Below are 144,179 nucleotides of genomic sequence, written 5' to 3'. Positions count from 1 at the left end.
ATTGCCGCTGCTCTCCCAGGGCCCACAACAGTGACCCCCCGGCCAGGAGCCCAGTACCCCCCCAGCTGTTGTTTTTAATTGTTTCCACTATGAGTATATATAGACATTACCATATACCCTGGGCATATGCCCTGTATAACTCCCTGTCAACCATATATATCCTGTCAATAACATCCCATATCAGTATTCCTCCACTGCCATTGTTGAACCACTCTGTGATCCAAAACTTCCCGTAAAGTGAATCCCAACATAATGTCAGCTTCAGAAGAGTCTTAGATCACCAAAATTCATATATACAATATACAGTATTTCCCCAGATCCACCATAAAACCTTTTCCCTTCCACAGCAATCATCTTTTAACTTATTCATATCATATTTCCTGAAACTGATGTACAGATTCCGAAACTATAGTTTTCAAACAAGGTAACATTTGTGCTTACTATGTGGTCCATACTTTAGGATGTACAGTTTTCTAAATTTTTTAGTTATCCTATGTTTTGTCTTATGGTTTTCATTATTAGTCTGTCGTCCTCTATATGTTTTTGGTGTAATATTAGCTGTTTTATATTCATCCTCGTGTATTCTCACATAACTCCTCTTTTGCCCCCTTATTTACCTTTGTTCCATCCATTGCACGTCCATTTTCCCCTCCCCTTAGGGCCCACAATGCCTGCCAATCTAATGCCCTGGGAGCCGTCCTTTCTCATGAGAGATACAGTTCTCTCTATTCGACGGCATTAGTCTTCCCCAGGATATGGGTCCACCCCACCCAATGGTAGAACCCACCTTGGCAAAATGAGCCTTCAGCTCTTCCCTCCGGAGTCCGTCCCGCATCAGACCATACCCCCTGAGCGTCCTAACCAGGTAACCCTCCTACTTATACTTTGATACGTTTTACTCAACATTTAGTTCTCAATGAACTTCTGGCACTCTCCCATGTTTGTATGTTGCCCCTCCCTCCCACCTATTTCTTGGACCATATTACCCCTCTTCCCATCCCCAGCCCCCCTCAAACCCAGAAAACCCCACCCGAAGGTAACCCCTTGCCCCCATTTTGTCCCTTCTTTGTGCTCATACTTACCCCCAGCTCATCACAGATTCCACCCCTACAGACATTAACTCACAGCCTTCCTCCACCCCCCGATTTCGAGTAAGCCACTTTTCCAGACTCTAGCTCTCTGAGGCAGTTAACTTATTTCATATCATTGAGGTCATATAGTATTTGTCCTTCAATGCCTGGGTTGCTTCACTCAACATAAGATTCTCAAGGTTCATCCATGTTATCACGTGCGATTGTAGTGTATTGGTTCTTACAGCTGAGTAGTATTCCATTGTGTGTATATACCACATTTTATTGATCCACTCATCTGTTGATGGACTTTTGGATTGATTCCAACTTTTGGCGATGGTGAACAATGCTGCTATGAACATTGGTGTACATATATCGGTTTGTGTCCTTGTTTTCAGATCTGATGGGTATATACCCAGCAGTGGTATTGCTGGGTCATATGGCAAATCTATGGATAATTTTTTGAGAAACTGCCAAACTGTCCTCCAGAATGGTTGGATCCTTCTGCATTCCCACCAGCAATGGATGAGTGTTCCCCTTTCTTCACATCCTCTCCAGCATTTGTATTCTACTGTTTTTTTCATGGCTGCCAATCTTATGGGAGTAAGATGGTATCTCATTGTAGTTTTGATTTGCATTTCCCTGATAGCTAGGGATTTGGAGCATTTTTTCATGTGCTTTTTAGCCATTTGTATTTCTTCTTTGGAGAAGTGTCTGTTTAAATCTTTTTCCCATTTTTTAAATGGGTTGTTTATCTTTTTGTTTTCGAGATCTATGAGTTCTTTATATATGCAAGTTATAAGTCTCTTATCAGATATATGGTTGCCAAATATTTTCTCCCATTGTGTGGGTTCCCTTTTTACTTTCTTGACAAACTCCTTTGAGGTGCAGAAGGCTTTAATTTTGAGGTAGTCCCATTTATCTATTTGTTCTTTTGCTGCTCGTGCTTTTGGTGTGATATTCATGAAGCCATTTCCTATTACAAGGTCCTGTAGATGTTTCCCTACACTGCTTTCTAAGGTCTTTATGGTCTTGGCTCTTATATTTAGGTCTTTGATCCATCTTGAGTTGATCTTTGTATAAGGTGTGAGATGGTAATCCTCTTTCATTCTTCTACATATAGCTATCCAGTTCTCCAGGCACCATTTGTTGAATAGGCCATTCTCTCCCAGTTGTGAGGGTTTGGTGGCTTTATCGAATATTATATGGCTGTATACATGAGGTTCTATATCTGAACTTTCAATTCGATTCCATTGGTCTGTGTGTCTCTCCTTATGCCAGTACCATGCTGTTTTCACTACTGTAGCTTTGTAGTATGTTTTGAAGTCAGGAAGTGTGATTCCTCCTATTTCGTTTTTCTTTTTCAATATGTCTTTGGCTATTCGGGGCCTCTTTTTATTCCAAATAAATTTCATAGTTAGTTTTTCTAGTTCCTTAAAGAAGGCTGTGTTGATTTTTATTGGGATTGCATTGAATGTGTAGATCAGTTTTGGTAGGATAGACATCTTAATAATATTCAGTCTTCCTATCCATGAACAGGGAATATTCTTCCATTTATTTAGGTCTTCTTTGATTTCCTTGAACAATCTTGTATAGTTCTCGATGTATAAGTTTTTTACCTCTTTAGTTAAATTTATTCCTAAGTATTTGATTTTTTTATTTACTATTGTGAATGGTATTTGTTTCTTGATTTCCTCCTGATCTTGCTCATTATTGGTGTATAGAAATGCTACTGATTTTTGCGCATTGATCTTATAACCTGCGACTTTGCTAAACTCATTTATGAGTTCTAGGAGCTTTGTTGTAGATCTCTCAGGGTTTTCTATATATAGGATCATGTCATCTGCAAATAATGAAATTTTGACTTCTTCCCTTCCAATTTGAATGCCTTTTATATCTGGTTCTTGTCTCAGTGCTCGAGCCAGTACTTCCAAGACAATGTTAAATAGGAGCGGAGACAATGGGCATCCTTGTCTTGTTCCTGATTTTAGAGGGAAGGATTTCAGGATTTCGCCATTGTAAACAATGTTGGCTTTAGGTTTTTCATATATACTCTTTATCATGTTCAAACAGTTTCCTTGTATTCCGATCTTTTGGAGTGTTTTTATCAGGAAGGGGTGCTGTATTTTGTCAAATGCCTTTTCTGCATCTATAGATATAATCATGTGGTTTTTTTCTCTCAATCTGTTTATATGGTGTATTACATTGATTGATTTTCTTATGTTGAACCATCCTTGCATACCTGGGATAAATCCCACTTGGTCATGGTGTATAATTCGTTTAATGTGTTGTTGAATACGATTAGCAAGTATTTTGTTAAGTATTTTTGCGTCTAGGTTCATTAGAGAAATTGGTCTGTAATTTTCCTTTCTTGTGGTGTCTTTGTTTGGCTTTGGTACTAGGGTAATGTTGGCATCATAGAAGGAATTAGGCAGTGTTCCTTCTGTTTCGATTTTTTGGAATAGTTTCAACAGGATTGGTGTTAGTTCTTTCCGGAATGTTTTGTAGAATTCACCTGTGAAGCCGTCTGGCCCTGGGCTCTTCTTAGTTGGGAGATTTTTAATGACTGATTCTATCTCTTTGCTTGTGATTGGTTTGTTAAGATCATCAATTTCTTCTTTCGTCAGTATGGGCTGCTTATGTATTTCTAGGAATTTGTCCATTTCCTCTAAATTGTCATTTTTGTTGGAATATAGTTTTTCAAAGTATCCTCTTATGATAGTCTTTATTTCTGTGGGGTCAGTGGTGATTTCACCTTTCTCATTTCTTATTTTGTGTATTTGCATCTTTTCTCTTTTTTTCTTTGTTAGTCTCGCTAAAGGTTTGTCAATTTTGTTGATCTTCTCAAAAAACCAGCTCTTGGTCTTGTTTATTTTTTCAAGTGCTTTCTTATTCTCTATTTCATTTAGTTCTGCTCTTATCTTTGTTATTTCCTTCCTTCTTCTTCCTGTTGGGTTACTTTGTTGTTGTTTTTCTAATTCCTTCAAATGTGCAGTTAATTCTTCAATTTCTGCTCTTTCTTCTTTTTTGATATATGAATTTATGGCTATAAATTTCCCTCTCAGTACCGCTTTTGCTGCATCCCATAAATTTTGGTATGTTGTGTTATCATTATCATTTGTTTCAAGGTAGTCATTGATTTCTTTTGAGATTTCCTCTTTGACCCACTGTTTTTCTAAGAGTGTGCTGTTTAATTTCCAAATTGTCGTGTGAAGTCTGGGTCTCTGTCCCTTGCAAATTTCCAGCTTGACTCCACTGTGGTCAGAGATATTGTTTTGTATGATTTCGATCTTTCTGAATTCATTAAGCCTTTCTTTGTGGCCTAGCATATGGTCAATCTTGGAGAATGTTCCATGTGCGTTTGAGAAAAATGTATATCCTGCTGTGTTTGGGTGTAATGATCTATATATGTCTATTAGATCCAGCTCTTCTAATATACTGTTCAAATGTTTTGTTTCTTTAGTGATTCTCTTTTGAGATGTTCTGTCCAGAGTTGATAGTGGTGTATTAAAATCCCCCACTATAATTGTAGATGCATCTATTCTTTCCCTTAGTTTTTCCAGCGTTTGCCTCACATATTTAGAGGCGCCCTTGTTAGGAGCATAAATATTTATGATTGTTCGATCTTCTTGACAAATTGTCCCTTTCACTAAAATATAGTATCCTTCTTTGTCTCTCACAATTGTTTCGCATTTAAAGTCTATTTTGTCTGATATTAATATAGCTACTCCTGCCTTTTTTTGGTTGTTGTTTGCTTGTATGATTGTTTTCCAGCCATTCACTTTCAACCTCCATGAGTCTCTGGGTCTAAGATGTGTCTCTTGTAGGCAGCATATAGATGGGTTGTATTTCCTTATCCAGTGTCCCAATCTGAATCTTTTGACAGGTGAGTTTAATCCATTGACATTCAGTGTTATTATGTTTAGAGAGTTATTTATGGTAGCCATATTTTGGTTGGATTTGTGTTTGTTATATTTTGTTTGTATTATTTTATTTTCCCCTTCTATTTTTGTCTTTCTTGTTGCTTTTACACTCTCCTCCATCTCTGACTGTCCTGTTTTTTCCTTTCTTCCTGCAGAACTCCCTTAAGAATTTCTTGAAGGGGAGGTTTCTTGTTGATATACTCTTTCAGTTTCTGTTTATCTGTGAATATTTTGAACTCTCCATCATTTTTGAATGCTAGTTTAGCTGGATAGAGTATTCTTGGTTGGAAATTTTTTTCCTTTAGTACCTTGACTATATCATACCACTGCCTTCTTGCCTCCATCGTTTCAGATGAGAAATCAGCACTTAATCTTATGGAGTTTCCCTTGTATGTGATGGTTTTCTTTTCTCTTGCTGCTTTTAGAATTCTTTCTTTGTCTTGAGCATTGGATAATTTGACAAGTATATGTCTTGGGGTGGGCCTGTTGGGGTTTATGACCAGTGGAGTGCGCTGTGCTTCTTGGATATGTACATCTGTCTCTTTCAGTAGATTTGGGAAGTTTTCATTCATTATTTCCTGCAACACTCCTTCTGACTCCTTTCCCTTCTCTTCTCCTTCTGGAATGCCTATAATACGTATGTTTGAGCGTTTTGCGTTATCATTCAGGTCCCTAAGTCCTATCTGGATTTTTTCTACCTTTTTATTGACCACTTCTACTATCTGTTTGATTTCCAATGCACTGTCTTCCACATCACTAATTCTCTGCTCTGCCTCTTCTAGTCTGCTGATATTTGCTGCAAGTGTATTTTTGATTTCTTGAACTGTGGTGTTCATTCCCATCATATCTGTTATTTTTTTGCGCATGTCTGCAATTTCCCCTCCAAGTGTTGTCTTCACGCTGTTAACCTCTTTCATTACTTCATCAAATTTGTCGGTGATAAATGTTCTGAGATCTTTCATTGCTTGTGCGAAGTCCTGCCCCCCTTCCTGATTTTCAGTTTGTTGATTGGATTCAGCCATGTTTTCCTGATTACTGGTTTGGTTTGTAGATTTTTGTTGCTGTCTTGTCAACATTTTTTCTTGACGGGTTTAATCAGTTCCTTAGCTTCTTTGTCTAGTCTTGGAGATTAATTAGCTGTTGTTTTTGCGTAAGTGTTATATCTTCTCTTTGTCACTTTGTTCTTCTTATTCCAATTTCTTATTGCTAGTTAAGCTCACTTTAAAGGAAAGTATTAGTGCTGGGGAAAGTCAATTGTGTAAGGAAGGAAAAAGTGTGAAGTAGTATTGGTGATATATGTTTACAAAGCAACAATATGAGTTCTGGGAGGATGGAGGTTAGATCATGTAAATTGTGTAGAGTTATAGTAGTAGGAAAGTACCTATAATGAGGTAGACGACTGAATATGGGAGGAATGTGGTACGTACTAAGAGGCTATTGTTTTCGTGAGAGAGGGAAAGAGAAAAGAAAGGTAATAGTTTCAGGGACAAATACCAGATGGAAAACTGAACAAAGGTATTCGAAATTAAGAGTTAGACATTTTGTGAATCAAAGAAAGGGAGATGGAATATAGGAGAGATAGCAGATGGTGGAGGATATCAAGTTGTAGGGGAAAGGGGATAGTGTAGATAGGCTAAATCTATTCACAGAGAAATGAGGCAGTGGAGGGTGAGGAAACCCAGCAAATGTGAGGTATTTCCTGTAGGACCTATTGTATTGTTAAGGTAAAATAGTATAAGAAGAATATTGGGGGCAAGAAAGAGAGGATTGAAAAAAAAAAAAAAGAACAACAAGAACAACAACAACAACAAAAAATAAAAAATAAAAAATAAATAAATAAATAAATAAAAAAACAAAGAACAGAAACCCCGCCGCCAGGCTCGGCTGGGCTCAGCTGGGCTCCGGTCCCCCGCCCGCCGCCCGCCGCGGCTCGGCTGGGCTCAGCTGGGCCTGGCCGGGCTCAGCTTTCCCGCCCGCCGCCCGGCGCGGCGCAGCGCGGCTCGGCTCTCCCGCTCGCCGCCTGGCGCGGCGCGGCTGGGCTCGGCCGAGCTCAGCTGAGCTCAGCTGGGCTCCGCCCCTCCGCCCGCCGCGGCTCAGCCGGGCTCGGCCGGACTCGGCTACCCTGGCCGCCGCCTGCCGGGGCTCCGCGCGGTGCTAGCTGCCTCGGCTCCACCTACCCAAGGAGGGAATCCTCCACACGTAGCTGTATATTTCACAGATGGATCCTCTCTGTTACCTTCCCTCCAAATCGATGTCCAGACACCTCCGGACCAGGAAAAATCCCGAAACAGCCGGTCCCAAAGAGTCTCCGACGCCTCCCAGCCAATTCCCCCCAGGAGCTAGTAACCGGGAAGTTCACTCAGCCGCCATCTTGCCTCCCCCTCCTGAAAAGTCCCAATTTATATCTTATAGACCAGTCCTTTCCGTTACCTTCCCACCAAATCGATGTCCAGACACTTCCTGTCCTGAAAAAATCCTGAAAAAGCCTGGTCCCGGAGAACCTCCAGCGGTGCCCAGCTGCCTCTTCCCAGGAGAGACGGCAAGGTAAGCTCACTCAGCCACCATCTTGCCGGAAGTCCCCCGCAAGTTTGTATTTTTTGGCTTCTCCTGAAAGTTATACTTGAAGCCTGATATTTGGAAAGCTCAAGTATGCAACCAAGGCAAAAAATATGAAAGCCTGGAAAATGGAAGAGAGCTGGGGAGGTAAAAAATCGCAGAAAATAAAGATTTTTCCTCCTCAAGGAATTCTTTGCCTCCAAAAAGTGAAAAGTTATTGGGAGAAATATCTTAAATCTATATCATCATCATTATCTAGCTATTAATATATCATCTATAGTTACCTACATTTTTTTTATCTTTATGTATCTTTGCTTCAAACCATCAGGATTTTGGAAAAAAATACAGAATTTAAAGTTAAAGGTAGAGGAATCTTCTTGCCATGACACTGTGATCTTGGGCAAGTTAATCACTTTGATCCTCAGTTTCCTTATGGAAAAATGTAAACCACTTTTTAAATTTTCCAGTGTTCAAGTGTTAATTGCTTTCTCTAACTTCAGTTGGCTTTTGGGTGCATTGCAATTGCAAGGTCAACCCTCAGCAGGCATTTATTTGTTTATTTATTTATTTTATTTGAGAGGTTGTGTATTAACAGAATAATCATGCATACCATGAAAGATTCCCATACATCACCCCCCCAACAACACATTACTTCATTGTTGTGACATATTTATTACGAATGATGAAAGAACATCGTCATAATATTACTGCTCTCTATAGTCCATAGCTTATATTTATTATATTTTTCCTACCTTTATATATAACATGGAGAACAAATCCTTATAGGATATGTAGTTTCTGAAAACCTTCTCCCAATGAGTAGGCTCCCTTTTTACCTTCTTAACAAAGTTATTTGAAGCACAAAAATTTTTAATTTTGAGGAGGTCCCATTTATCTATCACCTACCACAAGATCTTGAAGATGTTTCCCTACATTTTCTTTAGGAGTTTTATGGTTCCAGATTTTATATTTAGGTCCTTGATGCATTTTGAGTTAATTCTTGGATGACATATGAGATTGGGGTCCTCCTTCTTTCTTTTGGACTGGATATCCAGTTCTCCCAGCACCATTTGTTAATAGACTTTTCTGACCCAGATGGGTGGGTTCGATAGCCTTGTCAAAAATCACTTGACCATATTTGTGAAGATCTATTTCTGAAATCTCTGTTTGGTTTCATTGGTCAATCTGTCTATCTTTATGCAAGTACCATGCTGTTCTTAACCCTGTTGCTAAGTAATATGCTCCAAAGTCAGGAAGTGAGACTCCTTCAACTTCATTCTTCCTTTCAAACAAATTTTTGGTTATTCAGGGCTCTTTACCCTTCCAAATAAATTTGATAATTGGCTTTTCCATTTCTGTAAAAACAAATGTTGGAATTTTAATTGGGATTGCATTGAATCTGTAAATCAGTTTAGGTATAATTGGCATCTCAATGATATTTAGTCTTCCAATCCATGAACACAGAATGTCCTTCTATTTATTTAGGTCTTCTTTCATTTCTTTTAACAATGTTTTGTAGTTTTCTGAATACAGATCCTTTATGTCCATGGTTAAGTTTATTCCTAAATATTTCATTATTTTAGTCACTATTGTAAATGAAATTTTTTTCTGACTTCCTCCTCAGATTTCTCATTAGTAATGTATAGACATGCTACTGATTTTTGCCTATTAATCTTGTATCCCACCACTTTGCTAAAGTAAGTTCAGCAAACTAATCTTGTATCCCACTGCTTTGCTGAATATAAGTACTAAGAGTTTTGTTGTGGATTTTTTGGGATTCTCTAGGTATAGGGTCATATCATCAGCAAATAGTGAAAGCTTTACTTCTTCCTTTCTTATTTGGGTGATGTTTATTTTGTTTTCTTGCCTGATTGCTCTAGCTAGAACTTCTAGCACAATATTGAATAACAGTGGTAACTGTAGGCATCCTTGTCTTGTTCCCAATCTCAGCAGGAAATTTTTCAGTTGTTTACCATTGAGTACAATGTTAGCTGTGGTTTTTTCATATATGCACTTTACTGTCTTGAGAAAATTTCCTTTTATTCTTGTCTTTCAAAGTGTTTTTATCAAGAAAGAATGCTGCATTTTGTCTAATGCTTTTTCTACACCAATCAAGATGATCATATGATTTTCTTCTTCAATTTATTAATGTGGTGTATTATACTAATTGATTTTCTTGTGTTGAACTACCCTTGCATATCTGGGATAAAACTCATTTGATCATGGTGTATAATTATTTTAATGTGCTTTTGGATTTAGTTAGCAAGTATTTGTCTATATTCATTAGAGAAATTGGTCTGTAATTTTCTTTTCTTATAGTATCTTTATCTAGCTTTGGTATTAGTGTGATGTTACTTCATAGAATAAGTTTGGTAGCATTCCCTCCTGTTCAATCTTTTTTTAAACATTTGAGCAAGATTGGTATTAGACCGTCTTTAAATGATTGGTAGAATTCACCTGTGAAGCCATCTGGTCCTGGACCTTTCATTTTTGGGAAGCTTTTTTGATGACTAATTCAATCACATTACTTGGGATTGATTCTTTGAGGTACCTTTCTTCTAGGGTCAGTTTAGGTTGTTCAGGCGTTTCTAGGAATTTATCCATTTCATCAACATTTTCTAGTTTGTTGGTGTACTATTGTTCATAATATCCTCTTACAATCTCTCTTATCTCTGCAGATTCACTGGTAATATACCCCCTTCTCATTTCTGATTTTATTTATTTGCATATTCTCTCTTTTTTTCTTCACCAGTCTAACTAAGAGTTTGTTAATCTTGCTGATCTTGAAGAACCAGCTTTTGGTTTTGTTGATTCTATTATTTTTGTTGTTGTTCTCAATTTCATTTATTTCTGCTCTAATCTTTGTTATTTCTTTCTTTCTGCTTGCTTTAGGATTAGTTTGCTGTTCTTTTTCTAGTTCCTCCAACTGTGCAGTTAGGTCTTCAATTTTAGCTCTTTCTTCTTTTTTAATGTAAGCACTGGGGGCTATAAATTTCCCTCTCAGCATTGTCTTCTCTGTATCCCACAAGTTTTGATATGTTCTGTTCTCGCTTTCATTTATTTCAAGCTATTTACTGATTTCTCTTGTAATTTCTTCTTTGACACATTGATTACTTAACAGTATTGTTTAATATCCATATAGGGGAGCAGATGTGGCTCAAGTGATTGAGTGCCTGCTTCTCACATGGGAGGTACTGGGTTCAGTTCCTGGTGATTCCTAAAAATAAAAAAACAAACAACAAACAAACAAACAAAGGAGAGTCTTTCTGGCTCAATGGTTGGGCACCAGCTTCCTACATACAAGGTCCCAGGTTCAATCCCCAGACCCAGTACACCACACACAAAAAATCCATCTATTTATGAATTTCCCCTTTTTTTTTGTTATTGAATTTCATTTTAATTCCATTATGATCAGAGAAAGTGCTTTATATATTTTCAATCTTTGTAAATTTATTGAGACCTGTGTTGTAACCCAACATATGGTCTATCCAGGGGAAGGATTACCCATGAGCACTTGAGAAGACTGTATACCCTGCTGTTTTGGGGTGTAGTACTCTATAAATGTCAGTTAGGTCTAGTTCTTTTATCATATTATTCAAGCTTTCTGTTTCTTTATTTATTCTCTGTCCAGATGTTCTATCCAATGCTGTGAATGGTGTATTGAAGTCTCCAGCTATTTTTGTAGAAATGTCTATTTCTCCCTTCAGTTTTAGCAGTGTGTGTCCCACATATTTTGGGGTATCCAAGTTAGGTGCATAAATATTTATGATTGTTATTTCTTCTTGATGAATTACCCCTTTTATTAATATATAATGATCCTCTTTATCTCTTATACCACTTTTGCATTTAAAAATCTATTTTTTCCGATATTAATATTGTTTCTCCAGATCTTTTTTGGTTACTATTTGCATGGAATATCTTTTTCCAACTTTTCACTTTCAACCTGCTTGTGTCCTTGCATCTATGGTGAGTCTCTTGTAGATGGCATATAGATGGCTCATATTTTTTTAATCCATTCTGTCAGTCTCTGTCTTTTGATTAGGGAATTCAATCCATTAACATTCAATGTTATTACTGTAAAGGCATTACTTACTTCATCCATTTTGTCCTTTGGCTTTCCATTGTCATACCTTACTATTGTCTTTTTGTATGTTTTTTTTCTGTGTCTTTTTGCTGCGTCTTGTTTCTTTGTCCGCTTCTGTTGTTGACAGCGGCACGGGAAGTGTGGGCGGTGCCATTCCTCAGCAGGCTGCTCCCTCGTTCGCGCTGGGCGGCTCTCCTTATGGGTGCACTCCTTGTGCGTGGGGCTCCCCTACGCGGGGGACACCCCTGTGTGGCACAGCACTCCTTGCGCGCATCAGCACTGCGCATTGACCAGCTCCACATGGGTCAAGGAGGCCCGGGGTTTGAGCCGCAGACCTCCCATGTGGTAGACGGACGCCCTAACCACTGGGCCAAAGTCCGTTTCCCAATATTGTCTTTTATTATTATTTATTTATTTATTTATTTATATATTATTTATTCCCCCCTTGTGGCTTGCTTGCTCTCTGCTCTCTGTGTCCATTCGCTGTGCATTCTTCTGTATCCGCTTGTCTTCCTTTGTTGTATCATCTTGCTGCACCAGTTCTCTGAGGTTGTGGGCCATCAGCTCTACATGGGTGCAGATTGTCAGCTTTCTGCAGGCACAGGCCATCAGCTCTCCATGGGCACAGTCCAGCTTGCTTTCACAAAGAGGCCCTGGGATGCAAACCCAGAGCATCCCATATGGTAGACGGGAGCCCAATTGATGGAACCATAGCCACTTCCCTTACTATTGTCTTTTTATGGTTTTAGTTAGTCTTACTAAAATTCTTCATTTCTACACTCTTCTCCAAGTCTCTTGCTCTTATCTTGTCCTTTCAGGTTGCAGAACTCCCTTTAGTATCTCTTGTAAATCCAGTCTTTTGGTAACAAATTCTCTCAGTTTTTGTTCGTTTGTGAAAACTTTAAACTCACCCTCATTTCTGAAGGACACTTTTGCCAGATAATTCTTGGTTGACAGTTTCTCTCTTTCAGTACCTTAAATATATCATTCCACTGACTTCTCACTTTCATGGTTTCTAATGGAAGATTGGTACTTAGTCTTATTGAGCTTCCCTTGTATGAGATACACTGCTTTTCTCTTGCTGCTTTCAGAATCTTCTATCTCTGGTAGTTGACATTCTGGATAGTAGGCATCTCAGAGTATGTCCATTCAGATTTATTCTATTTGAGTTTGCTGTCCTTCTTGGTAATTGATATTTAATTGGTAACTTATATTTAATTGGTAATTGATATTCATAAGGGTTGGGAAGTTTTCAGTCATTATTTCCTCAAATATTTTTTCTGCCCCTTTTCCATTCTCTTCGCCTTCCAGGACACCTATAATTGTATGTTTGTGTATTTTGCATTGTCATTCTATTCCCCAAGACCCTGTTCTATCTTTTCTATTCTTTTCTTTCTGTTCTCCTGTCTTTTCAAGTTCAGATGCTTTGTTCTCCAATTCACTTACTCTATCCTCAACGAATTCAAATCTATAATATACCTGTAATGTATTTTTAATCTCAGACATTGTGTCTTTCATTCCATTAACTCTGTTACTTTTCTTTGCAGACTTTCAAATCGTTCTTTATGCTCACCCAGTGTTTTCTTAAAATCCTTTATTTCTTTTAGGAGATTTGTGTGAACACATCATTGATCAATTGCCTTAAATTTGTGTCTCATCAGGATTTTTTATTTAACCTTTTGGCTATTCCATATATCTTCCAGCTTCTTAGTATGTCTTAATTTTTTGCTGATGTCTAGGTGTCAGATTATGTTGGTAAATTTATTCTAATGGTTGACTGCTCTCTCTTGCCTAGTGGTTTTGTTTCACAGCTCATCTTTGATTTTTGGTTCAACTTATTCTAAATCTTTAAGATTGCCCAATTTACATTATCAAAACAGGGCCAGGGATCCACTAATGGGACATAGACCAGACTAAGGGACCCTGGGATATGAAAGACTCCAAAAAGCATATTTACTTATTGCAGTTTCCTGGCCTGCCAGCAGATGGTGCTCTTTGGTGAACCTTTCCACAGAGGTTTCTCTTTCAACCTCCATCCACTGGTGATTCTGGTCTGGCCAGAGCTGAGATTCAAAATGGGCTTCACTGGTCAAAATCACTCTCTGCCCAGAGTGGAAGACATCTGTCCCCCTCTCATTTGGCTGCAGTGAGTCATGGATTTTATCCAGGCTTTTCATCTTGAAGGTGGGGGATGGGTGCCATTCCTGGCTGGTAGTAACTCATGTTTTTACCTCAGTCTCTTTGTCTCTCTGTCCCTTTCCCTCCTGGATGGTGCACAGCATTCTCCTGGTCTGCAGACCCCCAAGCAACTCCCTCAGACAACACTTAGCCCTTCCTCCAGTTTTTTTAAAGAGAGTTGATTTCTGCCACCCTACTCTAATGCCATTTTCCCAGACATCTTCAGGAGTCATTTTTTGAGGTTCTTCCAGGTACAGAGCCTTGTGTTGAGGCCACTATCTACATGGTTTAAGAGATCAAGAACTCTAACCAAAAATGTAGCCCTTGTTATAAATACTTGGGTGTGACTTGACTTTTTCTTGGCATTTCAAAAACTATCCAAAAGAGGAGTTAAAAGTTTAATTAAAGTGACTTAAAAGTGACTAAAATAGGATGCTCTCTTCTCAGCAAATGGAAAGAGAACTGCTCCAGTTTAGAGTGCTGGCTTCTGGAGAACAGTCAAGTTTTAAAATGTTTATATCCTTGTGCCCTTCTGCCCCAAAAGGCTTAATAAAGATTCTGGTTTGAAAATTATAATATGTGATTGGATACTTCATTTTTACTGAAATGCAGTATAATCCCCATTAAGTATTATATTTCATCCATGTAAATATCTACAATTTTGCTGATGTCTGTCCCTACTCCAACAAATTGCAAAAGGCTGTTGATGATATTTGGCCTCCTAAGATCTCACAGATTTGTTTTCTTCCTTTCCTTTCCTTTCCTTTCCTTTCCTTTCCTTTCCTTTCCTTTCCTTTCCTTTCCTTTCCTTTCCTTTCCTTTCCTTTCCTTTCCTTTCCTTTCCTTTCCTTTCCTTTCCTTTCCTTTCCTTTCCTTTCCTTTCCTTTCCTTTCCTTTCCTTTCCTTTCCTTTCCTTTCCTTTCTTCCTTTCCTTTCCTTTCCTTTCCTTTCCTTTCCTTTCCTTTCCTTTCCTTTCCTTTCCTTTCCTTTCCTTTCCTTTCCTTTCCTTTCCTTTCCTTTCCTTTCCTTTCCCTTCCTTTCCTTTCCTTTCCTTTCCTTTCCTTTCCTTTCCTTTCCTTTCCTTTCCTTTCCTTTCCTTTCCTTTCCTTCCTTTTTTAATGTTACATTCAAAAAATATGAGGTCCCCATACATACCCCCACCTCCCTCACCCCACTCCTCCCATAAAAACAACCTCCTCCATCATCATGGGACATTCATTGCACTTGGTGGATATATCTCTGAGCACTGCTGCACCACATGGTCAATGGTCCACGTAATAGATTATACTCTCCCCCAGTCCACCCAGTGGACCATGGGAGAACATACAATGTCCAGTAACTGTCCCTGCAGTACCACCCTGGACAATTCCATGTCCTGAAAATGTCCCCACATCACATCTCTTCTTCCCTCTCCCCACTCTCAGCAGCTACCATGGCCACTTTCTCCATCTCAAAGCTACATTTACTTCCATTACTATTCACATTAGTTCCAGAATAGAGTATCAATAAATCTACTCTAATCCATACTCTATTCCTCCAATCTGTCATGGATTTGTTTACAAACTTCATTCAGTGTTATTTTCAAACTCTATAATCAAAACCGTGAGGCTCAGCAGTCAGCTTCAGGCATGTCCTAACATATAACCATATATTGATAATATCTGAGTCTTGTTTGTGGGCCTTAACCCCCCAAATGCACCAGTTATTGAAGGACAGGCCCCAGTACTTCTGTTTTGTTTTGTCTCGCCTCATGGTCTCCTATGTGTCTTGTTCATAGCAGACAAAAATCCTCCATAATATACAGAATGCTGGCGTTGTAAGGAGTGGGGGAGGCCATTTGATCTAATAAGCTCATTGATTATGCAAAGTGAGGTTGAAAGACATCAGACAGGTTGAAAGACTTACCGAAGGTTATTCAGTTACTAGCAAAGCGAAAACTTGAACCTAGAATTCCTAACACCAAGTTCGGTTGAATGAATCAGTAAGAAACATTAAGCTCACAGAAGATACCAAGGTTTGAAGGTTGCCACTGAGAAGAAGGAATAGAAGTTGTAGAGTCGTTCTTTTCCCCCCAGTTCCCTGCAAGTCCCTTATGATGGGAGGACACTAGGTTGCAAGCCTGAGCAGGAAACGTGAGAGCAGAAGTAGCAGCATCTGGGAGGATGTCCAGATAAGGAAACAAAGTGTGAGGGTTCTTCTACTGCAACCTGACTTCAGGAACTTTCCCAGCTAGTCCCATATCTGGTCCTTGAATGAGAATAAATAGATTTACCAAAGCTCTGAGTAATGGATTCTGGAATGCCTGCACATGTTGGTATGGATTTGGTTGAGATGAGTAGGACAGTGATTTGTAAATAATAAGGCACTAGACAAACAAGATGGATATTACTATCCATCATTTATTATAATCTAAGAAAGGCATGGCTTTCATTTGTACAACTGGAATTGGGAGACAGAACAAAATAGTACCAAGAATGCTAAAGAATTCACTGTTGACCTCACTTTTGCCTTCATCACAGAGAAGATCCAGCTTGATATAAATGAAGTTTTCCCTGCTATTTCCTCTTTATCAGGTACATAGGGAACAGGCATTTTTCAGTGGATTCAAACCCACACGTGGTTAAAATTTTAAAGGCTCATGAAATGTAAGAATAGGAAGCCAACTTTGCAAGTAACCATAATTTCAATCATGACTCACATACATCTGTGTATTTTCTGACTCCCCACTAGAATATCAGCTCTGTGAGGATGGGGGCCTGTGCCTGCTGTCCTCACTATCAGATCCCTAGACTTGCAAAGGGTCTGTCACATGATATTTGTTGAATGAATTAGTTTTTAAAGCAGTGTTTGTCAAAATCTGTTAGTACTGAGAGAGAAAAAAAGAGGAAAACTCCTTATGTTATCAACATAAACCTTCATGAATAGAGAATTTTTCCTATCCAATTCATTTTTCCATGAAAGCTTCAATCCACTCAAAAGGATGAGCACTAGGAAACAGGAATTCCAGTATTTAAAAAAACAAAAACAAAACACATCACTCTCTGTTTTCTGTGAAATTTCAGTCTTGTATCTCAATTGTTTATTGAAAATGATTATATTTTTCATAGACTTAATTTTGCTTAAGTTTAAATACACTTGGGAATTTCTTCATTCTACCATTATCAATGAAAAATAAAGTTTAGCCGATGAGTCACTAAGGAATATAAAAGGGAAAGAAAGTTTTTTTTTGTTGTAGTGGCAGTTGATTTGTTTGCATCTTTGCCTTAGGTTATTTGCAGACACCAAGTTTTCAGGTGCACTTGACACAGTTTCACCACTGTTAGATGGCTGGGCCAATCCCAGGGCCCTCACCTTCCTCCCCTCTGTGGGTCATTTATGATCACTTCCTGGAAGCTGCTACTCATTGAGTTCACAGCACAGAAAACTCAGCCACGTGGGTTTTCATCACAGGGACAACCAGCCACCTGGCCCAGCACTAGGTCCTAATGTTTTTCTGCTCAGATTATACTCTATTAACAGCCAGCTGCATTTCCTGGACCCACAGCCCTCACACTGTGAGTATTGGACCATGTGGCCTCCACAGGCAGGGAAGAGCTTTCATTGTGGAGAGAAGGAGGCTGGTGCCAGGAATTTACCACAGTACAGTGTGTTGACATCTCCCTAACAAAGCTCCTTCCTTCCTTAGACGTTGTTTTGGGTATGTTATCTTTTCACTCATATATACTTATATTCTTAAGCTACCGGCAGACAAACTTCCTAATTCTTATTCTTTTAGTGTTCCATTATGCTGGTATCTTTTATGATATCTGACTGTGTGTCAGACACTGTTTTTTCTTCACTATCTGTACACACATAGTTCTGTAACGATTCAGGATACTTAGAGCTAAACAAAACCCACATTTCTTGGCTGATGATTCAAGTGCTAAAAAGCTGCTAAATTTTATCTTCCTGCAGAGAGAAAAACAGACCTCTGAGTCCTATGGATTAAAGCAGCCTTTGCAAATTTTTGTTGGCATAAGAAACATCTGAGGCCCTTCCTCCTGAAAAACAAAAACAGAAAAAATTGCAGATGGCAAATTCCCAGACCCCACCCCTGGAGATAGTGATTTTGGCCCAGGAATTTGTTTTTGTTTTCGTTTTTTTTTTTCATTTGGGCTCTAGCAAACTCTGAGAAAGGCCCACAGAGCACTGAGAAACCTTCGGAGGAAGAGCTGTTTTAGCTATTCTAACCTACTTATCTGAGGTAATTGCTGTCTACGCTCAAAAAGAAACCCACAAGGAGTTAAAAAGTCCTCCATGAGTGAACTGAAAATTCTGCAGTGGGAGGTTTCTGGATACTTTGGGAAGAGAGAAAGGCAAGTGCTTTGTTTCAAAAGATGGCCTCATTTCATCATCTGGCTCCTGCCTTCTTCTCCTCCTTCACTTTTAGTTTGTTTAGGCACTTTATTCCTTCCTCCTCTCATTATCCTATCTCTTTTCCCAGAGGCTGATGTAAAGTCTGCTAGGTTACCATTTTTTAAGAAGCTGGAGTAGGTAAATATCAATTGCAGGTAGAACTTAGAGATGAGGTTCCCAACTTCAGAAAAGTCAAGAAGGCCCCAAGCTCTGATAGGAGCTATTTTCTAAGGTGATGATGGTAGACATATGAGGTAAAATGGTGGAGAACTTCCAGGGCATGTCATTGGTCAGATCCCAGCACGGGGTCGTGCCTCTCCACTCCTACCCACACCCAGTCCAGTCCCCAGAGCAGGTAAACATACCGCAGTTCATAGAGCTACCAAGTCCTTCCAAGGGCAAAGCCATGCCACATAGGAATTGAAGAGGCTACACTGGACTCAAGACAGCGGCCACAGAAACCTTTGGGAGCTGCTTATCAAGACCAGAGTAGCTCGCAGCCTAGGAAAGGAGCAGAGGTTTTGAAGTAGCAGTTGGGGAATGTGAGGGTAACAAGAGTAATTTAAGAGGTTGTTAACACAGACAGAACTATTTACAAGCAAGGTCTTTCTTTTATCGGTGAAGCAAACCAGCTTCCCCTCAGCCTTGACACTGTAATCTGAGCAGTGAGATGGCAGTTGGTTAACATCCTCTCTCTCATCAAGCCAGGAAATGATGAAAAAAGGTTTCCATGGACCCCTTTCGGGATAAACAGGGACATGCTCACTGTCTTTTGAACACTTAGCTGTCTATGGAAAGAAAGGATTGGCAAAAATGGGCCAATTTGTACTCATCCTCTCGGCAGTGGTAGGTGCTGCCCAAAGAGCATGCTGACAGGAATGGAATCTTAAAAAACGGCTCTTTTTAAAAAGCAGAACAGCTCTGTTCTCTTGCGCTCTCACTAGGGGCCAGTGAGCCTACTAGGGAATGAAGCCATTTCCATCTGGGGACCAAGATGGAGTCCTACGCCAAGTAAGGGAGTCCAGTACACAGGGAAAGGAATGGGATACAAAAGGTCTCTCCTAGGAGTAGGAAATGAGCAGCTTCTCACTCACAGTTCCTCAATTTTTACAGGTTTCCATCTCCAATTCTCCCCAAACCTTCAGATATAGCCTTTTTATTGATGTGGACCCTCAGTTTCCCTATTTTGTGCAAGGGAAGAGTAGACACTGCAGCTTAGTGTCAGTCATTGGGAATCACTAAAGAGCTTCCACAGGCAACGAAGTCTATTAACACACTGCACTGCTAAATGGAATCTGGAAAACATAGTTCTGATTTAGAGGTTATTACTTGGCAATCGATGTACCACATAGGTCTTACCAATTATTTGTGTCAGCATGCTGTTTATCAAAATGATTAGTCTGTATTTAGGGATTTGTTCTGTTCCTGTGTACAATGCTCTAGGAATGCTGAGAACAATTGTACTAAGCTCACATACTCTTTCATTCACTTACCAACAGGCTGTTCTGTGGTTATTGGCTCCTGGCCTCATTTTATGATTAGTACAATCATTTTGCACATACCACCATAAGGGAGTGATCTTCATTCTTCTACCCTGAAAACCTAAACCTAAGCTGCTCAGATATAAGAGAAATTAAGTAACTAAAAATAAATAAAATAAACAGGATAAATTGGCTCAAAATGTTTTTCATCTGACATATTTTAAAATTATAGACCATATCCATTGTGATAATTAGCTTGAATAATGCCATCATGTCCAAGCCCTGGAAAAGAATCAAGATCTGAGAATATAGCAACTGAGCTAACAGACTCACAGACTCATGGAATCATAGAGGAATGACCTTACAGATCAATTGGCTCTCTTGTTCTAGAGGAAGAAACTAAGACTCAGGGAGGTGAATTAATTTGTTGCAAAATTAGTGGCCATCAGGCCTAAATTATAGGCTCTGGACACTAAGTCAAAAGCTTTCGCTGTCATGCCTGCTGCCTAAGCAACCTCTCCTCTCAAAGCATCCTGAATTACTTACAAGTTGTGTGACCATCCTGCTGATGGCCTTTCCACGGGGCTAATCTCTAGCCCAAGAGCGTCATGAAACGGTGCTAGTGCTCCCCGCTCGTTTAGCTAGTTTCACCTTGTTTGAATGCAGCTGGCAAAATTCAAAAGGCTTTCACCATCTGAAGGGGTGTTGTATAGGAAATCTACACATCTGTATGATTGTTTTCCAAGTTCACAACCTCTGTAACAAAAATATATTAAAAAAAAATAATGTGCGATGAGGGAAAAATACACCATATGTAAGATAAGGACTATAGTTGGTAGTAATAATATTTTGATGAAGCTCCTGTATAGTTTGTAACAAAGGTTTCACAGCAATGCAAAGTGTTGGTGGAGGGATGATGTATGAGACCCCTGTATGATGTTATGTATGTTTATTTTGTAAGTTTACAATCTTTGCTACACACTTATTATTTACGCATGTTCGTGCATAAATGATATACTTCAATAAAATATCTATTTTAAAAGGTGAAAAAAAAAGGCTTTCATCATCTAAAGAGCCATGCTGTCGAGCGCGGATGCTTCACCCAATCATGTTCATTTTCAAAAGTACTCAGGACCTGTCATCTATCACATTATCTGCTCCTGTCTGGACTCTGATGGCAGAGATACCACTGCTCTTCTGGGGAATGCTGTTGTGGTATTATCTCCAGGGCCTTCCAAGTGTGGGGTCTAATCTCATCTCATCTTCCCCAAACTTCCAGTTAGTATCAATGGCTGCCTGAGGTTTCTCATTCATTCACAGATTAATTGAGGAGCTACTAGATACCAGGCACTGAGTTCAGGCCTGTATTTGCTATTGCAATCTGCAGCTCATACATGAATCTGTCACTCAGCGGCAAAATGTTGTTTGAATGAACATTTTAATGACAAAACAGAGGGTATACATTTAGAAACATTTTGTTTGAACAAGGTGCGTCCTACCACAAAGCAATCATGCCCTTCATATACCTATGTAATTTTGCCATATCACATATTGCTTCCAAGAGTCATTTACAAAGAGAAAATTATGAAATACAGGGTAGGAAAGATGACAGAGAGAGATTTCATTTTGTTCAAGTAGAAGCAAGAAATATGGCTGGCTAATTGTAAAGGCAAAGTAGTAATATTATGGAACTGTGATGAAAAGAGAAATAATAGCTTGAGGGAAGAAAGAAGAGGGGGAAAAGCTGTATTGGGAAATAATAATGTGTTGGAGGATATTCTTAACCAAGAAAATTTGGAAAAAATGCACAATTCACACATCAAGCAATAATCAAGGATATGATGGCAGCACAATTGCTAATGTTATGAGAACTATTATCCCTTTACAGATTTTTTTTCATCTTCACTCTAGAAAAAATGGAAAAGTCATACATGAACTGTAGAGGTAATCATGAAGCAGGAGAAACTAAGCATTTAGAGTACTGGTTTTTGTGGGAGCTACATGGTGAACCAGGACAAACAAGTCTCTGTCAGCTTACTGATAGTACGCTGATTACAAATGTGACCAAGTGGAAAAACTTCCCTGCTGCCAAATTAGTCATCGGAACTTTGATAAGAAGGTGACAATTTAGCAGCGAGTACAAGCTCAGAGATTCATTAAAATTAAGGGAGAAAAAAAAAACTGAAGGAGGAAAAGGTACGAGATCCCTCAATCTCCTTAACCTCTCAATTTCCCCGTATATTCTAAAACCCCCAAATGACATCACTGACAACCTCTTTGTTCTAAACATAATGTGGTTTTTTTGTCAAGAACTGATCTCAATCCTCTGCTGGCGCGTTTCTGACTCCTTGCTGTCCCTTTCTGTGATTCGATTTTCCCTCCCACCTGTCTGACCACTTCTTTCTGTTCTCCTCCATGGATCCCTGTCCTTTAATTCAGGAGTTGCTCAGGGCTTATTTATCTGCTCCTCTCACCCTACATACTCTTCTAATGAAATATCATTTACATTCTGACCAAAGTTACTCTATCTGTGTTCTGATGACTCTCACACCTATCGCTAGACCTGGTTATCCAAATGCTCCCTTTTGGCCTTCCCTTGAATTAGCACCGGACCTCCCACCACGCGCAAACTGAACACTGGTCTCCCTCCACCCATGCTACCCCTCTTGTTCCAGCTCAGTGACAGAAGTGAGGTTCACCCGAGTGTCCTAGTCAGACTTCTGAGCCTCATCCTTGACTCATTACCCATCTTTATTCTTTATTTTTTTAAGACTTATTTTTCATTTATTTCTCTCCCCCCCGCCCCACCCTAGTTGTCTGCTCTCTGTGTCCATTCACTGTGTGTTTTTCTGTGACCACGTCTATCCTTATCAGTGGCACCAGGAATCTGTGTTTCTTTTTGTTGCGCCATCTTGCTGCGTCAGCTCTCCGTGTGTGCGGCACCACTCCTGGGCAGGCTTCACTTTCTTTGGAGCTGGGCAGCTCTCCTTACAGGGCGCACTCCTTGAGCATGGGGCTCCCCTATGTGAGGGACACCCCTCCGTGGCACAGCACTCCTTGCGTGCGGGGCTATGCATGGGCCAGCTCCACACGGGTCAAGGAGGCTGGGGATTTGAACCGCAGACCTCCCATGTGGTAAGCGGATGCCCTATCCATTGGGCCAAGTCCACTTCCCTTTCCCCGTCTTTAGATCACAGTTATGTACTGAGAGTCAGCCTGTAACTGTATGGTAGGTAGGCCCCGGGGATGGAGTGGTAAACAAGGTTGGGATGAACATTTCCTCATGCCCACTAATCCTGCTCATTCTCTGTCCACGTTTTCTCGAACCAGCCCTCTTCTCTCTAAATTACTTCTTCCTACTTCAGATATTCATCTTTCTTGCCTTGTATGCCTCAACATCTGCCTGCCTACTTCATTTATTTGATTCTCGGTTTGCCTTTCCAAACCATTTCCATAATACAGGGAAAGGGATCTAAACCAGTCTTATCACACCACATCTGCTTAACACATTTCAATGGCTCCTTACTGCTCTTAGGATAAGGTAAAACCCCTCATTAAATGGCTAGCAGGAAGGGCTGGAGCAAGGCCTGCAGGAACCCAGAGAAGGATAGCAACCTTGTGTCTCCTCAAACCTAAAACCTTTAAATAGTCATTCAACATTTGCTAATCAGGAAGAATGAGTTGTTTTAAAAAAATATTCATTCATATCTAAAATTAGGAATTTGCCCTGTGCACTGAATATACATTTTTTACGCACATGTGCTCCATACATATACAAAAATTGGATCTTCCTCTACACATTAACATATTGTTTCAAAACCTACTCCTTTCATTTTCATATGGTAGAAGTCTTCCATGTCATTAAACATCATTCTAATACATCATTTTAATGACTGAATAGTATTTGTTTGCTTATTTATTTTTAAATTTTACTTCCAAAGTGATACATGCACACTTAAAAAACCCAAATAGTATCAAATAAGTAATAATAAAAAACAGTAGTCCTCCAACCATCTGTCCTCCCTTGCTCCCCAGAGCAGTCATGTGAAAGTGCTTAATGTAGTCTCTCCTAATTTATCTCTGTACGTATTAGTCAGCCAAAGGGGTGCTGTTGCAAAGTACCAGGAATCTGTTGGTTTTTATAAAGGGTAAAAGTTCTATTTGGGGTAGAAGTTTACAGTCACAAGGCCCTAAAAAGTCCAACTCAAGGTACCATAAGAGATACTTTCTTACTCAAAGTTATTTGCCACATGTTGAAGCAGGATGGCAGGCAATGTCTGCGAGGGTTCATCCTTCTTCCTCTTAAGGCTCCCTGGTCCCAGCTTCTTCCAGTCTCAGCTGTGGGCTGGCATAAGGCTCATCTCTCTCCCTGGGGCTCACTTCTTTCCAGGCTCAGCTGCTCTGTTGTCTTCACAAGGTCAGCTGTAGACTGTCAGGCTCATCTCTCTTACAGCCTATGGGTAGGCCATCCAGGGCCCCAGTCTCCTTCTATCTTCATGCCCCGCCAAGCCCTCATCTGTAAGGTCCAAATGGCTTTCCACCACTTCCATGCAAGATGAAGAAAGGGGAAGAAGGACATACCCCTCTCTACAACCCAGGGATTTCCAGTCTCTTCTTTTGATGTATCTTTTGATACCATTTGATTTTTTTTAACTTGGGCATATATCACCTTGAAAAAAAATCAAAATTAAAAATAAAAATCCTGTTGGTCACATAGACACACCTAACTACACGGGAAACTTGAAAAGGATTATAGTTTCTATTCTGGGCATGAGTTTCTATGTGCTGAGCTAAAATTTTACTCCCTTGGAAGAAAAAAGTGGTTATCAAGGACCAACTAGTATTCTCTGCCAAAAATAACATTTTAACCAGAAGGAAGGTCAAGGGTAAAGGTCTTGAGGAGGGAAAGATCTTGATTTGTTTAAAGAATAGATAGACGGCCAGCAGCTGGAAGGGAAGGGAAGAATGGGAGGTATTTGAGACCAGGGAGCAGGCAGGGGCCTATGATGTCCATAGGAAGGAATTTTACTTTTATTCTAATTGTATCAGGAAGCCATGGGTGACTTTTCAGCAGGGAATTGATTTGACCATTCTCTCTCATATATTTCCCTTTCCCATTTCCCTAATAGCTAACTAGTTATATCAATAAATATTATGATTTACATCATCATGAGTATGTAGATATTTTTTATTACAAAGCCAAGTAATATACTAAGGGTAATTTCTTTTCATGACTAGCTTTCAGTTTGCCTGGAGTTAAAATGTACTTTGTTTCCATTTGCGTAATTATGTACATAAATGCAGACAAGCACAGACTTCAATTCATTCCAGATTCTCCATCATATCTCCTAGCTCATTTATTCTGTCCAGGTTACTTTTTTCTGTCTTTCAAAATCTTGTTGAAACCTCTCATCCACTTATGTCCCCTCTACTATCTTTTTTTATCCTTGTATATCTATTCCTTTCTAATATCTTTACCACCATGTTAATGCGTCTTGGGACTGAGAGGAGAAAAATAAGCATGATCCATCTGCCAATTTATTTGAAATTCTGTTAACATTTTAACTTTTAATCTTGTAATGTACATTGATAAAGAGACTCTCTTTTTGATATTTTGGCTAAGTAGATTGTTCTGCATCTTTCAATTCCCAGCTTAGACATCACCTCTGCCCTCACCATTTTATTTCCCCTATGATGCATTATGATTTCCTATTTACGTCTTCGTATATTCCACTAATCTGTAAGCCCTATAAAGACAGGAATGTCCTTTTCATTGTATTCCAACATCCCAGCTTATTGCCTCAACTTCTTTAGCAGACACAAATATTTTCCGAATGTACAAATGCCATCTATTTCTTCCTTGAGAGGAAGCTTTTATTCACAAATTTTTTTTTTTTAAGATATAATTGTCGCTCTTGGCTTTTATTTCTCCTATGAGTATCCCAATTGTACTTATTTAAAATTCCATCTCAAATGCTGCCACATCCCTTAAGACTTTCCTAAGGAGTCCAGACCTGTCCTCCACCCAGCACAGTGCTTTACACATAATAAACATTCAATAAATGTTTTCTGAATGAACAAACTAAATCACTCAATGAGGACTCAAATAAATTTTGCTTTATATACAATGTAGAAAAAAAATTTGTTTCAAGCTTTTATCATTAAATATTTGTTTTAGTTTCCTTGGTTGCTCAAGCAAATATCATTCAATGGTCTGGCTTAAACAATGAGGATTTAATGGCTCCTAGTTTTAAGGTTAGGAAAAGGTCCAAACCAAGGCATCATAAAGGTTTTGCTTTCTCCCCGAAGACTGTGGTGCTCTGGGGCCAGGTCTTTACCTTACGGCAGGGCACACGGCAGTATTTCCTGGTCTCTCCCTTCTCTTCTGGGTTCCGCTGATGTTCAGCTTCTGGCTGCTTCCTCTGTGACTTTCCTTCCATCTGTCTGAATTTCCTTCCATTTACAGAGGACTCCAGTAATAAATTAAGATTCATCCTGATTGGGCTGGCCACACCTTTTGATGAAGTAACCTCATTAAAAGGTCCTATTGACAATGGGTCTCACAGGAAAGGATTAAGTTTAAGAACATGTTTTTCTGGGGTGCATACAGCTCCAAACCACCACAATATTGAACAGCTGAAAAGGCTAGCACGTTAACATCAAGCACCATTCCTAACTGTCATCTACTTCTAGAAGCAGATATGTAAAAGGATGTTTCCCCAACTGTTGATTTGGCACGGCAGAGGGTAATGTAACCAAACCCATCTGTTTCCACTTGTCCAGGACTTCAAATGGTGACAAGAGCTTTGGGCTGAACTTCTAATGACTCCTGACTTATCTCACCTGCTCTTTGTCAGAAACTTGTTAAAAGTTTTAATACATATGAATGAATTATGAGAACACAATCTGGAGTAAGTATGGTGTTTTTATATAAAAGTCAACAGCTTTGAAACAAAAAGATAAGTTTCTTGGCTGACTATCTAGTCTCATGGCATGTGAATAGCTGAGTTGTTTAAAACACTATGCTTTTATTATATACTTTTTAAAACTTTGATATTAACCAGGAATTATATAATTATAGGGTTTAGGTTAAAAGAGACCCAAATAACTATTTCATTATCCAGCTTTCAGAGACCTTCAATAACATGCTACAGTTGAAAAAGTTTAAAAACCATCTAAGACTTAACTTTCATATATTCATACCAACATTGTGGACCATTTTTTAAAAAATGAAATTGCTTACTTAAGATCAGCTGGTGTTATCTACCCTGGTATATAAAATCTTTCTATCTTAAGTCCTCCATGCCAATTTAAAACTAGGCAGTTTATTTTGCTTCCCTTCTTTAATCTGAAGCAGTAAGTCTGCCTTACCTGCACTGTATACAACCAGTTCATGACACCTGGAATGCTGCTGGGCATTTAAAATTTATTGTTATTAATTCAAGTCATTTTCACTATACCAAAACTATAGGCTTGTCATTATTAAACATCATTTTTTCTAGCAAATTTTACATCAAATCAAGGCCAAAGCCTTTAAACTATTTTGTATAGGCTTAAATAGCACATTTTTAGAATTCATTTAATTGAGCTTTCAGGATATTGTTCTCTTTGAAAAGAGAATTTGTGAAAAGAGGCTCAACATCATTATTCATTGGGGAAATGCAAATCAAAACCACAAGAGATACTACTTCGTAACCAGCAGGATGTGTTGGTGAGGATGTGGAAAAACTGGAATGATCCTACATAGCTGGTGGGAATGTAAGATAGGGCTGCCACTGTGTAAAATAGCTTGGCAGGTTTTCAGAGTTAAACATAGAGTTACCATATGACCCAGGATTTCCATTCCTAGGTCTACATCCAAGAAAATGGAAAACATATGTCCACACAAAAACTTGTACGTGAATGTTCATAGCAGCATTATTCATGACAGCCCAAAAGTAGAAAAAATCTAAATGGCCACTAACTGATGGATAACAAAATATGGTATAGCCATTATGATGGAATATTCATCCATAAAAAGGGATGAAGTCCTGATAGATAGATGCTCCAGCATGGATGAACCTTGTAAACATTCTAAGTGAATAAGCCACTTAAAAAAGACCACATATGGTATGATTCCATTTTTATTTATTGTCCAGAAAGGTGAATCTAGAGAGACAGAAAGTGGATTAGTTGTTCCCTAGGGGGTAAGAGGGAAATGAAAAGTGACTGCTATTGAGACAGCTTTTCTTTCTGAGGTGATAAAATTAACTTTTGAAAATCAATTGTGGCGATGTTGTACTCTGTGAATAAAAACCACCGAATTGTAAACTTCAAATGGATAGATTTTATGGTATAGGAGTTATTAATATATCTCAATAAAGCTGTTAAAAGAAAAAAAAGAAAAAAAGAAAAACACAGTTCAACACTCTTACCATGGATAAAAGTCACCGATAAAAGAAAATTTTGACTGGTTTGACAAAACAAGGTTATTTGGACTTTATTCCTCTTCCACAGACTGTTGGTCTTAGCTCATTTACAATTTTATCTGCTTATCCCATGTGATATGTAATCAGAACTCAGAGCCTCAACAGGAAGTGCATAACAATTCTTTCAAACAAACTTAAAAAAGAGTTTAATAACATTATCTAATAGTGTATTAAAGCACTGCTTTGGTGCCATTTTATGATATTGAGTTCCATTTTGAAACAACAGAACAGCTTACACAGATAACACAATTTCACGTTACTAAACATTTTTCATTTCGAAAAGTCCATCATGTCTGGTACAAAGTAAATAGCATTCCTAGGTGCTTTTAAATCCCTCTCTAATCTACTATAATTTGACAAGAATTTAGAATTGCAATCCACAAAATACAATCCAAAACTAGGAGCAGCATTCACATAAAGCCAAGTTTGATTTAAACTAAATGAGCTCTAGGTCACTCATGAATTGTTTATATTCTGTTTTGTGTTTCTAAATTAATTTCATATTCTAGTTCACCAAGTAGATCATACAATTCCAACCTACTCCAGTCTCTCCTTTTTCAAGATATAAAACCACGTATTTGTCTATATATTTTACATATACTAACTTTTACCTATCCTCCTAAGGAAAATCTAAGGTCCTCACAGGAATCTAAACTCACCACCTTATAAATCTCCCCATAATTATGTATGTCAAGTTTCCAGGCTTGGTCCAATTCTATCAAGCTACAATATATATTGTATATGTATCTTGAATGTGAGTGTGTGCATAATCTATGCTTCATTTCCAATACATAAATATATGCTAAATACCCCCAAATGTTCAGCAACTCCTGACTTTCTTCAGGAAAGGTCTCTTCCATCTCCCCCATCTTATCCTTAGCAGCCTGAGCTTCATGTACCAACATACCGGCTAACTCAAAGTTCCTCGTGCATACCTTATATTGTCACACCTCCAATGTCACATTTGTTGACCATTGGATTGCTCTCTAGTCCATGAAAAGGTTGTTAATCTTTTAAGGTCCACATCAAAAATGAACTGCTCTAGGGACCCCGGCTTAATCTACCTAAATTAGATTTAGGTAATCAGAATTAATTCCTCCCTTTTAAGGGCCCCCATGGCACATATACCATATATCATGGCTTGACTGATACAGTGCCCAGGGACATGTCTTTCTCTACTAATACAAATTCTCTCATATCTGGGACTATTTTATTTATGCATGAATTCCCTCACAAAATTCATGCTTGTAACCCCTTCACATTATAGAAAATAATCTATATTTTCTATAAACTTGCTAAATTGAATTATTCTTATATTCACTTCCCCACAACACCAAGAATAGCATGGGGCATATAACAGTTAATCAGTAAAGTTGATTGATAGAGTATAAGTTTCTGGAAGGAAAACTCAAATTCTCACAGCCCGATTTTAGTGACAGTTAAACCAAACCTTTTAAATGTTACACCCTAGACACCCCTCCTGTTTCACCCTACTTCTGGCTCAGTCATGAATGGTTAAAGAAATAATCATTTTGTGCTATACTTGGTTGCAAAAACAAATGTTTTATAAATAATTTCTTGTTTATAAAAAATGGAACTGTGAAATAATTGGGAAATGAGATATGCAAAAAGAATGGCTACTTTTGGGAGGACGAGGTACATACTAAGGAAAAGAAATATGAAACAGAATTGGCAGCTGAAAATGATTACGATAGTAAAGCTTCTGACGATTCAGATTGGAAATAATTCTCATGCCTACCCATTCTACTATCCATAACCATTAACTTAAGCTTTTGCTGATTTCAAGTAAATTCTTTATTAGCATTTTTCTTAGATCAGTACCAAGTAAACTGAATGAATAGCAATAAAATGGTCAGATAAGTTACAAAGCAGTATTGATACTCTTTCAGGGCAGTTCATTTTGGGGATTAGTACCTGAAGATTATTCTTTTCTTAGTTCTTTAGCCCAGTACTGATGGTTACTAAGGACCAAATAAGAAATTTCTGAATGCATTTAGACCACAAGAATATAATAGTTATTAAACAAAGCATAAATTTAAATTAGTTGCTTTAAAAAGTTTCATATTTAGATACATTTAGATTCATTATTAAACAGAGTGATAAATCTCTTAGGTTTAAAAGGCACTGATATTAAGTGAAAAAGGTATTCCTCTTACATCAAAATCTTGAGAACTTGTCAAATGTCAAGTGTCATTTCACCTGGTAATTTCAATGTCTGATATCAGTTAACACTATTTAGAAGCTTTCTGAAAAGTTCCAAGTAAATATAAAGCAAAACATTTCCTCCTACTTTGGCCTAATTCTACTTTTCTTTCTCTATACATTTTTTTAGGATGCTCAAGAACTGTCAACCACCTATTTGGGGTTGGTGGTAGATTTCTTCTTTCATTTCACTTTAAAACTGAAATTTTTTTAACTACCAAAGTAGTAGTGATTGGCACTAAGAATTTAGTATATAGCTCTCAAAAGAGCCAAGAAAAGGCTGTTGTGAATGTGACTAATTTACAACTGTTTGGAATGGCCCCTAGATGAGGTTTTGTTCTGCAGGTATCTCAGCAAAACATAAAATCATTCCAAGCTGCCATAAATGGTGATGTTTTGTATAGAAAGATGTTTTTGCATAGGCTACTAAAAAGGCTAATGCTGCTTTTAAATAACATGCTTGGATTTGCAAAGAAAAACATTTAAGTTCATGAAACATCTTTTTTTATCAATGAAAAAAATGACAATTCTAGAAATAAACTATCACAATAAATAAAAATGACCCTATGTGAATTGACCAGCTCCCCCTCACTAAAAAACACCTATTATTTGTACAATACATAGACATTTTTTATAATTATAACTCTCAATTAATAACTTTAAAATGTTTAAAACATCAAGCCAAAAGTTAAAATATTTTAAATCTGTAATTGAAATTAACTGAGAACATAAACTGGATTTACAACTAATGTGTCCCCTAGAAGCTTTCTTATTATAAACGTGATCGCCACCACTCCTACCAAAGTAACAAAGGAGAATCCAAGTTTATGAAAATAAAATTCATTGAGAATATTAACTTTCTGGTGACTTAAGTGGTTATATTGAAAATAATTTCCTATGAAAGTATTTATTAAGAAATTCCCAAATTAATTTCATGCTAGAGTTATTACAAGAATGCTCATACACAACATGCCTATATCCATTATACTGGCCTTTTTCTCAGACTCTATAAACATATTTTAACATGGACTGGCCCAAAATTTTCACTTTGGATCAAATATTTAATCTATGTTGGAGAGATCAAGAGGTATAGATTATAATTTCACTGTAAAAAAATTACAATCTAAATTTTTAGTTATCTGATGTCTTGAGTAAACAGTTCGGATAAACATTGTTTATGCAAACTTTTCTGCATCCTTTACTGGTTGATTATCTTGTAGATTCTTTGAATCATCTTTTTTCAAACTCAAATGTTGAATTATTTTCTTTGAGATTTTATGAAAATGCATGAACATCACAGTTACAAATCCTAAAAACCAAAGGAGACTATTGCAAATTTCAGATTTTTTATTTAAGTATACATTTCATATTAAAGTTTCAACTCATAAAATTATGCTCCAAATTAAATAATTTTAAAGATACACAGTTACTTAAATATAATGCTTTCAATCTAGTTTATTCATTATCATGAATCCTTTTGGTTCCTCGACATGCCTTTGTTTCATCCCTTAAGGCTTGATGCAGAAAATAACTGCCTCAGAGGTAGTGGCAAAAATTAAGGATACAAGGGAGATCCAGTCTTAGTTATCAATGATGACACTGAGAGGCATTCAGCATCACAAATATATTATTCAAATGTAACTGAAAAACTAAGCTATATGATTGACCTTCACAAAGTTTTACAAATAATGTATATTTCATATTACTAAAGATTGAACTACTAACAAGCTACACCTAAGATACTTTATTACTTCTGAGTCCTTTAATACTACATCAATATCCGGCTTCCAATTTCCACTCTTTAAAATATTTCTTCATTGTGTTCCTACTTTTCAAGGTGCCAACATTTACAGTAGGAATGATTTTCTCGGGCTTCAGCCACTGGACAAAACGTTTCATTTCTAGGTAGCTGCTGTGTTCACTATAAGGAATTCCTGCAATGGAAAAGTTCCAAATTAATATAAGGCAAATTTTCAAATTATATACTAAAAATCAAACTAATTTAAAAAAATGTACAAGGCCAAAATAAATTAAAAGAGAAAAGTAAAGCAATTCAGAGTATTTTTGCCAAAAATTCCTTGGTGTTTTGTTCTTGTTAAGAATGCATGGTGGGAAGCGGACTTGGTCCAGTGGTTAGGGCGTCCGTCTACCACATGGGAGGCCCGCAGTTCAAACCCTGGGCCTCCCTGACCTGTGTGGAGCTGGCCCATGCGCAGTGCTGATATGCGCAAGGAGTGCGGTGCTATGCAGGGGTGTCCCCGCGCAGGGGAGCCCCATGCACAAGGAGTGTGCCCCGTAAGGAGAGCCACCCAGTGTGAAAGAAAGTTAAGCCTGCCCAGGAATGGCACTGCACACATGGAGAACTGACACAACAAGATGACGCAACAAAAGGAAACATAGATTCCCATGCCACTGACAACAACAGAAGCGGACAAAGACGATGCAGCAAACAGACACAGAGAACAGACAACTGGGGCGGGGGAGAGAAGGGGAGAGAAATAAATAAATAAATCTTAAAAAAAAAAAAAGAATGCATGGTAAAATCTTTCATGGATAAGGATTAAAACATTAAAATATTCTTAATATTATATGTATTTAATAATAAGCATTTCTAGAGATTCCTATTTATAATTAGGCTTTTCTTCTTTTTAGACAATGCTTCCCTTTAGACACTTTGCTCAGCTATGGATTTCAGAAAAGTCCTGGAAGAAATATGCATAAAACTCATATAAAGTTATATGAGTACAAAGAGAAATTTAAAATGTGAATACTGTTAGACTCTTCACATTTTTCTTGAATCTTAATTTATAGCTCTTCTCAAAGACGTAAAATAATTACAAACTTAATGTGAGAAAATTAATAATTATACCATATATTGATATGTTTCCTTTAGTCTGGGGAATAATATCTGCTATACTTGTTAACTTGTTAGAATGTGTCCATCCTGTAGGTCGAAACGCCAAAATCTGATCATATTTCCCACCACACTTCTTCAAATGACTCTGTAAACCCTGTTAAATAAAAATAGTATATTGATTCAAAGATGGATTATTCAGAATTAAACAGGATAATTAAAGATGTTTCATTGGCACAGTCACGGGGAATTTTCATTAGTTAGGCATTGGCTTGCAACAACCTAGTACAGTGCTTCTAAAAAAGGAAATCACTAGGAAAAAAAAAGAATCTTCTTCCCTTTACTTATCTGAAGTTAAATAAGCTTAACAGCAGCCTGAAAAAAAGTAGGATGTCCTCACACGAAAAGGAAATAATAGGAAACCGAGGCTTTAAAATATAATTATATATAAACTAATTATAACTTAGATAGCTATTAAAACAGAACTCTCCAAATCCCACTATGGAGAGATACTAATATTAACATTGGTAAACATCAATCCAAAGATATCTTCATGCTTCTATACTAATTATACCAATAGAAGATTGATGGGTTGAGACACTGATATAATTTTATAAGAATGGCCTACATTTACACAGTAGCACTCTTCTCAGGTGTTTATCCCTTTTCATCTTTTAATCATGAACTAGAATAATTTTAAAAGTTTTCCTGCTGTAACAACTAGAAATAATATGCTTCCCTTATTAATCTTGAGTAGAAGAGAACTTCTCCAAATTAAAGTCATCGTTTAATCTTTAAAGGTAAGAGAATACAGTTAAATATAATAATGGCCTGACAAATACAGAACATGTAATAATTTGATCAAAATCAAAACTTACAGTTTAATGTAAATTTAGAATAAAATGATAGCTTTATATAAAATAATAAAACATCTAAAGTGCATACAATGTCTAATAGGATTTCCTAAAGTGTTCTTTTCTTTCTTACTCATATATACTATGAAATACTAAAGTGTTTTAAAAGATGCTAGCATACAATTCTGAAGAAATCATAGGACAAAACTATTCATCCATCTACCTATTTACTCTTTCAATCAATATCCATTCTAGTGTCAGGCCGAACAATTTTTTAACAGACATTTGTATTTCACTGAACTGATAACGATCCTTTGATTTCTCTTATTAAACAATCTTTTATTAAAGTCAAAACAGAAATCCTTACCATTGAATAGTCATATTTCTTGCCAACTACCAAAAAAGCCCTTAAGTTATGGATACGTAACTGTGTTGCCAATACTATATTTCTAGCTCTACAAATTTTCTAGTTTTTGTCTTGCTAAATAATACGTTATTTGATCAATTACAAATCCTTCTTCCCTTGTCCTCACACTAAAAAGAAATAATAGAAAACTGAAGCTTAGAGCAATTATACATATAGTACCATAAACGGAATCTAACTTTTAATATAGTTCATCAAACCTATCCTTTCCTATTTGACTCTGTAAAAATATTCAGGAGAATTAAATGAGAAGTAATCTCTGTTTTTCATGAGACAAACTTACCACAAAAACATTAACCTATGCCCCAAACAAAAACATAATATTATCACATAAACCAGTCACTAGGCATCCATTAAACACAATTTTATAACTATTCTCATGAGGAATTTTATTAAAAATGATTTATTCAACACAAAACCCCTGATCTATGACTTGTCCCTTTCTCTGTTCATTGGTAACCAGTTTGTGAGAAAAATGCATGTGCCACTAGAATTGTTTTTTCTATGAATTCAGGAGTTGAACTAAATAGCATGAATGGTATTATTTATAGGACTTTAAAGGTATGCTGTGGAAACCCTGAAAATTCCATTGAGTTGACATTTTCACAAAAAGTCATTAGCTTTGAAGCAATTAAACTATTTTGGGCTGGTAAAAATTGGCTATAAATACTAACTGAAATATAGCATTACAGTAATCATCAGTTTCTGCTCTGTCTGTGTTCTGAAGATAAGAAATCTTCAAAAATGTTCTCAATAGCTGATCACTTTAATGGAGGAAAGGGAAATGCTGCTGAAGGCAACATTAAAAAGAGATGACAAACCCAGAAAAACACAGACTTAATGAGCCCAGATCATTCCTTTTTTTCAAGGATGCTAGACTCAAAAAAACAAATATTATCAAAAGGTGGAGAAGGAACATTTTGTTGTGTCATTAAAACCAATTTGAATTCCTGTATAAAACATCAATCTTGAGTTTGCAGATCTATGAGGACTTAATTCCTGTATACATTTGGATTTGTAAATGCATGATTTGAAAAAGAAAGCAGTGTGTATCAGAAAAAACAGACTATAAAAGCTGTAGGTGGCAAGCAGGTTATTGGAGAGGAACACACGACCTCTTCCTGATGAAGGTTTATAAATTCCCTCTACCTGTGCCCTAGATGCCTTCTCATAAACCTTGTCAGTTAGTCCTTTCTCTCATGTATCTTCTATTTCTCCCTATCCACAGACTCCTTTCCCTCATAATATAAAAATCTTCATCTCTTATGGTTAAAAAGCAAACCAACCAACTCCTATTTGTACACATCCATGTATTTGGCTTCTCGTCACAGCTATGCTCTTATGTTTCCTTTGTCTATTTCCTCAACTCACACTCATTTTTTTTTTGTCTTCAAGGCAGGTAACTCCTGGTTTTTTGTTTTTTTAAGCGTACAGTTAAAAAAAGTACACAGTTCAGTGTTTTTTTAGTATTTTCACAAAGTTGTACAAACATCACCACTATATAATTCCAAAACACTGTCATCACTCGAAAAAGAAATCCATACCCACTAGCAGTCACTCTCCATTACCTCCTTTCCTAACCCTGGCTACCACTAATCTACTTTCTGTCTCTATAGATTTACTTGTAACCAACATTTCATATAAATGGAATCATACAACATATGTTGTTTTATATCTGGCTTCTTTCCCTTCGCATAATGTTTTCAGGTTCATTCATATTGCATATTTTATTCATATAATAAAATAATATTCCATTGTAAGCATATATTAAATTTTGTTTATCCATTCATCAGTTAATGGTCATTTGGGTTGTTTCCACTTTGGGGCTTTTATGAATAATGCTCCTATGAACATTTGTGTACAAATTTTTGAGTGCAATTGCTGGGTCATATGGTTACTCCATGTTTGATTTTTTAAGGAACTGCCAAACAGTTTTTCAATCCCACCAGCAATCAGTGAGGGTTCCACATTTTTATATTCTTACCAATACCTATCATTGATCTTTTTTATTATAGCCATCCTAGTGGGTATGAAGTTGGCTTCTCAGTGTGGTTTTGATTTGCATTTCCATAGTGGCTAATGATGTTGAACTTTTTTTTATGTGCTTCTTGGCTATTTGAATATCTTTATAGAAATGTCTTCTCATTCATTCCTTCGTCCTCTACAACCTGGCTTCCCCCTTCAACTCTTCGCTGAAGCAGTTCTTGTTCAGGTTACCAAAGATGTTCTAAATGGCAAATTGTGTCTTTATTTGACATCTCTGCAGCATAAGGCACTTCTGTAGACTCTTGAAAAATTCTAGTTCTTTTGTTTCCACAATACCCATGACTCCTCTACCTTTCCTTGCCTTATCCTCTGAAATGGAGAAGTTGTTCAAATATAAACTAGGTTACTGGAAATAAAATTTGAAATAAAAATAATAAAAATATGTCATACTCTCCTCAGGATATCAATATTCATTCCCACACAGACTGGATACCTCCCAAATTTTAAGTATGTTTGCAAGGTTGTCTTAAACACTAAAGGAGAAATTCCGACTTGATTATCCCAAATTTTGTTATGAATTACATATTTACAAAAATATACCATAAAAATCTTACCTTAATCCCATGAAGAAATGAAATAGTTATACCAGAGAATTTCCTTACTCAAGGGGTAGACCTAAAAGACTCATTTTTTCACACATATAAGGGTTATTATTTATAAATCAGATATAGGAGTCTGAATCTGAAGCTATTTCAAAAAGCTTCATAAAAGTTATTTCATGAACATTATAACAGAAGTGAAAATATGCTTTTTGAGCGTTGTATTTTGAATTGTTTTTTGTTTGCTTTTTGGGGTACCAGGGGCCAGGAATTGAACTTGGAACCTCCTATGTGGGCTGCCCTGAGTTGGTATTTGTTTGTTTTGCTGGTTGTTTGTTTGTTTGTTTTTAAGGAGGCACTGGTAACTGAAACCAGGACCTCCCATGTAGGAAGCAGGTGCTCAACCATCTGAGCCACATCCACTTCCTTGAATTGTTTTTAATACACAAGTTTGATGCATTTCATTGCCAGGTGACAGAATATCAGTATATGGAAAATGAACAAATCTGACAAACCCCCAAATTACAGTGAGGTCACATGGTAAATATCTCACTTCATACCACTGAACTAGTGCTAGAACTTAACTTCCTCTTAGGATGCACTTCCATTATTATTTCATTTAATCCTCAAAAGTAAATCTTTCAACATATATTAATATTATAGAGGCTTAATATTAATACAGAATGGAGTAGACCCTAAAGAAAAGGAAGAACTCCTTAGGACTCCCCACTCATTTCCCCACTCATCCAGAAAGAACTGGAAAACAATTTCAAAGGCAGAAGGCTTGAATGACCAGATAGTTGCAGATTAAAAATTTTCATTTTTGTTTCTTCCCTTATACTAGTTCTTTAGTTCCTAAACTCCTGTTGAGTATATTAATTACTCTACAGAGCTACACACCAAAAAAATATTTTCTAAACGGCAATTTTGACTATAGGTGACTCTACTCTAATTGGATGCTTTTAAGTTAAATGCAGATAAAATGGGATTCCAGTTTACAGTCATCAAATTACCCTTTCCAGTTGATCCTAAAAGATATACCTTTTGAACACTTACCTTAAAATTAATTTGCATCATTGGGAGAAGGTGAACTAATGCTCTGTCCATGTCTGTGGTGATAAGGGAATTAACTTCTGGTATATTGAGGCAACGTAATGTTTTATACTTTTCTTGGACCATGCCCACTTTAGAACCCAAAACATCAGCAATGGCTATAGGCAAAGGAAAAGGTTAGAATAGTTAAAAAAAAAAAAACACAACCAAACAAACTAGAGTTTATAAAAAAATAATAAAGTTATAACTCATCAAAATTTAAAACTAGAATTTATCAAATAAAAAGAAATCTAAAACATTCACAAATTTTTGCTACATTTCAGAAAGGCTTAATAATTCTGTTGGTAAGCTGTGTGGAAAAAATTGTGAAAAAGTCATAGACTTAATTTTATAAATTCCAAAAAAATCTCAAAAGAAAGGGGTACAACAAGGGAAAGGATCAAATTTGGAGAGTTAAAATCCTGCCTTTATCACTTCATATCTTAATGTTTAACATATGAAATCATGCTTAAGAAGGTTTCAGAAGAATAAAAAGAAATGGAAAATACTTTGCAAAATAATACTATATTACTATAAGGCAAACTACACAATTACACATCCAGAAATCATTTAGGAACAAAAATTATAACTGTTCTCTAAAATAATGAACTGACAGCTATTCTCAAAGAACACAGCAATACAACTATGCTATCTTTCACAGTTTATTAAAATACTAATGTAACATGGACAATTCTATAAACACCTTGTAGATATAAAGCTCCCATAAACACACTTATCAAATATTTCTATTTGGTTAAACCTTTCGAAGTTTCAAGGTGTCAAACTCTACCAAATTGTCCTTCAACTTCCAAGATAATAGTGAACCACTTCAGGAAATAAATATAAATTGAAAGAAAAGAGATTGAAAGGGCGCTATGCAAAAAGAATCTGATCTTTATAATATATTAATGTACATTAGATACAGCTACCACTCACCTAGGAAGACTTTCTCTTTTCCAATGGAATAAGTGCCACAGACAACAAGAGTACGTGGGTTTAAAGTTACAGCCTCAAAGGCAGTGTTGATGGCGAACTGAATAACTTCTTGCTGAGATGGAAAGGAGTATTCTGGGCTGCAATATCTGTAATATGGAAAATTAGTACTTAATAAAAGAACAATTAAGAAAATCGTAAGAGGAAGTTGGATGCTGTTTTAGAAAACAAGCTTTAGCAAAATTATATATGACAACAGTATTATACATTAAGAGCACTGCAATTTATTTGCTGCCTGTGGTTAAAATATTTGTTGTCAGTTATTGACATTTTATGAAGGAATTTTAAGTTTTCATTATATCTTTTATCACCCTCAAATAATGAAACTGTATTTTGAAAGATATTTTTCTTCTCAAAAAGTAGTTCTAGTCAACAGCTATTTCACTCATGAACTAATTATAAACATCAATATATATTTTTTAAACTCCTAATCACTATCAAAGAAAATACTGTTACCAAATCCAATGGATGTGTCATGATGATGGGAACGAGTGTTGGTGGGGGGGGGGGGAGAGGGGGGGTGGGGGGGTGGGGTTGAATGGGACCTCACATATATATTTTTAATGTAATATTATTACAAAGTCAATAAAAAATAAAAAAATTAAAAAAAAAAAAAAAAAAGAAAATACTGTTTATCAGGATTATATTTGGACTGAAGAATTGTTTTAGTAAAAAAAAATTATTAAAAAAGGAAACTAAATGTGAATTTAATGAAGCAATTTGAAATCAAACAGTTAATATTCATATGGTCGATACCTTCTCTTTTTAGGATACAGAAATCTTTCTAACATAGTATATAGGAATACAACAGACCCAGTTGGATCTATCTCAAGACACTAATACCCAGTGAAAAAATAATGAGATTGCTATCAACATATATTTGAGATGACAACTAAGTATCTTTTATTTAAAAAGTCATAAAATAAAGAGCAAAAACCAAGGAAATGTATTTTTCCCAATTTTCAAAATTGTTTTTGTGGGTTAGCAATCAGAAAAGAGTTAAAAAATTCAGGATTGTGTGTAGAATACAATTGCATAACAAAAACTTTTTAAACTTATTTTCTTAATTTATCTGATACTTAAAATAGAAATAATAGAAAAATTAGCTGCAATGCTAAAACACTAGATGTGGAAAAGTCATCATTTAATAAATATGCCATCCAAACTCTCTTCTTGAAACAAGTTGAAGTATTTACCATAATTAATTTCTAACAAATTGATGAGCCACTTCAATATATAATAAAAAGATAATGATTTATGCCATTATAATTTATAGCTCAGGAATTCAAAGCTGTCACTTATATATTACCTTTTTGAGAAAAGAACAAGTGTAATTTTGAGCCTCAGAGGCAGAATCACATTTTGGTCTCTCTTTCCCCTTCACAATTATACTTAATAGTTACATGGATACTTTGAATGTAAAACCTAAAAAAGGGTTTTCCTGACGTTTGCCCCCAATTTTTCTTCCTTGTTTCAGTAGCAAGATTCTTACATAAACCATATTTTCAAAAATAAATTACAGAAGATTAAGCTATAAACAGTTAAAACAGGTAATCCCAAATTTGCCCTTAAACAGGAATATTGTTTTCAAATAGCATTTTCCTTGTAAACAGCCTTAAAATGATAACTGGCAACAAATCATCACTTTGTTTACCTAAGCAAATAAAAAATGCTCAAATTATTCATAATTTACAGAGCATATACTGTCTGCAGGAAAAAGAAGCACATAAGTAAAGCTTCTCTTACGTTGTATCTAAGTAAAGCATGTGGACTTTCTGGCCTGCAAGAAGGGAACGTTCCATGGTAGGATCTGCTCTGAAGTCTCCAGTATGTAATATGACAGTTCCATTAGGAAGATAAAAAAGGATCATAACAGCACCTGGACAGCTGAACATAAACATTTCAAAAGAATATTCTCAACACAGGAAAAGCACCAAAATGAAGAATATCGTTTTCAGTATCATTAAATTAATACATTTTATTACCTACCATAGTGACATGGCCTCATACCAAAGGAAGCACAGTACTTTAACTGAAGGAAATTTACATCATTAAAAAATGAGTGTGTAACAAAGGGTTAACTCAGTAGGTCTGGGTTTTTCAAACCCTGCACATTCCCAAGAAAGGACTGGTGTTTGTCCAGCTTCTGGGCCCTTGGAATATTCTGCTTGGTAAAAATGTTTTTGTATGCCTGAGGCCTTGGGCCATGTAGCAGTAGTTCGATTAGACAATTTATGCTAACAATGTCATCTACAGTGAAAGCCTATCTTTGCTCTGGGGAGCTGGAGTTTGAGTAGTTGAGGTCTAATACAGGCACTGCATGCCTAGGTGACTGACTCCCAATAGAAACCCTGACACCAAGGCTCAGGTGAGTTTCCTTGTATTATCTCATATTGTTACTGGGAGAACTGAGCGCATGTACAATTCCACTGGTAGAGGACACATGAAAGCTTGCACATAGTTTCTTCTAGATTTTGCCCCATGTGCCCTTTTCCCTTTGCTGATTTTAATTTGTACCTTTCTTCATAATAAATTCTAACAATGAGTATCACGGTTTTTCTGAGTCCTGTAAGCCCTTCTAGTGAATAATTGAGACTGAGGGTAGTCTTGGATACCCCTGATACAATGGGGTTTGGCAGTAACTGCCAAGAGCACATGGAACTTACGTTTTGAATTCTAACACAGGAAATATATAGTTAAATTTGTAATTAAGAACCTTCCCCTTTCACTCTCCCCCTCTGCCCACCCCCACCTCCCCAGCCAACAAAAGATTCAGGCCCCACTGACTTTACTGAGAATTCTATAAAACATTGTTCAGAAAATAAAGGAGGAAACACTTCATAAGGCCAGCATCATCCTGATACCAAAATTTGACAAAACCATTACCAAAAAACACACAACTTCCCCCCCCCAAGAATACAAATATCCATTATGAAAACAGACAGAAAAATACTTAACAAAATATCAGCATATCAAATTCAACTACATATGTAAAATATATTTTAAAAGAGTACATTATAACCAAGTCAGCTTTATCCCAGCAATGCAAGGCTGGTTTAATATTCAAAAATCCATCATAATTACCATGTTTACATTAGAAAGGAGAAAAATTATAAGACCATTTTAACAGATGCAGAGGAAGTGTTTGACAAAATGTACCAATCATTCATAAACACAAACTCTCAACAAACTAAGAATAAAAGGGTACTTCCTTAAACCAATAAAAGTCATCTATAAAAAATCTTCTGCTAATATCATACGTAATGGAGAAAGACAGCTCTCACCACTGTTTAACATTGCACTGAAGATCTGAGCCAGAACAATAAAGAAAAAAGAAAAGAAAAGCACTCTTAAGGGAAAGGAAAAAGTAAAGCAAAACTGTCTTTTTTTTTTTGCAGATGACATGATCATACATATAGCAAATTCTCAGGAATCTACAAAAAATCATCCAGAATTAAAGAAGAGTAACAAGGTAAAGTAACAAAAATAAATTGCCCACCGTCAGGTAAATGGATTAACAAGTTGTAGTGAATTCATACCATGGACTATCACTCAGTAAAAAAAAGAACCTGGTGACACATATGACAGCAGGGCCAAATTTCAAAAACATGCTGTATGACAGAAGCCAGTCACAAACAAGGACATACTTTGGTATCCTATTTACACAAACCCCTAAAAGAGACATATCTAATCAACAGGGATAAAAAACAGTGTTCAAAGGGAATGTAGAGAAGCATGGGGAAAATGCAGCTGGAGTGACCTACCGTCTGTGGTTAGTAGTAATAATATAATATTCTTGCATCTATGCAAAAGATGTACTGTGTTGATACTGAGGCAGTATGGAAAATGTGAGCCAAATGTACACTATGGACATGGTAACAATCAGATGATATTACTTTATCTGTAGCAAATGGAGGGGTGTTGTTTGAGAATTCTGCACATGTGCATGATTGTTTTGTAAGTTTACAACTTCCATCATAAAAAAATATATTTAAAAAATAATAATAGGGTGGGTTGCGGGAAAAACACACCAAATGTAAGATAAGGACTATGATTAGAAGTAAGACTTTGACAGTGTTCTTTCATAGTTTATAACATACCTCTCATGACAATGCAAGGTTTGGTGGAGGGTTGATGGATGAGACCTCTGTATGGTGTTCTGCATGTTTGCTTCGTAAGGTCACAACTTTTACTATCCACTTAATTGTTTATGTATGTTCATATATAAATGATATAAAGATAATAATAATCAGTTTAGGGGAAAACTACTTTGTTTAGTAGTAATATTTTGACAATGCTCTTTATTCATTAGTTAAAAAAGTTTAACAACAATGCAAGTTACTGGTGGTATGGTGAGATGTTATTTATGTTTGTTTGACGTTATATATGTTTGTTTTGTAAGTTCACAACTATTATACACTTATTGTTTATGAACATTTATGTATGAGTGATATATTTCAATACATTTTTTTTTTAAAGTAGAAAAAACAAAAAACAGTGATCAAGATTGCCTGGGGCCAGAAGTGGGGTTGGGGATAGACTGGGGAGGAGCATAAGGGAACCTCTTGGGGTAGGGAAAATGTTCTAGATTTTTATTGTGATAGTTGTTCCATGGGTACATACTTTTGTCAAAATTTAGCAAACACTGAAAATTGACACATTTTGTTTATATAAATTATGCCTTATTAAAACTACTAAAAAATTCATAACTCAGGTTGTCAAAATTGGCAATTAAGAAAAACAGCTGCAAAATTAGCAGAAAATAACTTGAAGAAAAGCAATCCAAAGAAATAGTACTGGCTTGGAATTTAGGAGACCTAAATTTTAGTCTTAATTCTTTCTTTAAATGTCTATGTACTCTATGGTACATTATAGTACTAACATTCCATAAAAATTAAAAAGAAGCATGACTGATAGCTGTAGTTTGGAAGTATGAATGCTGACAGTTAAAAAATAAGGGAAAAGTAAAAGTAGAAAACGCTTCCCAAAAAATCTCCCAAGACTTTAGTACCAAAAGCCTGGAGGATTTCTTAGTTATTAATAAAAGGGAAAAAGAACCCTTTAATATCTGAATGGATTATATATTCTTTGCCATAAAGAATACAGCAAAAGGTTATCTTATGAAGAACAACAGCAACATGTTAAAGTACTTTTTAACAAAGAAGATGGAGTTTCATATGTCAAGCATAGCAATTTAAAGTAGATAAAAAGAATGGGTAAGATAACATTTAGAGGATCTTTCTGTCTAACATCTGATTCTGTAATTGGGCATATATTTTTTTCCAAAAAGAAGAAAAATGTTTTACTAAAGTTCTAAGAAATATCAAGCATATTATTATTATTTTTTTGAGGGACTGGGAATTGAACCCAGGACTTCAAAAACAGGAAGTAGTTCAACCACTGAGCTACATCTGCTCCCCAAGCATATTACTTCCAATACAAACTTTAAAAATAATGACGCCAATGTATTTTCCTTGTATTTTAAAAATAGTCTATTATAGTGACTTTAATACTTACTGATTGGCATCAAGCAAAACAACTTTGATACCATTCACTATACATTCAGTGTCCATTGGTAATGGATGGATATATTGTTCTTGCACATGAAGCTTGCTTCTCAACAAACTGCCAGTTATCTGTAAAACAGGATGTGCTTATTGCTGATACAGTAAAACACTAAACAAGTATTTCCTATCTAGTTTAGAATAACACATCTTAATATCCTCCCTGTTTTCCCACTTAGATTCAAGTAATATGAAGATTGTCTTCCACAATCCAGGAAGATAATCTTTCTAAAACTATGAGGTCTCTGCTTAAAAACTGCCGCTGACTCTAACTATGAAAAGTTCATCATCCCCAGCATGGGATACAAAACCCCTGTGATCTGGCCCATTACCACTTCTCCTATAAATTTGTCTTCTGTTATTCCCTATCTTGTGTCCAAGCTGTTGTGAACTATATGAAGTGCCTGGATTGGGTATATCTCTTAGTGCCTGTGCCTTTGCATTTGGAATGCTCTCTCTTCCTCTGTCTGGACTCAAACAGACCTGCATTCAAAGTCTGGCTTCACTGTTACTAGCTTTGTAACTTGGAGCACATTAGTTAACCTCTATAAGTCCTGTGCTTCATTAATAAAAAGAAGATAATTCAAGAATGCTGTGAGGATTAAATCAGATTATAGCTAAAGCGCTCAGTAACAGGCATTCAGATGTCACTTTTTAATAATCAGTTCAAGGAATCTCTCCATGAAACCTTAACTTAATCCTGGTTAGAGTAAAGCACTCTCTTCTCCCTAGTCCTGGGCATTCTGTGCATTTTTCTATTACAATACAGACCTATTGTTATATTATTCATGAATCTGTTTTCCCTAGAAGCTATAAGCTCCTTGAGGTTAGGTATTTTGCCTTGTGTGTCTTTTTAGGCACCCAATAAATGTTTACACAATGTAAGTTAGTTTTCTCAGTACATCATGAAACAATTTACTGTTCCCATATAATAAAGCACATTTTTAAGGAAAATCAATTGTAACTGTTGTCATTAACTCATTTAATTTTAGAACCTTTATCTGGAATCTGTTCTCTCATTTTTTCTCTGAGAATAATAGCTCTAACCATTTAAATTGTTTACTTTTTTAATCAAGTTGCTTAAAAATTCACAGCATTCTACAAGGTTTAGAATATTAAGACTTACCTCACTACAATAAACTGGAAATGTGAAGGATTTAGACAATCCAGCATAATGATCAGAGTGAAAATGTGTGAGAAAATATGCTGTGCAACCGTCAACCAAACCATACTGAAAGGCATCAACTGTAAAGCCAGTTCCTGCAACGAAAATACCAAAACAGCAGGTTGAGCAAGAGGTCACACAGAAAAAGAGGCCTAATTTGATTTTAAGTATTGAACCCTCTTTCTTCCAATTTAACTTTATAATTTATTGAAAAACTTAAATCACATAATTTCAGCAAAAACTGATACTAGAGATGTGAATAAGTTTTGTAAGCATCTACTAAATATCCCTGTCTTTGAGTAACCGCACCAAATAAATCAAAATGTTAAACTACAAGCCAATTATTTATTTGTTTTACCTAATATTTACAGGATTCTTATTGAGCCCCTAAAATCCTTACTTCAGCTAAAGGAGAACGCTCACTTTCCTCTAAAACATAAATTCCCAAGAACAGTGATATTGATAGGCTCTCCAGGAGAAAAAATTATTGAGGGCTAGAAAATTTTTAGATATTACAATGATTTAGAGGGCCACAGTACAATAACAGATAAAAGGGTCTATGTAGCACTTCTACTTCATTGTAGAGTAGGGACTTGAGGGAAACAGGAAAAATAGGAAAAAATGCTTAAAAAGGCTCCATAGGGGAGCAAAATGAAAAAGGTTTGAGAAACACTGATCTAAAACGTGATATAATCAAGTGAGCTGTGATACGCAAGTAAATAAGCATAATTTCATAATTGTATTGAGGCTTATCAACACATGATATACTAGTTTTAAACTTACTAAAAGTACAAAGAATTAAGCAAACTATTAAGAATACAACGGGTACTATGATGTTCATAAATGCTATTCTCTACAAAACTATTTTGAACAAATTTTAGATCTAGAACATCAATAAAGCATTTTTACAAGTCTTTCTGAAACTAAGAATTTTTGGTTGGTTTAGTCTACTTTGTTCAAAGAGCAGTTATTGATCTCTTCAATAGTAAAATCCATTTCATTGAACATTTTTCTACTAAGTCATTTATGAAGGCATGAGAAATAACAAGAATATGAAAAAGCAAGAAAAAATAGTTCCAATATGGTTTAAAAATATTTGGCATTTGTCATGATGTATGTGTGACATTTCCTTTCTTTGAAGCGCCTTAGCATTTTGTATTTTCATAGGTGCTTGAGTGCCTTTTATTATAGTTACTTAGAGACACCTTTCTTCCTTCCATATTAAGCTTGATCCTTATTACTGTCACCAATCTTTTATAACATGTAATATCTACCTAACAAGCACAGTACCGTGAACATAAAATATGTCCAATTCTGAAATAGAGCAAAAAGACAAAATAGGGGTTGGGAGAGGAATCTATGTTAGAGGCCCATGAAGTATCATGAAAAGTAAAGGAAACATACAAAAATGTTATATACATACATACATACATGTACACACACAAAAAAAACATAGTGTCCTGTAAATACATTATATAGAGATATTTCAACTTACCAGGTATTTTCTTATAGAATGGACATGTCTTTTTTCTTAATTCTCCTGCATTAGAAGATTCTGGAATTTTTGTACTCTCTCTCTGCAGCTTGCTATCAGCTGATTTCAAGAAGACTTTGTCTTTACTTAAATTGACTGTTGCAGATTCTGTATTATTAAGTTGATTTGACTTCTTCTGATGCGCTCCTTCCTGTAGTGAATTTAACTTTTTAAGCCTCTTCCTTTGATGCTGTGCCCTTTCACTAGAAAGCCATCTCTCATTTACATTCGTTGTATCAAATTCTAAATCACTTAAAGATTTCTCTGCTTTCCTCTTACACTGCCGAGACCTCTTTTCATTAGGACTTAGAACTGGATTTAAGTTCATCCCCTTTAATGGGCTTTCTCTCTGTAATTTTTCTTCTTTTCTCTTGGGTGGTAGTCCAAAATACACACCTATATCCATTTGCTTCATTACTTTAGTAGAAGGAGGTCTAGCATTACACTTAGGAGCAGACTGCAATATATTCAAAGGTTCAGCAGCAGTAAATATACTAGAAACATTTTCTATATTTAAAACAGAAACTTTTCTGTCTAGCATACCATCTAATGCCTTTCTGCAGAAATGTACTGGATTAGTACTATTCTTAGCATTGAAGTTAGTTGATAATTTTGTAATTTTACTTTGGGTTGGATGGGAAAAAAGATACTCTTCTCCCCATTTTTCAACAGGTTTTGACATTTCAAAAGGAGAGACTTGATTGGAAAAAGGTGATTCTTCAATTACCTGTTTTTGTTTATTTGATTGAGATGAATGAAATTTTGGCTCATTAGGTTTTGCTTTAGTGGCCTGGTAATTAGAAGGAAGACCCCCTGCTAATGCAGGTGGAAACAATAGAAAATGATAATCAGTATATGCTGGATCATCACACGAACTAATACTCTCTTTATTCTGGGAAATGTGTTGAGGCAAATCATTTACAGTGCGGTACTTATACAATTCTTCATTGTATTTATCCTTAGTTAAGAAGCTATTCACTTTGGAGGAGGTATTTTCAAGGTCCCTCAGTGAGGGAACATGGTGATTTTTTAACAAAGTAGAGCTGTTGTCATCTTCCTCTAGGCTGCCATCTTTTGAGCTTTCAGTAAAAAACAGCTCCTGTTGTGAATCATCCAGCTTGTCATCTGTATCATACGTTTCTTCATCACTTTGTAGGGGAGAATAAGAAATTTCACAGTTGCTAAAGTCATTTTCTGGCAGTAGCAAATTGATGTGTTCCAAGTTGTTTTGGCTGTCTAACTCTTGATCAGCAAAAGGTAAACCACCTCCTACCAGTTTCTCATTATTAACAAACTCTGTAAATTGTAGAGCTCGTTGGGACTTCTGGGTATTGGTAGAAAAGGAAATCTTTTTATTGGTTTCAGTTGGAGATTGAGATTTTCTTGGGCACTGTGTCATCAAGAGGGGATCAGTTGAAACATTTTTTCTGTTCTCACTTTGTTTCAGATTTGGAGACCATTTTTTCTCAAGGCTACAAGGAAAGCCTGAATTAGTTTCACTGGAACCATTAAAACTACCACCTGTTGGTTGTGATGGGCTGTTGAAAGAGTCATTACTAGCCCTATTTTGAGCTAGCAGGAGGTGAGTGTATCTCTTGTAATGAGAAGGCATTGTTGAGGTACAAAAAAGACCATCAGGACACTCTGAAAATTTTAATAAAGAAAAAGGCATTAAAGAATCAAAACATACAGTAAACTTTGGCACCATTAGCACTATAAATTAACCCTATTTTGACAACAGCAAGAATCAAAAGATCAACAAAAAATGTCAATAATTAATCCAGTGCTTTTGCTAAGTGCTATTTATAAAGACAAATACTTTTATATTTCTTTTCAATTTACCTTTCCCTCCCAATTTTTTTTTAACAGTAACACGTTTTTCTTTGCTAACTCCCACAAATGGAAGCTCCTCAAAATGCATGTCATGCTTGCAGAGTATTTCTTAAACAGGTGCTACAAACTGATACCATTGGTTTCACTAGGTCACTATTGCTTAGGCAATAACGAGTAAAGTGAACCGGTATAACTCTCAGAGAACTAAAATAATATTTTCAAGACTACCAATTTTTATCTAATCATGCAAGAAAGATTTATAACTATAGTAATAAATTAGGTCCCATTATATTAATATTCATGACAATTTTAATACAATTAGTTATAGCTGTCATGCACTGAACATTTGAGAGTCTAAGACTTGAAATTCAATTTGATATACAGGGTAATAATAAGGTTTAAGTAATGTGGAAACTATTCCTCATCATAAAATTATGACTTAGGAATATTCTATAAATCATCTTGGCATGTCCATGCGTATGTTCATCAAAAATGACTCCCCCCACCCTGAAAAAAGTCACTTAAATCAGACTTCACTGCTTTTTTTTTTTTGAAGCTTTTGTAAATATAATTTAAAACTATTTTGTACCACTACAATATATTAATTTTACAAATGTAAAATTTTATCCAGACTTCATTGCTTAAAATCTTAAAACTGCCTCATGAAAGTACTTGTTATAGAATGGAATTCAATTCAAGATGGGTCCATTTTAAATTCTGTTCAAAGGAGTTCAGTTAGTGAAAAACCAAAAGAACATCTTTTTTGAGATAGTTTTATCTAGAAGACATTTCACCCTGAGGTGTTCACCATAATTTCAAAGCAATTTAAAAGTGAAAATTGGTGGGGTTTTCACTTGCTATACTTTTCTAAGAAAGTCTAATGACAAATGTCGAAAAAAAAAAAAAAAGAGGATCTCATTTGTATCTTCATGCAGGATTTTAACTATATAACTATAGATTTATAGTAGAATGTCTTCAGAATCATAGTTAACATGAAAGCCATAGTGAGTATTATTTTTTATTTTACTCAATTCTAATTCTTTGAGAATACACGATAACTTCAAAAGATATAATACAATGTAAAACCCATTCTCCATATATTCCAAGGGTTTTCTACACGTTAAATAAGACACTATATGTTTTTAAAGATAATAAAAAGATAGCATTGTTTCAATTATCATTCACATTTTTATTATTATTTAATAAACCAGAACTTTCCCAGCTTCTTTCCTGTACATTAACACAATCAATGCATCACCATATTTAGAAATTAAGACTATAATCGTACTTTTCTATATAGTTTCATAAAAGAAATGGGTAAGTTAAAGTGGCAAAATGAGAATTTTTAAGAAACCTTTACGCCTTTGTCCTTGTGAGTAAACAAAGTAAAGTATCTAGCATAGTAGTTGCTTAATTAACACATAAGAAAAATAACTAAAGTGTTTAGGGGCTTTTATTAAAAAATGGAAATGAATTTAAGCTGTTTTCAAGTTTGAGACCTTTAGAACTATGCCATTGACTGGTAAGTCACAGTCTCATCTCTCTTTTGGTTGATTACTTGCCTTGTTTGTTTTGCTGAACTGAAATACAGGCCTTTTACACTATTTAGAGATCACTATCTTTTATATAATCTTACCTGTTTCAGAAACTGGTAGAGAATCCAAACATTCAAAAACATGCCATCGAGGTGTTTGACCTATTAATAAGGAAAAAGGCATCTGGCAGCTTGGGCAGTATCCACTATAAACTGGACGGATTTTGGGGGATACTTGTTTGTTTCTGTTAGTTCTACAGTGCTTTGCTGGAGTGGTCTCCTTGTCTTGGGACTGCTGAATACTATCTCCACAACTTGAACTCTGACCAGACTCTATAGGAGTCTGACTACCTGTTTCTCCAAGGTACATTTCATGACCCTTTGCCTTCTGTTTAGCTTCAACAGTTCTCTTTTTATTTTTGCTTCGTTTTGAAAGGTATTTTCCATCTATTGCTTTTTCAACGGATTCTGGAATATTTTCAGAGTAATTATTTAGATGTACCAGTTTGGGTTTTCTTAAGGATTTGTATTCCCAGATGTCTTCCTCCAAAACAGTGTCGTCTAACATGGCAAAATAGTTGTATCATTAAAGAAGCACTAATCTGAAGAAAACTGAGAGTCCATTTCTTGTTACCAAAAGTTTAAATGGAATTGTTTTTCTGAGAAAGAAACAAAAGTAAAAAAAAAAAAAAACAAAACAAAAAACCACTAACCATCAGAAGCCTAAGGCTCTGGTAATGAATATAAAACTACAAACCTTATACTTGAGAACGCTTTTACCTGCTCCATTTACACTACAATAACATTTTAAAAACCTACCACAGGGGTAGAGTCTGAGAAGTTTCCCACTGTGTATTTTTACGAGGTCATAATTTATAAAAATAAAAATCAATATAATGGGAAGTACAGGTTCAAAAGCTTAATCCTAGAACGAGATCTGTGAAATTGTCATTCAGGTAGTCAGTTCTTTCAACAGGACAACTGCCCAAATCATTCACAAACCCAACGAGCCCCTGGGCAACTAGCTCTGCAAGTGTTCCAAACACTAAATGGCTATCCTAGCTCACTGGTAACACCAGTCACAACAAAAAGGGTAAAAAGCAGAGATGTGTGCACAGCAAAAAACTTCAGTGTTCTTATCCGTGACTCCTGGATATTCAACAACTTTCGTTTCCCGGGTCAGTCCAGCATCTTCTTCCATCAGCAACGCCCAAACACTGCACAGTGAACAAAATTCGAATATGTGAAGTCGTGCTTGCACTGAGGCTACACTCCTAACTCCAACCAAATGAGGTCTGCCCCGAAAGTGGCCAGTCCTCCCTCCGCCAGTCTCAAAACGGAGGTCGACCTGCCTGATGCCTCCCACCGCTCTACCTTCTCTTTGGACTGTGGAAGCTGCAAAAGCCAGTGAGTGGGGTCTTAACTGTTTCCTGAGCAGGGAACAAGAGTGCAGCTGGGCCAGCCCGTTTCAAAAAAAGCCATCAGAGCCTCCCCTTCTGGGTTCTCAAGAGAACCCCACTCTGGATCTTCACTGCCACCCACCCGGCACTTGCGCGCCAGGGGAGCGACCCCAGCTGCTTCCGCTCCCCTCGGCGCCCCGCTCCCTCTTGGCTGAAAAATCTATTCGCGCCCGCACTTTCAGCATTCCCGCGACGGACAAAAATACAGTATTATGTATAATCCGAAGCCATTAGCTAGACACTGTCAACCTCAAAAGCCTTTGTCTTTGAGCATATCCCTACCCCTTTACCTTTCTTGTCTTGGCGGGAACAGCTTCACTCGGCCAGCGCTGTGTCGAATCGGCTGATTCTGGTCTAAGAGTGGGATGTTAAAACGAATGGGGGGAAATCTGTACCTTCTTAAGTCCTATGGTTTATTTTATTTTATTTAAAATTTCTTCTAAAGCCCAATCATTTCCCGAGTGGAAGGGGAGGGGAATGGGTTCCTTAGATGTCCTAGAACGCTGTCCCAGATGCTATTTCCATGTTGAATCTGGAGCTCCGAATGTTCAGGCTCGGATGAGACCGGAGGAACTGGAAGGGGCGGAGTGGTCTGGGAGGATAATTTAATTACGTGCCCGGGAATTGCGACCGTTTGACTTTGGCCCTTGAATACTTAAAAAAAACAAAAAACCACAAACAAGTGTCAGCCTGGAGTGGGTCTGGTGGAGAGTGAGGTGAACGTGTCGTCTTGAAATCAAAGGACAGTACACGCCTCCTCTCCCCAAACGAAGCTATCCACCGGGTCCGGCGGCTGCCTTAGGAGAGACCAGAGAGAACATGGCGGCCCCCGGAGCCCGAAGCTGCAGCCTCTCTGGCCTGCTCCCAGTTCAGACCTCCCTGGAGTACGCTTTGCTCGACGCCGTCACCCAGCAGGAGAAGGACAGCTTGGTTTACCAGTATCTGCAGAAAGTGGACGGCTGGGAGCAGGACTTGTCAGTGCCCGAGTTTCCGGAAGGTGAGGGGCTGGCTTCTGGGTGGGGACCCCTGGGTGGGACCCATCAGGAGACCTCCCCTTTCTCAGGGACGAAGCTCTTCCCTAAAGCAGTGGGGGAGGTGGGGTTGTACGAGGCTCTCCGGCTTCGCCTTCCTAAACCCTGGCTCGCGCTCACGCAAGTCCCAAGCATCCCAAAGCGGTGGCAGACTATGGGTTCGGGGGGCGGGTAAGGAACCAGCCTGTTCGTCTCTGGATCGAGTCTAGTTCCGGGCCTGATGTTAACTAAGTAGATACTCCGTGAATGTTTAGTGGCTCCTTTTGGCCTGATCGAAATGTCGGATTCCCCAGCATTATCATCATCTTTCTACATCATCCTAGCTAACATTTATTGACCACTTGCTATGTGCGACCCACAGTTGTAAGGGATCTTAGCTTATTTAATCCTCTGTTAAGACTAGTGAGGTACTGTTTTAGTGCTGTTTTACAATTGAGGAAACGGAGGCACAAGGAGATTAAGGAATTTGCCAGAGCCTCACCGTTAAAAGCCAAAGTTGGATTATAACAGACCCCACATTTGCCGGTTTCTTAGTCCTGCCGAATGTGAGACTTTACTATTTAAATCTGAGTCAATTTTTTCTGTCTCCAGCGTTTGAATCCCTGCACTGTGAGCTTTCGGCACGTGAGTGAACAGATACTCCCATCAGTGCTCTTTGTGAAGAACATCTTGCTATGATAGATGAAACCGTACTTTACCTTCTTTGGTTGAACTAGTGTTGTTTTGCCTGGTGGTGTTGGTATGTCTCCTGGCATGACACTGAAACCACATGTATAGTTAATAGGTTGGATGTAGCAGGGTTCATTTATCTCATGAGAAGTATATCCGAACCTTACCTCTGACACCAGAGTCTTGTGTGTATTTCCATGCTTTTTGCACCTGCCTGGAGAACTGCTTTTTTTTTTTTTTTCCCCTTATTAATCCTTTACTGGATTTGAAATGCTGTGGCATTCTTAGCAGAGAATTGGGTGCATGAATACTTATCACTCAAAGAAATTTTAGAAGACATATATATATACACACACACCACTTAAATGTTTTTTAGTTATATGGTACACTGCTACCTGTTACAAATGAGCAACAGCCAATCCCATAGGACTTGGCCATGTGTTTTTATTTTCTAGTTTTGTTTGTATTTACCAGAATGGTTTGTTTCTAAGACATTTGACCTCTGTGACTAGTAAATAAATAACTGGTCATCATGATGCCTCGTATTTGATCTAGGCAAACTTTCTGCTGGACCTGATTATTGAGGACATAATATTAGAAACATATTTTTTTTTAGTTTCTTCATCAATAAACTATAATCAAAAAGTCATAAACTTAAAACTTTACCTCAAAAACAGTATGCTTTATTTTTTAGGAGAGGCTCATGTTTATGGGAGGCAGTATAAGGCCTCAGACAGACCTCGGATAAAATCCTGATTCTTCCATCTGTTGCCTGTGTAATTTTGAGCAAATTACTTGACTTCCGCCAGCCTTACTTTTCTAACTTGTAAAATGGAACCAATATTACCTTTCAGGGTTATTGAATGGGTTGGAGGTAATATATGTAAAGTCCTTAGCTCACATTAGAGCTCAGTGAACTTAGCGGCTTTTTATTTATATATATTTTTAAAAGATTTATTTTATTTCTCTCCCCTTCTCCCTCCCCTCTCCCCACCATGTCCATTCGCTGTGTGTTCTGTGTCTCCTTCCATTCTTGGAGGTACTGGAAATCTGTGTCTCTTTTTGTTGCATCATCTTGCTTTGTCAGCTCTCCGTGTGTGCAGCGCCACTCTTGGGCGGGTTGCGCTTTTTTTCCCGCAGGGTGGCTCAATGCAGGGCTCACTCCTTGCATGTGGGGCTACCCTATGCGGGGGACACCCCTGCGTGGCGCAGTACTCCTTGCCTGTAGCAGCGCTGTGCCTGGGCCAGCTCACCACATGGGCCAGGAGGCCCTGGGTTCAAACTCTGGACCTTCCATATGATAAGTGGACGCTCTATCAGTTGAACCACAACCACTTTCCAGCAGCTTTTTAAAATTGTATTCATTTATTGTATTATTATGAAGCCTGATAAGTAACTTACACAATAAATGACATGTAATATTTCTTTTCCTTCCACCCAATCTAAGTCATTCTTGACTATTTACAAAAAAAGTCAGAGAAGGACGTGAAATGTATATTCATTAGTTTGAAGTTCTGTGTAATCATTGGATCTGATATACAAGTTAACACTTGACTAAAATGTGTACTTAAATTCACTATACTCTGAAACCATACTAGGTTGGACTAATTGGCAGAAATACTAGTTTTATTTGCACGTTTTTTTCCTAGAATTTTGTTATAATTGAGTAATTTCAGTTACAGTTGTTCATGTAAGCACAGCTATTACCATTCATTTCATCTGCTCAGCATTGACTTTCGCTTGCTACCAAATGTTTCCAAATACCCGCTTTAAGGTATAAATAATAGTTTTATACTATTATATACTAGTTGCATTTATACTTATAAGCAATAAACTTTAATTGATTAAATAGAGATGGTGTTCTTTTTTTTAAATTTATTGAAATATATCACTCATACATAAACATACATAAACAATAAATATATAATAGTTGTGAACCTACAAAACATATATAACATCAAACAAACATATAACATCTCAGCCTACCACCAATAACTTGCATTGTTTTTAAACCTTTTTAACTAATGAATAAAGAGCATTGTCAAAATATTACTACTAACCAAGGTATTTTTCCCCTAACCAATCTGATTATTATTTTTATATCATTTATTTATGAACATACATAATTAAGTGTATAGTAAAAGTTGTAAACTTATAAAGCAAACATGCATAACATCATACAGGGATCCCCATACATCAACCCTCCACCAATACCTTGCCTTGTCATGAGAGGTTTGTTACAAACTATGAAAGAACACTGTCAAAATCTTATTACTAATCATAGTCCTTATCTTACATTTGGTGTTTTCCCCCAACCCACCCTATTATTATTTTTTAAATATATTTTTTTATGACAGAAGTTTTAAACTTATAAAACAATCATGCACATGTGCAGAATTCCCGAACAACACCCCTATATCAACACACCACGATGTGGTGTGTCATTTGCTACAGATAAAATATCATCATCTGTTTATTGCCATGTCCATAGTGTACATTTGGCTCACATTTTCCATACTACCTCAGCATCAACACAGTATATCTTTTGGGTAGATGCAAGAACATTATATTACTACTACTAACCACAGTCCATAGGTCACTCCAGCTGTATTTTTCCCATGCTTCTCCACATTCCCAACACCGTGCAGTAGTGACATACATTTGTTCTAGCTAACAAAGGACACTTTTGCATCTACCAACATCCACAATTCTTACCCACCTCTTGGTTTACTGTGATATCCAGTTCCTAGATTGTTCTCTAGCATTCTGTCAATTGGCATTTATGTAACTACCATTTTCAGTCACATCCCCATTTATAAACTAGCTGTTACTGTGTGTTGCCATCTACTCTATACATTTCCACAGTTTTACAGTAAAGCTAATTAAACCTATATACATTAAACATGAGTAGTCCACTCAGTCCTCCTCTTTTCTCCTTTAAGAATCCACCACCTACCACCAGGTCTTGAAGAAGATATTTTCCAATAATTTCTTCTGGAAGTTTTATGGTTCTTGCTTTTATTTTTAGTTTTTGATCTGTTTTGAGTTAGTTTTCAGATAAGGTATGAGATAAGGGTTCTCTTTCCTTGTTTCAGCTATGGATGTCCATTTCTTTCAGTACCATTTGTTGAATGGATTGTTCTGCACAAGCTGTGTGAGTGTGACAGGCTAGTCAAAAATCGCTTGACCATACCTGTGAGGGTCTGTTTCTGAACCATAAATTTGGTTCCATTGGTCTATTGTGTCTGCCTTTAGGCCAGTACCATGCTGTTTTTACCACTAGGTAGGTATTATGATTTAAAGTCTGGAGATGAGGGTTCACTTTTCCTTTTTATCATGTTTCTGGCTATTGAGGACTCCTTACCCTTCCAAATTTAATGATCGTGTTTTCAATTTTTTCTTTAATGCTGGTGGAATTTTTATCGGGATTGCATTAAATCAATTTGAGTAGAATTGACATCTTAATGATATTTAGTCTTCCAATCCATGAGCATGAAATGTTCTTCCAGTTATTTAGGACTTTTTTGATGTGTTTTAACATTGAGTTGCAGTTTTCTGAATACAAGTACTTCACATCATTGGTTAAGTTTTTTGCTGACTATTTGAGTTTCCTCTGTCATTTTATTTTCACAACTCTTTTGACACTTTCAGTTATTTTATTGATGTAATCTTCATTTCTAGACTCTCTTCCAGGCCCCTCTCTCCTGTCTTTTCTTTTCAGGCTCTAGCACACCCTTTAGTATTTCCTGAAAATCTGGTCTCTTACTTAGAAATTCTCTCAGTTTCTGTTTATCTGTGAATATTCTAATTTCACACTCAGTTTTGAAAGACAGTCTTGCTGGATATAAGATTCTTGACAAAGTTTTTCTCTTGTAGTATCTTAAAAATATCAGACCACTATCTTCTTGCCCCCCTGGTTTCTGGTGAGAAATCAGTACTTAATCTTACTGGATATCCCTTATATGTTAACATTGCTTTTCTCTTGCTGCTCTCAGAATTCTCTCTTTGTCTTTGGCCTTTGACATTCTGATGAGTATGTGTCTTGGAGTTGGTCTATTTAGATATTTTTGGATGGGAGTACGTCTTGGACAGGTATATCTATGTCCTTAAATATGGCTGGGAAATTTTCTACCATTATTTCTTCAAATATTCCTTCTACCCCTTTTCCCCTCTCTTCTCCTTCTGGGACACCCATGACACATATGTTTGCATGCCTTTTGCTGTCATTTAGTTTCCTGAGACCTTGTTCAATTTTTTCCATTCTTCATCTCTTCTTTTTGTATGTTCACTTTCAGAGGCCATTTCTTCAAGCTCCCCAATCCTTTTTTCTGCCTCCTCAAATCAGCTATGATACGATTCCAGTGGTTTTTTTCATTTCATTGATTGTACCTTTCATTCCCATAAGATCTGCTATTTTTCTGTATGCTTTCAAATTCTTCTTTGTGCTCATCCAATGTCTTCTTAATATCCTTAACTGCTTTAGCCATCTCATTGAATTTATTAAGGACATTTGTTTGAACATCTATGATTAGTTGTCTCAACTCCTTTATGTCATCTGGAGGCTTGTTCCTTTAACTGGGCTTCCTGTTTCTTGGTGCGGCTTGTAATTTTTTGTTGGTGTCTTCACATCTGGCTTACTAGAGTATTTTTTCTGGATGCAGTTTTTCTCTATAGTTTAGGACTTCCTATCGTTTCTCCCTTGCTGGTTATGCAGTACGAGCCAGGCATGTAGTTGGTGCTGTAAGCTTTGGAGGCTCAAGCTGCCCTCATTGCACCAGGGAACAATGAAGCTTCTTCCAACTTTCTCCTTTGCCAGGGGTAGGGACAGAGTCATAGCTATGTGGAATAATCCACATGCAGGCCTAGACTGTAGTTGCCCAGAGAGACTGATGAAGCTTCACATCCCTTTGTCCCCTACCTGGGGCAGGGATGGAGCTGCAGGTGTGGGCAGCAATCTATGCAGCCTTCTGATTTTCAGTCTATGCCAGCCAAAGTTCCCTGCAGTTACCTGTGTAGGCTGGTGCAGGGTTCCTCAGCCTCCTCCCTGCCAGAGGCAGGGCTGAAGCCTAGGCTAGAACTGCAGACTGATCTGTGTGAAAGAAACTATCAGCCCGGCTTCCCCTCAGGCTGGGGCCAGAGTCAGAATGGTGGCTACTGGCCTCTTTCTGACTTGGGCTGCTTCTCACCCCACCTGTTCCCAGGGTTATCTCTTAACCAGCCAAGTCTCCCAATCAGCAGCCGAAATCAGCAGCGACCTGTCTCTTCCTCCCCTGTTTCTGGGAAATGGAGCTTCCAATTCCCATCACAGACCAGCTTCTGGGGTGGCTCGTGCCGCCAGAGTAAGATAATCACCGGCCTCCGCAGCTTGGCCGGTAATTTCCTGGAGAGGCTGGTGCTGGTCCCCGCAGCTTCCTCCCTGCTGGAGGTGGCACTGGGGCCTAGGCTAGACCTGCAATATGATCTGGATGGGAAGAAGCCGGTCCCCACCAGCACTGGGATTTTCAGTCTGCCCCACTTCCCCTTGTTCCAGGTGCGGAGTTAAGATGGCAGCTCCCGGCCTCTTTCTGACCTGGACAGGTTCAAACCTTAGCTGTTATCAGGATCATACTGTAGCCCACTGAATTTCCTCATCATAGCTGAAATTGGTGCCCAACCGTCTCTTCCTCCCCCGTTTTGGGTAAGTGGAGCTTTCAATTCCAGCCACAGAACATCTCCTGAGGCAGCTTGTGCCTCCAGTGGAGGATGGGCACTGGCCTCCATGGCGTCGAGTGCTCTACTTAACGAGTCTTCTCTGCAGACGGGCAGTCTCCTCCTTCTACTCCCCCAAGGAGGTTGCAGGATGCTCTTCTGGCCTCCTGAAGCCCCCAAACAGGTGCTTCAGCTAGCTGCACAGAGCTCTGCGTGTTTGCTAACTGCAAACACAGGAGCTGACTCTAGGAGTGCCTTACTCCACTGCCATCTTGCTGGTTCTTTTCAGAGATGGTGTTCTTTTAATATCAACTGAACAAAGTCATGGTGCAGAGTTAAAATTTTAAATCATGGTCAAGTAATTATAAAATCTGATTTACAAAAGGACAGACTAATGAGATTCTATTTTTCTTTTCTTTGTACTGTTGGAGAAAAACGGCGCTAACTGGGACATGGAGACTGATTGCAGGCAGAAAGTTTATTGGGAAGCTCTCCCAACGGAGGGTGTCTGAAGAACAGACTTCAGCCCACTTTTGGAAAGGGGGGATTTGAATTTATACAGTACATTCCTAGGTGGGGAAATGATAGAGTGGGAGGGGCTTGAGGGTTTGAATGAGGTGTAGGGGCCAATAGGAAGCCCTAGAGGTGAAAATTTTCCTTGATGTGGCTAGAGGGTAATGGTTAGGGAGTTATGTTTTCTTGGAATGCTGGAGGAGCAGGTGTTCCTTTGATCTGCAGGAAGCAAAGGTTTTTATCTCCCTTTGATATACAGATAGTGAATGTTTCTGTTTCCCTTTGTTATGCAAGTAATGAAGGTCTTTATCTCCCTTTACTCGCATTTCCAGGTGGTTTCTTTGTTCAACCTTTGGGGAAGTGCCATGCTTTTAGACACATAGGCTATGAGGGAGGGGGCTTGTCTTTCCTCAATGCAATGTTAGGGGAAACTGAGTTCCAACTTGTTAATTTTTGCAAACCTAGTGAAGGGGGACCTCTGGCAGTACAGAGAGGAGAGCACTCTTCATTAATATTAATGTTGCTTCCAGGAAATCTATCACAACAGCAGTGTATTTTGCTTATCTTTGCATTTAAAACATTTAACTTTTTATTTAAGGTCTCATCCAACTCCAGAATATTACAGCCCTTCTCCTCCATGAAATTTAGCTTGGGCATTTCATATGTTTACCTGTATATTTTAACACTGCTTACTTTTGATACTTATTTGTGTCTTGCTCTTGTTAAGCTTGATCTTCCCATAAGTGCTGTTTGTGAAGTACATCTTGCTATGATAAATTAAACTGTACTTTACCCTCTTTGGTTAAACTGGTGGTGTTTTTCTCAAAAACCCGTTTGTACCTAATGGTATATGCATTAGACCCTCTTGATATTTGATAGTTCCTATTGTTTGTGCTTAAATGTGCTTTTTGTCCTTTTTAATACAGAGACTGTTACACTCTTTGTGTAAGAATTTTGGTTGTTTTTTTATTATTAATTAATTAGAGAAATTGTGGGTTTACAGAGCAATCATGAATAAAATACAGGATTACCATCCACCATCCCACCAGTGTTTCAGTTGTTATACCTTGCATTGGTCGGGAACATTTGTTACACTTGATGATAGCATGTTTTTATAATTACACTATTAATTAAAGTCCATGGTTTAATTTAGGGTTCACTGTGTAGTGTAGTTCCATGGATTTTTTAAAAAATTTTATTCTGTTACCATATGTACAATCTAACATTTCCCCCTTTATGATATTCAGATATGTATTTCAGTGCTGTTAATTGCATTCATAATGTTGTACTACCATTACTACCATCCATTACCAAAACATTTATACTATTGCAGTTAGGAACCCTGTACATTTTAAGCTTTTAACTTCCCATTCCATATCTCCATCCTTTTCCCTGGTGTCCTGTAATCTAGATTCTGGTTCTATGAGTTTGCAGGATTCTGATTGTTTTAGTAGCTTTTTCTTGTTATAGTTCAGCTTTCCTCATAATAGCAACTTTCCCATTCTCCACTCCTTTTCTTCTTTCTTCTCTTTGGACCTATACTTTCTACAAACTTGCCCTCTTGGTCCTTTCCTTGAAATCATGAACACTGTTTTGTCTCAGTCATGAAGATACATCATCTCTTTCATTTTTGCTGTTTATTGATGAACAGAATGGTTCTTAATAATACATAAAATAAAAAATTCAATTGCTACAGCATTGATATAGTGCTGTCATCTCCAGGTTTTTAGCTACTTGGACTAGCCTTGGAAAAAACAATGGTTCACATTTCAATAGGAAGTTTTGGATAAATTATCTCTTTGTCTTTTCCTTTAATCATTGTAACTTATTTTGTGTAAATTTCAGGATTAGAATGGCTGAACACAGAAGGGCCTATTTCTCTCTACAAGGATCTGTGTGGAAAAGTGGTGGTCCTTGATTTCTTCACCTACTGCTGCATAAACTGTATTCACCTGTTGCCTGATCTCCATGCCTTAGAACACACATACTCTGATAAAGGTAACTGCCCTTTACTTGTTTCTAACCTACTGTCTTGGAACAGGCACTGGAAAGAGTAGTTGACTTATTTCTTCACAAAAGAATAAACATTTGATAAGATTTCTATGATTCTAAAAGTAATATCTAATCTATGAATTAAGGACTCCATGTGCCTGTTCATGAAGGATTAAGTTTGGTGCTAATGCAGGGGTTCTTAACCAGGGGTCCATGATATTGAATTTAAATTCAAAAAAACATTATTCTTATGGGGACATGTTGGTATGGGTGTGATATATTTATTAAATAATACACAGTATAGTGTGGACTCAGTAAGGGGTCGTGGTTTTCACCTGACTGGGAAAGGGGTCTGTGAACAAAAAAGGTTAAGAATCCCTGTGTTTGCCTACCTAAAGAACAAGCATATAGTATATGTTATTCTGTGAGGATCAGGGCATAATTTACTTTTTTTCATTATCAAGTATTTTAAAAGGTCTTTTTGTATGTCTTACCTGTGAAAAAATATGTGACCCTTATTTTATATTCTTCTCCCAATGAAAGAAAAATCTAAAGTTCTTATTAGAGTTTAACTATAATGTAAACTATAATCCACACTTGCTGGCAATATGTGTTCATCAGTTGTTACAAATGAAGGATGTTGTTAATGTGGGAAAGGGTGGGAGGGTTAGGGAGTAGGGCATGTGGGAATATCCTACAATTTTTATGTAACATTTATGTAGTCTAAGTATCTTTAAAAAATTTTTTTTTTAAGTTTCACTTGACATGAACTATAGTGGAATCTGAAATAACAGATACTTTTTCTCTGACCCCGTTTCATTAAAAATGATTTGTAAAGGTTAATGTTTACTAAAGCACATTAGGTTTTTACACCATAAAGCATATTATAGTGTTACAAATTCTGAATATGTTAAGAGTTTATACTTAATATTTGCTCTAGAAGATTTAAAAAATTACATTTTCTTCTTCTTGTTTACCTCTTTCTAAAAGGAGAGCATGGGGAAAAATGAAGCAATTAAAGGTTCCATTTAATTAGGTTTAAATTATACTTGACGCTCTATTGGAGTTGATAAAAGGGATAAAGGGTCATTGACATTTATGTACAAAACTGAAATCTTGAAACTTAAGAAAAGGGGTGATAAAATATCCAGTGCAAGTGAAACTTCAGATGTTTTTAAAGTGTAGTAGATGGTATCTTGAAATTGCCAATAAGTAAGACTTATCAAGAACCCAAATATTCCCAATAGTTGATCATTTTTTCAAAAATTCATCCATATGCACTTAAGAAATATATAGGTATTTCATTTTAGATGCTTGTGTGTCTTATTTAATACATCACATTTATTAAACATATATCCAGGGTACTCTGTTAAGTACTGAAAAAAATATGTAACAAAGTTGAATAAAAAGCACCATGGAACGTGAAGAAAAGAGTAACTAAATTTGCCTAAAAGCATTGGAAAAGATTTCTCAGAGGAGACAATTGAGCCAGAACTTTAAAAATGAGCAGAAATATACCTAAAAATGAAAATGGGGCAGGAGCTAAGGAAGTGTCATGTAAACAAGCATGGAAGCACAAAAGAGTATATGTTTTGGAGAGTGCTAAGTAGTTTAGTGTGGCAAGATTGTAGGAGCTCATGGTAAAGGTAAAAGGAGAAGGTAGATTAGGTCAGGACCACATTGTGAAGGGTCCTGACATTTTGAGTAGTTTACAGCTTTTTCTTCCATTAAGATAGGTACTCTTTGAAAATTGTTTTTGCTTTTTTTGTTTGTTTTTTTAATGGAAGGATGACATAAAATTTATTTTAGAAAGACACTAGGAATTGGGTTAAGAAGCCCAAACTTAACCATTTCCTACCTAAGATCACCCCCAAAGGATTGTATTTGTTTAACTTAATTGATTAGCTGTTACCTGAAGCAGTTCAGTGATTTCTTAGAATGGATGCTTGTAATCTCTTTACCAGTTTACTGGAAACATCATTTTTATAACATATTTTGACGAAAAGAAAAATTGTTTTACTTACAAATATACAACCGAAAAGTAAAATACTCTTTAGCTGGTCTCAACATTGTAATTTCAAAGAAACATTATTTCAGTAATATGCTGACATATGAAAATGCTGGTAACTAACAATTTTTTCACTGATAAGAAAATAAATTTATATTCACAGAAGCAAGCATACCCAGATATTATCACATGAAAGTTCAACAAGCTGTCTTTAAATTAAATATGCTTTCTTAAGCTAAATGTCTTATCACATTACTATCTGATATCTGCAGCAATGCTTTTAATGTTCTTGAAGTAACATTCAACAACCTATTTTAAATTTTTTTATATTGACAAGAGTTTTTAATAAATAGTTTAATTACTACTAAACTTAAAAAATTGTTATTATAAGACAAATGTACATTTATACCCCTATGAATCATTTGGAAAATACACTGAAGTATAAAAAAAAATAGAAAATAATGTGCTATTTTAAATTTCATGGGATATTATTCATTTTATTTTATTAGTAAGCCAAAAATGGTCTCTTATGTGAGGAAGTGCTTATTAATTCAAAAACACCTTGAAAGAGGCCTGATTTAATAACCAGTTTCCTTCCTCTCTAAAACTGAGGCTTTTAAACTCAGACCTGTAATGGTGACCAATATCATCTTCACAATAGGATAAGAGAAATTATAAATGCCAAAGAATCTTTAAGTAAATAGTAGCAAAAAATTGCTCTGATGTTAAAAAAATTTTAAGAATATAACTTTGCCCTAAAATTGTTATTATTTCATGATAATTTAGTACATATTTATATTTAACTGACTGGACCTTGGTGGTTCTTTTTTTACTTGAGAGTCTAAAATCTATTAGAAAAATTTAGCATATTTAAATATGTGATTGCTAGGTGTATGTTAATGTATAAATCGTACTGCTTAAAACTTAAGTGTCACACAACTACTAAGTAAATTTATGTAATATATGCTTTTTCTGTTTTACATTTTATTAAAAATTAGAATGCATGTCTATCTTTATAGTGAAACTAAGCTTTTAAATGAGTCAGTGTATAATTACACTTTGTGTTGGGGTTTCCCAAGACCACCCTAGTTTGATGATTCACTAGGAGGACTCATAAGACCCAACATATAGTTGTATTCATGGCTATGGTTTATTTACAGTGAAAGGATACAAGGCAAAACAGCAAAGGGAGAAGGCACATGGGATGAATGGGGAGAATTCCAGAGGAGACCATCACAAACTTCCAGAGTCCTTTTCCATTGGAGTTATACAGGATGTGCTTAATTCCCCAGAAATGAATTGTGACAACATATGTGAAATGTTGCCAACCAGGGAAACTCATTAGAAGCTCATTGCTCAGGCAATTCATGTAGGCAGCCTCTGCCTGACATGTACCAAAATTCCTGACTCCCAGAAGAAATGCAGATTTTCAGCATTAACCATATTGGTTGTATAGTTTAGGCACAGCGAGCCACTCTTAACAGTTCTGGGAATGGGTTCCTCCCAGAATCCAAGCACCTTGATGCCAACCTTGTAATCAGGCCTTTCCAAGAATAAAAATCAGACCTGCTATCTTAAATCTTTGCTGCACAAACTTTATACTGCTTTTTTTTCAGAAGTTTCTCTTTTTTTCTGTGTTCTGAAATGGTTAAAGTACTATGAAGATATTGGCAATCTATGGCAAACTTTCAGTGTGTTTAATGTGGACACAGCCTAATGTCAGGTTTTGATTTGTTGTCAGATTTGCTTCTGATCTCTAGTTCAGTGTAGTGTTCAAAGATTTTGATCCTTTCGTTTCATATTTCCATTGCTCTTAGTATCAAAATGAAATGAAAATCTCACTTCTCCACCATCTTCTCCACACCCTTCTCCACCTCCTAGCCATGCTGGGCTTCCTTCAGTTCCTCAAGAATATCATTCCTCTTCCTATAACGTCTTGGCACATAATGTTCCCTTTGCCTGGAATACTCTTCTTAACCTTTCTTATCTAGTAAAGTCACACTTGGCTTTTAGGTCTCAGAATGTCTCAGTTTAAAATTTTTTAACATCTTCCAAATTCTTCAAATACTCTCCATCTTTGCATTTCACTAAGTTATTATAGTACCTGTGATTAAACTACACTTTCAACTATAGTATATGCAATTGTAATATCCATACTTACCTAAAAATAAAGATCTTTGAAGCTTTTAAAATGATTTAAGAAGTTATTTTATCATTAATATTTTAGAAGCACTTCTTTTTGATATGTTCTCTTTGCCTCCCTCTCTTCCTTCTTGTCCTCCCATCCTCCTTTCTCTCTTGCCCTCTCTTCCTTCTTTCCATTGTCTATTTTAAATAGAATAGTTTAAATCCTAGTGTTAGTAAAAGATTGCTAAAGGGAAGAATATTTAACATCCTACTTCTCCTTGTGTATGTATTTGTCAGCATTCTCCAAAGAAACAGAACCAAAAGGATATAGTAAATAGTAAGACATTTATAATAGGAATTGGCTCACATGATCATGGGGCTTGGCAAGTCTGAATAACATAGGGTAGGCAACAAGTAGGGAAGTCAATGAAGATGATGTTGAATTCCCCAGCAAAAACGTCAAGTTGGAAACTCTGTTGAAGGTTTTGATGAATTCCCCAGGAGAAGCTAGCTGTCTGAAGTAGAGATGGAAATTCTTCTTTCTGACATTGAAATCCTCTGCTCTCCCTTTAAGGCTTCCAATGATTAGATGAGAAGACTTCTCCCATTCTTGAAGGCAGTATGGTTGATTATAGATGTAATCGCCATAGATGCAATCAACAGACTTATGATTTAAATCCATCTATGACATACCCTCATAGTAATAGGCCAGTGCTTGCTTGACCGAAGACTGGACATCATAACCTAGCCACGTTGTCTCATGAAATTAACTATCACAGTGTGATTAACTGAAAAAGCAAAGTAGTCACACACACGCAAAAATCTCTGTATGGTTCTTTATACTGAAACAAATAGGGGAAGTAGATATTTCACAATTATCTATGAAGGTAGATCAATCAATATGATATAGCTTTTGAATTATACAAATGTATAAATGTTTTCAGTATTTTATGTCTTGTCCATTCATTAATTTCCTACTTATATACTAGGTACTGTGCAAGTGAATAAAATGTGCATGGTTCCTGTTTAATAAGTGGGAATTAGAGTCTACTGGTGGAGGGGGAGACACAACATATGATCAAATAAGCACACAAATATTTTTAGTGCTAAGAAGGAAAATTACAGAGGGCTATGAAGAAAATGGAAGCTTTTTAAAGAAAATTAAAAGTGGCCTTGATATCTAAAAGACAAGACTTTACTACATGAAAGGGTGAAGTTCTTCATCCATTCCAGGCAGAGGGAACACTATGTGTCAAAGTGTTAAAGCAGGAAGAATGATGGTCTTAAGGAACTAAAGCAAGGTTAGGGTGACTAGAACATCCTGTGGAAAGAGGAGAGGGTAGGGAGAAGATGCTGGAGAGATAGGATTTGGTTATTTTACCAAAAAGAATGGAAATCAGAATTTGTCATGGATTAGACAGAGGTATGAGGAAGGACTGATTGGATATTACAGAAATATCCTAGGTAGTGTTCTGACTTGTATAATTTGATAGAGATTGTGCCATTCACTGACAGGAAACGCCGAGAAAGGACAAGTTTCAAGGCAGGAGTCATGAATTTAGTTTAAAGTATCTTTGAGATTTTTACATATGACTTCCCATTGCTTTAAGGATGAAGATGCAAATCTTTTAACATGACTTACGAGGCTGACTCCCATCTGCATATTCATTTTGTCCCAGTCTCCCCTTTGTTCTCTGTGCTTAGTCACTTCACTTATTAAGTCTCTTCTATTTTTCATGTTCCCTCTTTTCTGTGCACTTTTTCTTCCTGGGATCACCTTCAGTGCTCTCTTCCCTTAGTTAATGCATTCTTGTCATTCATATCTCACCTCAATCATCACTGCTTCAAGGAAGTATTAAGGTATATTGATCAGAAGGAAAATTACTGAAGTATTGTAGGAAGAAAATGAGTAGATTTGGTTAGTAGAAATAAAGTAAAAGTGAATTCAGATGTTAGAGAAGGCAGACAAATTGAAGAGGAAGTAACTCCTCTTAAAGGAGAGATCTTTTGAACGTGAGGTTTTTGCCAAGAAAACATAGTTCTCACAAATGGATGAGAGTGCCAGATTAACATGAAACTAACCAGGAACATTCTTGATTGCTCTGGTTGTGAGGCTCCTTCCTCATGTTAATTATTGTAATGGGAAAAAAACACATGCAAATGAAATAAACAATTAGGGCCAGAACATCATGTAATCTAGCTAGCTACTCCTTGGAGAGAGGTAAAAGAGGAGTTGCAAGGAAAGGATTATATAGTGCAAAAAGGATGAAATTCCAAGGGGGTGGACTTTTATTATATAAATGTAAAAAGGATTAGACTAAGCCTGAGAACCAGAGAGAGAAAGCTTCTTGGGCCTATATACCTGTTGCTACTCTTACTGATCTAGCTGTAGTCAATATAAGCAAAATAATCTTCCAGCTTTACCATTCTAGCTGGAATCATTACTTCATGAAAGGAGCCCTATATTGGAAACAGTAGATGTGTTCTGTAGGTTGACTTAGATGGCTAGCAGTTGCTGAAATCATTGCTTCCCTTACCCCTTGACAGCCACCTTCCCACAAGAGATCTAGTATACCCAAGGAATTAAGAAACAGAAGGGAGAGTCAGAAACCTTTCCTGACTCCCTACCCACTTTCCCCTGACTCCCTACCCACTTTCCCCTGGGCCCTGTAGGTCAGATCTTATTATACACCTTGCCCCTCTCCTTTGCACATATCATGGTTATTTTACGTTTATTAGTGTGAATATTTGATTCCCATCTGCCTTCACCACTACACTGTAAAATTAGCAGAGACAGGGATATTTAATATTTGTCATATGCTACCTTATTTTGAAGTTAAAATTTTGTATCCTGATTTTATCATTTGTTCTTTCTAACTAAAGCCCTTTATATCTAGTATAGTACTTTGAAAAATGCTGTGAGAATTCGAGTTAGATAGCATTCCAAGAAGAAGGGGATGGCCTGAGCAAAAAGTGCAGTACGAGTCAGCATTTACTGAGCACTTACTATGTGCGCTTAGTTAGGTGTCTTGAATTGTGGGAAAATACTAGCTCTTGGATTAAAGTTTTTATTTTTCTGAATTTATATCCAGAAAAATTTCATTTGCCCCATAAAAAATAGTTATATGTATAAACCTCCAAGGTTTTGTTCAATGAGTAGCAAATAAAAATAAATAAATAATGTTTGACTTAGGTAAGTGGGAAGAGAAAAGAGGAGATTTCTAACTATAATAAAGCTAACAACCCTACAACAGTCTTATAGGATGAATTCCATTGTTATCCCTGTTTGACAGTTAAGGAAACTGAGGCATAGAGAGGATAACTAACTTGACAAAGATTACCTAGCTAGTGAGCGATAGAGCTAGGACTTGAAACCAGGGAATCTGACGTCATATTCCATACCAGAACAGTATAGTTTATTCCCATTGTTACTACAAAATTATTTCAGTAATTTTATATACAGTTATATAAACATATGATATTTGAAATATCATGAGTATAGTATGAGTAATATAAGCTATAGTGTAAGGCTGTCTCAGTGTTTCTAGTACACTTACATGAGTGACAGATGAGGGGAAATCCTATCTATATTTAATTGGATTCATTAAAATCTTAAATGCATACATGAAAGCCAAGAAAGCTGAAAAACATATATGAAGTAAAGAAAATCAAAAGTATTGACTATTTAAAATTACCAATTTTTAAAGCTAAAAAAGACTAATTCTTTTGTTTAATTTTGTTGAACTGCTTTGTGATATTAAAATTATTTTTTCAGTTCTAAAAAAAGTGAGTACGCAGCCATTAAAATATAATGGCTAATTCATTTGTCAGATTGCCAGTGAAAGCCTAGTTTAGTGGAAAGAACATGAACTTTGCAGTTAGGTAGATTGTAGATTCAGATCCCAGTTCTCTTGTTTACTAGCTGCTGTGACTTTTGTCAGGTATATAAAACTTCTCTGAACTTCAATTTTTTATCTGTAGAATGGTAGTAATACCACACCCTGTAGAGTTTTAGGGATATTTAAGTGGAATTCCTGTAAAGCACTTATTTAGCATTGTACCTGTCACATAATAGAACTCTTAAATAGTAACTTATTTTCTTTGTTATTTAGTTGAAAGCAATTATAGAATTGAACTGTGGAAGTAAAGGGTGTGGAGTGGCTGTGTCTATAGAAATAAGAGGCATTGCAATTTTTTTTGAAACATAAAAAATAGACATGTAGGTTAGTAAACTTTTATGACAGCTAGGCTTTCAAAGTACCAATTTCTTAAAAAATAATTTCTCTTTTCTAAGATTTTCATAAGATAATCATTAGTCTTTGTTTTTGATGAAGTTCTTAAAACACAATTTATCCTTTAAGAATTTTTTATTAAAAAAGGTAACATTTCATTTATATAAAAGATAATGTTTAGTTTATGAAAATAGGGATAATATTCTGGATTGTTTTTGTCTTAGGGATTTACTTTTTACTAAAGAAAATTTTAAGTGTGTAAAAAGGTAGAAGGAAAAATAATGTGAGTGGATTAAACTCCCCAATCAAAAGATAGAGACTGAGAGAATGGATTAAAAAACAGGAGCCATCTGTATGGTGCTTACAAGAGACTGACCTTAGACCCAGGGACACTAAGCAGCTGAAAGTAAAAGTTGGAAGGAGATTCTAAATGCAAATAGTAACAAAAAAAAGATCAGGAATAGCCATACTAATATCGGACAAAACAGATTTTAAATGCAAAAAAATTATAAGAGGTACGGAAGGCCATTATATATCAATAAAATGGACAATCCATCAGGAAGAAATAACAATCAGAAATGTCTGTACACCTAAGCAGGATGGCCCAAAATACATGAGGTAAACTGGCAAACTGAAGGGAGAAAGAGACATCACAATAATAACAGCTGGAGACATCAGTACACCACTCACATAATTAGATAGAACAACTGGACGGAAGAGCTACAAGGAAACTGAAAACTTGAACAATACAATAAATGAGCTAGACCTAACAGACATATACAAAACATTGCATTCCAAATCAGTGAGTTATACATTTTTCTCAAGTGCTCATGGAACAGCATAGTATTGGCATAAAGATAGACACATTGATCAGAGGAATAGAATTAAGAGTCTAGAAATAAATCCTCAGCTTTATGGCCAACTGGTTTTTTACAATCCTACCAAATCCATGTTAACGGGACAAAATAGTCTCTTCAACAAATGGCACTGGAAGAATTGGATATCCATAACCACAAGAATGAAAGAGGATCCTTATCTCACTCCATATACATGAATCAACTCAAAATGGATCAAAGACCTAAATATAAAAGCCAGGACCATAAAACTACTAGAAGAAAATGTAGGGAAATATCTTAAAGATATTGTGGTGTGTGGTGCTTTCTTGAATCTTACACCCAAAGCATGAACAACAACAAAATATAGATAAATGAGACCTCCTCAAAATTCAATACTTTTGTACCGCAAAGGACTTTGTCAAAAGGGTGTAAAGGCAGCCAACTCAGTAGGAAAAGTATTTGGAACTCACATATCCAATAAGGGTTTAATATCCATGATATATAAAGAGATGCTGCAAGTAAACAATAAAAACACAAATAGCTTGATTTTTAAAAATGGGCAAAAGACTTAAATAGACATTTGTCCAGAAAAGAAATACAGGGAAGTGGATGTGGATTAAGTGATGAGCTCCCACCTCCCACATGGGAGGTCCCTAGTTTCGTTGCCGGTGCCTCCTAAAGAAAACAGTGATCTGGTGCAGAGGGCAGGTGCGGCAAGCTAAGGCAACAAGAGAAAGAAGAAGAAATGCATAATGAGAGACAAAACAAAGCAGGGAACAGAGGTTCCCAGCACCTCCTAGAGAAGACAAGCAAGACAAAGAGCTGACACAACGGGCAGGTGGGGCAAGATGACGCAACAAGAGACGCAAGAAGAAAAAGGCAATGAGAGACACAACAAAGCAGGGAATGGAGGTGGCTCAAGCAATTAGGTGCCTCCCTCCCACATTAGAGGTTCCGGGTTTGGTTCCTAGTGCCTCCTAAAGAAACAAGAAGATGAACAGACACAGCAAGTGCAAGCAACAAGGGGGTAGGGAGAAATAAATTAATAAAATTAAAATTAAAAATATATATAAATGACAAACACATGAAAAATGTTTTCATTTGGTTGGTTCTTAGTTTAAAAATTTCTCCTTAGGAAACGGACTTTGGCCCAGTGGTTAGGGCGTCCGTCTACCACATGGGAGGCCCGCGGTTCAAATCCCGGGCCTCCTTGACCCGTGTGGAGCTGGCCATGCGCAGTGCTGATGCGCGCAAGGAGTGCTGTGCCACGCAAGGGAGTCCCCCGCGTGGGGGAGCCCCACGCGCAAGGAGTGCGCCCGTGAGGAGAGCCGCCCAGCGTGAAAAGAAAGAGCAGCCTGCCCAGGAATGGCGCCGCCCACACTTCCGTGCCGCTGATGACAACAGAAGCGGACAAAGAAACAAGACGCAGCAAATAGACACCAAGAACAGACAACCAGGGGCGGGGGGGGGGGGTGTTAAATAAATAAATAAATCTTAAAAAAAAAAAAATTTCTCCTCATGACATTGCAATGACTTATACAGGCCATTATACATTTTGTCAGAACCTATAAAATTGTGCGGTGCACAACCATAGACCATGGTTAGTAGCAGTGCTTCCATTTATGTTCATCTGTTGTAACAAATATACCACACTAATGAAAGATGTTAATGGAGGAAAGTGGGAGGGGGGAGGGAATGGGATGTATGGGAATCCCCTAAATTTTTTTATTTATGTAATCTAATGCTTCTTTAAAAATGAAAAATAAAATAAAAAAATTTCTCCTGTCCCTAGAGGGGTAGAGGTTGGGCCCAGAAATCATACCTTTTTGAGGCCATCTTGTTCTGATTATTTTCAGTTTATTAGAGCTTTGAGTTGGGTCATTTGCCTTCTGAGGTGCTGGTTTTCTTTAACTCAGTCCCTATTGTAATAATCTTCATAGGCACTGCTAACTAAACTAGAGACAGGTAATTGGCTATTGCCCCTTCAATCTCCTTCTCATATCTGGAACACTTTGGGCAACAAAGGTTGTTAAGAGAAAAACGGTGCTCACTAGGACACGGAGACTGACGGTTGCAGGCAGAAAGTTTATTGGGAAGCTCTCCCAATGAAGGGGGTCTGAAGAATAGACTCCAGCCCCCTCTGCTGGTATGGTGGGGGTCTGAAGAGTGACTTGAGCCCACCTCTGGCAGAAGCAGTCATGAATTATACAGTATACCTACAGGCGGGAAATGCTTAGTTGGAGGGTGTTGGGGCTTGGGTAAACCCTCAGGGCCAATAGGGATGGCTAGGGAGTGGTGGGCTAGGGACAGTGAATTCTAGGGATGCAGGAGGGGTCGGTGGTATCATGCGGCTCCTTTGTCTATTCTTGTGAGGAAATGAGCTGTTTCTGAACATGTAGGCTCTGGCTGGGTGGCTGTTCTATGTCATGGGAATGCAAGTCGCTGTTAACCATTGTAAACCTTGTCAGTTAATCATTTTAAACCGTGCAAGGGAGGAACCTCTAACAAAGGTTACATTTAAAAATCTAGTATTTTCTGGACTTTCCAGATGTATATTAGAAAACAGCCAAAAGGGCTACATTTAGGAATGCTAATAAAACTAGAATTTCCCATGATAAAGAATTTCAGTAACTAGAAACCAATTAGGAATACTTGAGCAGTATAAATGCAGTTAAACACTAATTTAGTAGTTTAGACACTGAAAATTTACTACACCTAAATAACATATGCCATTTAACAAACAGACACTTAACACTTCCTATATTCTGGATTACTTTTCAGGAGTATACTTAACCGACAGACTTAAGGTTCAAGTGTATATCCAACAATCAGATTTAAGCTCCAGGTGTTGTAGATGTCGAGAGACGTTCAATTATTTGTGTATGAAGAGGCCAGGACTCATAATAATTTTGGGAAGGAAAAAGGAATTTATTTATGGCCGGCCGGGCCCGGGACCTTTCTGCTCAAAACCCGAGCCTCGAACAAGATTTTTGAGTTCTTTTTCTACAGAGAAAGGGCCAAATGGTTCTTTGTTTCAGTGCTCAATAAGCTTGAATTAACATATATCTTTTACATTCTAGGTAAGCTTTTAGCATGGACTTTATGCATTCTATATAAAGTTTTAGTATGGACTTCATACATTCCATGTAAGCTTTTAGCTCATTTGGTTTGCATTTTCCCTGAATATTTAAAGTTTATAGAGTTTGCATTGCTAAATTGTTTTTCCAAGACTGGGGTCATTGCCATGGTTACCAAGGGCAGGGCTGCAGCTCTTACTGTCCCACACGCACAGCTCAGGACACATACAACTCAGGTTATCTACGAAGAGATGAATAGCCTCCCACCCATAGCCCACATCATTTCCCCCCTTTGTGCCAGCTTAACTTGCTAAGCTTTGGCATAATTATTGTTGGAGTTATGAGGTGGGTGGCTGTTTGTTGTTTTGATTGATTACTCCACTTACCAATTTCTCAGTGAGGACCTAAAGACAAATTTCCTGGGTAACATCCAGGGCTTACCCTGTTTTCAGAAGAAGTTCTCGTCCTGGACAGTAGAATCCTGGGGGTGGGTTCCCCATAGCAGTCATCCTGGGGGTTTTTGGTTCTTACGTGAAATTTTTGCCAGGCTCCAGATCCATCTATTAATTTTATTTTACCCTTAGAGTTTACACCTTCAATCTTAAAGGGGTGCTGAAGGGAGATATTCTCTTTTCTGTAACTACTTCCTGCTGGCCATGGGTTGTAGTCCTTACCTAACAAGGTGTAAAGCTTTGTTATTTTGGCTGGAGGAAGATGGATCTGGCATTCTGTATGAATGCCATATGGCTAATAAGATGTTCATTCTGAAAGAAACAAATTCAATTAGAATTTTGGACTACCTGTTTTTAAAAGAGGACATTGGATTACAGATGTAGGCAAGGTTAGGTGTCTATAAAGATGGCATCCTTTTTAAAAGTTGGTGGGGAACTATATATATATATATATATATATATATATATATATATATATATATATATATATATACATATACACACACACACACACCTTTTAAGTTTTATTTATTTTTAGAGAGAAATTGTAGTAGATAACAGTATTAGGTACTTAGCTTTGTTTTGAAGATGCATTTCAGGCTGTTTAATGATTGGCACTCATGAGCTTCATCAGGTGTTTCTGGTGAACTGGCACCTTTTGGGCTGTTGATTTCATTCAGGATTAATGCACCAAGTTGGAAATTCTCTTAGTTTTTAGCTGTAGGAGTGATCAGAACTATAGAATAAAGTTTTTTACATTTTGGTTTTAATTGTACAATTCCTGGTAATTTTGACTGTTTAACAGGTGACCCATCACTAGCAAGCAAGCCTTGTTTTGCTACATAGTAGAGCACAGTAGAGTAGTAGGGATGCTTAGCCTGGCACCAATTAACTGGCTACCTGCAAGCTACTGGTGGCCCCATTGTTTTTAGCTAAGATGGCTATTTTATTTTATAGACATGTTCATTAACTATTAAGAAAATGAAGTGTACCAGGAATTAACATGTCTAATGTACTTTTGTACCTGATTTAGAATAGAAAAGATAACATTATAATTATTAGGCATATATTTAGAACAGGATAAAGGTACAGCACTTCATATTAATTAATTTATTACTTAATGCATAAGGATTCTGAGTTGCAATTAATAGTTTTAAGTTCCAGGTTTGTAATACTTTACATGTTATCTCTCCATGGGAGCAGGCCATAATGCCAATTTGTATTTAAGTTTTACTTACAGTACTATAGTAATTGTGGCTTCACTTAGTATGTTATTCACACAGTGAGCAGGATGCAGCATCGTTGATCCTAGAGACAAGTTAAGAAGGTAGTTTCCAGTATTTTACCAGCCTGGTGTGTAGTGCTCTCTGGCACAGTGGAACAGTGCCAGTATGGAGGCAATATTCATGATATGTTTGGCTGTACCAAGCCATCATTGGCTGCTGCAGGAGGTTGAATCTGCAATAGTTACTGTCAACTTCAGGAGCACAACCAGAGGTGTGATGTAGTAAATATTTTTATTGTTTGGCAGGTCAGTGACCAGCCTAGCCAATAACTTACATGGAGAGGCAACCTGTAATTCAAGGCCTGGTTTGAATGTACAAGAGAGTTTGACAGCGTTGTTTATTTTTTGATTTTTATATACCTTTTAAACATGTCCAATGCAATGTGTTATATATTAAATGGCTTGCTTACTTTTACAATTTTACTATATTAGTATGAATTTTACCTTGGTAATAGAGGGAAAAAAACTATTTTTCATTGTTAAAGTGAAAACGGAAGATTCCTAATGGAATCAAGGTAACATTCCATTACCATTTACTTAAATATGCACCTTGCGGTGACTTTCAGACAGGTTTTAGTACCACGAAGTTACTTTTTGCCATCAACCAATCCAGGTTTTAGTTAACAATGGATTTTAGAACTAGAACCATTTAAATGTTTCAATTTGGACGATGTTTTTACAAACTTTTTACAATTGACCACAATTATAGACTGGAAAATATACTCCAGATTATAACAATTAGTAACCAATGGCATTTACCCCATGCATTTAAGAGAGAGAGAGAGAGCAGTTTTACACTTAATTTAATTTCACTGAACATGAGCTTACAGTTCCTATTATTTTAAAGATTCGACACATACAATGTTAACTTATCAACCTGGTATTTATAAATCTAAGAGATACAATGTTAACTTATTAACCTGGTATTTTATAAACCTAAGAGATAATACTTAAGCTAAACAAGTTGAAATTGTTATTGATTAAATAAAGAATGTTGTATTCCTTCTTTACAAGGGTTTAAAGCCTTTGTTTTTTGATAATTTTGAAACTGAATGATTTCAGAAGCATACTAACTTTTAGGCTCTGGAATATAAAGCAGTTATTTAACTTGTTTTAATTATAATTTAATGAGGATTTCATAGCTTTTTAACAGTTCTGTAGATTTAGATTTTACATGACCTTTTATATCATTTAGTTTAATTTGGGTTTGAGAAATATATATTATTACTTATATAACAGCATATTTAACTTTAACATTTGAGCAAATAGGTAGGCATGAATGATTTTATACAGAAACACCATTTATAACCTTTTTCTTTGCTGGTTAATTTAAAATATAGTTCCCTCACTGACTTTGCTAGTTACATTGCTGTTTGGAGGGAACCTGGCAAGCATTTGGGTTTTTATTTAGACTGGAAAGAAACCAGGTAGCTTTTACTCATTTTTTTTTTCTTTGAGACAGCTCGAACAATGGGGTGGGGGGAGTTTTTAGTAAGGACTGGTACCGTAGGAAGAGTATTGCTTACTCCTGGAAAACCTGGCAACAGTTATTTCTGATTTCTGATAGAAATGGCCAATCAGAATTAATTTATATTATTTAAAAGGTCAAGGGAAAAGACAGTTTTTCCTTTAAAAGGGTAAAGAGGAAATGAGAAGACTAAAAATATATTTAGAATGGTACAAAAGTGATATGCATAAACCCCCCTTTTTAATTTAACTGTAAGTTTTAAAGTTTAATTATTACATTGGTTTGTTAATGGTGGGGCAGATCTGTGGGAACTGTAAGTAAATGCAAATGCAGCTTTAAATTGCCATCACAATAGTTGAAGACCGGAGTGAAATTAGTTATAAAATAACTATAGGATAAGTTTGAGTAATAATCACCACTATTACTGTAGGCATTAGATAAACTTGAAGTAGCCATAAATAGAAGCAAATTAATTCAATATCACCATTACAATAGCTGAAATCCAGGCCACATTTACTCCATTGTAATAGCTTTAGTTATAAATCTATCTATATATATATAAAGATACTTATACAGTGATTTTAATTCTTAGTTACAATTTTTAGTATGTTTTACTTTAAGATGAATTGGATACCTTTATTAATTAAGTTACAAGAACCTTATTAGTAACAACCCTGCAAAGCTTTCCTGTTTTTTCTAGTAACTGAAAATTATCATCTGCGGCTTATGCATTTAATTCATAAGCAAGACAGTGTTGGCATTTAAAGATTCATTTTTCAGTTACTTTTTACCATGATTTCTTAGGCACAAGCAAACTGACAAAATCCAAACACAGGTTTTGAAGTTGAACACAAAGTTGAGCACAGATTAAAACAGAAGAATTCCATATCTTAGCGTTTTAAGGAACTCCCTGACCCTTATTGATGGCACATGAGGTCTTATTTCGATTACTATTTACATCTTTTATAGGCACAAATGAGTTTAAACTGAGAAGTTTGAGTTTTACTTTTCTAATTTTTAAGGAGATATGACTTGAGGTCTCTGGGTTTTCAGTTTATCTTTTTTTTTTTCCTGCAGTTTTTATGACCCTTACTGCTGATTGTTCCCAGCCAGACCATTAAATGGGCTATCAAGTGATTAGAGGTTTATTGTTTTCAAGCAATAGCCTCCTTCCTTTAGACAAATTTACAGCTTTAAAACAATTCAAAGCATTTCTACATAGATTTACAGAGAGAGATTCAGAAAAGCAGAACCTGGGGAGAAGTCGATTTATTTTGGCCTTTGATGCTTTAGGGAGGGAATTTTATTGCATTTATTCTGGTATTGCTTGGCACCCCCCCCTTTCACCTACCCTCTTCCAGGCATTCGGGTGCATAGCGATTAAATAGGAATGTGGCTTATGAATAGAAGGCGTGGACTCACTGGAAGGGGGCAAGCCACTTCCCCCTTTCCCAGGCTTTCTGTTTGTTTGTTTGTTTCCTATGCATCCTCCTAAAGGGAGGGGGGAGGTAATGGTGGTGAGTTTCAGGTTGCTAAAATGGCTTGAAAGAACTTTTCAAATTCAGCACCATTCCGGGGGACCTCCTGCCCTGGCAGGGCTATGATTTAAGTTACTTGCTCCATCAGCTACCCTGACTGGACCAGTTTTTTGTTTTTTTTTTTAAGATTTATTTATTTATTTCTCTCCCCTTCCCCACCCCGGTTGTTTGTTCTCTGTGTCTATTTGCTGCGTATTCTTCGTCCACTTCTGTTGTTTTCAGTGGCATGGGAATCTGTGTTTCTTTTTGGTTGTGTCATCTTGTTGTGTCAGCTCTCTGTGTGTGCGGCACCATTCCTGGGCAGGCTGCAATTTTTTTCATGCTGGGCGGCTCTCCTTACAGGGCGCACTCCTTGCATGTGGGGCTCCCCTATATGGGGGATACCCCCGCATGGCACGGCACTCCTTGCGCACATCAGCACTGTGCATGGGCCAGCTCCACACGGGTCAAGGAGCTGGGGTTTGAACCACGGACCTGCCGTGTGGTAGACGGACGCCCTAACCACTGGGCCAAGTCCACCACCTGGGCCAGTTTTAATAAACTTGGGTGCACAGTGCAGACACGGACAACCTCCCCAGTCCCAGACGGACCCAGAGACGAGACAGCAGAGCATGTGCAAAACATAAACACTCTACGGTTTTGCTTTATAAACTATAATCAGTTCACTCCTTTGCCAATGGCAAGGGAGGGTTCCAGTTTAACCAAATTTTACCACTTTATATAATTACACAATCTTAACACCAGCATTTAGCAGAAAGACAGAAGCACAAAACTTATCAATCTGACTCACAATTTTTATATATATTTTCTTCAGCATGGCTGCCCCTGCAGCCATTACAAACTTTAAAAAAAAAAGAGAGAACACTTAACATTAACATCTGAACAGGATCTCCTGCTTATGCTTGCTGTCTATAAAGCGAATTCATTTGCAATTCAGCACCATAACAAAAGATTCCGGCTAGACCTTTTCACTGTTTAACTTTACACCTAGACCGAGTTTCACTAGAAAGCCAATTTATTTTTCTGTAACCAAGTTTCTCAAAATCCAGACCAATTTCCAGGATGTTAGGACTTGAACCTATAAACATCCTTTCTTATTATAATCAAGCCTCCACTACCTCAGTGGAGACAAGACCAGAACCACATGCTAACATGCAGTAAGACAAACCCAAACACCAGGCTTTTTTCCCTTTTTTTCTTCCTTTCCTTTCAGACCTTGAGAGAACGGCTTCCCCCCGAATTTCTGGAGGTACTGGGGCTCTCTTGGAAGTGGATCAGACTTCCTCTTCTAACATTTAAAGTCAGTTTTTCCTGACTTTTTCCGTGTGTTGGGTCTTTTGCGTTTCCAGATTTTTTTTCGAGACCTCCCACTGTCCCCAATTTTCGTCAGGAAGATTCCAGTGGAGCCCACATCTTTTCTGGATTAAATGAATCTAGGGGTACCCAGAGTTGGGGTTCACTTGAGTCCTCCCAGCTTCCTTGGGGATCCGGACGGGGTAGTGAAATGCTACCTTCTCTGGCCTTCATTTGCAAATCCCAGACGAGCTCCCAAATGTTGTAGATGTCAAGAGAGGTTCAATTATTTGTGTATGAGAAGGCCAGGACTCATAATAATTTTGGGAAGGAAAAAGGAATTTATTTATGGCCGGCTGGACTCGGGAGTTTTCTGTTCAAAACCCGAGCCTCAAACAAGATTTTTGAGTTCTTTTTCTACAGAGGAAGGGCCAAATGGTTCTTTGTTTCAGTGCTCAATAAGCTTGAATTAACATATATCTTTTACATTCTAGGTAAGCTTTTAGCATGGACTTTATGCATTCCATGTAAGTTTTAGTATGGACTTCATACATTTCATGTAAGCTTTTAGCTCATTTGGTTTGCATTTTCCCTGAATATTTAAAGTTTATAGAGTTTGCATTGCTTAATTGTTTTTCCAAGACTGGAGTCATTGCCATGGTTACCAAGGGCAGGGCTGCAGCTCTTACTGTCCCACATGCACAGTTCAGGACACATACAACTCAGGTTATCTACGAAGAGATAAACAGCCTCCCACCCATAGCCCACATAACAGGAGTATAGCCAGCGGACAGATGCAGGGTTCAAGAGTATACTTAACAGACAGACTTAAGGTAGGGACTTGAACCCCAGACAGAAAGGTACCCCCCCCAAACCATGAAACAATGGAGAGGGCAGAGCAAGAGGAATAGTTTTGGAAGGAGGTTAAGCAGACTCAGACCACCAAACTAACTTCCCAGTTCGCTTCTACCTTTGTGACCTGCTCCGCCAGACAGATGTCCAGACTTGGGGCTGGAACTGTTTCTCTCTTTGAAGATTTAAAGTGCCTTTAGGGTCTGGAGTGCCAGTGAGGAAGGAAAAACCCAGACTGTCAAGCTTTTAGACCAAGAGGATCTAGTGGCCACAGATTGCTCAATTACCATGCTTACCCCTCTTGCTGGGGCCCCAGAACCTCAGGTAGTCAGAGTCTTTCAGGGACCCCTTTGTCTTTAGTCCCACCGGACTCACCACATGATACTGGGCAAAAGTGGGTTCTTTTTTCCCAATGCATCTTTAAAACCAATTCCTGGGACACCTGGTTTCAAAGAGGGAAAGAGTTTATTTGGTTGTACAAGCAAAGAAGCACAGTAGGCCTCTGGTCCAAAACTGCCTCCCTGATCTGCAGAAATTCTAATATTTTATAACATAGGGGTGCTAATGAATAATTGGGGTGGAGCTGGAGATAGGTCCATTAATTATTACTAATAATAAAAATTAAGGGGCTGAACTGGACTGATTTGTATGGTAGCAAACCAGTGTCAATCACAAGGATTTGGAATGAGGGTATACAGAACAAAGGTCAATTACAGGGTCTTATATATGGATATTAAACAGAGGTGGGTAGCTGGTTACCATGCCAGTAGTAAGTATACATTAGGGTGAGCCTAATCTATAAACAAAGGTACGGTCAATCTAGAATTACCGTCACAAAAGTAAGCATACATAAGGGTGAGTTTAAGTCAGTAACTATAAACAGGGATGAGACCAGTCTAGCTAACTTCAGTAATTTGAGCTTTCAACCTTTTGTTATTTTATAATATAAAGACATCTGTAATGATTTAGTAATCTTAATTATTACTAATTCTTTACTCTCTGTTATACCAGTTTTTGTAATATTCTTTAGAGCAAAAGATTAGACACTGCTCCAGTGTCTAATCCATCATCATATCTATCAATTTAGTTGTTGTGTTTCTGTACATGTAGAACAGCCCCTCAGTCTGTGTTTTGTCATTCATGAACTTGACATTTATTAAGAGCACAGGCTAGTAGTAAGTCCTGTGATCTTGATTTTTCTGCTGTTTCCGCTGATTTGATTCAGGTTATGCGTTTTTGGCAAGAATACCATAGACGTGATGGATCTTTTTCAGTGTATTGTACCAGGAAACACAGGATATCAGTTTGTCCCTTTATAAACTTTGATCACTTGGTTAAGAATTGTACCTTGTCTTGTTTCTCCACATAGAATTAGGATTTTTCCTTTTTAAATTAATAAGTATCTTGTGGGAAGATACTTTGAGACCATATAAGTATCCTGTTTCTCATCATTTTTTCACCCACTCACTTTATTATCTCTTTGTTACCGGATTTCATTTAGGTTCTTTGACTACGCTGGAGAAATGAATCTCAAGAGCACATCGGGTGAGTTAGGCCAGTAATTTATTTAGGTAGGGAGGGAAGAGAAATGGGAGAAAATAGCAGATCAGGGGTCCCAGGTAGATAGGAAGGGGCTGAAAAGTGGTAAAGAGGGTTGATTTACATGCTACAGTTTCCCATTATAGGTTATAAATGCCCAGGTTTTACTTACATGGTGATCCAAGTGGGAGAGAGGCAGCTGGAGTCCGGGTACAGAAGCAAGAGAGCTTGACAGAGCAAGAGAGCTCATTCAGGCCTTGTGCCTGACTTTTGAACTGTTAATTATCCCACCCCTTTGCTAATGGCAGGGGAGGAGTTCCAGCTCTTTACTCTTTTGATTGTTTATTTCCCCCATCAGTCTCCCAGGAGGGCCCAGTGATAAAGTCCTTAGCGAGTATCCGGGCTTCTCCTGGCTTCAGGAAGAAGTCTTCTAAGTGGCAGAATCTTGGGGAGGGTCTTCCAGCAGCCATCTTGGGGTTGCTGATGTCCACATGGACTTCTTGCCAGGTTCCAGATCCATCTATTGATTCCCTATTTTACTAGCCTGCTTCACCTTCACAGTTTGTCCCTGAATCAATTATTATGGTGATGATTGCTAAATGATAATTCTGTAAAGAAAAGCTTTCCTTCTTACTTGCTTGCTTATGTATGTATGTATGTCTTAACTCATAGATTTGTATTTAATTCAGTGGATTATAAATCATTACTATTATTACTTATTTTATGTTCAGACTGTCCCAGATTTGACTAATGGGATCTCCTTCATGCTTTCTCCTATGTCCTTTTAACATGTCCTTACCATACTTTGAGCACTTCTTGATTTATGACAACAAAATGTTTTCAGGTTCATCTTGTACTTTCCCTGTTCCATCCCTGGAATCACCCATTTTTTCAAGAAGCTCCATGTCCTTTTAGCGGGGTATTGTATTAAGAAACCAAGGTCTAGGCATTAGATGTACTTATTGGCACTGGCGACTAGGATATCTTTACTTCTAGTCCCTTTCAACTAGTTCAAATATTATATAAGCTAGTTGCCCTACTCTCATGAAGTTGTTATTCATTTGAAGTATAGTTGGATTCATGTGTTTCTGTTTGTATTTAGCCTCTACCCAGTCTTCACTAATGTTATTTGTTTGTTTTTTACTGCATAAAACATTAACATGGTCCCAAAAGTCAGAACTGTATGAAAAGGTAAACTTAGAACAGTTTACCTTTCAAAACCAGTCCAGAACCTAGACAAAATCCTGTTTTGTCTAGGTTCTTGACTGTGCTGCAGAAATGAATTTCAAGAGTACATGCGGTGAGTTAGGCCAGTAATTTATTCAGGCAAGGAGGGATGAGAAATGGGAGAAAATAACAGACCATGGGTCCCAGGTAGAGAGGAAAGGGCTGAAAAGTGATGAAGCAGGCTGATTTACAGACTACAATTCCCCATTTTAGATTATAAATGCCTACATTTTACTTGTGTGGCCATCATGGCAGAGGAAAAATGGCAAGAACAGGGCACAGAGGCAGGAACAGGGGTCCAAAAGCGAGGGAGAGCTCATTCAGGCCTCATGCTTGCTTTTTGAACTGTTAATTATTCCACCTCTTTGGTCATGGCAGGGGAGGAGTCCCAGCTGTTTGTGGTTTTGATTGATTACCCCACCCATCAATCCCCCATGAGGACCCAATGATAAAGTCCTTGGGGAATGTCGAGGGCTTCTTCCGTCTTCCAGGGTAAGTCTTGTTCTGGATGGGGGGAACTTCTAGCAGCCATCTTGGATGTTATTGATGTCCATGTGGACTTCTTGCCAGGTTCCGGATCTATCCATTGATTCCCTGTCTTACTAGCTGGCTTCAGTTGTTTTATCCATCCATCTCTTCTACCTATTTCCAATATTCTTTCTATACTGGGTTGTTTTTTTTTTTAATTCCTCTTCCCTTTTACATAAAAGGTAACATACATAGACATTCTTTTGCACTTTGTTTTTTTCACATAACAATTTATCCTGGTAATCACTCCTTATCAGTTCATAGAAAACGTCCTGATTATTTTTTTTTTTATATATATAGCTGCATGATACTCCATTATGTGAATGTAGCATGGTTTATTTAGCCACTCTTCCATCCTTTGTATTGGTCCTTAGGTTCTTTCCAGTATTTAGCAATTACAAATAACTAATAATCTTATGGATATGTTATGTATTGTTTGTGGTTATATTTAGGGTAAATTCCTAGAAGAGGGAATTCCTAGAAGATAAATGCATATATAGTTTGGGTAGATATTGCCAAATTATCCTGCCATGAAGGTTTTACTAATTTGCATTTTTACTAGCAATGTGTGAGAGTGTCTGTTTCCCAACTGCTGCTCCAATAAAATGGACTGATATACTCTTTAATTTTTGCCATATTTAATATGTGAGAAATAGTATCTTAGTGTCATTTTAAATTGCATTTTACAGTGAGATTGAGTGCCTTTTTATGTTTTAAGTATGGCTATTTCTTGAAAATGGGGTTTTGTCTGTCATATCTACTGGTTATTGTTGGGGTATATAAAGGCTACCTATTTCTATGTGATTCTACTACCTTCCTGAGTCCTTTATTATTCTATTTATTTTTATCATTGACAGTCTAGAGTTTCCTGATATATATAGCAATTTTTCATTTCTTATGTCTCTAATTGATTTCTGTTATGTTGGCTAATAACCCCCAATTCATGGTTAAATAGTAGTGAAGATACCGGATATCTGCTTTGTATTTTATCTTATTAGAAATACTTCCAGGGAAACGGACTTTGGCCCAGTGGTTAGGGCGTCTGTCTACCACATGGGAGGTCCGTGGTTCAAGCCCCGGGCCTCCTTGACCCACGTGGAGCTGGCCCATGTGCAGTGCTGATGCGCGCAAGGAGTGCTGTGCCATACAGGGGTGTCCCCGTGTAGGGGAGCCCCACGCGCAAGGAGTGCACCCATAAGGAGAGCCGCCCAGCGCGAAGGAGGGAGCAGCCTGCCCAGGAATGGCACCGCCCACACTTCCCGTGCCGCTGACGACAACAGAAGCGGACAAAGAAACAAGACGCAGCAAAAAGACACAGAAAACAGACAACCGGGGGAGGGTAGGGGAATTATATAAATAAAAATAAATAAATCTTTAAAAAAAAAAAAAGAAATACTTCCAGAGTTTTCCCATTAACAGACTGGCTTTAGGACTCAAGTATATTTATTTAACCAATTAAAATATGAAAGGGCAAATTACCTGTAAGCTAAGAAATAAGCCAAATTCCAATAAAGGTCCTGCTGTAAGCCTGTGGGTGCTTAGAATAGGAAGGGAGAGGCTTAGAAGATTCCATGGAAAAAAAGTAGAGTGGTTCAGAGGACTTAGGCAATGCACAAAGAGAAGAATACCCTTCAACTCCTACCCCCCAAAGAGAAACTCCAACACTAAGTACAAAGTGCTCAACACAGTTCTGGACATATTAGATCATAGCAACGGCTCTTAAAAAAGAATGAGATTAGGAGTGGAATCCTCAGAGAAGTATTGCTTCTGGGGGATAATGAGATATATAAAGTGTGGTTTCCCTTTGAGATAGGACACTGAATGAACTTAAAAAGGAAATAGAAGAAAAGGGTCAAAATTATATTAGAAACAAAGACTAAATTACAAAGTACCCAATACCCAGTATATTCATAGGAAAATGTAATAAGGACTTCTTCAACATGATAAATAGCTTATATGAGAAACCCACAGCTAACATCAATCTCAGCACTGAAAGACTGAAAGCTTTCTCCTAAGATCAGGAAGAATACCAGGTTGCCTACTTTCACCACTGCTCTTCAGCATTGTACTGGAAGTCCTCCCCAGGACAATTAAGCATGGAAAAATAAATAAAAGGAATCCGAACTAGAAATGGAAAAGGAAAACTATCTTTATTCATAGATGACATGATCCTATGTAGAGAAAATGCCAAAGAATTCACAAGAAAGCTACTAGAGCTAATAAACAGTAAAGTTGTAGGGTATAACATCACACAAAAATCACTTGTGTTTCTGTACACCTGCAATGAGCATTCTGAAAAGGAAGTTAAGAAAACAATTCCATTTACAGTAGTGTTTTAATTTGCTAAGCTCCTCAAAGTAGATACTGCGAAATGTGTTGGCTTTAACAATGGGAATTTATTAGCTTACAAGCTTACAGTTTTGAGGCTGTGAAAATGTCCAAATCAAGACTTCATCAAGATGATGCTTTCTCCCTGAAGACTGGTTGCTAGCAATCTTGGATACCTCCGTCACATGGGAAGGCACATGGAGACATCTGCCGGTCTCTCCCTTCTCTTCTGGGTTTCTTTGCTTTTAGCTTCTTGCTTCCATAGCTTTCTCTTTCTTTTTCTCTGTATTCATGCCATATATAAAAAACTCCAGTAAGAAGACTAAGACCCATCCTAGACTACACCTTAACTGAAGTAACCTATTCAAAAGGTCCTACTTAAAATAGAAATGGATTGGCTTTAAGAACATGATTTTCTAGAGTACATATAGTTTCAAACCACCACAAATAGCATGTAAAAGAATAAAATAGGCAAAAGGCGGAGTAAAAAAGTTTTACAAATGCATCCTCCACTAGAAAAAAATGAAAGAACTGTTGAAACATCATGAAGTTTTTCATTTCAGTTATTGTGTTATTCAACTCTGGTATTTCTATTTTCATTCTATTGAGAATATAAAAAAGATTCCCATATTCATTCATCGTTTTCCTCATATCCTTTCATTCTTTCTGCATTTTTCCTTCATCTCCTTAACCATGTTGAAGATCTTTTCTTTTCCCCTGGTAACACCAAATCTGGTTTCTGGATTTTTATCTTGTTCCTTTGGATGGGCCATCGCTTCCTGTTTCTTTGTTTGTCTTGTAATGTTGCACACTGTATCTTTATTGTTTTAAAGTTGTTAATTCTAGGATTTAGTCCCTGAGCTAGCTCTTCCTTAAGATGTTTTGTTTTGTTTTTTAGGTTCTGGGGCCGGGGATAGACCCTGGGCCTTGTATGTGGGAAGCCAGTGCTCAACCACTGAGCCACATTGGTCTCCTGAGTTGGTTTGTTGTTTTTAAAAGATGTACTTATTTATTTATTGCCCCCCCCTCATTATTTGAGCTCACTGTCTGTTCTCTCTATCTGCTTGTCTTCCCAAGGAACCCGTTGTTTGAGTGTGCTGTCTGTTCTGTATGTATACTTGTCTTCTCAAGGAACCGAGATTCAAAACTGGGACCTCCCATGTGGGAGAGAGGCGCTCGCTCAGTCACTCAAGCCACCTCAGCTCCCTGGTTTGTTGTGTCTCTCATTTTCTTCTTTGTGTCTCTTTGTTGCTTCATCTTGTTGTGTCAGTTTGCTGTGCTTACCCATTGTGCCAGCTCATCTTCTCCAGGAGCCCCAGAAACCGAACCCAGGACATCATATGTAGTATGTGAGAACTCAGTCGCTTGAACCACATCTGCTTCCCAAAGATTTTTATTTTATTTTACTTTATTTTTTTCTTTATTTATCACCCCCATCCCCAGGTGGTTCTCTCATCTGTCTCCTCACTGTTTACTCTCCTTTCTAGGAGGCATCAGGAACCAAACCTGGGACCTCCCACATGAGAGGCAAGCGCACAACAGACTGAGCCACACTCACTCCTCAGTTTTTTTCTTTGTTTGCTTGCTGTTTGTTTTTTTTTTTTTTTTTTTGCTTTTAGGAGGCACTAGTGATTGAACCTGGTACCTAACAAGTTGGGGCGGCAGACTTGGCCCAGTGGTTAGGGTGTCCGTCTACCACATGGGAGGTCCGTGGTTCAAACCCTGGGCCTCCTTGACCCGTGTGGAGCTGGCCCATGCACAGTGCTGATGCGCCCAAGGAGTGCCCTGCCATGCAGGGGTGTCCCCCGCGTAGGGGAGCCCCATGCACAAGGAGTGCGCCCCGTAAGGAGAGCTGCCCAGCGTGAAAGAAAGTGCAGCCTGCCCAGGAATGGTGCCGCACACACGGAGAGCTGACACAGCAAGATGACGCAACAAAAAGAAACACAGATTCCCATGCCGCTGAAAACAACAGAAGTGGACAAAAGAAGATGCAGCAAATAGACACGGAGAACAGACAAGTGGGGTGGGCAGGGGGAGGGGGGAAGGGAGAGAAATAAATAAATAAATAAATCTTTAAAAAAAAAAAAGTGGGAAAGGTGCTCAACCACTTAAGCTACATCCGCTTCTCTTTGTTTTAAGGAGGCACCGGGAACTGAGCCCAGGACTTCCCATGTGGAAAGCAGGCACTCCTCTGCTTGAGCCACATCCACTTCTGACCTTCCTTAAGTTTTTATCTGGCTAGTGATATGACAGGTTTTCTTGACTTCCAGGAGCTGATTAAAACAAACCAAAGCAAAAGCGCCTTTTGCAGTTTTTACAAGTTGGGTCTGCTTTGGCTGATGGTCTCCTTCAGAGTATAGAGTGAACTGCTACAGGTGCATCATGGAAACACAGACTCAAGCTCAAAAGAAACTTCTGGCAAATGACCAATTTATTACTTACATGGCAAAAGAGTCTAAAAGAGTGGGGGAAGCGGTCCCGTCATGTCTGGTACCCTGAGGAGGCACAACTGCTCAGGTCAGAGTAAGTGGATGGCAGCTCCACTTACCCCACTTTGCATAGGAGAGGAAAGATAAATCTGTGCTGCCAAAGGTGGGATATTTATACAACCCAAGGCAAGGGTCCCTGCCACAGGGAAACCCTGCCTTATTAAGCATCTGGGGCTGCTTGTTCCTGATTTCCAGGTTTAAGGTCTGGTTGGGCTTATTAGACCCAACATCTCCCACAGTTTGTGGAATAGAAATAGATGGAAACACACTGAAACATCGATGCACCATAGAAAAGGAAGGGGGTGATGGTTTAGGTGAGGACTAGTAGATGGTCTCTGAGCCTGTGTCCTTGTCTTCTCCAGTACAGAGTTTAGCCCTTCTATTAATATCAGTCCCAGGTAAATTATAAGTGCAGGGTCTTTCTGCCTTACTTGAGCCAGCTTAGGGCCATGGAGCCTGCTTCTTTTCCTGGCTTGTGCTTGCGAGTGGCTTTAGGAATTCCCTGTTTAGAGTTTGTAGGAGTTCCAATGAAAGTTCCTCCACCCTTTGAAATAGAAATCTAGTTTTTCCTTGTACACATTTGACCATCCCTTTATTTTTAGATTTTCTGATTCTTTTTTGTTTTAGATGTGTCTCTTATATACAGGATATATTTGGTTTTTGCTTTGTGATACAAGTCTTTTTCCTTTAATAGGTAAATTAAGTCCACTCACATTTATTGTATGATTGTTATGTGTAATTATGTTATTATGTTTCTTATGTTTTATTTGCTGTGTTTTTCTTTTTTTTTTTTTTTTTTTTTTAAAGATTTATTTATTTATTTAATTTCCCCCCCTCCCCTGGTTGTCTGTTCTTGGTGTCTATTTGCTGCGTCTTGTTTCTTTGTCCGCTTCTGTTGTCGTCAGCGGCACGGGAAGTGTGGGCGGCGCCATTCCTCGGCAGGCTGCTCTTTCTTTTCATGCTGGGCGGCTTTCCTCACCGGCGCACTCCTTGCGCGTGGGGCTCCCCCACGCGGGGGCACCCTTGTGTGGCAAGGCACTCCTTGCGCGCATCAGCACTGCGCAATGGCCAGCTCCACACGGGTCAAGGAGGCCCGGGGTTTGAACCGCGGACCTCCCATATGGTAGACGGACGCCCTAACCACTGGGCTAAAGTCCGTTTCCCTGCTGTGTTTTTCAACATGATTTGCTTTCTTTGCTGTTTTATTTTAGTAATTTATTTTACTATCTAGAAAAGTGTATTTTTCCTTTATTGGTTATGTTTGTACTTATTCATTTAAAAATAAAATAATAGCAAACATTGGTTGAGTTTTTACTATATACTACATACTATGTATGGTAAATGCCTTACACAAACCATTTCTTAATCTTTACAACTACCTATGAAGTGGATACTATTCTTTTCCCGATTTTATAAATGAGGAAACTGATTCGAAGCAAGGTCCAGTAACTTGCCCAAGGTCACGCAGAAATAAGTGGTAAAGTCAGAATCTAAACATAGATAGTCTGATCCCAGAGCAGAAAAAAAACAAAACACTTTAACATGGCATAACTGACATACAGCAGTAAACTGCACATATTTTAAGTGTACGATCTTGTCCTCCCCTCCACCACCCCTACCACCTCCCACCGTTCAGGCAACCACTGATTACTGTATCTTTTCTCTAGCTTCTTTGAAGGTGTTTTTGGTGATGGTGCTTTGTTTTGTTTTCTTTTCTTTAAATCTTTTGTTTTAGCAGTTTGATTATGATTTGTCTAGACATGGTTTTATTTTATTTGGTGTACTGAGCTTTAATTCTGTAAATGTATATCTTTCACCGTTTATGGGAAATGTGGATATCATTTCTTCAAATATTTCTTTGCGCCAATCTCTTTCTCCTCTTTTTCTGGGATTCCATTTATACTTGTTAGATCTTTTAAAACTGTCCCACAGGTCCTTGAGGCTCTGTTCATTTTTTTTTTCTTCCAGTTTTTTTTTTTTTTCATGTTCTTTAGATCAGTTCATTTCTATGCTAGGTTCATTGACTCTTCTGTCATCTCTTTTTTGTCATTGAGCCCATCCAGTGAATTTACTTCAAATATATTTTTCTGACTTAAATGTCTGTTTGGTTCTCTTTTATGGTTTCTATTTCTTTGTTGATGTTTCCTATCTTTTAATGCATTTCAAGTGTATTTTCCTTTTCCTCATGGAACATAGTTGTCATAGCTGCTTTAAACTCTGATAATTCAAACATCTGCTTCATCTTGTCATTGGAATCTGCCGATTCATTGTTGTTTTTTTCCTTGATAGTTCATTTTTACCTTGTTCTTTTGAGTTTTGGATAATTATGGATTATATTCTGGGCTTTGAAATATTCTGGACAATGATAAATAGATTCTGAGTTCTGTTATAGTCTTCTGGAGAATACTGATAGTTTTTTTGTTTTTGTTTTTGTTTTTGTTTTTAAGTAGGTATTCAACCCAGTTAGGTTCAGACTATAAATTCTGTCTCATCTTCCATCAGCTTTGTCTCTCCTTCTGTCAGTCCAGTCATTCCTATCTTCTTTAAACATTAGCTATGCAGGTTTGGGTTTCTCTCACATATGTGTGGTTCAGGGATTAGACTGAGGCTTGTGAGGTTTCATACAAAGAAATGTGGGAATCCTCTTTTCTAGCTCCCTTCCCTTCACCTCTGCCCCCACTTGCCCTTGTTCTCTGGGCCATAAAGATAGAAAAATAGTAGAGTTTCTGTTTGGAGTTTTAGCCCAGAAACTGGTTCCCACTCTCAGGACAAAGCCATTAAACGGCAGGGAGGGGAAAGTGTGACAAAATAAAACTAGAAACTCACCCTTGTGTCATTTGCTTTTCTAAATTTTGATTACCTTCCACAGTCAACTTGCTTTTGTTTACCTTTCACAGTCCTCAGGGGTGTGTATGTGTGTTTGGTCTGGAGTTAATAGTTGTAGACAGTGAGAGGGATGGTCTGTCACCTATCCATTGCATCTTATAGACTTTACCATGTATCTCCTTAGCAGAAACAGAACTCCCATTTGTATGTTTTTTTTTTTTTCTTTTCCTCCCGGTTTGTATACATTTTGGTGGATGTGTTGGGAGATTTGAATTTATGTATCCATTATTACTTCTGCTACCTTGGGTAGTCAGTTTTGAGTTTTTTCTCTGTATCCAGCCTAATATTTCTTACATTTTTTTCTGTACTGACTTCTTGATATATTATATTATTTAGGTAAAAGAAATACATTCTTTTTAGTTTTCCATAGTTCTATTATCTACAAGAAAGTATGTTCTAAGAACTGTTAACAGGAATTTTAAGTAAATAAAAAATCTTGTATTATGGAAATATCTTTATTGCATTCATTTCGTGTATTTTTAATTTAAAGTTAGGTCAGAAACATTTAATAGGAAAAAACTGTCATAGTTTCCTGGCTGCCGAAACAAATTGGCTTAAATAATGGAAATTTGTTGGCTCACAATTTCGAAGCTAGGAGAAGCCCAAAGTCCAGGTGTCAGCAAGGCAGTCCTTTCTCCCTGAAAACTATAGTGTTCGGGTCTGTCTGCCAGCAATCCTGGGTCCTTGGCTTTTCTGTCACGTGGCAGTGTTCATGGTGGCCTCTCCTGACTTCTCTGGGTTCCATTGACTTCCAGCTTCTTCCTGTTGTGCTGTCTCTCTCTCTTTTTCTGAATTTTGTTCTGCTTATAAAGGACTCCAAAAATAGGATTAAAACCCATTCTGATTCAGTTGGGCCACACTTTAACTGAAGTAACCTCATCAGAAGGTTCTATTTACCATAGATTCACACCCACAGGAATGGGTGAAGTTTAAGAATATGTTTTTGTGGGGTACATTACTCCAAGCCACTGCAGTCACTATGAATTTCAAATGGGCTTATTCTAGGTGGGAAAAAGTTACAAAATTTTCAACATCCTCAATAGTGTATACAAAAAAAATAGTGTATGTTTTTATATCTTTGTCTATATAAAGGGCATAAAATATTTTAATCCAAAAATAGCCATATGAATTTGATCATATGTGCTTTGATGTAGTTCTCAAGATTGTCATGAAATTTAAATGGGTTCATGTTTTATACATGCATTTGTATGCAATCTAAGAGACTAATGTGGTTCTAAAAAGGACCTTTTGCTTTATGATCTGTGTACTGTTTTAATTATTAATGACCCAAAACTTGATGTGTGAGAGATGAACATTATAAAGTTAGAATATTAACTTCTAATTTTTTCTTTTCAGATGGTCTTCTTGTTGTTGGCGTTCACTCGGCTAAGTTTCCAAATGAAAAAGTCCTGGATAATATTAAGAGTGCTGTTCTTCGATATAATATCACTCACCCCGTGGTTAACGATGCAGATGCCAGCCTTTGGCAAGAGCTAGAAGTGTCTTGTTGGCCAACTGTAGTCATACTTGGACCCCGTGGAAACATGTTATTTTCTTTGATTGGAGAGGGACATAAAGATAAATTGTTGTTATGTACTTCAGTTGCTTTAAAGTATTACAAAGACAGGGGACAAATCAGAGATAATAAAATTGGAATAAAACTCTATAAAGATACTTTACCACCTTCACCATTGTTATTTCCTGGCAAAGTAACAGTAGACATTGCTAATGATAGATTAGTAATAGCAGACACTGGACATCATAGAATTTTGGTTGTCTGGAAGAATGGACAAATTCAATACAGCATTGGAGGTAAAGTTTGCTTCTAATTATGATATATAATGTGTTTTACAATTTAAAAATGGTTTAAGTAATATTTAAAAGAAATTTACAAAGATCTAAATAAAGAAGGATAATATACATTAACGTTTAGCTTCATCATGAAATTTTGTTAATTAAATGTGCGGTATCAGAGTTAACTTCTTCTTGCTCCTTCACAAAGAAAACAAACAAAAATACCACTCAGATTAAAAAGAGGGAATCTTAGGTTATGGCTTTAAAGTATGTTTGCATATCCCCATCTTGTTTTGTATTTTTTTATATAAAACTACCACATTATTGTGTATTTTGAAAGTAAAATGTACATTTTAGATTACATACATTTTAAATGGAAGTATTATAGTTCAGTATCCATCAGAATGTAGCCATATCTTTTTTAAAACCAGGACAGTATCCCCAGAAAGTTGAGATTTGGATTTTAAAATAAGTGAGAACTTATACATATTCTTAACTTTTTCCCCTTTCTTCCATAAGAACTTTAGGATACTTGTGAATCCACTCCCTTTGGGTCTAGTAAAATAAGTATCATGCAAATATAGATCATTTTGTTCCATATCTTCCTGATCTCAGATCTAAAAATGTTTTTTTTTACATCTACAAAATGAATAAAATCTATTAAGTACAGTCTTATTAATCCTGCTTATCCAGACTAAACTGACATCTAACCACATACTAGCCAAAGAGAAAAGTACTCATCTCTTTGCAATTCTGCATTAGTAACACATGTAATGTTATTAATACATAAAGTAGGGATATCTGAATGCCTAATGCAAATAATTCTATTTCTAAGCCCTAACATACTGTTTAGTATGCCATGATACTGTTTCCTCAGTGTGTATCTGTGTGTGTTTTGTTTTGTTTTGTTTTGGCTACTTGGTATTTTGATTTATGGCAGATAATTATGAGAATTGTTACTAAGAAACAGTCTGGGGGGAGCAGATGTGACTCAAGCAATTGAGCTCCTCCCTTCCACATGGGAGGTCCTGGGTTCTGTTTATTGCCTTCTGGAGAAGACAAGACAGTGAGCTGGCACAATAGTCTAGCACAGTGAGTTGACACAACAAGATGACACAACAAGGAGACACAGAGGAAACGCAATGAGAGACACAACAAAGCAGGGAGCTGAGGTGGCTCAAGCAATTGAGCGCCTCTCTTCCACAAGGGAGGTTCTGGGTTCGGTTTCTGGTGCCTCCTAAAGAGAAGGCAAGCAGACACAGAGAGCACACAGCAAATGGACACAGAGAGTAGATAGCAAGTACAAACAATTGGGGGCAGGGGGAAATAAATATAATAAATCTTTAAAAAGAAAATAGTCTGGATAGCAGCTTGAATTTGAATGATTTTAACCAGTTTTTAACAAATTCTAAAATTTTCAAAACATTGTAGGTAAATATTCTTTGTTAAATAGAAAAACAACAGCATGCTGGTTTCTCAAACCATGTTTCTATTATAATAATACTTTTATTTTATGATATATTAATAGTTTTTCTTTAGTTTTTAAAAATTTATATATCCTAATCAAATACACTTGGGAAATACTGATTTCATGTGGTTTAGCAGATTTTTGTTGTTAGTGTGGCAGGACTTCTAAAATCTTTTACTTTGCTAATATGCCTCATGAATATCCAAGAGGAGGTTATAGTACACAATATTTTCTGATATAAATCAGAAATAGGTTTCTGACTAGAGCTCTTCTTTTTATTCCCCAAGGAAATGATAACAACAATAAAAAACAACAACAATAATAATAGTGAACACTTAGTGCTTACTGTATGCCTGACACTGTCCTTAGCACTTTACATATATTAACTCATTCAGCTATCACTAATATGAGGTAGGTACTATTACTAGTCCCACTTTATAGAAAAGGAAACAGACATAGAGAACTTGCCCAAATCATCAGCTAGGAAGAGTTAAAGCTGAAATTGAACCAAATTTGTTGGACCCTAGAAGTCATGTTCCTAATCATAACATTACATTAACATCTGGGACATTGGGGTTTTGCAAAGCATAGTTTATGAATACTGGTTTTGAGACTTTATATGGCTTGTTCTCTAGTCACAGAAATAACAATTATATTTTATTGTTATGTACTCTATACTCCTGGAACTCTAGAAGCATTTAAAGCCAAGAAGTAGGCCATTAGACTACACTCATCTTTGTCTAGATCATTCTCTCTTAAAATGTATATGAAGTATAGAAAAAATGAAATAGTAAATAAACGGGTGTTTTAACCTGGGATGCTTGGACTCTAAGAAATACATGAATGCCTCTCAGGGGAGCTAGGAACCCCTTGAAATTGTAACATTTTATCAAAATGTATGTTTTCCTAGGAAGAAGTTTAATAATTTTCAATCCTCTATTAGAGGATTATATCATTCAAATTGTTAAAAACCATTCCTCTAGATACTGAAAAAATTATTTTTAACTTTGTCTAGTTAGTAAAAATAATGCTTTTAAGATGATTTCCTGTATTATATGCTATTAAAGTGTACTCTTAACCATTATATGATATGCCGTATCATTAGCAAAACTCACATATGAGAAAAATGGGTATCTTTGGAAACATTTTGGATAGATGTATCATGTTATTTATGTTAAAATTTGCACATTAAATACAAATTTTATTTATTTATTTTGGTTTATCTTGTGATCACTCTTTAAGTGAGAAAAATCTTTGTCTTATTGACTAACTTGTCTTTTAGGACCTAACCCTGGAAGAAAAGATGGAACATTTTCAGAGTCAGCCTTTAATTCACCACAGGGTGTAGCCATAATGAATAATATCATATATGTGGCAGATACTGAAAACCACCTTATAAGAAAGGTAATTTTCTATTTTAAATTTTAAAAGTTTTAATACTTTTAATCAGAAAAACTGATATTTATTTGCTACGTTAAGTATTTGAAGTTAAAATGTGATATTATGTGCCTCAACATATATCCTTATTCAGATTTTTTCAGAGGTATTTGCTTTAGTTTTATTCCTAGGTATCTTTGTCTTTCTGTGTGTCAGCCTGTAGTTGTCACAGAAGAATATATTAAGTCATTAAAAAAAAATTCTGTATATCAAAGTCATTTGCTTAATCACCCTTATTTTGAGGCATTTTCTTAACCACTATTTACAAAGTAATTTTTTGTCCTTTTTCAGTTAAACTTCCTGATTCCGAGAAAACAATTATATTGCTCTCCTTCCCTTCAGCTCTTATGCCTGCCTGGAAACACTTGGTTAATTAGTCTTAAAATTGTTTTATCTCATTATAATAATACTCTGTATTCTTGTTAAAAAACAAAAAATTCAACTTATGCATAAAGGTAAAAAAGTCAAAGTCCTCTGAATGTCAATGCCAACTTTCCAAAGGTAACTAGCCACTCTTAACATTTGTCTTTTCAGAAATTCATGTACAAATAGGTTTATATTTAAAAAGGCTTTCTCTAGAGAATCTTTTTTAAAAAATGGAATAATATAATACATGTATATTCTGCATTTTTAAAAATTTAACAGTGTTATCTTAGGCATCTTTCCTTATTAGCCACATGAATGATACGATGGCATAATATGTCACTATAGCTATATCTGCTTATTTTCAGCAGTTCCTTTTTGATGGCTCTTTTGACTCTAGTCTATTGGTCTTTAAGTTGACATCTATTTGGAAAATAAGAGACATAACCCATGTCTAAATGGGTATGATTTCAGATACTTCCCTGTTTTTTAAATATATACAGCATATATACTGCAGTGTACATCTCCACAAAGGAAAGAAATTGTTTTCTTCACAGCTGAATTCCTAAGAGAACACCTAGAAAGGGTTCAAACCCAGGGCCTCCTGATCCGTGTGGTGAGCTGGCCTACAAATAGTGCTCATGCACACAGGGAGTGCCATGCCACACAGGGGTGTCCCCATGTAGGGGAGACCCACGCGCAAGGAGTGCGCCCCATAAAAAGAGCCGCCCAGCGCGAAAGAAGTGCAGCCTGCCCAGGAGGGGCACCACACACACAGAGAGCTGACGCAGCAAGATGACACAACAAAAAGAGACACAGATTCCCGGTGCCACTGACAAGAATATAAGCAGACACAGAAGAACACACAGCAAATGAACACAGAGCAGACAACTGGGGTGGAGGGGGGAGGGTGGGGAAGGGGAGAGAAATAAATTTAAATATCTTTAAAAAAATAAAAAATGAAACATTTACTTATTGAAAGTCTTCTTAGATACTTTAATATGCTAATGTATTATGACTCTCTCAGAAAAAGGGGATATGTATACAGTATTTTTAAACTTACTTGACCAAGGCACTCTTTTTTAGGTAGAGCTGCTCATAGAACTAATGGTTCCATAATATATACTCTGGAAATAGTTCCATTACCTAGTCCTTAAATGTTAATATTCCTTTATCATTAATATCTTTTTGAAGTTGTATGCTTCTGAAATTAACAAAGTATTATAACATCAGTCTGTTGAAGTAGTAAGATATTTAACTGATAGCTGTTAGGGAGTACTTGCCTTTCTTTTTTAATTGTACTTTATCTCTCCTGCTTTAGAACTTAATTGGTTATGGAGTAATGACCACGACATGCGGTACTTCAAATAAATGGGCATTAAGTAGCATAATCAAAACAAATTTAGGTTACCTGAAGTTGTTTTTATATTATCAGACTTAGTTTCGTGTCTGCGAAAATAGGAAAAGAAGTGAAATTATTTTCCCTCTTACAGTATTTTTTTCAGGTTGCCATAACTAGTTTTTGTGTGTTTTTTCCCTTTTTCCCTCCCCCTCCCCCGCCCCACTGTTTTTGCTGTGTGTGTCCATTCGCTGTGTGGTCTTCTCTGTTTCTTTTTTTGTCTTCTTATCTTTCTACTCTAGGATTTACCAGGATTTGATCCTGGGGATCTCAGATGTGGAGAGAGGTCCCTGTCAATTGTGCCACCTCAGTTCCTGGTCTCTGCTGCACTTCATCTTGACTCTCCCATTCATCTCTCTTTTGTTGTGTCATCATCTTGCGCAAAAACTAGCTCACCGTGTGGGTACTTGCGCAGGAACTTGACTCACCACGCGGGCAGTCAGCTCACCATCTGGGCACTGGCTCGCCCTGCAGACATGCTTTCTCTTCTTTTTCACAAGGAGACCCCAGGGATCGAACCTGGGTCCTCCCATATGGTAGGCAGAGGCCCTATCATTTGAGCCACATCTGCTTCCCCTCTTACTGTATTTTATTTTCATTTAAGGCCTTATTTGCAAAAGATCAAGTTGATCATACTCCTGTATTCACACCTCACATTGTTCTGTACAAGACTTCTCTCTTATTTAGATTATTTATTAATTTATATATTTTCTTCCATCCCCATTCCCCACTCTCACTGCCATTCCCCCTACATAAACACACCCATAGACAACCATTCTAATATGTGTAATGCTTTTTGTTCTGTGTCCTTGTAAAATATATAGTGTTGTTTGTGTTTTAAACAACTTTATTGCTATTTATTTTACATATCATAAGAGTCACTCATTTCACATGTACAAGTCAATAATTTTTAGTAACTTTCCAAGTGGTATAGCCATTATCATAAATCAGTTTTAGAACATATTTATCCTCTCAATGAGAACCAAAGCCATCAGTCCCCAGGATGTACAAGAAAGGGGCAAGTGAGTGCCTATCTGGGAGGGTAAAGAACCCTTATGCCCAAACATCGTTAATCCCTATTCCCAACCCCAGTCCTAAGCAACCATGAATCTACTTTCTATTTTTATAAGCCTACCTTTTCTAACATTTCCTATTAATAGAATTATATAATATACAGTCTCTTGTGTCTGGCTTCTCTCATTTCACGTAGTATTTTTATGGTTCATCTATGAAATAGTACATTTCAGTAGTTTGTTTCTTTTTACTGCTGATAGTATTCTGTTGTATGGATAAACCATATTTTGTTTATATTCACAGTTGATAGACATTTAGGTTTATTCCAGTCTTTGGTTTTATTAATAATGCTGCTATGAATATTAAGTGTTCAAGTCTTTGTACAAATGAAACATATTTTCATTTCTCTTGAGTAGATACTTAGGAGTAGAATTGCTGGGTCATATATTTTATGTTTAATATTTTGAGAAAAGACTAAATTCTGAAGTGATTGTACCATTTTATGCTCCCACCAGAGATGTATGAAGGTTCTTGTTTCTTCATACCCTCTTCAGTATTTGTCATCATCTGTTTTACTTATTACAGACATTCTAGTAGTTATGAACTGATATCTCATTGTAGTTTTAATTTGCATTTCACTAATGGTTAAGAATGTTGAGCATCTTTTTATGCTTATTGGCCATTCATATATATTCTCTGCTGAAATTTCTTTCGTGTGTTTTGCCTGTTTTTTGATTGGTTTGTTGTATTGTTGAGTTGTAAGAGTCATCTATATATTCTAGATAGAAGTCTTTTATCAGATAGATGTTTTGCAGATATTTTCTCTCAGTGTGTTACTTGTCTTTTCATTTTCTTAATGGTGTCTCTTGAAGTGCAGAAGTTTTGAATTTTGATGAAATCCAACTTATACATTTTTTTCTTTCATGGGCTTTGCTTTTGATGCCATATTAAGAAATCATTGCCATATTAAGAAAGATGTTTTTCCCCTCTTTCGTATTCTAAAGTTTTACCTTTTTGACTCTTACTTTACATCATGATCCATTTCAAGTTAATGTTTGCATATAGTGTAAAGTAAAGATCTAAGTTCATCTCTTTGTATGTGAAGATCTAGTTACTATAGCACCATTTGTTGAAAAGACTATATTTTTCCCAATGAATTACCTTGGCACCTTTGTCAAAAATAAGTTGACTATGGATATAAAATTTATGTCTACATTCAGTTCTGTTCATTGATTTATGTCTGTTCTTACACTGGTAACTATAGCGTGTACATGTGTTTATCATTCACAGAAATGGTTTTATGGTAAAAACCTCGTTCTAGTCCTTATTTTTTTTACTTAGCACTATGTTTTAAAGATCCATCTAGATTACTTTGTGTATATCTGGCCCAATGTTCCTAGCTCCTTTATGATGTTGTGTTGTATACCTTCACGTACCACATTTTACTTATTTCTATATTGATGAACTCTAACTCTCTACCTCCACAAATAATGCTGTTGGATACTCTTGTACATTTCTTCTTGTAGGCTTCTGTGAGTATTTTCTGAAATAGTTATCCAGATTGCTTAGTAATGGAGTTTATGTTCAGCCCAAGAGTGGCTGAACCATTTATACTACCAACAATCACACATATGGAGTTTTATAATCCCACATCTCTTTCATTGGCACTGTCCACCCTTCCGATTTTGTGTGTGTACCAATCTAATGGTGGATAAGGGATATCTTAAATTTCATTTAATTACTAACTTTAAACATCATTTAATATGCTTATTACTAATTTTTTCTTCTGTGAATTATTTGTTAATAATTTTGTCTGTTTTTCCATTAAATTCCTGTTTCTTATGATTTCCAAGAATTCTTCATATATTATAGATATTAATCTCTTGTCAGTTTTGACTTGCCATGTATCTTCTCCCAGCCTTTCATGTCTGGTAACATCCACAGTCTCCTTTGTTGAACAGAAATCTTTAATTTTGATGTAATCAGATCCATTAAATTTTTAAAGCAATGGTTTAAGCTTGGCAGATTTTATGTTCTTTAACTGCTAGATAACTTCCACAGGCTGGAAGAAAATAATCCCCAAACATATCCATCAAAAGACTAGTATCCATGGCACTTAAAGAATTCCTACAGCTGAAAATTAAGACAGCTCAATCCAAAATGAATCAAAGATTTGAACACACATTTCTCAAAAGATGTAAGAATGTTCACAAGCACATAAAAAATACTTAAAATCTTGAGATATGAAGGAAATGTGAATTAAAACCACAGTGAGATACCACTATACATCCAGAATGGTTAAAATTTAAAAGACCAACAACATTGTTAGCAATAATGTGGAGCAGCTGGGACTTACATGTACAGGTGGGAATGTAAAGTGGCAGACCGTTGTGGAAAAGTTTCTGGCAATTTCTTATCGAACATATAGGAAAGCAGATGGGGCTCAAGCAACTGCACTCCCATCTACCATATAGGAGGTCCAGGGTTTACTACCCAGGGCCTCCTGGTGAAGGCAAGCTGGCCCACGCAGAGTGCTGGCCTGCGCAGGAGTGTTCCCCTACACAGGAGTGTTGCCCTACACAGGAGAGCTGCCCTGCACAGGAATGCGGGTCCACACAGAGAGCTGGCACAGCAAGATGACACAACAAAAAGAGACACAAGGAGAGATAATAAGAGATGTAGCAGACCAGGGAGCTGAGGTGGTGCAAGAGAATGATCACCTCTCTCCCACTCCAGAAGTTCCAGGATCAGTTCCCGGAGCCACCTAATGAGAATACAGGCAGACACAGAAAAACATACAGTGAATGGACACAGCAGACAATGCAGGGAGGGGGGAGAAATAAATCTTTTAAAAAACCCAAACCATATACTTATTCTACTTAATCCTATGACCTAGCAAGTAGAATCTGTATATTTAACCAGTAGAAGTGAAAACATGTACGTAAAAAGACTTGTATAGGAATGTTTCAACAGCTGTATTCATAAAGGCTCCATCTGGAAACAAACTAAGTGTCCATAATTAAGACAATATATAAATGATCTCTGGTCTATTCATATTTTGGAATACTAGTCAATAAAAAGGTAATAAACTAATATTTGAATAAATCTCAAGAACATACTGAGTTAAAGAAGCCTCATACACAAGAGTTGATACCTTATGACTCATTTATATGAAATCCTAGAAGAGATAAAACAAATCTCTGATGGATTAAAAATATGTTTACCTTTGGGGGCAATGATTGACTAGAAAGAGACATGTGGTAACCTTCTGGGTGAGGGTAATATTTTGTATCTTTTGATGGAAGTTGCGGCTATACAGGTTTATGCATTAGTCAAAATTCATCAAAGAATGCACTTAAGATTTTTGCATTTCATTGTAAATTTTACCTCAAAAAAGGAATTAAAAAATATGGAACTCTAGTTACTGGTAAGCACACTGATATATTTTAGGACAATGTACTAATGTTTGCAGTTTACTTTGAAATGTAAAATGAAAACGGATTGAGGGATTGATAGCTGGATAAAATATGTGGTAAAGCACTTAGTGATAATATTGATAATAGAATTGTATCTAGCTGGTAGTTACATGGTTTGTTCATTGCAAAATTGTTTCAACTTTTCTGTATGTTTGAAAATATTCATGGGTGTGGGGGACTCAGAAGATGAAACCCAGAATATCTTTTTCCAGTAGAATATCTTAGTTTTTTAGTTTATTTACAAAGCAGAGGCAACAGTGTATTGGAGTTGGAACTGCCTGGCTTCAAATCCCAGATCCTCAACATTATAGCTGTGGGATCTTGGGAAAGTTACTTAACTCTCTATATCTCTATATCTCAATTTCCCCTAAAATATTCAAAATCATAGTACCTTGTCATAGGATCACTATGAGGATAGATGGATTATTGATGAATGCCTGGCTCGCTCACTCTTTGTCAGTGCCTGGCATACAGTTAGCTCTAATGAGTGTCAGTTATTAGGTGAGCATAACCAAAATATACATTTACTTTCAAGAAACATGTAGTTTGCTAGATTATATTTTAAATTTTCAAATTTCACTTCCTTTTAAAACATTTTATAGTTAAAATGACATTAACACCAGTTGTGGTAGAAGCCTGATGTGGAGGATGGGGCAAGAGGAATAAAATAAGTGAGTGGGCAAGAGGGAAAATAAGAGGAACTGAATTGTGTGCATGTGAATAAGAAGTCCACCTAGGGTTGCTTAGACTTTTTTCTCAAACATTATGTTGCAAATACTCTCTCTGTGTTCTATTAGAAATCTTGCATATCAAAGAACAAAAAGCGAAAGTAGCATGCAATGCATAAAAACATTAATTAAATTTTGTAGGTTGACCTAGAAGCTGAGGTGGTGAGCACTGTAGCTGGTATTGGAATTCAAGGTACAGATAAAGAAGGTGGAGCAAAAGGAGAACAACAACCCATTAGTTCTCCTTGGGATATAGTTTTTGGAACATCAGGTATGTAAACTAATATTAAATATAAGTAAACTTTGCTTAATAAAAATAATATTTAAAAAATATTCTTGGGACATTCATTTGGATTGATTATAGTGCTGGTTATTTTATGTGTTTGTATTTATAGCTTAGGGTTTACTAATTGTGTTAAAACAAAGGCAACAGTAACACACAGGTTAGTATAACTATCATTATATATAAGATATATAGCCCATCCTATACTTGAGAATTTAGGTTCTATACTTGAGAATTTGCCTACTTGATAAAATTTGTTTGTTACCCCAAAATCAGTATTCACAGGCATGGGCAGAGCAATGGAAAAAGTTGAGTCATTCCTAGCTAAGATCAAAGTGACACTGCCTTCTTGTTTCAGCTCTCATACCACAAACAAGTGTCCTTTTTATGGTATATTTAGTGCCAGATTTTCTGTATTTTTGTGCTTTTTATTGGTGATTTCAGTGTTTAAAACGGCTCCCAAAGCATCATGCTGAAGGCTGTCTGGTGTTCCTAAACTCAAAAAGGACAAAGTATGTGCCTCACAGAGAAAATATGTGTGTTAGATAACCTTCTTTCAGGCATGAGTTATAATGCTTTTGCTCATGAGTTTAATATTTAATAAATCACACCTTTTTGAGTGACTTCCAATTACCTGTCCCCCAATACACTTTATGATTAAATTTACTTAAATTATGTTTAGAGGCTTTGTTTAAATGTTCCTTTAAAATGTCCTAAAGGCAATGATACTATTTCTAGATGGGTTTAAGTGGGGGCAGTCTCTAAAAGGCTGGTGAAACAAATTTCTATGGAATCATTATTTGCAAATTTAAGAAGGAAGCAAAAAGATACCAGATATCCAGTGCCCATCCTAGGCAGTAACCTGAGGTTTTTTTTAAATCACAAATGTTAAAAGCCCTGTTAGTCTCCAAGTACTTTATAGTTTACCTGCTCAATATCATTTATAGAAAGGATAATATGCCCCAATCCCATTGACCTTCCTTGGCCCTTTAATCAGCATTTTCCCTAGATAGAAGTATAACTGTTCTTATACAGCCTTTAATGGTTGAAATCCAGCTACTTAGTGTGCTAGTCCAATAATCTACAGCATTGATGCTTGTGTGCTTAGATAATATGCTTTTCTGACTTCTATTAATGTGCTATAAAATACCATGAATATCCTTTAAAAATAATCAGACAGTACAGACTTTTTTTGAGGAATAAATGTTATTCAGTGTGATTAGTGTGTTTTTATTTTGTTAAAGTGAATTGTAATTTTTATACCTAAAATTTGAGGGAAGATTCTTACACTATCTTACCACATTGACTTGATACCAATAAGATTTTTCTTAAGTTAAGGGGTATAATTTATAAAAATTTAAATTTATTCTTATGTTTATGATTCCATGAATTTTGACAAATGTATACTGTCTCGTAACCATTACTGCAATCAAGAAAGAGAATGTTTCTGTTACCCCCAGAAAGTTCTCTCATGCCCCTTTATAGTCAGTCTCCTCTCCCTACTCTAGTCATTGGCAGCAGTTATCCAATTTTAATTTTGCTTTTCCTCAGCACATCCTTTGTGTCTGCTTTATGTTTTTTGTTTTCATTTAGCATAGTGCTTTTGAGATTCATCCCTGTTATTGCATGTATCTGCAGTTTGTTCTTTATCATTAAGTAATATTCCATTGTGTGGCTATTCCACAATTTGTTTATTCATTCAGCCACTTGATGGACATTTGGGATGTCTCCAGTTTTTTGATAATTACAAATAAAATCTTTATAGACATTTGTTTACAGTTTTTTTACATGAAAATATACATTCACTTCTCTAGTAATACCACTCATCTAAGTATCAGTAATACCAACAGTATATGTGTAATTTTCTAAGAAACTGCCAACTGTTCTCCACAGTGACTATTTTTTTGTTTTCGTGTTTTTTGAGGTTCAGGTTTCTATCTAGAATCATATTATTTCTGCCTGAAATTTTCCTTTACATTTCTTGTAGTACAGGTCTGCTGGCAGTGATTTCTCTCAGATTTTATTGTCTGAAAAAGTCTTTGTTTCTCCTTTTTTTAATCTAGTGCGTTTATTATTGTTGTTTTAACATTTAGCTTTACCACCCCTCCCCATTGCTAGTGATTTACCTATTTTCATATATATTTGGTTTTATGAATTCTCTCTGGTCTTTTATGAAGTCAGCAGTGAACTGTAATAATTATACCACCTTGGAAAAAGCATTGTAATACAACCAAGCTCTCCTCATCACTGCCCCCTCCCTTTTATTTTTCTCTTACAGAAAATTCCTGGCGATTTTCATGCCTCCCCCAAAATCAAATCTAGAATCATTTAAATCAAAATCCATGTAAATATTAATAGGGTTTTCCACAGATTTATAGATTGATTGAGAAGTCTGCTTCATTTCATAATCCTTTACTGTTTGCTCATAGGACATCTGTCAAGTTTGGTAAAGATGGAGGTGGAATCCCAAGGTGAGGGGGTTTTCTAAACTTGGAGGCAAGGTTCAGTTGTAAGGACTAACATTGAGTTCCTACTTTCAAACCTCTTTAGAGCCCATCCCTTTATCCAGACTGGTCTCTGACCAGACTCTTCATGTGACTAAGCCATAGCCCTGACCACCCTATCACCCAGGTCAGAACCCTTGTGGGGGAAGGGGTGCAGCAGTCTCACCACATAGAAGTCTACATTGACAGATGTTTTTATTTGTTTTTCATTTAATACTTTAAAGATGTCACTTGTTTGTTTTCTGTCTTGCATAATTTTTCACAAGAGGTCTGCTTTAATTTCTTCCTTATTCCTTTGTATATATGCATGCTTTTTCTCTGATTGTCTTCAAGATTTTATCTTTATCTTTGTTTTTCAGCAGTTTACCTATGATGTCTCTGAAAGTTATCCTGTTTGGTTTCATTATATTTTGAAAATTTTTACCTGTTATCTCTTCAAATATTTCTTTAGCCCCTTTCTTTTTCCTTTTTTCTTTTCCTTCCTGGGACTTAAGTTACTTGTGTGTTAGACTGTTAATACTATATCCAACAACTTTTGTGTGTGACTTTTTTTTTTCTTTTTGCATTTCTGTTTGGATAATTTATATTGATTTATCTTTAGGCTCACTGATTCTTTCCTCAACTATGGAAAAAACCATGCCTAGTCAAGGGATGAACCTTCAAAGGACTTTATTTATTTTATTTGGATTTTTCCCCATAGCATTTCTATTTTACTCTTTCTTACTGATTCTATCTGCTGAAATTCCCCATCTATTTGAGTATGTTGTTCACCTTTTCCTCTAGATTCTTTAACATATTAAGCATATTTCAAAGTGTGTGTCTGATAGTTTCAACATTCAGGTCATTTGTTAGTATGGTACTGCTGATTGTCTCTTGAAAGCTGAGTATTTTTTCTTGTTTATGTGTGTCTCCTAATGTTCTGTTTAATGTCAGTCATCTTTTGTAGAACAGTAGAGGCTGAGATAAGTAGTATTTATGCCATTATTATAGGAGGTTGAGTCAATTTAGTCAGAAGCTGAGCTGGAGCTGGGGTTTGTTGTTGCTATGGTTACTGTCAGTTCTGCTTCAAATTCCTCTAGCAGTGAGTGTGTGGTGTTGCCTTAGCATGGGTACCTAGATACTCTATGAGTTAGTTCTCCACCCTCAATTTTTAGGCATTCCTGCACAGGTGAGCCATAGAGAGGTCCCTCTGTATATTCCTGAAGCTTCCCACAGGATGGACAACTGCTGCTTTTTACTTTCCACCAGGCTTGTGTTGAGTATAGAGTGTTCTCTTTTGTTCTAATCCAATCACAGTGTTAGGAAGGCTCTTTATTCCTGATCCTTATGAAGGGCATTGGGAAGCTTTTTCACTGTTCTTGTTCCTCCTCCCTGGCAGGCAAATTCTGTCTTGGATGGCTCTCTGATTGGTTGGCAAGTTTCCTGCTTCTGTCACAGTGGAAAGAGACCCTAACTTGGTGTCAGTATACATTCTGGCCCAAGACAGTTCCTTGCCCTTCCCTGTGGGTAAAAAATTTTTCTTTCTACCATTGCCCTAGTGATAATTGGTCTTTTCCTGTCACTGGGGGTGACAGACTTGGCTGCTCCTCCCTAAGTAGAATCAATTCCATTGACACTTATAGAAGATTCCACAGATCCTGTTAGGAAAGATCTTGTTAGTAATATCTGTTTTGATCATAGTACCTTAAAAATTCAACACAGAATTTTTTAAAGCTATTAGACCACAGGTAATTTTATTTTCATTATCATATATCCTTTGATGATTTTATTACTTTTTACTGAAAATATTTCTCTAATCCTTATTGATAATAATGATTGTTTTTGCCTTTAAAAATATATGTTCTCAAAATCTTTTTAACTTTTGGTGTTGTCCATTATTTTTTATTTTTAATTAGTGATAGTGACTAAGTATGAAATGTTCATGATTACCACATTCTTGTTAGAAGGAACAAAACTAATAACCTTAACTTAGAGATTACAACAGTGTGCTTTAGATCCCCAAGTCCAGAATGAACAGTTTTAATTCTTAATATGACCAAATTGTTAATTTTCAAGACATTATAAATTCTAGACCACCTTTTTTTATTTTTATTTTTTAAACTCTCATATTTGCAAGAACAAACTCTTCAGTCCTCAGGGAAATAATCAGAAAGGATAAAAACTACCTGAGAGGCAGTGTAGCATGGTGAATTTGAGCATGGACTCTGGAACCAACCTGCTTGAGTTTTAATCAGTTTCATCTCTTAGAAGTTGTATTACTTAATGTCTTTATGCCTCATTTTCCTCATCTGCAAGTTGAAGATACTGTAAGCTGAAAGACTTATTTTGAGGATTATAAGAATTGAATATATAAATCATTTAGAATAGTGCCTAGCACACACAAAGTGTTATGTATTTGCTAATCCTTATTTGCTATAAGATACAGTCTATATACTACCTCCAAGCCTTGTTCCAAGTGCTTCACATACTTTGAACCTTTCATTTGAATGGCAGTCTATTTGTAATAACAGAGTATTTAATAGGCTTAGGTTTCCTTTTCATTCTAGGAGTCCCAGATTGTGGCCCTAGAAAAACAGAAGGAGTAATGGGGGAGGTTTAAAATTATTATGAAAAGCTTTTGATCTAGTCTTAAGGTGATTGAGACTCCAGAAAATAGGGATACCAGTGTCCCTTTTAATACAGTTTTTTTATAAACACATTTGAGTATTAAGGAGGAAATTTATTTTATAGAATCATATTTAAGAACACAGAGAAAGAGGTAACGTGTAATGGTTAAGGGTATAGCTTTTGCTGTTGCACTAGCTTGGGTTCAGATTCCATTTCCTTCATTTTCTAGCTCTGTGACCCTGGAAAATTACCTGATGTCTCTAAGCCTCAATTTTTTCAGCTGTAAAATGGGCCTCTTAGCAGTACCTAATTCCTAGAGCTTTTGAGAAAATTTAAGTGACAATCAATAAAGCACCTGGTACCTGGCAGCCAGAATTTATTGGGAACTATCATCATCATCATCATCATCATCCTTTTTTGTTGTCATTCTTGTTAAATTGAAAGATACTTGAAAGAATAGTACAAGTTAAGAAAAATTCCTTCTGGACTTGAACTCGAAGTTAAAGAAAATACAAATAAAATAGCCTTGCCAAGATACTTCTTTTAAAATGTGTTTAAATTATTTTAGTTAAAAATGTCTCCATTATATTTTAAAGCAACCTTAAAATACATTTTAAATTAACGTAATTAAACATTTTGACTATAGAATTATTCTGAGAAATGCACCTTTACCATATTTTAGTAAGTTTTGACATTCAATCTCTATTAATAGAAAATTATTTATGTTAATGTGACTAAGCAGAGCTATATTGTAATGCATTGATTGGCCTCTTACCTTTTCTAATGTCAACTATATCATTTTGAACACTTATAAACCAATTAAAATGTATTTTTATTTGTTTTTTCTTTTATTTTTAACAATGGATTTTTAAATAGCTATTTATGATGTGTGTCTCAGTCTAAAATCAAATACTGTGTGATGGTAACACATTTCTTAATATATTAGAAGATATAATTCTGTCATGGGAAATTATTCAAAGAAACAGTTACTAAGGCATATAATTTAGGTGATAAAGCATATAATTTAGTTGATTAGTGCTACGTTATTTACTGGCAAAGAATTTCTTTGGAGAGTATGTGTCAGCCCATTTCTTCTATCACATATAATAAGAAATCAAACATTTTAAAAACATTGTGACCAGAGATGCAGAGGAACATATTGCTGATGAGAACACTTTGGATTGCTGAGAAATCATTACAGGTAAAATTACAAGTCTAAAGGAGTAAACCTTTCAGAAGGAAAATGGAGAAGTTTCAAAAACAACTTAAAATTTTGTAAATATTTTTATTTTCCTAAATCAGATAAGTTGAAAACATATTGCTCTCTTCCCTGAATTTAAACTTCTGAGACAAATAGAGTGTTTGTATTTAGCAGATATGTACATATAATTACTATTTATTTTTATAAAGGTTCAGAGGTCCAAAAAAATGACATTCTGTGGATAGCCATGGCAGGTACTCATCAGATATGGGCACTCCTATTGGACTGTGGCAAACTGCCAAAGAAAAAGTAAGTGACAACATCACTCTGGGTAAATAAAAGATCTTTAATCACAGATCACTACTGTACTACTTAGAGTTCAAATAATTCCCTTTTCCAAAGTCACCATGATAGCTAGGTTATATTACCATAACAAGCAACCCAGATTCCCAGTGGCGAAAAACAATAAAGTTTACTTCTTGCTCACTCATGTAGCCTTGTGGGGGAGCACTGCTCTGCCACCAAGCTAATGAAGCAGCCACTATCTGTAACTTTGCCAGTCATCCTGACAGAAAGAGAAAGAGGTCCTGAGTCACTCACTGGCTCTTAAAGTTTCTACTCAGAAGTGACACATCACTTCTACCTAATGTTTCACCAGCCAAAACAAGTCTCAAGGCCACACCTAACTTCAAGGGACATGGGAAGAGCAATGCTACTGAACATCGAGAAAGAGAACTAGAAATAATTTGATTTACTTTATCTTTTAAGACATAGCTCAAATGTCTCCAGTCATTAATTCAAATATTTGAGTACCACGTAGCAGAGTAGTTAATAGCTCAGGTTTTGTGGTCAGGCCTGAGATTGTATCCTGAATCTGTTACTATCTGTGTGAGCTCAGAACCACTTTAACTTTAGAAGCCTTGGTTTCCTTATTTATATCTAACTAATAATAGGGTCACTTTGAAAATTAATAGTATGTGTGAAGGGCTCCCATAGTGCTGGGCATATACAGTAAATATAGGTAGCTTTGCTGCTGCTGTTGGGGATATAAAGATGAAAAGGCAGTGTCTCTACAGCATTTCCTGTATTTTTTCTATAAAGCCTTTCCTCTGCTCCCCAACGCACCAGGTAGAACTGACAATACTCTTTTCTGTGACCTTATTATACTTAGCATGGGGTTATATAAATATTCCTTCTCATTCTCCCTCTGTTCCTCCCCTACCCCCTGTTGGTTGCATTTTTTTATATATAACTCTCTCTTCTTACTAGGCTGCCTTTTAAAGGAAGGGACCCCTGTTTTCTTCATATTTGTTTCTCTGTACCTATTACAGTATCTGGTACATAATAGGAACTCAGTAAGGGTTGGCCGAATAAAATAAATGAATGCAAGGCACACCATAAAGGCTACCTAATCACCATAGAAAGTGAGTGCTCATCAGTTGTTACCTTTATTAATAGAAAAGAGCAGTTATACGTAATATAAAATATCAGCTATTCCAAATCGTGTGTATTGCTTGGGAACACATTTATATGATGTTTTTATACCATTTAGTCAACTAGCAAATATTTATTAAATCTGCTCTATGCTGGGCACTGTGCTAGACAGTAGGGATGAAATGATTTGCTGTCTCTTAAAGATAAAATGAAAAGATGTGGTTGTTGTCCTTGGTGGGCTTAAAGAGGAAGAAACAGATGAGCAAACAAACAATTTAAAACTAGTTCAGAAGTACAGGTGCTAAAAGAATCACTGTGGTAGTCCTTTAAATTGTCTCGTCTAAATAAGAGCAACTATTTATACGAGTATGAGTAAGATTTGAGGTATCAAGGAAGGCTTCCTGGAAGAGGCTACTAAATTGAGGCCTGATAGAGTAGAAGTTAGGGTGCATGAGAGGTTGTCCAGGCAAGAGATGACACTAATGATTTCAGTAGAAACCAGATCACACAGAGCCATGTGAGTCCTTTTAAGAGGTTTGGACATTATTCTACAGCTTTCATAGAAAGCTTTTAAACTTGGGAGTGACATGATTAAATTTGTGGTTTTGGAAGAACTCTGGCAGCATTCAGAATGGGATAAGACTTAAGACAGGGATACCTATTAGGAGGCTGTTAGTGTATCCAGATAAGAGGTAATAGTAGCCTGAGCTGTGAGATTACCAATATTATAAGTTCCTTAAGTAAGTGACCATATTTTATACATCTGTATCCCTTTGCCCCCATCCCCCACTACCTCCTAACTAACTCATCATTGGGAATATATCAACCAATAAGTGATTGATGGTCATTTTAGACTTTTGCGTGCTATGCCATATTGGAAATGATATGTATATAAGATCTCATTATTTTGTATCCTAAATCAGCTTCCCCTCCCTCAACACGACCCTACCATGTCTTTCTTATAATCGCTCTTTCATAAACTATTTTTAACAGAAACCAGGGCCTAAGTTTTCACTTCATTACAAAAGAAATAATTGCAATAGTCCTTTAAATAGAAATTCCCTAGTGTATTTTAGTGTAAATAGACATTCCCTATAAAACATTGATTTGTACAGTTAGTTAAAGCAGCATAACCCTAAATCATTTTCTTAAAGTGAGTGATGTCTTCCTCAGCTATCTGTTAAAAATTAAGTATTTAATTCCTTTTACTAGTTTTTACTTAACATGTAAGAAAACAAAAAAATTTTAATGAAAATTTAACCTTTATACTATCATAAGTTAGATAATCTGTTTAATTTCCTCTAAGAACCTAATATTATATGAAGCTAAGGTTAAAAAATTAAGGTGGAATCCACCTGTACCTATCTCTGACCATTGATGGGCGGGGAGAAAACCTGTACCAGTGATAATCTGATCATTATTCTTATCCTTAATTCTGACTGTGGCAGGGATTTCTTCTCTGGCTTTTGAGAAATAGTTTGTTTTGTGTATATCAAAGAAAAGTAGAAAAGTCTCTATGTAGTGAATAAATAAGAGAATGATTGGGAAAACTACAGGGGAAGCTGACTTGCACAATTCACGTAAGCCAAGAACACTAGATTTTAAAATTTTTACAATGCATATAAACTATTGATTTGTTCATTTACATACAGTTTTTCAAGTAACTAAATTGGATACAGTATACCAATGCTGAATCTGCCAATGAACTTGCCTTTTTTAGTGAGTTAAAAAAAGGAACCTGCCTTCGGTTTGCTGGAAGTGGAAATGAAGAAAATCGAAACAACGCATATCCTCACAAGGCAGGTTTTGCCCAACCTTCTGGTCTTTCGCTGGCTTCTGAAGAACCCTGGAACTGCCTGTTTGTAGCAGATAGTGAGAGCAGTACTGTGAGAACAGTCTCACTGAAGGATGGAGCAGTGAAGCACCTCATAGGAGGAGAAAGAGACCCCATGGTAATGAAAATCACTTTTGTACAGGTGCTCAAACTCTTTTCAAGCTTTCAAGTTCCTGAATTGTGGAGAGTTAATAAAAATTTAGGAGACATAGTTCTTGACCTAATAAATTAAGATGAAAGACCAAAGAAAATGTGAATATGAAGAAACACAAGTCCAAAAAACCACCAAAGATATGTGACTTGACACTATTTGATTATATATAGATGTTAAGACTTCATTGAAAAGATAAGGATAAAATATTGATTATTGGATAAAAGAGAAAAATGTAATATAAGTATTTGGCAATGTTATGGAAAGATCACCAGGCTGGCAAACTTGACCTGCTCTTGGCCAAATGTTTGACTGCTGTGAATAAACTATTAAGCACTACAAATTAATTCAGGTTAAAAATTCTGTCATTTTTTCCTAGTCTTCTGAATCAAGTACTCAGATCTATTCATATGAAAATCAGATTTTTCTTCCCTTAATTTAAATAGCATATACAGCTATCTAAATTGTCATTTTGTACCTTAACAAAGCATTGTAAGCATTGTTTTATTTTTTTTTTAATAAAAGAATTTATTTGCTTTTGGTGATATGGATGGAGTAGGAATCAATGCAAAGCTTCAGCACCCACTCGGAGTAACTTGGGACAAGAAAAGGAATTTACTTTATGTTGCAGACTCCTATAATCACAAGGTGAGTCTTGACGGAATTATATAAAATCTTTTTTTCATATCTGGTATTTAAAATGCTAAAAGTTCTATGAGAGCCTCCTACAACTGCCACTCTAAAATATACAGAGAATTAGTCTTGGGCAATTATATTTAATCTTATTCTAATCTTTTTTTGGTTTTTTTTTTTTTCCTCCCCCTCCCTCTTCTCTCCCCCTCCCCCTCTTGCTTCCTTTCTGGCGAAGAGGTTATGCAGGTGTGCTGAACTAGGGAAAGCACCATGGCCAAAAGTTGTGAATTGCAACCCATCAAATCTGCTTAGTAGCATATTAAGTAAATAAAGAGAAAGCAAGTAACAGGGAAATTAATATGTCAGATAATAAATGAGCATTTTTTAGCTGATGCATAGTTATACTGCCTGTTAGCAAATAATTCCATTTTCAACATTTCCATTTGTCTGTACTGCATTATCTATGCAATTTTTTTTCAACTTTTATTGCATGTTCTTTTTTTTTTAAAATAAAAATCAGAAAATAAGTATTAATACTTTGTGATATGAGACCATAAATAGATCAAGACATAATTGGGATCATTAAGTTTAACAAAAGTTACAAATCCTTAGCCAATATTAGATGGTCATGAGAAGAAAATCAGTTAAGTTTTGAAAATGTGTCCCATTTTGAAGGAAAGGGGGGAAAAAAGTTAAGTAAATACAAAATTCCAGAACTAATTCCATCAAAGGTTACTTCTAGAAGACAAGCTGTAACTAGGGATTTTACATGAATTTTAGTTCTTGGAATGGAATATCTCCATTACACTTAGATGTATAATATGAATGTTTGACTTTTCTAGAAAATTATGGAAATGCCTATTTTTCTGGAATTCATTAAGAACACTAATGGCAATCAGAAATTCTCTAGCTTTCCTTGATACTATACTTTTCCTTACTTAAAAGCATGAGATTGATCTTCAAATGTATAAATTTTTCTTCTTTCTTCTTTAGATTAAAATTGTGGATCCAAAAACAAAAAACTGTACAACATTAGCAGGAACAGGAGATACAAGCAATGTTATCAGTTCCAGTTTTACAGAGTCAACTTTTAATGAGCCAGGAGGCTTGTGTATTGGAGAGAATGGTCAATTATTATATGTAGCAGACACAAATAATCATCAAATTAAAGTAATGGATTTAGAAACAAAAGTAATTTCTGTGGTAAGTAATCTTAGAGTATAAGATAAAGGGTTTCATTTTAAGAATGATCCTGGGAAGCAGATATGGCTGAAGCAATTGGGCTTCCGTCTACCATATAGAAGGTTCAAGGTTTGATACCTAGGGCCTCCTGGTGAAGGCAAGCTGGCCCATGTGGTGAGCTGGCCCATGCAGAGGGCTGACCCATGTGGAGAGTGAATGTAGAAAGATGACACAATAAAAGGAGATACAGAGGAGAGACAATGAAAGATGCAGCAGGCCAAGGAGCTGAGGTGCCGCAAGAGAATCATTGCCTCTCTCCCACTGTGGAAAGTCCCAGGATCGGTTCCTGAAACTGCCTAATGAGAATACAAGCAGACACAGAGCGAATGGACACAGAGACCTGACAGTGGAGGGAGGGGAGAGAAATAAATAAATCTTTTTGAAAAAATGATACTAATAGTCTTACAGCACTGATAGGCATTTTTCGGTAGGCTGTCTTCAGTGGTGAAATTGATAGATGTACATAGAGAAGTGAATGAGTGCCTATGATGTGTAGTCTGATAACGAGCAGGTCTACTTTAAGGATATCCTGTTTTTCTTAAAATAAAAGTTCCTTCTGTGCTGAGAGTTTCAGAAAGAGATTGGAGTCAGAAAAAAATTGGTGAACCTTAAAATAAAGGGAGAACTCTGATCTATTTAAATGTATAGACATACTGATGTGCACTACACACATATACTGTGTGGGTTGGGTTGTTTGAGCTTTTTTTTAAAAAAAAAAAAGATCCTTAGATTAATGTTATCTTTATTTCCTGTTATGACTCCATTACCATATAATCTTCCAAAGGAAACTCTAGAAGCCATGTTTCTTAAGACATTGAAAATTAGACTGAAAGAAACTTTAAAGTTCTAACCAAATTTTAAAGATATGTGTATGTCTGTACTATAATTTTTTTTGAAGATTTATTTACTCCCCCCACTGTGCGGCTTGTTTTTTGCTGTCTGTTCTGTGTCCATTCACTGTGTGTTTTCCGGTGTCCGCTTGTCTCCCTTTGTTGTGTCATATTGCTGTGTCAGCTCTCTGCAGCACACAAGCCATCATCTCTCCATGGTGCGCTGGCCAGCTTGCCTTCACAAGGAGGCCCCGGGATGCAAACCCAAGGCCTCCCTTATGGTAGATGGGAGCCCAACTGATTGAGCCACAGCTGCTTCCCATCTCTAATATAATTTTAAAGGGGAATTTTAAATGTCTGTTACAAACTATTTTGTTTTATCACATTTGCCTAAAAAAAAAAAGTGAAATTTTTTTCTAAAATTCTAGGAATATCCAAGGTATATGATTTAACATAAAAAAACACAGATTACTGCCATAAGTGTCATTTCTCTTGACATAAATCTATAAGTGACATGTTCTAGTAAGCAATGAAAATGAGAATGTAAATTTTATCTACTACATGTAAATTGATATAGTTATGCTTTAATTTTCTGCCATCTATAAACATTTTGGATAATTCTGTCTCAGTTATGAGTTGAGTGCTGGTATTTTTCTTTACCTACCAAACAAATTCAAAGACAAACTAGAATGCAATACATTTCATTGACATAGAACTTGAATTTTTCTACTGAAGTCTAAAAGTTAACATCCTTACTCTACAATTTATATAAAGTACTTATGCTTTAATAACAAATTTTCTTATATTGTAGCTCCCAGTCTTCAGATCTGAAAATGCTGTGGTAGATGGTCCATTTCTAAGAGAAAAACAAAAGATAATACCCAAACTTCCTAAATCTGCTCCAAACATTAGGCTTTCCCTGGTTACTGCATCTCCAGGCCAGACTCTTCAGTTCAAGCTAAGATTAGACCTCCCTTCAAAAACAAAGCTAACTGAAGGAGTAGCCAGTTGCTGGTTTCTGACAGCTGAAGGTATGTATATAATCTTGCAAATGCAAATATTCCATAAATTCTTGATGTTTACTCTTGTCATTTTTCTCATTTATTGTGTGACATTTTTATTCTATAGTTGGGCAGGATTTGAAGATTATGTGAAAAAATGTATCCAGATCTAACCCTACTTGGGCAGTTTTCTTTAATTTTTGAGATTCTTTGATCCCTTTTATAACTCCCCCAAAGTTACATGTCAATTTTTAGTCTGATTTCTTGGCATATGGATTCCCTATACCTCTTCCTTTTTTTTCTAACCTTGTTTTTCATTTTCTTCTTCCCAAAATGAACCACTCAGAGTTGAAAGTCTGAAATGGAGAAATAAAGTGGAGCTTTCTTACTCAGTATCTTTTCTTGTAACACTTCCTTCCTGTTACCTTTATAAAGGCTAGAAGGAGTCATGATTTACAAAACAAGCAAAAAAACAATTTTCATTATTTTCAGGTATCAGATGTTTTGCTTAAGACACTTTTCTTTTTTCTCCTCAAAGGAAAACTCTTTAACTCCAGGTAGGCCCTTTCAGTCATAATTGCCCTCAAGCCAATATAATATTTCTGCTAGGGCAGTATATCACATGCATAGTGTTATAGTTTCAGAATGATATTATTATTGGTCCTTAAATATTAGAGCAGAAGAGCACCAAGGGACACCGTCTAGTCTAACACCTCTATTTTATAATAAATTAATGGCTAAAAAAGATGAAGTTACTTGCCTAAGGGCATATATTGAATCAGGTCAAAAGCTGATTCAATGCTAATTCTTAGTTCTGTGTCCTTTCCATTATGCTGTTCCATCTCAGTTATGTCAAGTGCCATTGATAAATCAGGTAAGATTAGGACTGAGAATTGGTCACTGACATAACAGCATAGAAATTGTTGATATCCCTCCATCAAAGCCTTTTTGGAGTGGTGAAGGAAATGCCTTATTAGTACACATTCAAAAAAAAGAGTTGGAGAGGAACTGGAAGGAGAAAGCAAGTATGGACAATTCTTTCAAGAGTTTAAAGAGATAAAAAGAAAATATTGGGGGTCAGTATGGTTCAGTGGTTGAGCGCTGGCTTCCCACCTACAAGGTCCTGGGTTCAGTCTCCAGCTCTGGTACCTAAAAAAAAGAAAGAAAATATGGCAGTTGTTAGAAGGTGAAATGGAGTTGAGAAAACAGCATGTTTGCTATATTGAAGACAAAGATCCAACAGAAAAGACTTGATATGGGGACAGGTGTAGCGATATCCTTGTGAGAGGGGATGCGATCTAGTACACAAGTAGAGGACTGACTTTTGCCAGGAAGATGGACATTTCCATAGTGAGGAAGGAAAGCCCAAGTGTGTGGGCCAGAGGCCCAGATGAATAGCTGTGGGGTGGGGAGGTGCTTGTGGAAGCTCTCTTCTGAGTAGTTCCATTTTCTCAGTAAAATGGGAAGCAAGGCCATCGGCTAAGTGTGAGAGGTGGGAAGAGAAGGTTTTGGAGGTTTAAAGAGAGAAGAGGGCATCCGGGAGAGTAGGAGAGTGACTAGACTAGAGGAATCTAGTGTGATTGCTGAACAGCCTTAAGGGTCCTCTTGAGCTTACCTGTCAGGAATTTATAGTCAGACTATTCAACAGGGAGTGTTTTCCTTCTGGCAAGTGTAGCCATAAGGGTGTAGGCAGTATGGGTAAATAAAAAATCACTCTGAATCATATTAATTAGCAGTTTTGTTACAAAGCCAGGTGATCTATCAACCTAGGTTTCTAGAGTCCTCTTCCAATATTAATTGTGCTTATCTCTATACATTCCAGTAATACAGTGATATCAATTTCACAGTTTTTATTCTGAAGAATTAAATTGACTCTCCAGGCGAGTATGATATTTAAAAAAAAACATACGCTTTCTTTTACCTGAAGTGACTTGATATAGGCTCTTTCCAACTCAATTCTTTGGTTATTATATTTATTATTTTTTACTTTTCTAAAAATGTCTATCAGATGCTTTAGAGCTTTCAGTTACTATTCATTTTATCCCAGTAGTTTCAGTTAATACTTCATTTATGAGTTATTAAGCTTCAAACTACATTTTCTTTAGAGACATTAGATGAAGAATCTGAGCCCCATTACTTACTTGCTACAAGAAAATGGCTGTCAAAACTGTTTCTTAAAATAATATAATTGTAGTAGAGAAATAAAGCATTGTTGGAGGATATTATGTTAGCCGAAGGAATACTGATGCAAAGTACCAGAAATCTTTTGGCTCTTTATGAAGGGTATTTATTTGGGGCTTACAAGGCCCTAAAGAGTCCAACTCAAGGTACCATAAGAGTTATTTTCTAACCAAAGTCTGTTGGCACATGTTGAAACAGAATGGTTGCCAATCTCTGCAGGGTTCAGCTATCCTCTTCCTCTTAAGGCTGTGTGGGCCCAATGTCTTCCAATCTTAGCTGTAGGCTGGAGGGCTCGTTTCTTTCCGGGCCTTCTCAGCTGCTCAGGACTCTGGTCTCTTCAGCTGCAAACTATCAGGTGAATGGCTCATCTATCCCTGAGGCTTTAACTGTTTGAACCTTCTCCTTTCTGTCACATGGCAGGACCAAAATGACCAAGTTCTCTCCCCTTCTATATCTTCTTGTCTCTTCTTAAGCAAGTGTCTGTTCATATATAGCCCACCAAAGGGACTGGGACTTCAACTGAGTTACACCCTACTGACATGGTTGAATCAAGGACCTAATCTCTTTTTAAGATGGCAGAAAAGCATGTCAAATTTAACCAAAGATGTAAAAGACTTATACATAGAAAACTACACGAAACTGTTCAAGGAAATCAAAGAAGATCTAAACAAATGGAAGAATATTCCCTGTTCATGGATAGGAAGACTAAATATTATTAAGATGTCTATCCTACCAAAACTGATCTACAGATTCAATGCAATCCCAATAAAAACCAACAAAGCATTTTTTAATGAACTAGAAAAACTATGAAATTTATTTGGAAAGGAAGGAGGCCCCAGATAGCCAAAGACATATTGAAAAAGAAAAATGAAACTGGAGGAATCACACTACCAGACTTCAAAACATACTACAAAGCTACAGTAGTGAAAACACCGTGGTATTGGCACAACGATAGACACACTGACCAATGGAACTGAATTGAGAGCTCTGATATAGATTCTCATATATATAGTCATCTGATATTCAACAAGACCACCAAGTCCACTCAACTGGGAGAGAATGGCCTCTTCAACAAATGGTGTCTAGAGAATTGGATATCAATATGCAAAAGAAGGAAAGAGGATTACCATCTCACACCTTATACAAAAATCAACTCAAGATGGATCAAAGACCTAAATGTAAGAGCCAAGACCATAAAGACCTTGGAAACAATGTAGGGAAACATCTACAGGACCTTGTAATAGAAAATGGCTTCAGGCGACAGACTTGGCCCAGTGGTTAGGGCATCCGTCTACCCTATGGGAGGTCCACAGTTCAAACCCTGGGCCTCCTTGACCGGTGTGGAGCTGGCCCATGCGCAGCGCTGATGCGTGCAAGGAGTGCTATGCCACATTGGGGTGTCCCCCACGTAGGGGAGCCCCACGCACAAGGAGTGTACCCAGTAAGGAGAGCTGCCCAGTGCGAAAGAAAGTTCAGCCTGCCCAGGAATGGCGCTGCACACATGGAGAGCTGACACAACAAGATGACACAATAAAAAGAAACACCAGATTCCTGTGCCACTGACAACAACAGAAGTAGACAAAGAAGATGCAGCAAATAGACACAGAAAACAGACAACCGGAGGAGGGGGGGCAGAGAATTAAATAAATAAATCTTAAAAAAAAAAAAGGCTTCATGAGCTTCACACCCAAAGCAAGAGCAGTAAAAGAACAAATAGATAAATAGGACTTCCTCAAAATTAAAGCCATATGCACCTCGAAGGAGTTTATCATGAAAGTGAAAAGAGAGCCTTTACAATGGGAGAAAATATTTGGTAACCATATACCTGATAGGAGACTTTTATCCCGCGTATATAAAGAACTACTATATCTTGAAAATAAAAAGACAACCCATTTAAAAAATGGGAAAAAGATTTGAACAGACACTTCTCCAAAGAAGAAATACAAATGGCTAAAAAGCACATGAAAAAATGCTCAAAATCACCAGCTATTAGATTAGAAGTGCAAATCAAAACTACAGTGAGATGCAATCTTACTCCCATAAGACTGGCAGCTATCAAAAAAACAGAAGACTACAAGTGCTGGAGAAGATGTGGAGGAATGCAGAAGGATCCAGCCATTCTGGAGGACTGTTTGGCCGTTTCTCAAAAAGTTAGCTATGGATTTGCCATATGACCCAGCATTTCCACTGCTGAGTATATACCCAGAAGATCTGAAAATAAGGACACAAACCAATATATGTACACCAGTGTTCATAGCAGCATTATATACTATTGCCAAAAGTTGGAATCAACCCAAATGCCCATCAATGGATGAATGGATAAATAAAATATGGTACATACATACAATGGAATACTACTCAGCTATAAGAAGGAATACAGTACAAATACATGTGATAACATGGATGAATCTTCAGGACCTTATGTTGAGTGAAGCAAGCCAGGCATTGAAAGACAAATACTACATGACCTCTCTGATATGAAACAAACCGAGCTGTCTCAGAGCGCTAAAGACTGGAAGATAGGCTTAAAGGAATCTGGGGGGTTAGGAAGGTTGCGAGCTGATGCCTGCAAGGGTGAAGTCTGTGACAAGCTGGAGGTAAGTATTTGTACAGGGAAGGGATAAGATTGGGGCATTGCGGGCTTGAGGGGGTCTAGGGTTGGGAGGATGGGTCAGATGATCCAAGAAACTGGGGGGAGAGGTGGGGGGAACCGTTGAATGTGGGAGAATGTCAGGTATATGTTTGAAACTATACTGTTGAGAAAACTCTTTAGAAAATATAATAAGGAAGGATCATGTGTTTAAGGTGCTTGGGAGGGAGGCAGCTGGTACAGGGGCAAGCTTCTGGGTAGTATGTGAGTGCTCATTTTGTCATAGTGTGTTATATCATTGGGTGGAGACCCATACAATGAATGTGAAGGTGTACCCACATCCTGGGGAGACCTGATGTTCCCAGAAAGAGGGAATTGTGTCTCGAGAGGAGAGGATCACTGGCTCCCAATTAGTTAAGGCAGTCTAGTATATCAAGCCCTCAGCATTGTTGCATTATCTGTAAATCTGGTTCCTCAAGTAGTGAAGATTGAGTGTCACGGTGTGCCCTGACGGGAGGGAGAGAGAGGTATCACATGGATGGAAGCAGGGAACTGGGGGCAGTGGAAGTGCTCCACAAGATCATACAATGATGGACATGTCAACTTACATCTAAAGTGTATAAAAGTCTATAAACTAAAATGTAAACTATAATGTAAAACATAAGGAAACTAAAAATTTAGAAATTTGTACATCAGCTGTAGCAAATATAACATGAACATGTAAAGAGATCATTGCTGGGGAAAGGGAAAAAGCATTTGATGTTGGATATCTGGGAATCCCCTATACTGTGTATGTGAATTACTGTGATCTAAAACTTTTTTGAAGACAAAATTAAAATTAGAAGGAAAAAAAAAGGATGTAGACACTGAGGAAGAAATGGAAGTGCCTTGTCACTGTACATACAGGGCAACACCTATTACAGTGATGAAAGGCAAAAGTTAGAAACAAAGCTTTTATAATATTTTTCATTTTATTAATACACCAATTTATTTATACTTTATTTTAGTATTTCTAAATTACTATGAATTCTATTTATAAACGTTAAACCCATCCCTGTATTTCAATTTCCTATTAGTTGAATTTGGCAATATATTAGGATTCATTGTTGAAGAGGTTTTGAACCACAGAGAGGTTAAACTATGGCAGGGCAGGAGCTCTGGTGTGGGGTGTTATTGATGGGGGACACATGGGTGGGGGGGAGTTCCAGGGCATGTATATAGGTAACATAAATATGTTAGGATGTATGTGGGGTATTTTTTATAAGAGTTACAGTTACAAACAACTGAGGGAGTGCTGAGTTCCCACCCAGGGGAGCTCTATCACATTTTCCAATAGAACAACAGTAATCCCTCAAGTGCAACAGCAAAGATCAACAAGGAAGGATGGTCCAATAAGGAGTCCTTGATACTGATGACTATGCTTAGGAGGCTGTGTGCCTGAAATATGAACTAGTAGAGCTGTAGGGTGCCTAAGAGTTACCTCTTGAGAGCCTCCATGTTGCTCAAATGTGGCCACTCTCTAAGCCAAACTCAGTAGGTAAATGCATTGCCTTCCCTCCAATGTGGGACATGACTCCTGGGGATGAGCCTCCTTAGCGCTGAGGAATTACTACCAATCACTAACTGGAGAAGCAACTAGAAAGAGACCTCGAATAAAAGGGTCAGCTCAGACCAGCAGAATATCTCAGCCTACATGTTGGATCAAGTGTTAAAAACTGCTCTTTGACCTTGAATAAAAGGGGAAATGGCAAAAACAAATGAGTTGATATGGCTAAGAGTCTTCCAAAAAGAGTCGGGAAGTCATCAGAGGGGTTGCACTTATGTGCACCTCAGCAGGACCCCAGAAAAAGCCAAAGTAGATACAACCCTAGGTACTGGTTCTCCTGAAGCCTACAGAGATCCACAGGGTATATAATCATGGCAGATGGATTTGGAGCTCTGTGCCATGTCAGAGGGCTCTACTTTGGAATTTGTGCTCCTGAGTGTGACGGAGCTGGACTCAGATGAGACTTTTCTACACATGCCTCTTCTGTCACTTTTACTGAACCTGTGGTTGGCACTAGGGATGGCCCATACTCAGGAGACTTGAATCTCTGTACTGTCCATGTGCCAGCTGGACCCTAATCCCCAGCGGAGTGGCGACTCCTATTTTCTGGTTCGTTGGTCTTACCCAGGTCAGCTAACAGGGAGGTGAAGATTGTCAACCACCACACCAGGGAACTGAGAGGGCCTCCAACTGCAAGCAGGAGAATCACATCCATCATCCATGTGGAATCTAAGCCCCCTCTTGATCTAGAGTTGGAGGGGACATCACCATCCCAGCGTCCACAAAATGGAGGAATAAAATATGGACTAGAGTGAACTTACTGATATTCTACTATAAAACTATTGTGATAAGTAATAGAAGAAATTTTAGCATCAAGGTGGAGAAAGTGGCCACAGTAGTTGCTGAGGGCAGGGAGAGGGTAGAAGAGATGTGATGTGGGGGCATTTTTTGGATTTTGATTTGTCCTTAATGATATTGCAGGGTCAAATACTGGACCTTATATATCCTGCCATAACCCACTAAATATACTGGGGGAGAGTGCGAACTACAGGGTAAACTATTATCTGTGTAGTGCAGCAGTGCCCCAAAATGTGTTCACTGAGTGTGATGAGTGTGCCGCAATGATGAGGGAGGTTGTTGGTGTGGGAGGAGTGGGATGGGGGGATGGGGGGGTGGGGGGTATACAGGAACCTCTTATATTTTTTAGTGTAACATTTTTTTGTGATGTATATATCTTCAAAAAATACAATTTACAAAAATGATGTGGTGGGGGTGGGGAGTGGATTATATGGGAACATCTTGTGTTTCTTATTTTTTTAATGTTTTTTAATGTAACATTCCTTGTCATCTATTAACTAATAAAAAATTTTTTTAAAAAAAAGAAAAGCATGTCATATATTTCCAAACGCTGCCTCTTTTATATATATATATATATATAATTTTTTAATTTCTAAAAGAGCTTTAGATTGCATAACTGTTACATCAGAAATATAGAGGGTGCGACTCACTCTGCAGCACACCTGCAATCTGTATCTCCAATTGTGTACTGTATATCTTTTCTTGTGTCTTAATAAACTCTTTACTCCCTTGCCCTCCCAAAAAACATTTTTAAATTAAAAAGGGGATTCTGATGTACCGCACCTCTCCAGCCCCCTACACTTTTCCACATTAACAACATCTTTCATTAGTGTAGTACATTTGTTACACAAAAGGATGAACACATTAAAGCATTGTACTTACCAAGGACTGTAGTTTACATTATAGTTTACACTTTGCCGCACACAATTTTATAGGTTTTGACAAAATGTGTAATGGCCTTATCCGCAAACACTGCCTCTTAATTTCTGCTACCCTCTAAAGCTGAATATTACCATAGGTATGTGCTTCCTCAGTGACACAGTTGTACCCTCTGAGAGAAGATCCTAGGCTTAAAATTTTTTTAATGGATTATTAGACTTTGGTTAGATAGAAAATTAAGTCAGAGAGCAATGGCATATTTTGCTGTAAGAGACCTTGCAGTAGATCATTTCCCTCATTCTGTGTTCATGGTGAACCTTCCTTATGAAGCCACTTGAGCAGTTAAAGGACATCTTTTCTGATGTTGGACCTGTTGTTAATTTCAGGTTGGTATATGATAGGGAAATAGGAAAACAAAAAAAGTTATAACTTCTGTGAATACTGATACCAGGAGACAGCTCTTAGTGCCTGGCAGAACTGAATGGGCACAAGTTCAGTGGGAGAGCACTTCAAGTCGACAGTGCTGTCAGTGAGAAGAAGAAAGAAGGGCTGAAATGCCTTGACCCTGATGCTTCTGTCAGTGTGTCTCCTTATGGGAAGACCATCAGTCCTGAGGATGCACCTGGGTCAATTAGCAAAAAAGTTGCCAGTCCCACCAAAACAGATGTTTAAGCTGAGGAAGCAAAAACTTTGTGTCCAGAATAGTCCCCAAGAAGCACAGAACATAGTGCTTCAGAACCTCAACTGGCTTATGCCTTGCTGTAAGCACAGGTAGTGATAGAATTGTGGATCTGAAGATGGCCCTGAAAATTCTGCATTGCCAGATAAATATCCCAATGCTGATTGCAGCCAACCCTTAGCCAGCCCATGCCCCTGGATCTGGGCCAAGATTCAATGTGTCAGTGAACCAGGACAATCCTCAGGCCCCACCTTTGGGTGGAATACATGTCAATGATAGATCTCATCTAATGTAGGGTGGGCTTTTAGCACCAGGGCATATTCGAACTGCTGCAACGGGACCTGGCTCTGGTTCTTTGGTTCCTGGAGGGAAAATGCAGGCCCAGGTTGGAATGTATGAAAGTGGACCAGCATCCTTGGTGTGGGGACAAGTACCAATGCAAGGCCTGGAGCAGCTATGGAACATGGACCCTTGCTCGCCTATGTTCCAACTCCTTAAGGTCTGTAGGAGATGCTCCAAATGACCCAGGTGGCAGCACTTTATTTACTGTAACAGGAGAGATAGAGCCTACGGGTTACACAGGACCTCCCTGATGGGGTCCACCCATGTGCCATGTCCCTGGCCATAACAACTGTGGCCCACCCCCACATGAGAAGAGAGGAAGGCCTTAATGGAGCCCAGACTACTAATGGCAGAACCAAGAGGACCCACGCTAGATCAGAGGGGTCAACCCTTGGATGGCAGAGCTGATAGAGATCCCCTGAGGAATAGCTACACAAGAGATGGAGGCCAGAGGCATAGATACCAGAGGCCCTGACCCTGGCCCTAGAGGCCCTCCTAGGCTTGGTGGCTACCAGGGCCCTGGTCCAATTATGATGAGGGCAAGTGGCCCCCAGAGATCTAGACAGGTGCCAGTCATGCAGAGAGCAGGAATGCAAGCAGCTGGTTTACAGGGTGGAAGCCAGCCTGCTGGCCTTGATCCTGGGCAAAACCAAGTCTCTCCAAAAGATGATGAGAAGCTGTTTTGATTATGCAGGCCCTTCAACTGACTGCAGATCAGATTGTCATGCTACCTTCTGAGCAAAGGCAGAATATCCTGATCTTAAAGGAACAAATACAGAAGTCCACTGGAACACCTTGAAAGGTTTCAGAAAAACAAATCTGGCAACAAATCTGGAAAATAATTACATAATTTTGTTGAAGTATTGTAAAAAGATGTCTTCTACATCCTAATCTTCAAGTGACTCAAATTGGTGCCAGGTAGAGGACTCCTATCATTTTCTCTCTAAACAGAATCAGTTTGTTTCTGTTGGCTTAGTATGTTTTCTGTGACTTGAAATAAACTTTACAAAATTTCAGAACACCACTAATTGATATATATGACCTTTTGCTTTTAAAAAGCCAGAGACCAAGGGTGAAACCTTAGATGTATTTTCAACCCTTAAACCACAGTATTGTACTGTAATATTATATTAAAATAGCTTTGTTTTTACTTTTAAGTTAACCATTTACTCTTCTTGATTAATGTATTTGAGAAATTCTCAGAAGCAGTATTTTCTGTTTTGTTTAGTTTGCTTTAAAGGAATAGTAAAGCTTTTTCTTTGGAGAACTTTCTAGGACTTCTCTCTGTATCTACTGAGAGAAAATATCAAGTGCTTCAAACTGTAAAATTGTCAGAAGGCCAGCAAGAAAAAGACCCTAGCAGAGCAGGGTCCAAATATCAAAATGTACTTATTTAATTTTTCAGGAGGTACCAGGGATTGAAGCCAGGACCTTGTATATGAGAAGCAGGTGCTCAGCCACTTAGCTACAGCTGCTCCCAGTGCATTTTTACCTTAATAGCAGATCTATTCACATGCAATCTTCGGAATTAAGGCAAAAATGTGTTAGCACAGGTTTCAGTGTGTGTCAGCAACATAAAAGACTGTTAACATTTACTCCTCTGTTCTAAAACTCCTCAGTCTGGGTAGTCAACTTTAAACATTTTTTTAAAGTCACTAACTTTTCGCAAGTTCAAGGTTAAATGAAAACTGAACAGAAATCAAATGAACAAAGTACATTTCATCCAATCTTCGAAGCAGTCAGTAACCTACAGCTCTACCTGGTAACCAAATTTATTCTGGTAAGTTACAACATAAAACTTCTACAATTTTCTGTTTATTTTAAGAGGACCAAATGTAGAGCACAAGCAGATTGCCCATTAGATCTGCCCCTCCCTGCTTTCTTGCAGATATGTGTGAATATAAGCAGTGCCACAAGTTCTAATCTATGGGCCTTCCAGTCTAGAACCTTTCTGTCTCTCATAGTGGCATTAAGGAAGAACGTAGTTTCTCTCCATCAGGCCAGCCCGCAAGAGGTTAAGAGTTGCCTAAATCATTACTCGAGTTGGTATAGATAGCTGAAATCTGACCAAACAAATTGGCAACAGCAGTGATATCCCAGTCGGATCCTACAGAAACACCTATCAGTGTTTTTTACTTTTGTCCAATTAATCAACTAAACACAATTACCATGAGTTCATGACCTACCTTCATTGCATCCAGACCAGTGACTGAAAGACTAATCTTAAAAATCCCTCAAGCCGTATGTTTCTAGATAGTGAGAACAGCCATTTGTTCATTCTTGGTCACTTAAGGGATAGATGTTATAATGCTAATTCAGTGGAAGCATTTTTAGAAATCTATAATAAGTTGAATTGTCTTTGGGCACAACAAAGGTTAAATTTTGTTCCTTTTTAGGGCCCCAGTCTTTTCCTCCTAGTTGATTCACTGTGATGACCAACATCCCAGAGCAGGTGTGGCCATTGTAGACCAAGGTTGGAAAGGTGGGAGAAATAAAAGCATTTTGATGGGAAGAAGAGGCATTTTGTTTATGTCATTGGGTGAATGATTCCTTATTGAGTAGAAGCCCAAAAAAATGTATCAGAATTCTCTGTTCTTTATCTTTAAACAAACTAGACATTGATACCACCCCCCCCCTTAACAGATATGTGAGTAAAGAGCCCCACTTGACTAAATAAGGCATCATAAGATGATGTTCAAGTTTTCACAATTTCCAGCAAAACAGTGTACTCTAATGGCAGTATACACAAATTAGCATACTTTCAAGATTTTCTTTCTCAAATGAAGAGCCCAGAAAAAGTAACAAAAGACTGAGCAAAGAAGAAAATCCTTCGTTTTTTGACAAGCAGAAAAAAAAAATGTTCCTACTTGGTAAGACCATATTTAACATAACAGTAAGAATTTACATAGTTGGTGTTAGTAGGAATGGGGTCCGTGGTCATTTCATGTTTGTTTCATTTATATTTATTTTTATGCTTTGTTACTATTCAGTAAAATTTATTTTAAAGGTCAATTTAAAGTCTACATAGAGTTGTTTTTTTGTTTTTTTTTTTAAGATATGTTTATTTCTCTCCCCTTCCCCTCTGTTGTCTGCTCTGTGTCCATTCTCTGCTCTTCTGCGTCTGCTTGCATTATCAGGTGGCACTGAAACTGCGTCTCATTTTTGTTGCTTCATCTTGCTACATCAGCTCTCCGTGTGTGTGGTACTACTTCTGGGCGGGCTGCACTTTTTTCAGGCGGGGCAGCTCTCCTTGAAGGGCTCATACCTTGCTCATGGGGCACCCCTACATGGCATGACACTCCTTGAACATGGCAGCACTGTGCATGGGCCATCTTACCACACGGGTCAGGAGGTTCTGGAGATCGAACCCTGGACCCTCCATATGGTAGACAGACACTCTTATCAGTTGAGCCATGTCCACTTCCCTGCATAGAGTTTTATGTGTTAAAATGATATGGACAAAATATGTTAGTTTCTACATTGTTTAAGCTCACGGAAATAATATATGCCATGTTACCTGTTCCTCAGGAAATTTTGTTATGTTTTGATTGTTACTTTTGGATATTCAATTATCTTACTTTGGATATTCATTATCTTAACTAGAAAGTCACTAGAGTTGTACATACATTTGTAACTCCTAGATAAAGTGTTTTTTTGTTTGGGGTTTTGTTTTTTGGTTTTTGGTTTATTTGTATTTTTCATATTGTATCCCTTAAGACTTTTATCTTTTTGGTAAAAATTATCTGTTTTCTCAAGTGTCCCACCATGTTTCTTTCAAAAACTTAACAGGTGTCATTTTAACTTCGGGGATTAAGGATTTATAACCATATTTGCAATATTCAGCTTGATTTCAGTAGAAAGACATTTAAATTTTATTTTATAGTGTTCAAGTGAAAAATATAAATTATTTCATATATAAAGATCATTAGACTGGTAACTTCTCATGAATGTTTATTATATCTTATTGATATTGATATCCTTTGCACAGAGTACAATGTCTGGCACTTAGAAGTTTTCAATAAATACTTGTTGATTGATCTAGTCTTCAAAGGGTTTTTATAATTTCTTGTCTTATACAGTCTTAATCATTTACTTTTTTATTTTCTAGGCAATGAATGGCTTCTTCAGGGACAAATACCATCTGGAGAAATAGAGAGCATTTGCAATCAACCAACAATATCACTGCAGATTCCTGGCAATTGTTTATCGCTTGAAGCCATTATATCTATCAGAGTGTTTCTTTATTACTGTAGTGCAGACAGCAGTGCCTGTATGATGAAGGGTATTTTGTTCACTCAGCCTTTACAAATAGCTGGTATGCAGCAAGGTTGCGTTGGTCCAGTGGAACTCAAGTATGTACTTTAGCATATTAACTAGTTCCCCACAGTCACTCCATCCCCCTTTCTCACCTTCACTCTAACTTATGAGAAACTTTATTTCTGCCTCTGGGATACCAAGAAACCCACTGCTAAGTTCTAGCAACTGATAATTAAAATAAAGCTGTGTTCCTTTTCTACTTATTATAAACAGATTCCTTCATCCTGGCTGTGGACCAGCCAAGTCATTCACCATCATTTGAACCATTATTTTGTAATCTGTGCTGCTATTTGGCATAAGACTGAAGTCCACCCTATGATATGGAATATATCATAAGATAATTTGCCTTGAATACTGATTATAATAAATATTTTAACAAATTTTTGTTACCTTTATTAATAGCAGTTAGCACGCTTGAATGTGTCAATTTCACAGGAACTTTAAATAGGACCTAAAATCCAGCCCCCATGTTTGTATAAAACACTTGTCATTTAAGACAGTGAGGTCTGTTTTAAGCCAAAATAAAGAGATCTTTTAATCACAAAAGAAGTTTAAAGAGTTCCTGGTGAGTGGTAAATGTTCTTTGTTGTCTTCTGTGATTTTCTCAATTGAAATATACTTTAAAGAGAGTTATGATCTATTTTTATTATAAATTGCTTGCTTTTTTAACATATCATTATTAATACCTTATCACTTTATACAGAAAAAAATGTAGAGTTCCTAAAGGCATACAGACCCACTCCTTTAACTTTTTATGAATGAACACATTCTTACCAGATGATGACTGAGACCCAGAAATATCATGACTTTCAAAGAAAAAACTATTTATGACACATTACTGTCTGTGATACTATTTAACTTTAAATAATTTACTGTGGCAGCAGAATCTGATGATAATGGGTATATATGATTTTAGAAATTTATATTTCACTTGTAAGCAAAAGTGTTAAATGCAGATTATTGGAAGTTTTTTTCTGTTTTGTTTTTTATTTGGTTACCACATACACAATATAAATTGTAAGCTTTATTGTGATATTTTTAAAAACCGCTTTTAAGCCTTCAAAGTGAAAAATTAAATGTAAAGCTAGTTTATCCTAATATATTACTCTTTAAAATATTAAGGCTGAAAGTTAGTGATTTTTTTTTAAGATTTATTTTTATTTATTTCTCTCCCTTCCCCTCCCCCCCACCACAGTTGTCTGTTCTCTGTGTCCATTTGCTGCGTGTTATTCTGTGTCCGCTTCTATTCTTGTCAGCAGCACTGAGAATCTGTGTCTCTTTTTGTTGCGTCATCTTGCTGCATCACCTCTCCATGTGTGCAGCGCTACGCCTGGGCAGGCTGAACTTTCTTTTGCACTGGGCAGCACTCCTTATGGGGCGCACTCCTTGCATGTGGGGCTCCCCTATGCGGGGGACACCCCTGCATGGCAGGGCACTGCTTGTGCACATCAGCAGTGCCCGTGGGCCAGCTCCACATGGGTCAGGGAGGCCCTGGGTTTGAACCATGGACCTCCCATGTGGTAGGCAGACACTCTATCCGTTGAGCCAAGTCAGCTTCTCTGAAACTTATAAGTTTTTTATTCTGTTCTTCTAACCCCCCCCAAAAATAGCCACTTGAAGATTTTGAAAGATCTTTTCATTTTTATCATAATTTATCTGTATTGCTGTATAAAAGCCTATTATTTTGCCTAAAATTGATTCAACATCTTTATGATTTAATCAGCTTACAGAATTTTTAAAACATCAGGTGAACCATATTTATTCAGTAAATATTTATAAACAGTGACACAATATGCCTTTTTCCCTCTTCAAAATCAGTGTTAAATTTCAAGTGTATTCTTTTAAATACCATCCTCTATCCATTTCTTAATATTTTAAAATAGTTTTGAAGCCTATTAATCACTTCTTTTATTCAGATTAGGAAAATCACAAAAGTAAGGAAATACATAGATTTACTTTGTTTATCAACTAAAGCTAATTTTTAAAGGAAGTCTAAATGTAAAATTAAAAGGAATTTATAACTATAACTATAGGTAATTAAATCTTTTCAAAAACAACAAAAGGATGTATAACATTAATATTCTCTTTTATTGTGATTAGGCCTTACTCATATGATTTATTATACTTATTTCCAGTTGGACAGGATGAGAATATTTTGAGCTAATCATTTTCTATTTAAAGACATAAACAGTTCCACTCTCTAAACAAAGTATGCACAATTTTAACTTTTATAGTTTAGAAATACCTAATAATTTGTCTTCTAATACAATATACACAAATATACACAAATATTGTATGTGTGTATTTTCATATGAACTTAAAAATCCAAAAATATTTTTTAGAATCTAGTACTTTCCTCTTTGTTTTCCTAAACAGAGTTTTAGGTTAATCTTAAGCTTATACTTTTTTTTGGCTTTCAGAAGAATATTCATTGAATATTCTCGTTCTTACCTAGCCACCAGTCTGCATTGTTTTTTACATTAAAAATGTTACTTATAGTGGATTAGGATAGTTTTGAATAATCATACAAAAGCGATATAAATAGGTTCCTAAAATTTATGACTTACATAAGCCTCATATATAAGAGGAAGCACTTAGAAAGCTTATTTTAAAAACTTTTTGACACTCATCTGTATTCTCTTTTCTATAAGGACTTCTGTTTTTTTAAAACTTTCACTTTTGTTACATAAATTTTTATGTCCAGTGTTAATTTTTAAAAAGTAAGATTTTAGTGTAAGTAACCTTTATCTGAATGTCAGTAATATGGCATTCACATACTTTAGCATAAATCTTGGAATCTTTGCCCTAAATTATTCTGCTTCTTTGTCACTATTTTTTCCTCCCCTCCTTGTGATATCATTTCACAAATAGTAGAATTTTTCTAAATTTATACTCAGCATGGATATGATCCCTGTAATGATTTTGCTTATCTTAAATATGCTTTCTCAAGCAAATATTTAAATATTTAGTCACCTACAAGTACACCTTTGGCAAAATTCAGTAACTGGAAAACGTGTTTCTCCTTACCTGTTGTAATTTATTTAGTTGTGTTATCAGGCCTGAGGAAGCTATAAATCTTAACACAGCCAGGAGGAGTTTAATATGTGTGGGTGTCAGTGTATGTATCTGTGTATATGGGTTGTGTGTGTGTCTGAGGTAATACCACTAAGATTACTATTTGATTGTTTTTCCGTATTTAGAAAGTTTAAAAGATATTAAAAATACAGAGGAGCAGCTGTGCCTCAAGTGGTTGAGTGCCTACCTCCCACACAGGAGATCCTGGGTTTCATTCCCAGTGCCTCCTGAAAAAAAAACAAAACAAACAACAAGCGAAACAAGTGCTAGTTTCAATCCCTGGCCCTGGTGCCTAAAAAAAAGTACATTATCTCTAAAATAGAATAGTTTTCTACCTGCACAAAGTTTATTATTTTATATCTGATGATCAAAAAGATTTCAGTCTAGCCATGTTTTTGGCATTCAGTTTAAGAGCAAGCATCCAAAATTAACTAAATTCCATGGTTCACAATTACATAAAAATAGGTGCAGTGGCAATATATCCACAGTGTGATCCTGAATGATGGCATTATGGATATTTTTAATTCTAATATCCGGTATTTTTTTTTCCCAATGAGCAATGTGTTGTTTTCAAAACCAGGGAAAAAAAAACCTAAATATTTTATAAAGATTTAAAGTTAACTGAATAGTAAATAATTTTTATATAATAGCTTTTCTAAAGCCACTTTTATTACCAAAGATGAGAACATTGTTTGGAGTCCTTTGACCTCCCAGTTCTCTTTGCTCAAGTTCGTGATGTAGTGAAAAAAGAAACAATTGTGGCTGTTTTCTTGTGTTCATTGTGTAATGTAATGTAATAGTTAAGGGTACAAGCTTTGCAGTGAATTGGATTCTAATCCTGTAAAATGTGAATATACCTGCTTTATGGGGTTGCTTTAAGGAATCGGTGAAATATTGTTTGTAAAGCATTTAGTTAATGACCTGCTAAACGCCCTTCACAGTGCTTTTATGTGTATTACCTCATTTGAGCTTTAAAATAACCTTACAGATCCAGATGTTATAAAGCTAGATGTTGCTCTACTTTACAGATGAGAAAATTAAGCCTCAGAATGTTGGTGACATATCTCAAGGTCAGATAGCTCCTTGATCAGCGCCTCATGACTAGAGCTGTGCCTGGCAGAAGCAGTATTCAGTCCATTTTGTCAAATGACTCAAAAGTGAATAGTGAGTAGTGGATCTTTTATTCTAGCACAGGTTTCCTAATTCCTAACTCTACTCCTAGATCTAAGGGGGAAACAAGCTGTTAAATTAAGAATGCTTATTTAATTTTTTATGACTACATTCTCAAGCCTTTACAGTACTTAATAATAGCTAACATCTATGGAGTACTTCCTATATGATAGATACTTTTCTAAGTGTTTTATATGCATTAGCTTATTTAGCCCTCACAGCAACATGAGGGAGATACTATTTTCCTTATTTTACAGTGAAGAAACTGAGAAAAAAAGAGGTTGAACAGTTACACAAACATAATTAATATCACACATTTAGGAAGTGGCAGAGCCTAGGTACGAGTCTGCTTCACCACCATGCTATATTGCCTCTGAAAATAGTTTTTATTAACATATCTTTCATAGTTTTATCTAATAACTAATAAATTTAAAGAACCCAAAAAGATCCAGGAATGATGATTTTGGAAATTTTAATGCTTTCAATTATATTAACCTTTTGGGCTTTTCATTACACTTTTATCTGTATAATCACTGTTGCCCAAAAGTGTTTATGTACCTTTCTTTTTCAAATTCAGACAGTATCCAGAGTTTTTTTGTGGGGGGGGGGGTGGGGGGAGGAGATGGGGGGCAGGCAGATAGGTGTATTAAAGAGGAAAATAGATTTCAGTGACCTTGTCATAAAAAAACAACTTGGATTTGGGTAACAGATGTATCTCAATGGTTGCACGCCTGCCTCTGCCTCCCACATACGAGGTCCCAGGTTCATTTCCCAGTACCTCCGTTTAAAAAAAAAAAGGCAACTAAATTTCTTAGCACAGGACTGTCTCAAACCCTAAGAAGCTTATTTGTATTCAAGGAAATTTTGTCTTAGGTAGCCAAAGTGCGCTCTAGAAGCATAATATTTGGCCAGATCTGTTAATACACATAAAGTCTTCTACTTCATAAATATCACTGTGCTTTGTAGATCCACACAGTGTCTCAGATATATGCAATTCTTATAATTTTCTTGAGTCAACTCATTCCAGTGGTAGTATTAATAAAAGGAATGAAGCAAAATGCCACATACAAGCAATTAGCATTATCATCATCCAGATATAGGAATGCAAACATCTTTTCATTGTTCAATAGTTTACTAATTTATATTTCATAGAATTATGGTGCAGACAGGAATTTGTTAGTTATGTTTAAAATCCCATTATTGAAATCCATAAGGAAACCAACTTAAGGAAGAGGTGATAAAGTCATACTTTAAAAGTAGAAATCTATGCTATCCCTTTTCCTTCTCTTGTGACACACACATGGTTTATTTAAATGAATTCACACTAACCATAAGTCACTATTATGTTCAGAATAATAAAGTTTGCTTCACTCGTTTCTTTACAGCAGGGTAATATGTATTCCATAATCAACAAACCTTGGCCCTTTTGCATATTAGACTTGCAGTTTTAGACTGGCTGCTTCTACTTTTCAGGCTGTCTGCCTGACCACAGAGGACCTGTGTAAAGTGAAACAGGAGGCAGCCCTAATCAGCTTCTCTGGTACCCCTTCCATCTCTTAGTATGCTTATATAGTTTAATTATTTTCAAAGGTTGAGGTTGGAAAGTTAAAACCCAGATACTTGTAGAATGTTTGCCTAGTTATAGTTATTCATTGTTTGATGGGTCCCTCTTCTTTGCTGGCATGTCACTCCCAAGTGTACCAAAGGGCATTTTGTTCTGTTGAAAGCCCCAAGACTAAAAGGAAAGAATTGCAAGTATTTTCATATATATTTCCCCACCTAAACCAGCAACCATAGACTAAAAATCTCTAAACAAGCACATATTACAAAGCATTTTTTGTAACTGTATGAATTCCTTCTTCAAGCAACAACTTAAGGACATAGTGTTTTTCATTAATAGGGAGTTAAGCAAAATTGTCATTTTTTTAGAGTTGAAAAACTTGGAAGTGTGAATTTTATGGGCAAACATTAACGTAAATCTGCTTGTAGTTTACTTGCTTACATGTATGCACTTAAAATGAAATGAGACCTCATAATGCTGAAAAGTAGAGAAAAAAATCAGCCATTAGATTTAAATATACCCAGCTTAAACAGTATTTGGTCAGAGTTTGTATTAGATTCTTTAGTGTGCTATGCTCATAAGGAATATTTGTTAAGTTTTGGGCAAAACAGTTGATAAATTATGTTTATGAAGGATAAAAAAAGACCTGTTCTTTCTGAAAATTTATTCTACTCTGTAACTATCTTCTTTTTTTAGAATTTGTAATTACTATCCTTAGTCGCACCAAAAACATATTCCTTCTATGAGCATCTACAGTATGGGCTACCTGTTGTATTACACAGTTCAAAATGCTGGCAGATTTTTTTATAGAATTGAAATGTTTTGTTCATGCTTGCCTGTGATGTTCATCATCCAAATTTACCTGTAAAAAAATATACTACCACTTCCTCTCTCACCTTAGTCTTCCCTCTCTTTGAAAACAGTAGTAGTTTCTATAAATGTTTCACTGAGGAACTATGGTTATACAATTAACAGATGTGATAGAATGATTTTGTTGTGATGGTTATTTTTTCTAGTTTCTAATATCTCAGTTTTCAAAGAAGAAATACAATACCCTATGTGACGTAAAATTAATTTCTCTTTACTTTGTGATACACTTTCATAATTATGTTTTATAAAATAGCAAAAAGTTTGAATTCTCACTATTAGGGTGCATTAAGAGCCAGTTTAAGGCATTTTTTATTGCTGTCATTACTTTATATGTGAATTATGGACATTTCAAAATTTGTCATGTGGTTAGTAGTTATCACTCTTTCAAATTACAACATTTCATAAATTTGTTAATTTTAGACAGATTATCTTTTGTGTGAATAAAGTTTGTGGTTTTATTTTTGAGAATAGAGTTGGTCTGCTGTGCTAATTTCATATCTGTCATTCCAAAGGTTGATTGTGTTTATGTTTTTCTCCAAAAGATAGAAAATGCAATGAAAATCCAATGTACAAGTTCATATATTGATATTTCTAGACATGATTTTGTTCTAGAAGACTTTAGTTGGTGAGCATTTTTAAAGTATTTCATGTAGGTCAATGAATATATTTTTATAGAACACTATATTTCTACATTTATTTCAATACTATATTTTTCAATGACTTTCAAGTACATGAGTTAACAGTAGACCGTTTGGAATGAGAATGAAATGGCCTTTATTATGAACTCAAAAAAAGTATATGTGTGATTATAGAGAGCAAGAATGTGTTTATACTGTACACTGAAATCTAATGCCTCTTTTCTAAAGCTTTATACATTTTTTCATGAAATAGATTAAATATTTTCTCTCTAAAGTCATGTTTCTGTTTTTAATATATATGCATCTGATTTAAATATATCACGAGATAATTTTACTACTAGAAACTGGTATTTTATGATTTACTTGAACTTTTGAGGATATGAGGAGCATAACATTTAGTTAAAAAAAAAAACCTGCAAGACCTTATGTTAGGCAATGGTTTCTTAGACTTTATGCACAAGACACAAGCAACAAAAGGAAAAAATGAATAAATGGGAGCTCATCCAAATTAAAATTTTTATTCCTCAGAGGACTTTGTCATGAAAGTAAAATAACAACCTACACAGTGGGAGAAAATATTTGGAAAGCACATATCCAGTAAAAGATTAATATACAGGATATATAAAGAAATCAACTTAACAAGAAAAAGACAACCCAATTTAAAAATGGGCAAAAGACTTGAACAGACATGTCTCCAAAAAAAGATACACAAACGACCAGAAAGCACATGAAAAGATTATCCATCAGGGAAATGCAAATCAAACTACAGTGAAATACCATTTCACACTCATTGGAATGGCTGCTGTGAAAAAAGAAAGAAAAGTATTGGAGAGAATATTGAGAAATAGGACCATTCATTCATTGCTGGTGGCAATGTAAAATGGTTCAGCTGCTGTGGAAAACAGTTTGGTAGTTCCTCAGAAAGCTAAGTATAGAACATAGGACCCAACAGTCCCACTACTAGGTATATACCCAAGGAGTTGAAAGAGAGACTCAAGCAGATATTTGCACACTGATGTTCATAGCAGCATTGTTCACAATTACCAAAAGATGGAAGGAGCCCAAGTGTCCAAAAACCGATGAATGGGTAGATAAAATGTATATGCATACAATGGAATGTTGTTCACTCTTAAAAGGAATGAAGTTCTGATACATGCAGCAACATGGATGAACCTTGAAGATACCATGTTGAGTGAGATGAGGCAGGCACAAAGGGATAAATATTGTATGCTATCACTGATTTGAACCAATTAGAATAAGCGAACTCATAGAGTCAGAATCTAAATGATAGCATACCAAGGGAAAGGATGGGAATAAAGAATAGGCAGTTAGGCTTAAAATGCAATGTTCCTATCAGAAATGGTGGGAATGTTGGTAATCAGTGGTGGTGATGGTAGCACAACATTATCAACACAATTAACAGCACTGAAATATATATCTGAATATGATTAAGCAGAGAAATGTTAGATTTGGTAACAGAATAAATTTTTTTAAAATCATGAACTACAATACCAGTGAATCCTAAGTTAAGCCATGGACTTTAATTAATAGTACAATTATAAATATGTGCTATCAACCACTGTAACAAATGTACCACATCAATGCAAAGTGTAGGTGGTGGGCGGTATATGGGAATCCTGTATTTTATGCATGCTTGTTCTGTAGACCCACAAATTCGCTAATTAAAGGGAAAAAAAACCTGCAAGCAGATATTTTAAAATGAAATCATGCAATCATGGTTATAATAGAAATTGTTTTAATACCTTGGGGAAAAGGTAATCTGTTTAGTAAATGGGTGTTGGAAACATTTCCAATGAGCAATAAGAAAATTAGATCTCTACCTAATAAGATACACAAAGTTTGAAAATAATTAATGACTCTAAAATAACACAAAAATTCCCAGAAAGATATAGGAGAATATCTATAATGTTGGGTGGGATGGCATTCCTGAGAATGACCTAAAACCCAAAAGCAATAATGGGAAAATTTGACTTGTTTGACTACATAAAATTTTTATAGAGTTTCTGGGAAGATGGCAGATTAGAAAGACAAAGAATCTCTAATCTTCCAGAAAATTAGCTAGAGGACAGGCTGAAACAGCTGGAAAACAATCTTCTAGGGTTTAGGTCACTAGTGAAGGTTGGACACCAGCCAGAAAGAGAGAGAGACAAAGGAAAAGAATCAGAACAACAAAACTGATTTAAAACCAGCGGCTGCTAATACCAGCAACCTCCCCCACACTAAAGATGCTTTAGAATTCTCAGGCCATTGGGCCTGCTACAAACAAAGTGGGGGGGGGGGGCTGCTCCAGGGATCCACCATTCCAGGAAAGGGGGAGAGAAGGATATAGTTGAGGGCAGACTTGGCTTTCAGCCCACGAATTTGGTCTGCTGGGTCCCACACGCCCTTCTGGGTTTGGTGGGGCCACACCATTTTTTGCCTCAGCAGCCAGCTCAGACTAAAGAGATTTGGGACTAAAGCAGTCAGACCCTCCCAATCTCCCTCTCTACTGACCAGGACTGATTATTAAGGACACAGAGGGGACTGGAATTGTTTCCTACCAGGGAAGAAGGAGGGGACTGCTAACAAAGGCTGGAAAACTCTCTGAGAAAGTTTGAATTGCGAGACTCTTGCCTCCAGGAAGGATCCTTTAACACATTGATTGGTTCTATGTTGCAGTAAGCACACTTTCACCAGTCTTGAACTGAGAGAACTGCCAAAGAGCACCATCTGCTGGTAGACCAAGGGAGAGCATGTGAGAAAATTAAAAATATTACTAAGAGACGCTTTTTCTTCCCTTTATAGCCTCTCTTGCCAAGGCCCTATGATGTGGATCAGCAACCCATTCCTGGGTCCAGAACCCAGTTTTGAACAACTAACAGGGACAATCCAAATGATCCAGGTTGAACCAAGATTCAAAGAGCAGCAGTAACACATACCCTCCCACCATTAAATCCCTAAAAAAGAGAGAGAAATTGAGCATCTGAGTAAACTACCATCCTAATCAGATGTCTAGACATTAGCAAAAAATTACAAGCCATAGTAAGAAAATGGAAGACATGGCCCAAGAAAAAGAATATATCAAAACCCCAGAAGAAATGCAGGATTTGAGACAACTAATTAATGAGAGGCACAGAAATTTCCAAAACCATATAATGAGTTGAAAACAGTATGGCTAAAGTGACAAAAGACATCAAGAAGACATTGAGTGGGCACAAAGAAGAATTTGAAACCTGAATAGAAAAGTAACAGAGCTCATGGGAATGAAAGACAAAATAGGTAAGATCAAAAAAACATTAGAGGCATACAAACAGCAAACTTGTAATGATAGAAGAAAGAATAAGTGATACCAAAGATAGAACAGCTGAAATTGAAGAGAGAAAAGAACAGAGAGAGAAAAGAACGGAAAAAAATGAGCAGGAGCTCAGGGAGTTGAATGGCAGCATGAAATGCAAAAACGTATGTGTCATGAGAGTTCCAGAAGGAGAAGAGAAGGGAAAGGGGGCAGAAAGAGTATTTGAGGAAATAATAGCTGAAAATTCCCCAACTCCCATGAAAGAAATGAACTTACATGTCCAAGAAGCGCACTGTACCCCAATCAGAATTAATCTGTGTAGACCTACTCCAAGACACATACTACTCAGGATGTCAAAGATAAAGAGAAACTTTTGAGAGCAGCAAGGAAGAAGCAAATCTTCACATACAAGGGATGCCCAGTAAGACTAGTGTGGGTTTCTCATCAGAAACCATGAAGGAAGGGAAACAGACTTGGCCCAGTGGTTGGGGCATCCGTCTACCACATGGGAGGTCTGCGGTTCAAACCCTGGGCCTCCTGGACCCGTGTGGAGTTGGCCCATGTGCAGTGCTGATGCGCGCAAGGAGTGCCATGCCACGCAGGGGTGTCCCCGCATGGGGGAGCCCCATGCGCAAGGAGTGCGTCCTGTTGGGGGAGCCGCCCAGCACGAAGGAAAGTGCAGCCTGCCCAGGAATGGCGCCGCCCACGTGGAGAGCTGACACAACAAAGGGAAGCGCAGATTCCCGTGCCGCTGACAGCAGCAGAGGTGGACAGAGAACACACAGAGAATAGACAATGGGGGTGGGGGAGAGGGGAGAGAAATAAATAAATCTTTGAAAAAAAAAAAAGAAACCATGGAGGCAAGAAGACAGTGGTATGATACAATTAGGATACTGAAAGAAAAACTGCCAGCTGAGAATTCCAGCAAAATTGTTCTTCAAATATAAAGGTGAGTATAAAATATTCACAAACAGAAATTAAGGGAGTTTGTTAAAAAGAATCCACCTTTGCAGGAAATATTGAAGCCTTACTACCTGAAAGAAAAAGACAGGAGACAGAGGCTTGGAGGAAAGTATAGAATAAAGAATGGCAGAAAGAATAATGAAAAGAGTAAAAAGATTAAAATATGATAAGACATATGAAAACCAAAGCACAAAATGGTGGAGGTAAATAATGCATTTACAGTAATATCATTGAATGCAAATGGATTAAACTCTCTAATCACAAAATATAGACTGATAGAATGAATTTTAAAAAATGAGCCATCCATATGCTGCTTACAAGAGACTAACCTTAGACCCAGGGACAGTAACTGGCTGAAAGTGATAGGTTGGAAAAAGATTCTCCATGCAAATACAATAGTAACCAAAAAAGAGCAGGAGTAGCTATACTAATATTGGACAAAACAGACATTAAATGCAAAAAAGTTATAAGAGATACAGAAGGCCATTATATATGAATAAATGGAACAATCCATCAAGAAGATATACAGTTATAAATAACTATGCATCTAACCAGGGTGCCCCAAAATACATGAGGAAAGCTCTGGTAAAAGTGATGGGAGAAATAAACATCTCTACAATAATCGGAGATGTCAACACACCACTCATAACCTTAGATAGAACAACTAGACAAAAGATCAATAAGGAAATAGAGAATATGAACAATATGATAAACAAGTTAGACCTAGCAGACATATAGATAAAGCTGCATCCAAACTCAGCAGATTATGCATTCTTCTCAAGTGCCCATAGATCTTTCTCCAGGATAGACCACATATTAGGGCACAATGCAGCTCTCAATATAAAAAGATTAAAATTATAAAAAGCACCGTCTCAGGTCATAATGGAATGAAACTGGAAATAATGGAAATAATGGATAGGAAAGAGGTAAATTTGCAAAAGTGTGGAGGCTAAACAATGCACTCATAAATAATCAGTGGGTCAAAGGAGAAATTGCCAAGTGAAATCAGTAAATATATTGAGGCAAGTAAAAAAGAGAACACAGTTTATCAAAACTTATGGGATATAGTGCAGGCAGTCTTGAGAGGGAAATTTATAGTCCTAAAATGCCTATATTAAAAAAGAAGAAAGCTAGCCTCAAAGATTTAACTGAATACCTGAAAAAGCTAGAAAAAAGAAAGCAAACCATTCCCAAACCAAGCAGAAGGAAAGAATTAATAAAGATTAGAGCAGAAATAAATGAAACTGAGAACAAAAATAGTAGAGAAAATCAGCAAAAACAAAAGCTGGTTCTTTGAAGTCAATAAAATCGACAAACCCCTAGCTAGACTAACAAAGAAAAAAAAGAGAGGAGGTGCAAATAAATACAATCTGAAATAAAAGGGGTGAGTTCAACGATGTGGCAGAAATGAAAAGGATCATAAGTGAATATTATGAGAAACGGTATGCCAACAAACTAGACAACCTAGGTGAAATGGACATATTCCTA

At 36.8% G+C, this 144,179-nt stretch overlaps 2 protein-coding genes and 1 pseudogene across 6 annotated transcripts; 2 read left to right on the top strand and 1 right to left on the bottom strand.

Annotated features, from left to right (window-relative positions):
• Window positions 1-31,707: 31,707 nt before the first annotated feature.
• On the bottom strand, window positions 31,708-53,262 carry DCLRE1A (DNA cross-link repair 1A). Of its 3 annotated transcripts, none has more exons than XM_058298358.1 (10): window positions 52,561-53,262; window positions 50,913-52,027; window positions 47,405-49,087; window positions 45,871-46,004; window positions 44,698-44,816; window positions 40,927-41,067; window positions 39,124-39,269; window positions 38,152-38,306; window positions 33,248-33,389; window positions 31,708-32,312 (listed from the first exon to the last, which is right to left on the bottom strand). In XM_058298358.1, exons 2-10 carry the CDS (start codon window positions 51,376-51,378, stop codon window positions 32,152-32,154), a joined length of 3,147 nt encoding a protein of 1,048 aa, XP_058154341.1. In that variant the 5' UTR covers window positions 51,379-52,027; window positions 52,561-53,262; the 3' UTR covers window positions 31,708-32,151. The 3 variants fall into 3 exon arrangements, with proteins under 3 accessions (XP_058154341.1, XP_058154340.1, XP_058154339.1); XM_058298357.1 differs by lacking the exon at window positions 52,561-53,262 and adding an exon at window positions 52,235-52,423; XM_058298356.2 differs by lacking the exon at window positions 52,561-53,262 and adding an exon at window positions 52,185-52,419.
• Window positions 52,846-138,707, top strand: NHLRC2 (NHL repeat containing 2). 3 transcript variants are annotated; one of them, XM_071215661.1, is made up of 13 exons: window positions 53,131-53,267; window positions 62,017-62,169; window positions 82,833-82,876; window positions 84,476-84,589; window positions 93,685-94,140; window positions 96,873-96,994; window positions 104,149-104,278; window positions 110,812-110,911; window positions 113,757-113,988; window positions 114,547-114,669; window positions 115,648-115,857; window positions 117,538-117,757; window positions 130,911-133,451. In XM_071215661.1, the coding sequence occupies exons 4-13, from the start codon at window positions 84,562-84,564 to the stop codon at window positions 131,165-131,167; spliced, it is 1,878 nt and encodes a 625-aa protein (XP_071071762.1). In that variant the 5' UTR covers window positions 53,131-53,267; window positions 62,017-62,169; window positions 82,833-82,876; window positions 84,476-84,561; the 3' UTR covers window positions 131,168-133,451. The 3 variants fall into 3 exon arrangements, with proteins under 3 accessions (XP_058154342.1, XP_071071762.1, XP_071071763.1); XM_071215662.1 differs by lacking the exon at window positions 84,476-84,589; XM_058298359.1 differs by lacking the exons at window positions 82,833-82,876; window positions 84,476-84,589 and having other exon boundaries at window positions 52,846-53,267; window positions 130,911-138,707.
• Window positions 126,033-127,634, top strand: LOC111764471 (cleavage stimulation factor subunit 2 pseudogene; annotated as a pseudogene).
• Window positions 138,708-144,179: the final 5,472 nt, after the last annotated feature.

This window comes from Dasypus novemcinctus, chromosome 6 (genome assembly GCF_030445035.2).
Source record: "Dasypus novemcinctus isolate mDasNov1 chromosome 6, mDasNov1.1.hap2, whole genome shotgun sequence".
Taxonomy (NCBI): Eukaryota; Metazoa; Chordata; class Mammalia; order Cingulata; family Dasypodidae; genus Dasypus; species Dasypus novemcinctus.
Note: the sequence above shows the minus strand (reverse complement) of the source record. Positions and strands in the feature narration are given on the sequence as shown.

Excerpts from the sequence above, each read along its gene's own strand:
- DCLRE1A (XM_058298358.1), bottom strand. The coding sequence starts at position 51,378 with ATGTTAGACGACACTGTTTTGGAGGAAGACATCTGGGAATACAAATCC. Across the intron at positions 38,307-39,123 it reads AAAAGAGAAAGTCTTCCTAG|CCATTGCTGATGTTTTGGGT; the intron begins GTGAGTGGTAGC and ends CTTTGCCTATAG. Across the intron at positions 32,313-33,247 it reads AGGAAACATATCAATATATG|GAATTCCTTATAGTGAACAC; the intron begins GTATAATTATTA and ends TTTCCATTGCAG.
- NHLRC2 (XM_058298359.1), top strand. The coding sequence starts at position 53,090 with ATGGCGGCCCCCGGAGCCCGAAGCTGCAGCCTCTCTGGCCTGCTCCCA. Across the intron at positions 104,279-110,811 it reads TATAGTTTTTGGAACATCAG|GTTCAGAGGTCCAAAAAAAT; the intron begins GTATGTAAACTA and ends ATTTTTATAAAG. Across the intron at positions 113,989-114,546 it reads GAGGAGAAAGAGACCCCATG|AATTTATTTGCTTTTGGTGA; the intron begins GTAATGAAAATC and ends TTTTAATAAAAG.